This window comes from Artibeus jamaicensis, unplaced genomic scaffold (genome assembly GCF_021234435.1).
Source record: "Artibeus jamaicensis isolate MK-2021 breed Jamaican fruit bat unplaced genomic scaffold, CSHL_Jam_final contig_780, whole genome shotgun sequence".
NCBI classification, from domain to species: Eukaryota; Metazoa; Chordata; class Mammalia; order Chiroptera; family Phyllostomidae; genus Artibeus; species Artibeus jamaicensis.
The window spans coordinates 1,799,354-1,940,436 of NW_026521967.1; the positions used below are offsets into that span (position 1 = coordinate 1,799,354).

Sequence of the window (141,083 nt, forward strand, 5' to 3'; positions counted from 1 at the left end):
GTCCTCATGGCTGAGGGTCACCGGAGGTCCAGGTAAGGTGGGAGGAAAGAATGGAGTGGTGGGGAGGGCCCAGGCAGCCTGAACTTATACGTTAGATGGGAGGAGGCTCAGAGCTTCCTGGGCAGTGAGAGGGAGAGGCTGTGCCTTTGGCTGGTTGGGAGCCAAAGCTGACGTCACCATCAGCATATCTGGATCCTCATGTTCCTGCCCCTTCGTCAGAGCACGCCTGCATGAGCTGAGAGTCCACACTTGTTTCAAGTTGACAGTGGTGATAAGGACTCTGGTGGGGTGTCTGTTCCCATTCGCCTTCTGATGGTAGAAGGGGACAAGAATCTGTGCTCTTGGTGAGTGAGTCAGGGGACAAAGGCCCCATCTTCCTGCTGCTAGACCTTCTTGTCTAAGGCCCGACCCTGGGTGCAGACCTTCCCAATGGAGTTGGGGGTCCCCCTGCGTGTTCAGGAGCATCAATGACCTGCTAGGAGATTTTTGGGTCCTGAGTGGTGGCTCCTGCAGGGGAGGGGACAGTGACTTGGGCTCAGGTGAGGTGGGCCAGAGGGAAGGAGCTGGTCAGAGCAAAGCGAAGGACAGGCTTGTTTCAGGACGTCAGTGGGACATGTGCACATCCTGTACCCTGCTCAGCAGTCACTTGTGTCATTGTGGGGAAACAGCCAACTCAACCACATTCCTGCAGGCCCCTCTGGAATTTGTCATCTTAAAAACAAATCATGAAGAAAAGACTAAATTGAAAATGTAGAAGAGAGAGGAGTGGAAATAACAGTCTTCTTTCCCAGTGGCAGCCCCCCACCATTTCTGCAGGAACCCCATGGTCCCCTTACCCTGTTTTTCCTCCCTCATTCCGGGCTTCACCTAGAACTCAATCACACCAGCACGTACAGGACTGCCTCACTGTTTGTATGGCGTCCGTCACACTGTCCTAGTACTTCATGTGTCCTCATTTACCTATGTTGTATCGCTCATTAAATTCTTAAAATTTAGCTATTTCTGAACATTTACAGTAAATAGCATAGTGGAAATGAGTATCTTTTTACCTACATCATCTTTATTATTTGTGGCAGTGATTTAGATAAATTCCTAGATGGAGATTGTGCTGGCAAAGAATACGTCTTACACATTTAAAGACATCAATTTATTGTCCTCTGCAGAGGTTGTGCCCCCATCACTCATCAAAATAAAATGAGCCCAACTGTGTCCCATGCACAGCTGAAGGTGTTTAAGAATTGGAATGATTTTCCAAATTCATCATTCTTTCCAAGTGACTAGAATCTGGGCAGCAATGTGCTTTGTTAAAAAACACACTTGAGCCCTGGCTGGTGTGGCTCAGTGGATTGACTGTCAGCCTGCAAACCAAAGAGTCACGGGTTTGATTCCCAGTCAGGGCACATCCTGGGTGGCAGGCCAGTTCCCCAGTAGGGGGCACACAAGAGGCAACCACACTTTGATGTTTCTCTTCCTTTCTCCCTCTCCCTGTTCCTCTGTCTAAAAATAAATAAATAAAATATTTTTTAAAAACACAGAGAGAAGCCCTGGCTGGTATAGCTCAGTGGATTGAGCACGGGCCTGTGAAGCAAAGGGTCGCTGGTTCGATTCCCAGTCAGGGCACACGCCTGGGTTGCAGGCCGGGTCCTCAGTAAAGAGAGTGCAAGAAGCAACCAAATATTGATGTCTCTCTCCCTCTTTCTCCCTCCCTTCTGCTCTCTCTAAAAATAATTAAATAAAATCTTAAAAAAACACACTGGATGTCTCAGACTCTCTTTCAGTTGAGAGTGGCCAATAAATAGAGTTTTAATACAATGTAACCCTGGGGAAGGGCACCATATTTAGGTAATTAAATCAATTACTGCCACTACCTCACAATTGTGCGTCATTCTTGTTTTACATTTTTCTCCCCATTTTTGCCAGAGGATTGGGAGGAGTTAAAATCTGCGGCTGTATTGTGACCATGAAGAGAACAGTGACTTGATTTGGACAGTGGAGCAGGAAGATGTGAGATGCCTGAATTTGAGGTCAAGGCTGAAACAAGTCACCCTCCTCCCCAGCTGCCCACATTGCGATTGTTGTGATGTGGGAAAGAAAGTGCTCCTGACTTTCTCCAGCCACTGGTGGCCGGGGCCCTTGGGTCCAGGTGGTGGCTGAAAGCAGTCTGAGCTCTGGGCCATGAGGGTTTGGGTCTTTCCCAAGGTAAGCATTGAGCCCCAGTTGAGTCCTGGCTCTGTTTCTATCATGAGTCAGGAATACTGTGTCTTCATATCTAAGATTTGCTCTATTTACTCTCTCTGAGTGTCCTTCCCGTTTGGTGTTCATTTGGGAAATGTAATAGTTGGCCGATGTATTCATACTGATTGTTAAGATATACGTATGAATTGAGGATATTAGCTCTTTGCCTCAAGTCCTTCAGATCACTTCTAGATTTTATCATTTCTCTTTTGGCTTTGTCTCTTCTCTACAGAGATGCTTTGTATTTTTATGTAGTTTTAAAATTCCTTTTCAGTAATTTTTTCCACCTTGTGTCTTTCCCTCTCAGTTTGTAAAAGTCAGTGCTTGTCTCTTGGTGGAATCTAAGATGGCCTCTTGGAGATTTATGACAAAGATTTAAATGAAACTGTGTGTTTTTCTTTGTCTTTTCAAGGAAAAGTCTTTCCAGATAGAGAGGCCACAGGGCAAAGATCAGATCAATGTCACTATCAGCACAGCACAGTCTCAGGGTAGAACTCAGGGTCATGGCTGTGTGGATGAGGGTGGCCCCTGTGGACATGGGTGAGGGAAGGCAGAGAGATGCCTGTGTTCTGGAAACCAGCTCCTGTGCATCTCAGCTGATACACAGGAGCCCACCTTTCAGCTCAGGATGAAGGACCTGTCATTAGCCTTATGAAAGCCTATTTTTAGTAGAATATTATTAAATTTAGAACAAGTTAGTTGTAATTAGTAGAATCAATCTGTTGAAAGAGAAATGATTGATACCAAAGCTTTCATTGGACATGAAATGGTCAAACAGGGACCATTTATTTCACTGGTCACGGGGCATGACCACCTATAGTGACCAGCTTCTGGACTCCCCTTTTTCTCTGGTGGTTTTAGGAGACCACCAATGCTGGTCAGTGTATTCCGTTTTTGTTGTAGTTCTTATTTTTTCTTAATGGTGGCACAATGAAGCATTAGTTAACTCTATTTAGTCCGTACAGCTAGGAAAGATCTACAGGTCACTAACACCCCTACTTATGATGACAATGTGTCTATACATATCAATATTCTTCCTCTTCACATTAATGAGAATATAACAGGGTCCTATGGATCTGCCTTTCCTCTTCTAACAACAAAACATTTTGGACACTCTGTAGACACTTTTTTGAGTTTCATTATGAATGGATTGTATTTTGAAGATTGAATTGCCTTAATTAAGAATGATGTTTCTTTTTGGTGCTCCCTAAGATATGCTCCCACGCTGCATCCCTGAGACGCAAAGGCCGGTCACCTTAGTGTAGACCATTCAGGACAGAATTCTCTGTACCAGTGAACCACACAAATAGGCCATGTAAAACAGAAGGAGAAAAGACAAACAGTGAGTTTAATGCTTGCAGTTTATTATGGATAGAGAACGAAGGAAGGGCGCAGGTACAAAGACAGGGCTGGTCTTCGGTGGAATCTCCCAGTGCCCCGGGTCTCGGTCCACAAAGCTCAGGGACAGCAAAGCTTGTACTTGGTGCCATACAGCTTACAGCTCCCAAAGGTACTCTCGTGCATCCTGCAGAAGTGCCCTTGTCGGCATGTGCACACCTTTCTTCTATCAAAGCCTGGAGAGGGACAGGGACCGGGAGCAGAGGCTCAGCCAGCCTCACACAGGCCTCCAGAGAGGAGACTTGTCTACTCACAGCAGACGGTTCCTGCCTGGTTTGGGTGAAGGGATTAACAAGTCCGTCCTAACTTAGTTTGTGTTCAGCAGGATGGTGATTCTCTCTGATCCTAGTCTGTTAAGTAAAAGGTTATACCCTGTGCCTTGCCCAACACACTCCTTCTGAAATTGAGGCACCTACTCTAACCCTTCTGGTCACACAACCCAGTATAAGCCTTGACTCCACATCCCCTCCCCAACCTCTGTAATGGGCCTCCAACCCCAGCTGCATGTTGGTAGGCGTCTCACCTGAAGCCTGTTTACTGTGGTGGTGTTCTTCTTTGATGGTGATGACTATATCCTGGTCCTCAGTCCCAGCCTGGCTCTGGCTCTTGGTCTCAGCCTGGTAGTGGCTGTGGTCCTGCTGACTCATTCTATACTTGGACTGAGCCTGGGCCTGGAAGGCCAAGAGAAGGGTAGCGAGGAGAGTGAGGATCCTCATGGCTGATGGTCACTGAAGGTCCAGGTAAGGTGGGAGAAAGAATGGAATGGTGTGGAGGGCCCAGGCAGCCAATACTTATAGGCAGGATGGGAGGAGGTTCTGAGACTCCTGGGCAGTAAGAGGGAGAGGCTGTGCCTTTGGGTGGCCTAGGGCCAAGGCTACTGTCACCCTCAAAGCCCTTTGATGCTCTTGCCCTTTCATCAGAACACACGTGTGTGAGCTGAGTGTCCACACTTGTTTCAAGTTGATAGTGGTGATAAGGACCCTGGTGTGTTTCCTGGTTCCCATCTACCTGGGTGTTTACCTTCTGATGGTCAAGGAGGGTAAGGAGCTGTGCTCTTGGTGAGGGAGCCAGAGGACAAAGGCCCCATCATCCTGATGCTGGGCCCTGCTCATCTGAGGCCTGACTCAGAGCCCAGACTGTCCCATGGTTTGGGGGTTTCCCTGCATGATCGGGGGCATCACCACCCTGTATGGGAGCTTTTCAGGTCCTGGGTGGTGGTTCCTATGGGGGAGGGGACAGTGACTTGGGTTCAGGTGAAGTGGGACAGAGGGAAGGAGCTGGTCATAGTAAAGCAAAGGACGGATTTGTTTCAGGACGTCAGTGTGATGTGTGCACATCGCGTACCCTGTTCTGTCACTTGTGTCCTTGTGGAGGAACAGCAAACTCAACCACATCCTGCAGTCCTTTCCGAAATCTCTCATCTGCTAAAATAAAAAAATTAATTCACACACAAAATCTAAATTTTAAATGTAGAAGAGAGAAGAGTGGAAATACCAGTCTCCTGCCTGTCTCTGGCTGTTCCTTCCTGCCGAGATACCAGGTCCCTATGTGCTGAGTTTCCCCACTTAGCCGGGGCTCTGACTTGAACCCAGTCACACCAGCACACACAAGATGGCTTCACTCTTTCTGTAGGGTTATACTATCCCACTGTTTTCTATGCCATCATTTAACTCTTTGGTATTGTTCATGAAATTCTTAAAATTTGCTTATTTCTCAATGTTTGCAGGTAGCAGCGTAATGGCAAAGAGTATTTTTTTAACCTACGTCATGTAGGTTACTCTTTTTAAAAAAAGAGTACTTTTAAAAACCTACCTTTTTAACCTTACTTACATGCAACTATGTTTCAGATAGATTTCTAGAATTAGATTGAGGGAACAAAGACCACATTTTATATATTTAATGAACATCAATTTATTATTCTCTGTGGATGCTCTTTTGACAACACTCACCAGAATATAGGAACCTGGTGCATCCCATGCACAGTGGAAGGTGTGTAGAAGGCCCTGTGAATTTCCATGCCTTCCTTACTCCCTCTCTGGGGTGTGGGCGGCAAGGTGCTTTGTTACAAAGCCCTTGAGGTCCCTGTATCTCTTGCAGCTGAGTGTGGCCAATGCATGGAGTCCTTGTACAGCCCAACCCCTGGGAAGGGCACTGTATTTAAATAATAAAATCAACTACTGGCACTGCCTTGCACTTCTGCTATGCTAATGTTTTCCATTTCTCTCCCCCATTTTGCCTGGAGGACCAGAGCCATTGAAATGTGCAGCTGTATTGTGACCGTGAAGAGAACAGTGACTTGGTGTGGATGGTGGAGCAGGAAGATACCAGATGCCTGTCCTTGAGGTCAGGGTGAGACACGTTACCCACCTCCCAGGCTGGTGGCGTTCTGATTGCTGTGGCATGGGGAAAACACACTTCCTGCCTTTCTCCAGCCACTAGTGGCCTGGGCCCTGAGGTCTGGTTGGTGTCTGCAAGCAGTCTGAGCCCTGGACTGTGAGGGTTTGGGTCTTTTCCAACCTGACAGGTAAGCATTGAGTCCCAGCAGAGTCCTGCCTGTGTTTCTCTCAGGTGTCAGGGACACCATGTCTTCACATCTAAGATGTGCTGTGTTAATTCTCTCTGAGTGTCCTTTCCGTCTGGGCATCTGACAGGAAATGAGAACACTGGCTCGTTCGTTTCTATTGATCAATAAGGTTTAATTTTAGTTTCAGGAAATTAGCTTTTTGTCCCAAGTACTGCCAAGGATTTTCAGAATCGTCATTTCTGTTTTGGTTCTTTTCTCTTCTTTACACAGATTGTTTGGATTTTTATGTAGGGTGAAATTTTCTTCTTGGTAATATCTGAGTTTTGTGTCTCTCTCACTAAAGTTTGAAAAAATTACTGCTTTAGTGTCTTGGGGGGTGAAAGCTGCGAATCTCAGAGAGATTGAATGTCCAAGTTCCATGAAACTGTTTCTCCTTCTCCATATCTTCAGGAAAAGTTTTTCTCAAAATTGAAGTGGCCACGGGGGAAATATAAACTCGAAAGCAGTATCCATACAATCCGGTTTCAGGGTAGAATACACGGGTGTGGCTGTAAGGATGTCAGTGACCTTCTTGGGCGAGAGGAAGGGAGGGTGGAGAGATGCCGTGTGCCAGAAACCAGGCTCCGGTGCATCTCAGCTGATTCACAACTGGCCACCTTTCAGCTCAGGATGCAGGCCCTATCACAGGCATTATTAATCTGCACTCCTTGCCAAAATGTTATTAAAATTAGGATAGGTTTATTGTAACTACAATAGCAAACTCAATTTCTTTAAAGTGAGATTTTTGAGACCAAATCTCTTATTGGTCATCAGAGTAATCTACCTTTTAGGGTCCAAAGGAGGCTATTGAATTCACTGGTCATTGAGCATGACCACCCAAACTGACCAGCTTCTAGACTCCCCTTTTCTCTGGTCATTACTGGGGACTGCCCTTCTCCTTAAAATAAAATAAGAGGTAACATAGTCCGTTGGATCCATCTTTCCTGGTAGGAACAACACATTTTGGACACTCTATAGAAACTTTTATTTTTTGAGTTTCATTGTGAATGGATTGAATTTTGTACATTAAAATCATCTTGAAATGAATTGTGTTCATTTTAGCTGATTTGTTGTAGCCGTGAGATGTTCATGTGTTGCATCCCTGAGATGCAAAGGCCGGTCACCTTCATGTAGACCACTCAGGAGAGAATTCTCTGTACAAGTGAACCACACAATTAGCCTTAGGGGAAAAAAACCCCAAACCCCAAACAGCGAGTTTAATGCTTAAAGGTTTATTGTGGAGCAGGAATGAGGAAAAGGTAGAGACACTAAGACTAGATGCTTGTCCAGATCTTTGGTGGAATCCTGCAGTGCTTTGGGTCTCGTCCACAGAGCTCAGTGGCAGCAAAGCTTGTACCCTCAGCCTAAGACTCTACAGCTCCCACGATTACACTCCAAGAAATTGCAGAAAGTGGTGCGTCAGCAATGGCACTTTATTCTCCGAAGGCCTGTGGAGGGAAGGTAAGGGCCCTGCTCGGGCAGGTGGTATAAGGAGGAGAGGGTCCTCTGACCTCAAGGAGATCTTCTGAGAGGCGACAAGTCTACTTGCCGTACCAGGAATGTCCAACCTGTGGCCCGCAGGCAACATGTGGCTCAGGATGGCAATGAATGTGGCCCAACACAAAATCATAAATTTACTTAAAACATTATGAGAGTTTTTTGAGATTACATGTCATAGTGTATTGAATATGTGGCCCAAGACAACTCTTCTTCTTCCAGGGTGGCCCAGAGATGCCAAAAGGTCAGACATCCCTGTGACAGTACCTGCCTGTTTAGGGTGAAAAGATTCAGTGTTTGTCATAAATCCCCCCAAAACTTCCAGGCTCTGAGCTCATGTGGGGTCATGATTTTTCTCTGCATATAGTTTATCGTGTGCCTGGTTAATTCCTGTCCTGTGCCCTATGAGCCCCCTGGAACTTGGGTTATGGCCTCCTCACCCCACCTCATCCACACCCTCAACTTTGAGAGCAGACTCTATGAGCTCTCCAACAAGCCCCCGTAATGGGCCATATACCCCAACAACACATGGGCGGTGTCTCACCTGCAGCTTTTCAAGTGAGGCATTCCTCTCCTTTGAAGGAGATGGTCATGTCCTGGTCCTCATCCCCAGGCTGGTCCTGGTCCTCGACCTCAGGTTGGTCCTGGGAAGCAACCTGGTCAGCTGTCTCTTACAGGGTCTGAGTCCAAGCCTGGAAGGCCAGGAGGAGAAGGGCAGTGAGGAGAGCCAGGGTCCTCATGGCTGATGGTCACTGGAGGTCAGGGTTGGGAGCGAGGGCAGAATGGAGTGTTGTGGAGGGCCCAGGCAGCCTGTACTTATAGGTGGGATGGGAGGAGGCTTGGAGACTCCTGGGCAGTGAGAAGGAGAGACTGCGCCTTTGGCTGGCCTGGGGCCAAGGGCACCATCACCCTCAAAGCCCCTTTGATGCTCCTGCTCCTGCCCCTTCATCAGAGCACATGTGTGTGAGCTGAATGTCCACACTTGTTCCAAGTTGATAGTGGTGATAAGGCCCCTGGTGTGGTGTCTGTTTCCCAGCTGCCTGGGTGTTTACCTTCTGATGGTCAAGGAGGGTAAGGAGCCATGCTCTTGGTGAGGGAGTCAGGGGACAAGGGCCCCGTCTTCCTGATGCTAGGTCCTGCTCATCTAAGGCCTGACCCTGGGCCCAGATCTTCCCAATGCAGTTGAAGGTTCCCCTGTGTGTTCAGGGACATCACTGTCCTGTCGGGGAGCTTTTCAGGTCCTGGGTGGTGGCTCCTGTAGGGGAGGAGACAGTGACTTGGGCTCAGGTGAAGTGGGACAGAGGGAAGGAGCTGGTCAGAGCAAAGCGAGGGACAGGCTTGTTTCAGGACGTCAGTGGGACGTGTGTACATCGCGTACCCTGTTCTGTCACTTGTGTTCTTGTGGGGAAACAGCAAACTCAACCACGTTCCTGCAGCCCCTTCTGAAGTTTGTAGTCTTTAAAAAATAATTCAGGCACAAAGGACATAATTCAACAGGTAGAAGAGAGAAGAGTAAAAATAACGGTCTCATCTCCCTGCCCCTGGCCCCGTCCTTTCTGCAGGAACCACCAGGTCCCCAGGTGCTGTGTTTGCTCACTCAGCCGGGGCTCTAACTCGAACACAGTCACACCAGCAAGTACAGAACAGCTTCACTGTGTTCACATCTCAGTATTTTATATGATATCATTTAACTTTTTCTTATTAATATAGCATTGTTAAATTTGTACAGTTTTTAATTAATTTTTATAGTTATATGCATAAGGTCATTGATGTATATCTTTTTACCTACAGCATCTTGCATATTTGTCAGTGTCTTTTAGATAAATTTCTAGATGTAGATTTTCCTGATGAAGAAAACATCTCATACATTTAAAAGACATTAATTTATTGTCCCTTGTAGAGGTCATTCCCACATCACTCACCAGAATACAGGAGCCTGAGCATGTCCCATGGACAGTGGAAGGTGTTTCAAAGACCCTGTGATTGTCCCCAACTTCCTTCATCCTTTGTTCCTGTCTGGGATGTGGGCAGCAGTGTGCTTTGTTAGCAATGCACTTGAGCTCAGACACTCTCTTGTAGCTGAGTGTAGCTAATAAACATAGTTCTAATAAAATGCAAGCCCTGGGAAGTGCAGCATTTTAAAATAATAAAATGATTTACTGTTACATTTGTGCTATGCTATTATTATTTATATTTCCTCTCCATTTGTACTTGGAGGTTTGGACCAGTTGGTGGTGATATAGCTCATTCTACTTTGACTGTGAAGAGGAGAGTGACTCTATGTGGACGGTGGAGCAGGAAGGTGTGGATGCCTGCCCTTGAGGTCAAGGCTGAGCCATGTCACCCAGCTCCCAGGCTGCCCATGTTCCTGACTTTCTACATCCATTAGGTCCATGGCCAGGGCCATGGGCCCGGGTGGTGTCTGGAAGCAGTCTGAGCTCTGGGCCATGAGGGTTTGGGTCTTTCCCAAGGTAAGCATTGAGCCCCAGTTGAGTCCTGGCTCTGTTTCTATCATGAGTCAGGAATACTGTGTCTTCATATCTAAAATGTACTCTATTTACTCTCTCTGAGTGTCCTTCCCGTTTGGCGTTCATTTGGGAAATGTAATAGTTGGCCGATGTATTCATACTGATTGTTAAGATGTACGTATGAATTGAGGATATTAGCTCTTTGCCTCAAGTCCTTCAGATCACTTTTAGATTTTATCATTTCTCTTTTGGCTTTGTCTCTTCTCTACAGAGATGCTTTGGATTTTGATGTAGTTTTAAAATTCCTTTTCAGTAATTTTTTCGACCTTGTGTCTTTCCCTCTCAGTTTGTAAAAGTCAGTGCTTGTCTCTTGGTGGAATCTAAGATGGCCTCTTGGAGATTTATGACAAAGATTTAAATGAAACTGTGTGTTGTTCTTTGTCTTTTCAAGGAAAAGTCTTTCCAGATAGAGAGGCCACAGGGCAAAGATCAGATCAATGTCACTATCAGCACAGCACAGTCTCAGGGTAGAACTCAGGGTCATGGCTATGTGGATGAGGGTGGCCCCTGTGGACATGGGTGAGGGAAGGCAGAGAGACGCCTGTGTTCTGGAAACCAGCTCCTGTGCATCTCAGCTGATACATAGGAGCTCACCTTTCAGCTCAGGATGAGGGACCTGTCATTAGCCTTATGAAAAGCCTATTTTTAGTAGAATATTATTAATTAGTAGAATCAATCTGTTGAAAGAGAAATGATTGACACCAAAGCTTTCATTGGACATGAAATGGCCAAACAGGGACCATTTATTTCACTGGTCACGGGGCATGACCACCTATAGTGACCAGCTTCTGGACTCCCCCTTTTTCTCTGGTGATTTTAGGAGACCACCAGTGCTGGTCAGTGTATTCCATTTTTGTTGTAGTTCTTATTTTTAAAAATTATTTTGTTGTTGTTCAGTTACAGTTGTCTGCATTTACCCCCCACCACTCCCCCATCCACTCCAACCCCACTGAAAGCCACTTCCCTCCCTTGCTTCCACCCCCCCCTTTGGTTTTGTCTATGTGTCCCTTATAGTTGTTCCTGAAAACCCTTCCCCCCTTTATACCCTCTCACCTTCCCTCAGTTTATTCTCAGATTCTTCTTCTTTTTATTGTTGTTCAAGTACAGTTTTCTGCCTTTTCCTCCCAGCCCAGCCCAACACCCGAGCCCTCCTTACCTCCCTCCCTATTTCTACCCCCTGCTCCTTTATCATCCATGTGTCCTTTATATTTTTTCCAGCAAAACCTTCACCCTTTTCCCCTAAAATTCCCTCCCCTTTTCCCTCTGGTCACTGTCAGCCTGTTCTAAATTTCGGTGTCTTTGGTTATATTTTGCTTGTTTGCTTGTTTTGTTGATTATGTTCCAGTTCAAGGTGAGACCGTATGGTGTTTCTCTCTCACCGCCTGGCTTGTTTCACTGAAGGTGGGACAGTGACGCACTAGTTCACTCTATTTTGTCCATACAGCTATGAAAAATATATAGGTCACTAAAAACGCTGTTTATGATGACAAAATATCTATACATTCAATATTCATCCATTTCACATTAAGGAAAGAGTAACAATCCTATGGATCTGCCTTTCATGCTAACAACAAAACATTTCTGCCACTCCGTAGACACTTTTCTCTTTTGAGTTTCGTTATGAATGGATTGTATTTTGAAGATTCAATTGTCTTGATTAAGAATGATGTTCCTGTTTGGTCATTTGTTGTTGTCATGAGATCCTTCCATGTTGCATCCCTGAGATGCAAAGGCCGGTCACCTTTGTGTAGACCATTCAGGAGAGAATTCTCTGTACCAGTGAACCACACAAATAGGCCATGTAGAACAGAAGGAGAAAAGACAAACAGTGAGTTTAATGCTTGCAGTTTGTTATGGATAGAGAACGAAGGAAGGGCGCAGGTACAAAACAAGGCTGGTCTTCTATGGAATCTCTCAGTGCCCTGGGTCTTGGTCCACCGGCTCAGGGACAGCAAAGCCTGCCCTTGGCGCGAAACACTTTACAGCTCCTAACAAAATTCTCATTGGTCCTGCAGAAGAGCCCTGTTCGGCATGTGCAGAGTTTTCTTTGAAAGCCTGGGGAGAGACGGGGACGATTAAGCTCAGGCAGGATGGGGACTGGGAGCAGAGTCTCAGCCAGCCTCACACAGACCTCCTGAGAGGAGATTTGTCTACTCACAGCAGATGGTACTTGTCTAGTTTGAGTGAAGGGATTCACAAGTCCGTCCTAACTTAGCAGGAATCTTACTGGTGGTGTGTGTTCAGCAGGATGGTGATTCTCTCTGATCCTAGTCTGTTAAGTAAAAGGTTATACCCTGTGTCTTGCCCAGCATACTCCTGAAATTGAGGCACCTACCCTAACCCTTCTGGTCACACAACCCAGTATAAGCCTTGACTCCACATCCCCTCCCCAACCTCTGTAATGGGCCTCCAACCCCAGCTGCATGTCAGTGGGTGTCTCACCTGCAGCCCCTCGAGCAAAACGTTCCTCTCCTGTGAAGGAGATGGACACGTCCTGGTCCTCATCTTCAGGTTGGTCCTGGTCCTCAACCTCAGGTAGGTCCTGGGCAGGAACCTGGTCAGCTGTCTCTTGCAGGGTCTGAGCCTGGGCCTGGAAGGCCAGGAGGAGAAGGGTAGTGAGGAGAGTGAGGGTCCTCATGGCTGAGGGTCACTGGAGATTCGGATCAGGTGGGAGGAACGAATGGAGTGTTGTGGAGGGCCCAGGCAGACTGTACTTATAGGCAGGTTGGGAAGAGGCTTGGAGACTCCCAGGCAGCGAGAGGGAGAGATCGTGCCTTTGGCTGGCCCGAGGCCAAGGCCACCATCACCCTCAAAGCCCCTTTGATGCTCCTGCTCCTGCCCCTTCATCAGAGCACATGTGTGTGAGCTGAGTGTTCACACTTGTTTCAAGCTGATAATGGTGATAAGGCCTCTGGTGTGGTGTCTGTTTCCCAGCTGCCCAGGTGTTTACCTTCTGATGGTCACAGAGGACAGGGAACTGTGCTCTTGTTGAGTGAGTCAGGGGACAAAGGCCCCGTCTTCCTGCTGCTGGGTCCTGCTCATCTAAGGCCTGACCCTGGGCTCAACCGTCCCCATGAATTGGAGGTCACCCTGCATGGTCAGGAGCATCACCTGTGAGGGACCTTTTCAGGTCCTGGGTGGTGGTTCATATGGGGGAGGGGACAGTGACTTGGGCTCAGGTAAAGTGGAACAGAGGAAAGGATCTGGTCATAGTAAAGCTAAGGACAGGCTTGTTTCAGGACATCAGTGGGACATGTGCACATCGCGTACCCCGCTCAGCAGTCACTTGTGTCCCTTTTGGAGGAACAGCAAAGTCAATCACGTTCCTGGAGCTCCTTTCTGAGGGGGTTCATTTTCAAAAGTGGAAATGATTCACACCTGAAGCACCGAATTCTTATTGTAGAGGAGAAAAGAGTAGCAATAGCAGCCTTGCTTCTGTCCCTGTTCCCCACTTTTTCTGCAGGAACCAACAGGTCACCATATCCTGGGTTTCCTTGCCTAGCCTGGGCTTCAACTTGGACACTGTCACACCAGCACGTACCGAGCCATTTCGCTGTGTGTTTACTGTTATACTGTTCCAGTGTTTTCTACATCATCATTTAACTCTTTGGGTTGTTCTTAAAATTTGCTTATTTCTCAATGTTTGCAGGTAGCAGCATAATGGCAAAGGGTACTTTTTTAACCTACATCATCTTGTTTATTTGTGACTGTGTTTCAGATAGATTTCTAGAATTAGTTTGAGGGAACAAAGACCTTGTTTTATATATTTAACAAATTCTAATTATTCTCTGTGGATGCTCTTTCTACAACACTCACCAGAATATAAGAACCTGGTGCATCCCATGCACAGTGGAAGGTGTTCAGAAGGCCCCATGAATTTCCAGTATTGCCTTCCTTACTTCCTCTCTGTGGTGTGGGCAGCAAGGTGCTTTGTTACAAAGCCCTTGAGGTCCCTGTATCTCTTGCAGCTGAGAGTGGCCAATGCATGGAGTCCTTGTACAGCCCAAACCCTGGGAAGGGCACTGTATTTAAATAATAAAATCAACTACTGGCACTGCCTTGCACTTCTGCTATGCTAATGTTTTCCATTTCTCTCCCCCATTTTGCCTGGAGGACCAGAGCCATTGAAATGTGCAGCTGTACTGTGACCGTGAAGAGAACAGTGACTTGGTGTGGATGGTGGAGCAGGAAGATACCAGATGCCTGTCCTTGAGGTCAGGGTGAGACACGTTACCCACCTCCCGGGCTGGTGGTGTTCTGATTGCTGTGGCATGGGGAAAACACACTTCCTGCCTTTCTCCAGCCACTGGTGGCTGGGGCCCTGAGGTCTGGTTGGTGTCTGCAAGCAGTCTGAGCCCTGGACTGTGAGGGTTTGGGTCTTTTCCAACCTGACAGGTAAACATTGAGCCCCACTGGAGTCCTGGCTGTGTTTCTCTACAGGATCTGGTACATCGTATCTTCACATCTAAGATGTACTGTGTTTATTTTCTCTGAGTGCCCTTTCAGTCTGGGAAATGAAATGTTTGGCTGATTTCTTTCTATAGATTTTAAAGATTCATTAATCAACTTCGGATCTTGCCTTTTTGTTCCATGTACTGCCAATTGTTTGCACAGTTTATCATTTTTTTTTACTTCTTGTCTGCACAGAGATTTTGGCGTTTTATGTACTTTTTAAAACTTTTCTTGCTAATTTCTGAGTGTTGTATCTTTCACAGTGAAGTTTGTAAAGCTCCGTCTTTCACGTGTTAGAGCTTTGGTGTCCTGGATGGGGGAGCGGAGTGTGGCCCAAGGAGATTGATCTTAAAGGAGTAAAATAAAACCGTTTCACATTCTCAGACATTTTTTAGGGAAAAGCTCTTATAACATAAGTAGCTACAGGGCCACAATCACACTGAGGTCACTCTGAGCACAGCACAGTTGCAGAGTAGAACACGGGGCCGTGGCCGTACGGAAGCCCGTGGCCCCCATGGACAGGGGAGAGGGAAGGTGGAGAGATGCCTGTGTTCTGGAAACCAGCTCCTGCTCATCTCAGCTGATATATAGGAGCCCACCTTTCACCCCAGGAGTGCAGGGCCTGTTTTGGGCATCATTAAAACATATTTGCTTTTAAATTTTATTTTGGTAATTTATTTTTTATTGCCATTTCCCCCCATAAATCTTCCACTTTCACTCATACCCTCTGCAATCACCACACTGGTACATTTCCTCAAGTTCTTCCTTTCTTTCTTTCTTTCTTTCTTTCTTTCTTTCTTTCTTTCTTTCTTTCTTTCTTTCTTTCTTTCTTTCTTTCTTTCTCTCTTTCTCTCTTTCTCTCTTTCTCTCTTTCTCTCTTTCTCTCTTTCTCTCTTTCTCTCTTTCTCTCTCTCTCTCTCTCTCTCTCTCTCTCTCTCTCTCTCTCTCTCTCTCTCTCTCTCTCCCTCCCTCCCTCCCTCCCTCCCTCCCTCCCTCCCTCCCTCCCTCCCTCCCTCCCTCCCTCCCTCCCTCCCTCCCTCCCTCCCTCCCTCCCTCCCTCCCTCCCTCCCTTCCTTCCTTCCTTCCTTCCTTCCTTCCTTCCTTCCTTCCTTCCTTCCTCCCTCCCTCCCTCCCTCCCTTCCTTCCTTTCTTCCTTCCTTCCTTTTTGCTCAATCCACCACCCCTTTTCCCAGAGCTGTCCTCATGCTCTCCCATCTGTGAGTGTGTCTCTGTTGCTTGTTAGTGCAGTTTGTTCATTAGATTCCACATATGAGTGAGGTCACGTGGCATTTGTCTTTGTCTGACCTGTTCATTTCACTTAGTGTAATGTTCTCCAGGTCCATGTGTGCTGTTGCAAAGCCTAAATGTTTTTCTTCTTTTTACGGCCCCGTAGTATTCCATCATATAAATGTTGAATGTATTTCATCCTCATATCTACTGATGGACCCTTGGGCTGCTTCCAAATCCTGGCTGTTGTGTTAATGCTGCAGTGAACACTGGGGTCCATATATTTTATTATGTGGTCCTTTGGTTTCTTTGGATCAAGCTCAGGGGTGGAATTCCCGGGCTGTCAGGCAGAGCCACATGTAATCTTGTGAAGTACCCCATACAGTTTTCTTGAGTGGCTGCAACAATTTGTATTCCCCCAACATTGCATGGGTTTCTTCTCCACAACCTCAGCAATGGTTGTGTGTTGATACATTGTTTATGGCCATGCTGACAGGTGTGAAGTGTCATATGATTGTGGTTTTTTAAATATACTTTATTGGTTATGATTTTACAGTTGTACCATTTTCCACCTGTTTATTTCCCTCCATGCTGTATCTGTTTTGCCACCAGCAATGCACCCCCTTAGTTCAAAAAGATGATCAAAAATATGAACAGTAAAGTGACAACAAACTCACAATTATCAGCAACGAAACCTAAAAAAACAAGAATGACACAAACTAAGCAAACAACTAGAACAGGAACAGAATCACAGAAATGGAGGTCACATGGAGGGGTATCAGCAGGTGGCAAAGAGGGGAGAACAGGAGAAAAGGCACAGGGAAGAAGAAGCATAAATGGTAGGTAGAAAATAGACAGGGTTAGGAATAGTATTGGAAAAGTAGAAGCTAAAGAACTTATATGTACGGCCCATGGACTTGATTGTGGTTTTAATGTGCATTTCTCTGGTGATTAGTGATGTTGAGCATCTTTTCAAGTGTCTGTTGGCCATGGTTGTCCTCTCTGGAGAAGTGTCTATTCAGGTCCTTTGTCCATTTTTAATTGGTTTGCTTGTTAATTGATTGTGTTTTTGATGTGGAGCTTTATAAATTCTTTATCTATTTTGGATATCAACCTCTTACCAGTTGTCAGTAGATATATGTTCCTGTTCAGGGGTCATCCTTGTATTTTTGTAGATAGTTTCCATTTCTGTGGGAAACATTTCTAGTTGGATAGAGTCCTCTTTGTTATTTTTTCCCTTTGTTTCCCTTGACCAAGGAGATATACCAGAAAAAAATATTACTATAAACAACATTTGAGTCTCCTATGCTTTCCTGTAGGGATCTCAGGTTTTGGGTATAACATGTAAGTCTTCAATCCATTTTGAGTTTATTCCTGGGTGTGCTACAAGAAGGTGGTCTAGTTTCATCTTCTTGCACATATCTGTCTAATTGCTTCAACACCATTTATCGAAAAGAGTAACTTGTTGCTATAGCTAGGGAAAATACTCAAGTAACTGTAATACTTACATAGAATGAGAAAATATCCCAACATACATATGCCCACCCATAACTTAGAATGAAAGAACAAATACCACAGTTCATTGGGTCCACCTTGCCAACTTTCAATGAAATGTTTTGGACTCTCGAAAGAAACTTGCTTCTTTTGAGGTGCACTGTGAATGGGTTGAACTTTGCCCATTAAAATGGTCTTAAGAATTATGTTTCTCTTTGCTGGTTTGTTTTGCTGGGAGATGCTCACATGTTGCATCCCTGAGATGCAAAGGCTGGTCACCTTAGTGTAGATCATTGAGGACAGAATTGTCTGTACAAGTGAACCACACAATTAGTGTTATGGAATGAAAGAAAAAAGCCAAACAGTGAGTTTAATGCTTGAAGTTTATTATGGAGGCAGAAAGAAGAAAAGGCACAGGTAGAAAGACTAAATGCTTGTCCAGGTCTTCAGTGGAGTCTTGCTGTACTCTGGGTCTCCATCCACAGAGCTCATTGACAGCAGAATGTGTATAAACGGCCATAGACCCTACAGGTTCCAGAGAAACGGCTAGGGAATGGGCAGACCCCAAGGCGACATGAGCAGTATATTGTCTTCTGAACGCCTATGGAGGGAAGAGGAAAGGTAAGGTCAGGCTCCTGGAGGAAGGAAGCAGGGAGCAGAGGCTCAGCCAGCCTGAGGGAGATCTTCTGAGAGGTGACATGTCTACTTACTATAGACAGTACCTGCCTGGTTAGGGTGAGAGGACTCACTAGTCTGTCCTAAATCCCAGGAAATCCTACTGGCTCTGTGTGGTCATGCAGGATCGTGACTTTTCTGTGATCCTGATCTATGACCCACATGCATCCATCCTGTGTCTTGTCCCTCGAGCTCCTTGTGAACTTGGGGTACTTATTCTCCCCCCACTTCATCCAACTACTTCATTCTGTGCCTCTGTCCCAATTCCACACCAACAAGTCCCTGTAATGTGCTTCCACCCCAACTACACATGGGCAGGTGTCTCACCTGCAGCCCTTCGGGCAAAGTGTTCCTCTCCTGTGAAGGAGACCTCCACATCTTCATCCTCATCCTCAGACTGGTCCTGGTCCTCAACCTCAGGTTGGTCCTGGGCAGGAACCTGGTCAGCTGTCTCTTGCAGGGTCTGAGCCTGGGCCTGGAAGGCCAAGAGGAGAAGGGCAGCAAGAAGAGTGATGGTCCTCATGGCTGAGGGTCACTGGAGATTTGGATCAGGTGGGGGGAAAGAATGGAGTGTTGTGGAGGGCCCAGGCAGCCTGTACTTATAGGTGGAATGGGAGGAGGCTTAGAGACTCCTAGGCAGTGAGAGGGAGAGGCTGTGCCTTTGACTGGCCTGGGACCAAGACCGCCATCACCCTCAAAGCCCCTTTGATGTTCCTGCTCCTGCCCCTTCATCAGAGCACACATGTGTGAGCTGAGCGTCCACACTTGTTTCAAGTTGATAGTGGTGATAAGGCCCCTGGTGTGGTGTCTGTTTCCCATCTGCCTGGTGTTTGCCTTCTGATGGTCACAGAAGACAAGGAGCTGTGCATCTGGTGAGTGAGTCAGGGGACAAAGGCCCCTACTTCCTGCTGCTGGGCCCTTCTCCTCAGAGGCCCAATCTGGGGCCCAGATTGTCTTATGTAGTGTGGGGTACTCTTGTAGGTCCAGGGGCATCACTGCCCTTTGAGGGAGGTTTCAGGTCCTGGGTTATGGCTCTTGTGGGGTAGGGGACAGTGACTTGGGCTTAGGTGAAGTGGGCCAGAAAGAAGGAGCTGGTCAGAGCAAAGTGAAGGACAGGCTTGTTTCAGGACATCAGTGGGACATGTGCATGTTGTATAATCCACTCAGAGGTCACTTGTGTCCCTTTTGGAGAAACAGCCAACTCAACCAGGTTCCTGCAGCTCCCTTATGAAATTTGTTATCTTCTGAAATAGCAAATTAATTCATGCACAAAGGATTAAATTGTAAATGCAGAAGAGAGAAGAGTAGAAATACCATCTCCTTCATGTCCCTGCACCCTGTCCTTTCTGCTGGACCCACCAGGTCCCTATGTCTTGAGTTTCCTCACACAGCCTGGTCTCTAAGTGAAACACTGCCACACCAGCATGTACAGAACCTCTTCTCCATCTCGTTAGCATTATCCTATCATGGTGTTTGATATACATCATCACTGAACTATTTGTATTGCTCAGGGAATTCTATAGTTTGGTTATTTCCTTTTTTCTTTAAATATTTTATTGTTTGACATTATAGTTACCTCGGTATTTCCCCCTTTACTCCCCTCCATGCTGCCCACCCCTCACTTCACTCCCTTGGGGTTGGTCCTGTCTGTGGGCCATGCACACATGTTCTTTCACTAGTCCCCTCTTTCTCTCCTCCCTGCCCTCTTTTACAGCTCTCAGCTTGTACCACGTTCTATGCCTCTGATTCTGTTCTGGTCATTAGTTTACTTTGTTCATTAGATGCCACTTATAAGTGAGATCATATGGTATTTGTCTTTCATTGACTGGCTTATGCGATTTAGGCCAATCTAGTCCAGTTCCATCCATGGTGTCAAAAAGGTAAGAATTCCTTCTTTCTACTGCTCAGTTGTATTCCATTGTGTAAATGTACCACAGTGTGTGTGTGTGTTTGTGTGTGTTATTCATTCATCTACTGATGAGCACTCAGGATGTTTCCACATTTTGGTTATTTTAAATAATGCTGCTATGAACATAGGGTGTATATAGCTTTTGAACTGGTGTTTTGGATTTCTTTGATCATATTCCCAGAGGTGGGATCGTTGAGTCAATAGGCAGTTCCATTTTTTATCTTTTGGGGAAACTCCATTCTGCTTTCTGGAGAGGCTGCACCAGTCTTCATTAATTCCAACAGTGCATAGGAGTCCCTTTTCTTCACAGCCTCTGCAGCACTTGATGTTTGTTGATTTGTTAATGGCAGGTGTGAGGTGGTACCTCTTGTGGTTTTAATGTGCATCTCTCTGATGACTAGTAACACTGAGCATCTTTTCATGTCTGTTGGCCACCTCTATGTCCCTTTTGAAGATGTGTCTGTTCAGGTCCTTTGCCCATTTGTAATTGGACTGTTTGTGTTTTTGGTGTTGAGCTTCATAAGTTCTTTATACATTTTGGATATTAACCTCTTATCAGATCTTATTGGGAAATATGGGCTCCCATCAAATAGGTTGTCTTTGTATTTTGTAGATGGTTTCCTTTTTTGTGTAAAACATTTCTATTTGGATATAGTCCCTATTGTTATTTTTTCTTTTGTTTCCCTTGCCTGAGGAGGTTTACCAGAAAAAAATATTACTATGAGAAGTGTCTGAGATTGTACTGCCTATGTTTTCTTCTAGGATTTTTATAATTTTGAGTCTAGCATTTAAGTCTTTAATCCATTTTTGAGTTTATTTTTTGTGTCCGTAGAAGGTGGTTTAGGATTTTTTGCACATATCTTTCCAATTTCCCCAACAGCATTTATTGAATAAACTATCTTGAGTCTATTTTATGTTTTTGCTTCCTTCGTCCAATATTAATCAACTATAGTATATAGGTGTATCTCTGGGCTCTCTATTCTGTTCCATTCATCATCAGGTCTGTCTCTGTGCCACTACCATGCTGTTTTGATTACTATTAGTAGTGTGATTCTTCCAACTTCATTCTTCTTTTTAAAGATTACTGTTGTGATTCAGGGTCTTTTGTGATTCCACATAAATTTATTGAACATTTGTTATAGTTCTATGAAATATGCCAGTGGTATCTTGATAGGACCTGCTTGAACCTGTAGATTGCTTTGGTTAGTACTGCCATCTTAGTGATGTTAATTCTTCCTATCCATGAACACTGTACATGCTTTCACATATTTGTATATTCTTCATTTATTTCTTCAGTGTCTTAATATAAACAAGGCTGACAAAACCTGTAACCAGACTCATATATAAAAAAGAGAGAGGACCCAAATAAATAAAATCAGCAATGAAAGAGGAGAAGTAACACCTGACACCAAAGAAATACAAAGGATTGTAAGAAAATATCAACAACTACATGCCAACAAATTGGGCAATCTGGATGAAATGGCTAATTCCTAGAAACATACAATCTGCCAAAACTAAATCAGGAAGAATCAGAGAATCTGAATAGAAAGATTACAACTAGTGAAATTGAAGCAGTAATAAAAAAACTAGCAACACACAAAAGCCCTGGGCCAGAATGCTTCACAGGTGAATTTTATGCAATATTCAAAGAACTAACACCTCTCTTTCTCAAACTCTTCCCAAGATTCAAGAGGAAGGAAGACTCCCATGCTCATTTTATGAGGCCAGCATTATCCTAATTTCAAAACAGATAAAGACACTACAAAGAAAGAAAATTATAGGCCAGTATTTCTGATGAACATGGGTGCTAAAACAGGAACTCAATAACAGCAACAGAATCCAGTGATACACTAAAAAGAACATGCACCACGATCAAGTGAGATTTATTCCAGGGATGCAAAGTTGACACAATATCTGCAAATCAATCAACTTGATGCACTGCACAAACCAAATGAAGGATAAAAGCCACTTGATCATATCAATAGATACAGAGAAAGCATTTGGTAAAATCCAGCAACCATTTGTGATAAAAACTCTCAGCCAAGTGGAAATAGTGGGAACATACCTCAATTCAATAAAGGCCATAATGACAAACTCACAGCCCACATCATACTCTATGGGCCAAAACTACAAGTGTTCCCTTAAGAATGGGAACACCCAGGATGTCCACTTTCACCTCTCTTATTCAGTACAGTACTGAAAGTGCTCATCACAGCAATCAGACATGAAGAAGGTGATAAAAGGCAGCCAGTAAAAGAAGGAGTAAAACTGGCCTTATTTGAAGATTACCTGATACTGTATATAGAGAACCCCAAAGATTGCAACAAAAAGCACATGAAGTCAGTGAAGTAGCAGGATACAAGTAAAGGTCTAGAAATCAGTTGCACTATTTACACCAATAAGGAACTCTCAGGGAAATGAAGAAAACAATATCGATTGTTTTTGAAGAAATTATAATTTCTTCAAAAAGAACAAAATTTAAGACATTTTTGAAACCCAAAGAAAAACCTAAGAAAAAATTTAACCAAGGACATAAAGATCTTTTCTAGGAAAAATATACTATTTCTTGCTAAAATTTTGTTAAAATTACTAGTGGTTTATTATAACTAGTAGATTCAATCTTTTTAAAGAGGCAGAGAGAAAGAGAGAGAGAGTTGAGAACAATTTCTTTTTTATTTGACATTGCATTAGTCTCTTAAGGCCAAACAGGGACCAAATTTTCACTGGTCAGTGTGCATGACCATCTACATGGAACAGCTTCAGGGCTCCCCCTTTCTCCAGTCATTTTTTGAGACCCCTGGTGCTGGACAGAATATTCTGTTTTGGGGGTAGTTCTTATGTTTTTCTTGTTGCTGGCATACTGAAGCATTAGTTCCCTTAATCTTGTTAATGCAACTACAAGAAATATATAGGTAACTCTAATGCCTGCTTGTCATGAGAAAATATCCATTCATATCAATGCCCACACTTTATCTTCAAAACAAAGAACAAAGGACATAGGCCATCAGACCCCTCTTTCATGGCATCCACAATTCATTTTGGATGCTCCATAGAAATCTTTCTAGTTTGAGTTTCACTATGAATGGATGTAACTTTGCAGGTTGAAATTGTCATAATAAAGAATGACGTTCATTTTTGCTGGTTTGTTGTTGCCATGCGATGCTCCCATGTTGCATCCCTGAGATGCAAAGGTTGGTCACCTTCGTGTAGACCATTTGACAGAATTCTCTGTACAAGTGAACCACACAAATAACCCTTATAAAAAATGATCTTAAACAGTTTAATGCGTGAAGTTTATTTTGGAGCTAGGAAAAAAGAAAAGGTACAGATATGAAGACTAAAGTTCTTCTGTGAACAATGCAGTGTTTTGGACCTCATTCCCAAGAGCTCAGTGACAGCATCTTGTGTATATTCGCTTGGAGATTGAACACTTTCCAGAAGGACTCTCTTTAGGCTGGCAGAAGAGCCCCCGTCGGCATCTGCAGATTCTTAGTGTGAGAGGGCCTGGAAAGGGAAGAGAAGGGCCAAGCTCAAGGTAGAAAGGGACAGGGAGAAGAGGCTCAGCCGGCCTCTCAGAGATTTTCTGAGAGGCAATGAGTCTATTCACTGTTCATGGTACCTGCCTGATTCGGGTGAATAGATTCAGTGTCTGTCATGAATCCCAAGACATCTTACTGGCTTTGTGTGGTCATGCAGGATAATGACTTTCTCTGATCCTGAGGTATCATGTGCATTCTTGTATCCTCTGCCTTCCCCAACAAGTTCCTCCCAAACTTGGGGTCCCTACTCCTCACTCCAATTCATCACACAGTCCATTTTGAGCCCAGAATCCATGTCCCCTCAAATAATGCACTCCAATGGCAAGAAACCATAATAGCACATGGGCAGGTGTCTCACCTGCAGCCTCTCGATCAAAACGTTTCTCCCCTGTGAAGGAGATGGACACGTCCTGCTCTTTATCCCCAGGCTGGTCCTGGTCCTCCTCCCTAGGCTGGTCCTGGGGAAGAACCTGGTCAGTTGCCTCTTGCAGGGTCTGAGCCTGGGCCTGGAAGGCCAAGAGGAGAAGGGCAGCAAGGAGAGTGAGGGTCCTCATGGTTGAGGGTCCCTGGATGTCCGGGTTGGGTGGAAGGAAAAAATGGAGTGGTGTGGAGAGCCCAGACAGCCTGAACTTATAGGTGGAATGGGAGGAGCCTTGGAGACTTCTAGGCAGTAAGAGGGAGAGTCTGTGCATTTAGCTGGCCTGAGGCCAAGGCCACCATCACCCTCAAAGCCCCTTTGATGCTCCTGCCCCTTCATCAGAGCACACATGTGTGAGCTGAGTGTCCACAACTTGTTTCAAGTTGATAGTGGTGATAAGGCCCCTGGTGTGGTGTCTATTTCCCATCTGCCTGGGTGTTTACCTTCTGATGGTCACAAAGGACAGGGAGCCGGGCCTCACTCAGTGTATCAGGAACAAAGGCCCATTCTCTCTGCTTCTGGACACTTCTCATCTGAGACCCGACCTGGGGCCAGACTCTCCTATGGAGTGGGGGACTCACTTGCAGGTGCAGGGGCATCACTGCTCTGTGAGGGAGACTTTCAGGTCCTGGGTGGTGGTTCGTATGGGGGAGGGGACAGTGACTTGGGCTCAGGTGAGGTGGGACAGAAGGAAGAAGCTGGTCAGAGTAAAGCTAAGGACAGGCTTGTTTCAGGACGTCAGTGGGACGTGTGCACATCCTGTACCCCACTCAGCAGTCGCTTGTGTTCCTTTTGGACAAAGTCAACCACATTCTTGGACAACTCTTCTGAGAGGGTTCATTTTCAAAAATGGAAATGATTCATGCCCGAAGTACCGAATTCTAAATGTAGAAGAGATAAGAGTGGAAATAGCAGTCTCCCTTCTGTCCCTGTTCCCCAACTTTTCTGCAGGCATCACCAGATCTCTGTGTCCTGTGTTTCCTCACTCAGCCAGGGTTGTTAAAATTGTCCCATTTCCCCACCCCCACACCCTTTACTACCCTCCATTTTTCATCCCCTCTTTCACCAGCAATCCACCCCCTTAGTTCAAAAAAGGTGATCAAAAATATGAACAGTAAAGTGACAACAAACTCACAACTATCAGCAATGAAAGCTAAAAAAACAAGAATGACACAAACTAAGCAAACAACTAGAACAGGAACAGAATCACAGAAATGGAGGTCACATGGAGGGGTATCAGCAGGTGGCAAAGAGGGGAGAACAGGAGAAAAGGCACAGGGAAGAAGAAGCATAAATGGTAGGTAGAAAATAGACAGGGTTAGGAATAGTATTGGAAAAGTAGAAGCTAAAGAACTTATATGTATGGCCCATGGACTTGATTGTGGTTTTAATGTGCATTTCTCTGGTGATTAGTGATGTTGAGCATCTTTTCAAGTGTCTGTTGGCCATGGTTGTCCTCTCTGGAGAAGTGTCTATTCAGGTCCTTTGTCCATTTTTAATTGGTTTGCTTGTTAATTGATTGTGTTTTTGATGTGGAGCTTTATAAATTCTTTATCTATTTTGGATATCAACCTCTTACCAGTTGTCAGTAGATATATGTTTCTGTTCAGGGGTCATCCTTGTATTTTTGTAGATAGTTTCCATTTCTGTGGGAAACATTTCTAGTTGGATAGAGTCCCCTTTGTTATTTTTCCCCTTTGTTTCCCTTGACCAAGGAGATATACCAGAAAAAAATATTACTATAAACAACATTTGAATCTCCTATGCTTTCCTGTAGGGATCTCAAGTTTTGGGTATAACATGTAAGTCTTCAATCCATTTCGAGTTTATTCCTGGGTGTGCTGTAAGAAGGTGGTCTAGTTTCATCTTCTTGCACATATCTGTCTAATTGCTTCAACACCATTTATTGAAAAGAGTAACTTGTTGCTATAGCTAGGGAAAATACTCAAGTAACTGTAATACTTACATAGAATGAGAAAATATCCCAACATACATATGCCCACCCATAACTTAGAATCAAAGAACAAGTACCACAGTTCATTGGGTCCACCTTGCCAACTTTCAATGAAATGTTTTGGACTCTCGAAAGAAACTTGCTTCTTTTGAGGTGCACTGTGAATGGGTTGAACTTTGCCCATTAAAATGGTCTTAAGAATTATGTTTCTCTTTGCTGGTTTGTTTTGCTGGGAGATGCTCACATGTTGCATCCCTGAGATGCAAAGGCTGGTCACCTTAGTGTAGATCATTGAGGACAGAATTGTCTGTACAAGTGAACCACACAATTAGTGTTATGGAATGAAAGAAAAAAGCCAAACAGTGAGTTTAATGCTTGAAGTTTATTATGGAGGCAGAAAGAAGAAAAGGCACAGGTAGAAAGACTAAATGCTTGTCCAGGTCTTCAGTGGAGTCTTGCTGTACTCTGGGTCTCCATCCACAAAGTTCAGCGACAGCAGAGTGTGTATCTATTGCCATACAGCCTACAGGTTCCAGAGGGACGGCTAGCGGTTGGGCAGAACGCAAGGTGACATGAGCAGTATCTTTTCCTCCGAACGCCTATGGAGGAAAAAGAAAGGGAAGGGTCAGGCTCCTGGAGGAAGGAAGCAGGGAGCAGAGGCTCAGCCAGCCTGAGGGAGATCTTCTGAGAGGTGGCATGTCTACTTACTATAGACAGTACCTGCCTGGTCAGGGTGAGGGGACTCACTAGTCTGTCCTAAATCCCAGGAAATCCTACTGGTTCTGTGTGGTCATGCAGGATTATGAGTTTTCTGTGATCCTGGTCTATGACCCACATGCATCCATCCTGTGTCTTGTCCCTCGAGCTCCTTGTGAACTTGGGGTACTTATTCTCCCCCCACTTCATCCAACTACTTCATTCTGTGCCTCTGTCCCAATTCCACACCAACAAGTCCCTGTAATGTGCTTCCACCCCAACTACACATGGGCAGGTGTCTCACGTGTAGCCCTTCGGGCAAAGTGTTCCTCTCCTGTGAAGGAGACCTCCACATCCTCATCCTCATCCTCAGGCTGGTCCTGGTCCTCAACCTCAGGTTGGTCCTGGGCAGGAACCTGGTCAGCTGTCTCTTGCAGGGTCTGAGCCTGGGCCTGGAAGGCCAGGAGGAGAAGGGCAGTGAGGAGAGCCAGGGTCCTCATGGCTGATGGTCACTGGAGGTCAGGGTTGGGAGTGAGGGCAGAATGGAGTGTTGTGGAGGGCCCAGGCAGCCTGTACTTATAGGTGGAATGGGAGGAGGCTTAGAGACTCCTAGGCAGTGAGAGGGAGAGGCTGTGCCTTAGACTGGCCTGAGGCCAAGGCCACCATCACCCTCAAAGTCCCTTTGATGTTCCTACTCCAGCAGCTTCATCAGAGCACACATGTGTGAGCTGAGTGTTCACACTTGTTTCAAGTTGATAGTGGTGATAAGGCCCCTGGTGTGGTGTCTGTTTCCCATCTGCCTGGGTGTTTACCTTCTGTTGGTCACAGAGGACAGGGAGCTGTGCTCTTGGTTAGTGTATCAGGGGACTAAGTGCCCTTGTGTTTGCTGCTAGGCCTTTTTCGTGTGATCCCCGACTCTGGGTCCAGGTGATTGCAAGGAGTAAGGTTGTCCCCCTACATGTTCAGGGGCATCAGTTCTCTGGGAGGGAAATTTTCACGTCTTGCATGGTTGCTCCTGCCGTGGAGGGGACAGTGACTTAGGATCAGGTGAAGTGGGACAGAGGGAAGGAGCTGGTGAGTGCAAAGCAAAGGACAGTTTTTTTCAGGATATCAGTGGGACATGTGCACATTGCGGACCTTGCTCAGCAGCCACTTGTGTCCTTGTGGAGAAACAGCTAACACAATGAAGTTTTAGTTGCTCCTTTTTGGAATTTTTGGTCTTTAAACAAAAGCCATTCACAAAGAACAACATTCAGCATGTAGCAGAGAGAAGAGTGGAAATACCAGTGTTTCTCCTGCTCCGCCCCCATCCTTTCTGCAGGAACCATCGGGTCCCCAGATGCTGTGTTTGCTCACTCAGCCGGGGCTCTAACTTGAACACAGTCACACCAGCATGTACAGAACAGCTTCACTGTGTTACAGTGTTATACATCTCAGTATTTTATATGCTGTCATTTAACTTTTTCTTATTCATAAAGCATCATTAAATTTTTAGTTTCTTTCTTTATGAATTTTTGTAGTTATAAGCATAACATCATTGTATATCTTTTTACCTACAGCATCTTGCATATTTGTGAGTGTCTTTTAGATAAATTTCTACATGTAGATTTTGGTGATGAAGAAAACATGTCTTACATTTAAAATACATTAATTTATTGTCCCTTGTAGAGGTCATTTCCACATCATGAAAATACAGGAGCCTGAGCATGTCCCACGGACAGTGGAAGGTGTTTCAAAAGCCCTGTGATTGTCCCCAACTTCCTTCATCTTTCCTTCCTGTCTGGGATGTGGGCAGCAGTGTGCTTTCTTAAAATAATAATGTCTCAGAATTTCTTGCAGGTGAGTGTGGCCAGTAAACATAGTTCTAATAAAATGTAAACCCTGGGAAGGGCTGCATTTTAAAATCATAAAACGATTTACTGTTACATTTGTGCTATGCTATTATTATTTATATTTCCTCTCCATTTGTACTTGGAGGTTTGGAATGGTTGGCAATGTGGCTCATTGTATTTTGACCATGAAGAGGGCAATGCCTCAATGTCGATGGTGGAATAGGAAGGACATGACTCATCCTGCCCTTGAGGTCAAGGCTGAGCCATGTTACCCAGGTCCCAGGCTGCCCATGCTCCTGACTTTCTACAACCACTTGTGGTGGGGTTTTGGGGTCCTGTTGGTGGCTGGAAGCAGCCTGAGCCCTGGACCATGAGGGTTTGTATCTTTCCCAAGAATTGCAACTTGGTGGAGTCCAGGCTTTGTTTATCTCAAATGTTGGGGCAGTGTATGTTCATCGCTAACATGTACTTGTGCTATTCTCCCTGAGTGTCCTTTCTGTTTTAGCATCCCTTTGGGAAAGTAAAGCATTTGCTGATTTTTTACTATTTATTTCCAGAATTTGTCATTTCTCTTTTGGTTCTTTTTCTTGTTTACACAGATACTTTGGATTTTTATGTAGTGTAAACTTTTGGGGGGTAATTTCTGGGTTGTGCGTTCTTTCCCACTAAAATTTGGAAAGGTTAGTGCTCATGTATTTTGGTGGTACTGCTGAGAGTATCAGGGAGGTTGATAGTAAAGCTTTAAATAAAACTAGTTGTCATTCTTTGTATTATCAGGGAAAAATTCTCAAAGTAGAAGTGGCCACAGGACAAAGATCAAATCCAAGGTGGTCTCAGTACAGGGCTGTTGCAGCGCAGACCCCAGGGTTGTGGCTGTGAGGATGCCTGTGGCACCGTGAGGCCGTGAAAGGAGCGCAGAGGGAGGCTCTGTGTATCCCATTCCAGAAACTAGGCCCCTGTCAATCTCCTTTGATTCACGGCACACTGCCTTCCATTCAGGTGTGAAAGGCCTGTTACTGGCACTATTAAAAACATATCACTTCTTCCTAGAATTCCATTAAAGTTAGTACCCGTTTATTATAACTAGTAGACTCAGTCTTTTTAAAGAAAGTTGAGACCAAAATATTTCATTGGACATGGGAGTAGTCTACCTTTTGGGGTCCAGAGGGGACCATTTATTTCCCTAGTCACTGGGCATGACCACCTCTACTGACCAGCTTCTGGAAACTTCTTTTGACTGGTGGTTATTTGAGGGCACAGATACTGGCCAGTGTATTCTGTTTTTGGTGTACAAGGTCTGTCTGGAAAAAGTTCAGCCATTGTTAATATAAGGAGAATGGTTTGCATGACATTGTTGTAACCTGGAAGCCAAGCAGAGAGGACTGGAATACACATGTGTGAACAGTGACAACTTCACTGTACTAGTGAGTGTGGGCAGTAGAGGCCATTGAGTGAGCAGGTGTATAGTGTGGCTGTCAGTCAAAAGGACTGAGTGAGTAGAGCAATGAATCTGCATCCAATTTTGCATCGAACTTGAACACTCCTCTGTGGAAACTATTTTCATGATTCAGAAGGCCATAGCTATAGGCCACTAGTGATTGGCAGCTCCATCACAAAAACACGCCCACTAATGTTCACTTATGCAGAGTTTTTCTTTTTTATGAAACATCAAATCACCCAGGTGACTCAGCCCCCCTACAGCCCAGATTTGATGCCCTGTGACTTCTGGGTTTCCCAACACTAAAATCACCTTCAAAAGGAATGAAATTTCAGACTTTTGATAAAATTCAGGAAAATACAACAGGGTAGCTGATGGTGACTGGGAGAACTGTGTGAGGTCCCAAGGTGCCTACTTTGGAGTGGACTGAGGTATCATTTTCCTACATACAATGCTTCTTGTATCGCTTGTCTTCTTCCATAAATGTCTCTATTTTTCATATTACATGGCTGGATACCTTCTGAACAGACCTTGTAGTTCTTCCTTTTCTCTGTTGGTGGCACAGTGAAGCATCAGTTTACCCTATCTTGTTCATACAGCTAAAAGAAATTTATATGTAACTAAAACCCCTGCTTATCATGAGAAACTATCAATACATATGGATGCCCACCCATGTCTTAAAATCAAGGAACAAGCACCATGACCCATTGGATCTTCCTTTTCTGGAATCCACAAAATATTTTGGACACACCAGAGAAACTTCCCTCTTTGTTTTATTATGAATGGGTTAAATTTTGTAGGTTAAAACTATATTAATTAATAATCATGTTCATTTTTCTTGTTTGTTGATTCTGTGTGATGCTCAATTGTGGGACAGAAAGGCCAATCACCTTAGTGTAGACAGTCAGGACAGAATTCTCTATATATGTGAACCATACAAATAAGCCTCATGGGATGGCAAAAAATATCCAAACAATAAATTTAATGCTTGAAGTTTATTATGGAGGGGCAAAGAAGAAAAGGTACAGAGAGAAAGACCAAATGCTTGTCCAGGTCTTCAGTGGAATCTCAAAGTGCTCTGGATCACAGTCCGCAAAGCTCATTTACAGCAAAGCCTAGCGAGGTTCAGTTTTCCACATTTCCCCATGTTACGCTCAAAGGTATTGCAGGCAAGTCTGTATCGGCACTTGCATGTGGCAAGCCCCAGAAGTCCTGCAGAGGGAAGGGAAGGGAAGGGTCAGTCAGGCTCAGGGGTGGAGGGGACAGGGAGGAGAGGCTCATCTGCCTTCATGGAGATCTTCTGAGAGGCAGTGAGTTTGTTCACTGTAGATAGCACCTACCTGGTTCAGGTGAAAGGATTCAGTGTTTGTTATAAATCCCAAGACATCTTACTGGCTGCGTGTGCTCATGCAGGGTCACGCTTTTTCTCTGATTCTCGACTATCATGTCCTTGGTCATTTCCTGCCCCATGCTCTACGACCCTCCTTTTTAACTTTGGGTACCTGCTGATCACCCCACCTCATGCACACACTCAGTTTTGAGCCCAGACTCTACATAGCTTCTAACAAGCCCCTGTAATGGGTGCAGACCCCAAATAGCATGTGGGTGGTGTCTCACCTGTAAGTTGTCGAGTTAGGCGTACCCCTTCTGGGAAGGAGATAGCCACGTCCTGGTCCTCATCCTCAAACAGGTCCTGGTCTTCACCTCCAGGCTGGTCCTGGGCGGGAACCTGGTCAGCTGTCTCTTGCAGGGTCTGAGCCTGGGCCTGGAAGGCCAAGAGGAGAAGGGCAGTGAGGAGAGTGAGGGTCCTCATGGCTGAGGGTCCCTGGAGGTCAGGGTTGGGTGCGAGGGCAGAATGGAGTGGTGAGGAGGGCTCAGGCAGCCTGTATTTGTGGATGAGGTGGAGGAAGAAGGCATGCACTCAGTGTGTGAACAGGTGGTGGCAGGTGGCCTGTCCCAGCTCCACCTGTTGCCCAGAGTTTCTTTGATGTTCTGTCCTGACTGTTCTCTCCCACTTCTCTCATCTGTTTGCGTGGTGCTCGTGCTGGTTTTCATAGGTGATGATGGAGGCCTGTTCAGCACATGGCTGCTTTCCCTGTCTCTTGTCTGCCTCAGTGTTTACCTGTGAAGATATGTGCATGCGCACCGGAGTGCATCAAAGACATCAGAGACACCTGTGAACTTGTAAAACTGGGGCAAACAGGGCTGCCATCAGATGGGCATGATGTGTACCACCCGGCTTCGATGACCAGATGGTGTACTTGGGAAGGAAATTGTCTGAATGCTGAGCTATTTTTATAATTCATATTTTTAGGGACAAATGGTCTGTTTTCAGATGATTATGAACTCAGAAAGTTTGACCTGCATGAATCCCTTTAGAAAAATATTGCTCAAATCCTCATGCCAACAAAATTTTAAAAATGACTCAAATAAGAAGACGTGAGACCAAAAAGACAGTTGGAAAACAAGTCAGTGAAACATTTATATTCTTTTCATTCATTTTTCATTAATGTTTGATAAGGCTATACATTTTAAGGCTGTTTTTGAGAAAAGATTCCTGAACCCAGTAAAGTAAAAAATACACGAGTTGCCATTTGGAATAAAAATTCCCAATAAATTTCACAGAACAAGAAAGAAAGTGAAAGTGGGATCATGGACAAATACTAACTCTTCGTATTAATAAGAAAATGCTTAAGTATGTGTTTAATAGATACATTTACCAGTGGAGGACAGATACATAGAACACTAAACAAAATAGACACAGTAGAAGGAAGAAGAGAAGGAAGGAAATTTATTCTTAAATGAGAAAGACAAAGTCAGGAATCGTAATGAACAGGAAATGCCACCAAAATGTCAGGAAGGCCATTAGCCTGACTGGCTTCTTGTTCCCGTTCTGTCCCTTCTCGCTGGGGACAGAGTCCCCCTTTCTGTCCCTCGTTCTCTTCATCTTCATTGTGGTGTTGTGAGGAAACAAGGACAAGAACCATGTCATGTGCTTAGAACGATGCCTGGCACGTGGCACAACCGCGGTCAATATTATTGTGGTTATTTTATTATTTTCAGGATCATGACCATGACCCAAGCACTTGGAAGAGTGGTTGGTGCAACATAAGTGCTGGAGGCAGGTTTGCAATAACCTGCTGGTTGAAGTGGCAAAGGAGCAGGGTGGCCGAGGACTGAATTTGCTGTGTCGGTGATGTCAGCTGTCAGGGTTTTATACCTTCTCTACCCGCCCTGCCTGCGGTCCTTCACTGCTTTGCTTCTGGACTCCTGCCACCGCTTCCCGGTTCTCATGTCTGGCATCTTCTCTTGGCACCTCTAGAGGTGACAACGGTGGGGCATTTGAGGAAAGGTTTGTCCTAGGTTTAGCCTTTCCCCATGGATTCTGTCATGTGCTTGATCACCCAGAGTCCCCATTTATTGGAGAAAATTTTATCTTCAGCCTCTTTGCATCCTTGCTGGGTGAGTGGAGTAGAACATCTGGAAAGAGACGTACATGGTTCAAAAGATCACCAATCAGGCCCTGATGAGACAGGCTCAGCTTGGCTTTACCCATGAACCAGAACATGCCGGGAAGCCCATTTGTGTGCTTCCAGCCTGGACCTGCTCAACCAACTCACGGCTCAGCCTAGGACGCTGAGTGTCCCTGCCACTGAGCACTGTTTTGCTTGACTTCTCTCAGGGAGAACTATTTCTAGAAATTGCTACTGACATTATGGAAAACAATTGTAGTTTTTTAATGTGTTTGTAAATGATATTTTAGAATAAAATGTCTTTTCTCTTGCCTTTTTTTTTGCTCTAGCAAGTCATGTGTTATCTAGTGTCTTGACATCAATCTGCTGTCATGTATAGTACACACCTGAGGAAACATTTTCCTTGTCCTTCCCTCTGAGGCTGATCTAACCTCTGCTCTCTTGGGGGCCAGGACAGACCTGACACAGGCATCTGAAATATGGACTCTGCCAGGAGGGGCATGAACCCCCTGGCCTAAGATTTAAGAGTTTAACATGGGAATGAACTTGACCATGCTGAAAAGTATGGTGCTAGGGAATTAGCCTGAAGAGAAGACTGGATATCTTAGGATGTCAACAGATGTGGTTTTGGACAAGTTGTTCTGTATTCCGCGTTGTTCCAGAGAACAGGTGATATGGAGAGGTGCCTGGATTATTGCTGGTAATAATGGCCCGGCAGGTGGGCAGCAGGGAGCTATACAGGTGGGCGTCTGTCATCATGAAGATCAGGCATTTGAGTGAAGTGGCTGGATCTCAGAATCACCAAAGGCCTGAGCTATCAAACCTTAGCAACACACACAGAGAATGCACACACACATGGCACACACACACGGCACACACACACACACACACACACACACACACACACACGGCACACACACGCACATCCCACCTGGGGGCACCCCCTTCTCCTGAAGCTCATCAACTCCAACTCTGTATTTCTCAGACTCTCACCCACACAGGGCTGGGGTCTCCTGTGTCCCCACAGGCACCCAGGCCCTTGTTGTCCATCAGGGGCTGACCCCCGGGAGGCCGCCCCTCACAAGCGCCTGAGCCCCCCTGGCTGCCTTCATTTCTAGGCCACTCAGAGGAAGAGCCAACTGGCTTCCAGCCCTGCGGCAGCCTGGGGGCCAAGGGCCGGGATGGGGCTGCCTCTCTTCAGGGAATCCACACTATGTACTTCAGGAGGGGAGTCCCAGGTGTGCCACAGACCAGCCATGGAATCATTAGGAAGTGGCTTTTCACAGTCTCAGTTTTTTTCTGGAAACTGAAGGCATTGGCTTGGTCTCTCCAAGAACCCCTCGGGTGCTAGAGACTGGTTTCATAGCAGCTTCGGCTCCAGAGATGAAATCAGTCTATTAAACAAGCCTGGAGTGGTGCTTAAGGTGAGCGTGTGTTCACACACATGCGTGTGTGTGTTCTGCATACATGGGTGCAGGTGTATGGGTGTTTTCCTGTAGTGCATTGTGTGTGAGTGTCTGGGTGTGCATGCAGGGGGAACTTAGACACTACAAATGGTAGACAAGGTGAGAGAAGGAGCCAGACGCTGAGCGGCCTGATGTGGCCGGTGACGATTTTTTGGCTCTGCTCTGAGAGGACCTGTGAGGAGACACTTTCCTCCTCTGGGCGACTTCATGCTGCTGACGCTGCATCCCACCACCTCTGCCCCCAAGTCTGGCTTGGTGCCCGACATGCCCAGACTCTCCCCACCTTTCCCGGGCCCTCAGGTAAATTCTATCTGCTCCGGCAGTCCGGACTTCAGAGGCTGGGTGACCCAATGTCACTCAGGGGCCCTGTCTTCCATGAAGCCTACCAGGAGATCAGGGCAAGATTTAGCCAAAACACCTAGAACAAGCGTCTCCCTCCGTGGACCTTGTGCGTTGTCTCCAAGATCACGCTTCCACCATAAACGCCATGTGTCTGGGCATTTCCCCTCTCCTTTTCCCCATTGTTCCTCTTTTTATTGCCTTACTTTTTGTATGGCACAGCTAGTTCGCATTGTGGCTGTTTTCAGAGAGTGATTGGCACTCTAACTTCTGACTACCTTCTGGCTTCCTTCTGACTAGCTAGGGGTAGCCCCAAGAAAGAGGGACTCTAGGACTCCAATATCTTCTTTTTTAAATTATCTATCTATCTATCTATCTATCTATCTATATCTATCTAATAATCGAGGGGAAGGAGGGAGAAAGAGGGAGAGAAACACCCATGTGACAAGGAAACATGGATTGGTTGCCCCTTGCACGCACCCGACGGAGGACCAAACCTGAGACCCAGGCATGTGCCCTGACCCAGACTCAAACTAACAGCCTTTTGCTTTGTGGGACGATGCTCCAACCCACTGGGCCACACTGGTCAGGGCTAGGACCCTGGTGTTTTGTCTGAGTGACAGAGCTGAGAGCAACAGGAAGTGTCTTGTCAGATATTGTTGACGTGGATGTGAATCGAGCGTGGCGGAATGTGCACGGAGAACAACGCAGGGCACAGTGGTTGCCGAAGTGTCCCATCCCTGGCCTCCCCTCCCACGCACCGCCCGGCACCCTGGCCCAGCCTCCACCACCAGCACCACTGGTCTAATTAATATTTTTAAGCATCACCTTTCTCTAGCATGTCTCTTACTGGCTTAACTCCTTTAATCTTTGCATCGACCTGGTGGAGTAGGTTCTCTCATGCACTTTAGAAATGAAGATGGTGCAGCAAGGGGAGGCTGAGTAACCTGTGAATGGCCACGCGGCCATTAGAAGCAGCCTGGGGGACAGAGCCCTCTGTCCTCCCCACCAGGCTCCAAGCTCCACGGGCTGCGGGCAACCTTCTTAGACGCCGCTTCTCTGTGGGCCTATATTTTCATGATGGGGGGGTGGGGACTTGAACCACCATCTCCTTTCCTAGAGGTCTGGTTGAAAATGAGAAGAAAACTTAGAAGACGGAAGATAAAACGTGAAGTTAGGGAATAGTGTTCTATTTCCTTCTGTGAGCACTGGTTAATCTTTTTTGCAAATGAGACTTGGGGTTTTCAGCCTGAACCACTGATTTCAAAGGCACTCCAGTGGAGGACCCTCCGGGCTCTGTCTCCGCCCCTCTTCCCAGCAGAAGGACCCACCTCCCCGCCACCTCCCTCCCCACCGCCCTCTGAGCTCACTGCTGGGTCCGACGTGAAATCCCAGGTCTAGTTATCACTCCGTGCCTTCTTTGTGTCTGTCCCCCGCACACGTCTTGATTCCTTTTGTTCCTAGACTGTTAGACTACTTCCTTCTGCACAGGGATCGCACAGTTCTCATTTGTTTGCCATCTCGGCCCCAACAAAGCCCCACAGTTTCAAGTTTCAGAGTTTAACTCCTTTTCCCATTCTTCTCATCTTTTCCAGTTCTCATGGTCTCGGTCTCCTGCCCTGGGGACACAAAACGATGTGGACCCGGGTGTACTCTAAGGGGGGGCACCTGCTTCTCTGACACATTCTTCTCTTTTACTTTAATAATTGTTGTTTAACAATATTTAATTGTCGTTCAAGTACAGTTTTCTGCCTTTTACCCCCATCCCAGCCCACCCCCAGCCCTCCCCACATCCCTCTCGTTTCCTCCCCACCCTCGTTATTGTCCATGTGTCCTTTATACTTGTTCCTGCAAACCCTTCCCCTTTTCCCCTGAAATTCCCTCCACTCTCCCCTCTGGTCACTGCTCCGACACATTCTTGGTGGGAGAGTCACTTCCTGTGACCTTTCCTGGGGGGCAGGGCTACGCTCCTCACTCTGGCATCTCAGTGGGCTCCTGCCCCTTCAGATTGCTGCTTATTAGCCATTTCCCAGTGCCAGTCCTTGTCCTTGGGTGGCTGCCAGGAGCATGCCACTTGTCTGAATTGCCCACTCAGTGGTTACTATGGTTCAGTAGCTGTGGTATGAGCACAACACGGTCAGGCCGTCAGCATCACCTCCAGGAACGAGGACCGAGAATGAAGAATCTGCTGGGTGAGCAGCCTACTGCCCACAGGACGGAGCGGAGGTGAGTACTAGGCAGACAGGGGATGGTTTGGGGCTGGCTAGAGGTCAAGGCCGGCTGCTTCGCGTCCCTGTACTCCTGCTCCTCTTTCCCCACCTCTGCTCTTTGGCACATGCACCCTTTCAGAAGCACCTCGAACCACAAACCTCAGAACTGAGTAGGGGACTTTAGGATGTCACCTGTCCCCATCCTATCATTTTGTGGGTGAGGGGTCTGAGGCCCAGACAGGTGACATGACTTGTAAGAACCTAAAAACCCAAAATCTTAATGCACTTCTTATTTTTTTCTTCATAATGTCCTCGAGCTCCCTGAAACTATTTTTGGGGGACAGCCAAGGCTCAGGAGGCGAAGCTGCAGGGTGGCTGCGAGCCTAGGGTGCGACTCCTGCTGGAGTTCAGCTCCTGCTTGACCACCGGGTGGCCCTGCGGCCTCACCCACAGAACAGAGTGCTCCTTGGAGTAAACCTGCCTCTAAAGACGTTTGGGGGGATGAACTGAAGCAACCACTCGGGGCACTTGGCACCTCGCTGCGCATGTGGGGAGAGCTTGGAGCCCGACTCGTACCCTCAGGCACGCTGGGGTTGATGGTTGGGTTCTGCAGATGACCGAACACCATGTGTCTGCTCGCGTCAGAGGATGCAGTTCACCTTCACTGACCCGAAGTAAAACACTGAGAGGCTGGAGGGGTGCCCTGTGGGTTCTCCCTGGAAGCAGGTCGGTGGCACTGGGGTTGGGGATGAACAGTCATGTCTGAGGGACTCAGAGTTCCGTCTGTGAAGTGCAGCTCAGAGGCCCTTTGGTCGGTGTCTTCAGAATTCCAGGTTTCTGTGGTTTTGTGAAAAGTGCTTCCTACTTTTAGGCTGAAGTTGTTCATACTGAAGGGCTCAACGTTGAGGGGACAAGGCATGAACAAACCCAGTCTTGGGTTTCAAGACCTTGTCACCTCATCGCTGAAAGATGGGTTGACAGGTACCGGAGCATCCAACTGGTCATGATGGCAAGGGGACAATTCTATTTTCCTAGTCAGAGGAAGAGGATTCATTCCATGCATGTCGTCTGTCTTGTCAGCGACAGGGTTAGTGAGCTCTCCCTAGGCCGAGAGTGGGGGCAGACAGAGCAGCCTCTTGGGGAAGAAGAGAAGTGAGGTGCTAACCTAGGCCACCCGGCCACCTGCTCGGGGGTGGCTGCCTTTCTGGTCGTGCCCTGACAGGGGAGCAGGCACCAGGGTCTCTATTGCCCCCAAAAGTGGAGAGAATTTTTACAAGACTTTCACACACACACTCTCTCTCTTCCTGCTTCCCTTCCTCCCTTCATTACTGTTTTCTCTCCTTAAAAATATCACCCACCCTTACTAGTAACCATCCTTACATGTGGCAATTTTTCTCACCTTCCCTGCATCTTCCAGAGCTTTTTCCCAGGGCTTCTGAACAATAGTAGCCACAATTCCTAGACCTAAGGTGGGTTTTCTCTGGCTCTACTTTGCCAATCAAAAATCTTAACTGGAATTTTGTTGGGTCACTTTGGGGCCCTAAAAGAATGGCCATCTCAGTGCCAGGGTCACAGAGGCACTGGGGTTTTGTATTGTCATTAAAATTTTCTCAAGTCCTTCACTGGACACAGACTCGCTGCTGAGCCCCAAACACATCAGGGCTGAAACTACAGCTTGTGCTTAATGCATGAGCTGAAAGCCTTCATCACGTCCTGGAAGAAAAATCAAAGGTTTTTATGAAAGGAGTCACATGAAGGAAAAACCACTGAAGCATTTGTTAAAATTTTTTTGTTTGTTTTTTAAAAGTATTTTTTAAAAATCTTGGTTTTGGGGGGATATTAAGGAAGTCAATCTTTGACAGGAGCAGAGAGGAACAATAGAAACAAGGAAGGAGAAACTAGGGGACATGGAGAGAAATAAGGGAATTTTTGCATTGTGGTAACAGAGTTCTGCAAAGTCAGGGGCCTCCACAAGGGGCTTACCTCATGACATTATTTTGACCTTTCTGATTTGGCCATAGTTTCTTCCTCTGAAAAGTGAAAAGGTTGGGCTATATGATCTCTCACTGTGCCAGTAATTATTAGTCAATACAGTTTGATGAGAGAAGAAAATGACGGGCTTCTATGTCAGAATCAAGGAGGTTAAATAATAAATATAGATTTAGGATTTTCATGATAGAAAAACAATTGAGAAGTCAGCACAAAAAATGTATACAAGAGTTTAATCATGGGTGAGTGATGTAGGTTATAGAAAATCTTTCTCTATGCAAGCAGTAGCCGATTGTAAAACACAATGAAAGAAGAATGTGACTCAGATATAAAGAAAATCACAAAATATCTAGGAATATGGTTGCAAACCACATTCTGGATTTGTATGATAAAACTTCTTTAAGGACACAGAACATGATGTTAAAAGAGAACAAAAACATGTAAAGTAAAATCTTATTTTTAGAAAGACTTAATCATATACATGTCATTTTTTTTCTTAAGTAAAACCTGAAATATCTATGTGGTTTTAGTTAACCAGGCAGTGCAATTATTTTTAACTCAGTGGAGTCACTTCCGGTTCTATTGGAAGAGTGGATCATGAGTGAAGGCTGGGAAAGGCCAATGACGGAGTTTTGCCCGCCCTGAAGGCTAGGAGCTGGGTGGGCTCAAACCCGGTGGTGCTGGCTCAGAGTATGCACATGAGAATCCATGCTATGACCTACAACTACCTGGGCCCTTCAGACTGGACAAGTTGGGTCTCAGGCACTGTGATGAGTGTGCAAAGCCCCCGTCTGTTCTCTCCAGACATTCTCCTGAACTCAAAACATCAGGATGAGTCCGACCGCTTTCCGGTTCCTTCCAGTCATATATGACTTTGTTTTTCTCTTGTGTAAGATAATTTTTTCACGAGAACAAGGACATGAACTCAGTCATGTGCCTATTTTTAAAGATCACAGGCTTAGAGAGTGATGGCATTTCTGTGGACTCAGCAAACGTGTATTTCCTGGTGGGGCAAGAAATCGTTTTCATGCCACTGCTGGGAACTCAAATCTGTCACTGCTTTTCAGAGAAGACACCACCCCAGGACTAAAAGAATTAAGGACAAAACTGACCTGGAATACAGACATATTAGGTAAACACAGACAAAACACATATCTTTGAGGAAAACGAAGCATGAACAGAGCAAAACATAATCACCATGAGTGACCGTGAACTTCATCTATTGGATGAGCAAGCACAAAGTGAAAAGCAAGCCACAGACAGTTTCTGTACTGACAATTTAAAAAATGTCCAGCCTCAGAAATAATTTCAAAGAGATATATTAAAGCAAACAAGAGATATTATTATTAATCCCTTATATAATTTTCAAAGATTCAAACAATTGACAATAACCAGCACTGATGAGAACATTGACGGTCAAAAGGCGCTTTTCACATTGTCACTGAGCTCACGAAGTGGTCCAGCAGTTTCTGCAGTGGGCAGTTGGGCAGTGCCCATTCCAACTTGTATGTGCATATCAGTTGACATTTTACTTCTAGGGATTTATGCAAAAGTATGGTTATATAAATTTCTAAGCATATGTGAATAGTCACACAAATATACAAGGCAAGTATATTTGAACAGGTATTTAAAAATTCCTAAGAGATAATGTTTAGGTGGGAAAAAACATGCAATAGAGCTGGCTATAAAGTATGATTCTATATTTTAAATTTAAAAGAAATATTTACATAATTTTATTTATAAAGAAATAGAACTGCACTACTCTGAATAATGTCTATAATGGAAAAGTTGGTTTTTTTTAACCTTCTGTCTCTTACATTTCTTCATTATTTGAAGTTTTCCAATGCATAAATGTTCTCAGAAAAAGAATAGATTTAAATGTAAGTAAATGAGAAAATTCAAATGATGCAGGTAACTAGGTCAATTTTTCCACTCATTTTTAACCACTGTGCACCTTTTTTCTCTTTAACATGGATTCTGTAGGAAGGTTATAACTAACCCGCCACTGTCCTGAACGTCCTTGTCAGGAGCCCTGGAATTTCAATCAACTTGCCTCAAAGTCTTCCTTACCTGTGAAGGACCGTCCTTGCCTCCTTTGTGACAGCTGACTCTGGGCCTCCCACTCTCCTGCAGATACTTCTTCTTTACCTGATACCACCTCTGTGTGCAGTGATCGCATAAGTGGCTACAAGGTGAGGCCAGTGGGGGTGGCAGCCTGGGAGCAGGAGAGCACAGGCCTGTTAGGGCTCCTCCCACGGGGACAGAAAGGCAGGGCCTGGGGCAGGGAGTCGTTAATCTCTATCCCAATCCTAGGACAGTGACGAGGTCCTCTGACTGAGCACCTCATCAGGCTCCTCTGACTCTGTCCTCTGCCTCTTTCTTCCCCAGGCCTCCTGAGCCTCCGCTGTGGTGCAATGAGACTCCTGCACATCTTCCTTACCGCCCTCTTCACCATCTGTCAGGCGCTGACAGGTAAATACCAACCGTGCTGCCCTTATCGCTACCTTGGATTTCCTTCCCCTAAGTCAGCCATAGCTGAAAGGCACAACATGAGGGAGCTGCTCAGGGGTCCCCTTGACACCCTAGCTTCACATACAGAAAGTTGAAAGTGCCTTTGAAAGCTGGTGGTGTTGTGTGTGTGTCCTTACAAGTCTTGTTGCATAGTGATCTTCTACTCTCTTCCCTTTCCTGCAAGTGAACTGGATGATTTGAGAACCAAGTCAGAGTAACCCAGAATGGAGACAAATGTTATGGAGACCCTGGCTACAGACCTCTTGCCACTCATATCATGGGAGTGACAGAGAGTTTAGATGGGCAAGGCTTCCATCCCTTGAGACTGAGAGTTGGGGTGGATCTTGTGTGGTGGGGAGGTGGGGCAATTGGTGAGACAGGTAGGGCACTGGGGAGACAGGTGGGACATTGTGGAGACAGGTGGGACATTGGGAAGACACGCTGGGCAATAGTTACTGATAGAGCACACCTCACCCTCCAATGAATGCCCAGTGGTTCTCTTGGCAGGAAGGACAATTTGGCTAGAGGTTGTATCAGCAGCAATGACATCCTAGGGCAGATTAGGGGGTGAAGAGAAGGGAGGGTGAAATCTGGGAATCAAACCCACTTTGCTGTTGGTGTTTAGCTGGGAAAGATGGGGGCCCATCTGGATACTAGGTCTCCAGCTGTCCTCATGGACATCCAGCTCAAACAAACATCTCTTCCTTTTTTCAGACAGCATGAGGGCACTCAGTTTTGAAAGACCCTGCTATCTTCGGGGTGGAGTCTGCCTGAAGCAAGGGACACCAAACTGTGAGCCCTACCGAGGACCCTGCCGAGCATTCACCATTTGCTGCCGAATAAAGAGGAGCTGATGAAGGTGCCCAGGGGAGAAAGCTCAGCTCAGGGACCTGCCACATGAAGGGACAGCAGTGGGAGAGGAACAATTATAAGAATTAAATTTATATTACACTTTAAATTTTGCAAAGCATTTTCATGCACATAACATTGTCATCCTTAGAACCACTCTGGTCTATCAAACCCATTCACAGATGTAGAAACCAAAACTCAGCTAGATTCAGCCACTCCACTCCCCCAAAATGATAGAGTCATAAAAGAAAGAGCATAATCTAAGGCTTTGTTCTGTTCCAGAATTCTCTGTCCATATGGGCAGGGAGTTATGGTCTCTTTACAGTCTCAGGCATCTGGACAGGAAGGAATTCACTACAGTTGGTGAGGCACCATGAAGACAGGGTGTGGTCCTGGGTCCTGCCACCATTGTGGGTCAAGTGCAAGTGAGAAGGAGCTATGGGGGCTGCACAGGGCTAAGAAGGGTGGTGTTGGGGACATGCAGGATAAAAGCACACATGTCTGGAGAGTATCCAGAAAGGAATTTCAATTGCAGGTCAGAAGGCTTATATATGGGGCTGGAGTTCTGGTGACCACTGTGTGTCTTCCTCATTCACTTTTCCTGTCCAGGCATGTCACCCACTGTAGTCTCCTCAGTAAGTGGTCTCTCTACTATGTCACTGTTCTGCCTTGGGCGGGGAGGAGCCAGCCTAGAGATCAGCATTGCTTTTTGTGATTTACAATGCATGTCAGGGGAGGGGAGGCAGGTGGCAGAAAGTAGTCCAAGGTGCCCAGGAAGGTGGGAGACAAAGAGAAAAGGTAAGGTATACTTACCTGCTTCCAAAACTTATAAAGAAACCCATGGCAGAGAACCGAGCTTGGCTGGCATTGTCATGAGGGACAATGAGGGCCAACTGTGTGACTGGGTCCCTGTCACTGAGTAACTAAAGGAACAATGGGCGTGCCTGTCTGGACACAGACACAAGTGTCCATTTCTCCACCGTCCCTCATCAGCACTGTCATCTTCCAGAGTCCAGGTACAGGGATCCTTGCAAGGTTTTGCCTCTTCCTTGTGTCTGTTCTGTGGGCCCGCAGGGGGCCCTGTGCTTTGGTGGCACAGTCTACCCCCACATCAGGGGAACTTAGGAACTAATGAGTAGTTTAAATGTAATTCATGTTCTCATTTGTATTTCTTTGTCATAAAGTAAAAACCTTCTTTGCTTTCTCATATAATTCTCCCAGGGTTCACAGATTCGCTGACACCTCTCTCTTCTAAAGTCTCTGGAAAACCCCAGCTCCAGCCCCATTCCTCTAGGTCTTCCTCTTTCTCCCTTTTCTTTCTGATCCAAACATAGGAGCCTGGCTTGTGATGAGCAGAGCAAACCTCAGAGGGGAGGCAAGGAAGGGAAGGAGGCTAGTGGTCAGGGGTGAAGACAGAGGAGAGGTGGGGACACCGAGCATAAATGTGGCTTGTGCTGTGGCCCCAGCTCTGAAGCTCTTTGTCACAGTGACTCAGTAGAGTGACATGTCCCTCTGATTTGACTGCCTGTGTTGCTTGACTCAGAAAATTCACCAATTATGTCAACTTTTGTTCATTCATATTTTTCTCAATAAATTACGTATTGAGCCATGAACCTGTTCATTTTTCTGTTTGAAAAAAAGTTTACTTCATGGTGCATATATTCTAATGGAGGAGAGAAACAATAGAAATAAGTAACATTTAATACATTAAATGCAAAACACAGTAAGTACAAAGAGCAATATGTGGGTGATGGACTATAGAATTATATGCTTGAGGACTTCTGGCAAAGATGGAGGCATAGGTAGACATACTTTGTCTCCTTGCATAACCAGAAGAAGGACAACAAATTTAAAAACAAAAAATAACCAGAACCGACAGAAAATTGAACTGTATGGAAGACCGACAACCAAGGAGTTAAAGAAGAAACATTCACCCAGACCAGTAGGAGGGATGGAGATGGGCAGCTTGGGTGGGGAGGATGCGTGGCAAGGCACCAGCTGGCAGACCAGGGTGGGCAAGCTGGTAGCTGGCAGAGTGGGCAGTCCCACATTTGTGTGCAGATAAACCAAGAGGAATAGCTTGGGAGGGAGACAGACCTCACAACCCAGGGTTCTAGTGCAGGGAAATAAAGCCTCAAAACCTCTGAGTGAAAAAACCTGTAAGGGTTGTGGCAGTGGGGGGAACTCCCAGCTTCACAGGAAAGTTTCTTTGAGAGACCCACAGGGTCCTAGAATGTGCACAAACCCACTCAGGAGTCAGCACCAGGAGGGCCCAATTTGATATCGGGTAGTGGGGGAAGTGACTGAAAGCCAGCTGAGAACTGAGCAAGAGGCACTATTCCCTCTCTGACCCCTCCTCCACAGACAGCGTCACAATGCAGCAACATGCAACATGGGCTGCCCTGCCCTGGTCAATACCTAAGGCTCTGCCCCTTACTACATAACAGGTGCAATGAGACAAAAAAAATATGGCCTAATTGAAAGAACAGATCAAAGCTTCAGAAAAAATATAAATAAGTGATGAAGAGACAGCCAACTTATCAGATGCAGAGTTCAAAAACTGATCATCAGGATGCTAACAGAAATGTTTGAGTATGGCTGCAAAATAGAGGAAAAAGTGAAGGCTATAAAAAGTGAAATAAAGGAAAATGTACAGGGAACCAACAGTGATAGGAAGAAAATTGGGACTCAAATAAACAGTTTGGACCAGAAGGAAGAAATAAACATTCAAACAGAACAGAATGAAGAAATAAGAATTTAGAAAAATGAGGAGAGGCTTAGGAACCTCCAGAACAACTTTAAATGTTCCAACATCTGAGTCATCAGGGTACCAGAAGGAGAAGAGGAAGAGCAAGAAATCGAAAACTTCTTTGAAAAAATAATGAAGGAGAACTTCCCCAATCTGGCTGAGGAAATAGACTTCCAGGAAGTCCAGGAAGCTCAGAGAGTCCCAAAGAAGTTGGACCCAAGGAAGCACACACCAAGGCACATCATAATTACATTACCCAAGATTAAAGATAAGGAGAGAATTTTAAGAGCAGCAAGAGAAAAGGAGACAGTTACCTACAAAGGAGTTCCCATAAGGCTATCAGCTGACTTCTCAAAAGAAACCTTACAGGCAAGAAGGGGCTGGAAAGAAGAATTCAAAGTCATGAAAGGCAAGGACCTACATCCAAGATTACTCTATTCAGCAAAGCTTTCATTTAGAATGCAAGGGCAGATAAAGTGCTTCCTAGGCTAGGTAAAGCTGAAAGAGTTCATCATCATCAAGCCCTTACTATATGAAATGTTAAAGGGACTTATCTAAGAAAAAGGAGATAAAAATATGAACAGTAAAATGACAACAAAATCACAACTATGAACAACCGAATGTAAAAACAAACTAAGCAAACAACTAGAAGAGGAACAGACTCAGAAACACAGATCATATGGAGGGTTGTCAGTGGGGGAGGGGGAGGGGAGAATGGGGGAAAAGGTACAGGGAATAAGTAGCATAAATGGCAGGTAGAAAACAGATGGGGGAGGCTAAGAATAGTACAGGAAATGTCGAAGCCAAAGAACTTATATGTACGACCCACGGACATGAACTAAGTTGGGGGAATGATGGTGGGAGGGGAGGTGCAGGGTGGAGGGGAATACAGGGAGAAAAAAATGGGACAACTGTAATAGCATAATCAATAAAATATATTAAAAAAGAACTGTACACTTGAAACATAATCTTATCAACCGATGTCATCCAACAAATTTAATAAAATTTAAAACATTTGAAGAGAATGTACTGGGGAAGGGGGATATGAAGCTTTAGTAGGATGGGGCGGGGTGCCCAGGGAAGGCTTCCTGGGACAGGCATGAGCCATAAAGTTGTCTTTTAGACTCCAACTCGGACTGTGTGGGGTTCGAGTTTTGTTATTGTGAGCCTCCAGCTGCGCTCACCCTTAAGTGTCTGGGATTTATTGGGGCTTTTACAAGTGCCTGCTTTTGGGGCAGAGATCTGTGGTCTTGGCCGGTCCCACCTGCCCTTGTTCAATGCCATTCCTGCCCCTCACCTTCAGAATGTACTTCCCTCACTAAGTGGGAACTTGTCCAACAGCTCCCCAGCACAGCCTCCTCCGTTGCTAGTTGTAGACATTTTCAGTCTCAGAGGCAACTGGTTAAAATAATTTGATAAATCCCTACTCCCAGCATTTCAGTTTCATCTTCCCTCTATTTCTGCATTTCGTAGATTCTGGAATCTGCTAGGACCCACTGACAGTCTGAGCCACTCAGAAGGATCTATGCTAAATTCTTTACCGTGACACAGGTGACGCAGGGGCTTCTTCAACTGCCATCTCGCTCTGGGGGCAGCTGCCCACATGGAAAGACTAGCTGCTGGCATCTGTGGACAGAGGCCCAGCAGGCCATGCAGGGAGCTCTGGAACTCCAATAAGCAACTGTTTAAGGAGGTAGACCACTGATTCGCTGGCCTCTGGTTCACAGCTATTCACCACTTTCAGTTTTGCCGAATCCACCTGTGTACTTACGTGACTCCACTTAGTGATACCAGAAGCAAGACGAAGGGCAAGGACCAAAGTCACTAGTGCCTGGGGCACAGGACAGGTGGGACACCGAGGAACAGTGTGGGAACAGTTGTGGGGACGTGCCTCCCGCCACAGGAATGCTCCAGTCTTGCCTCAGGGCCTGCGCTTGGGCGAGTGTGCCCAGAAAGAAACAGCCTAGGGAGGGGACTTACCCCAGATGCCAAACTACCAGTCGCTCTGCAGGAGCTTCTTCAGGCCTTTTCTCTTTCTGGGCCAATGCCACATAGTTCGAGTGTCAGCACCATTGTTAAGTTATAATAACAGGCAGTGGACATCAGGGTGGCTGCTCTTCATACGACTTGTTGACTCTGGCACATTTTCCCTGTACAACAGGTGTTTAAATCAGCTAGTTGATATCACAGAAACCTGTATTTTGAACCTGAATTTTCTAAATTCTCCATAATCTGCAGAATGTTATTAGCCAAGGTACTATTCTTTTAAAATGTAACATGATAGTCAATGAATTCTAGCAGCCAATCCCTGGGAACAGAGACTAGCAGGATATTCCACAGGAGGAAAGAACTCCTAAGTTCCAGGTTCCCAATTCTAACTTGGGTTTCTCTGTGTTCGAACTTGATCACCATGCTGAATGGCTCTTGTCTTAACTTCCTCGTGTGTGCATTTAGGAATAATGTTAGGATCTGCGTGGAGTAACACTAATCGGCCTCTGGCTGAAGGAAGGCCAGACTAATGGCCTCCGTATGCTCTTCTCGGTTGGTCCTACCAAAACGTAAGACACAACTGTCATCTAGGAATAAGAGGAAAAGGCACAGAAATCCCTGCATCGGCCTCTTCTGAAGCTGCTCATTGTAGACAAGTTCATGGTTTATTCAGTATAAAGGGTGTTTGTTTTCATGGGAGCCCAAGATTATCTGGGTGGGTGAGAAAAAATAGAAACCTCACTGTGGGCTCTGTGGGATTGTATTTTAGGGTTTGCTGGTCACACTCCCATGATAGAGGACAGAAATATTAGGTGAAGCCCCTGCCTGAAGACCAGATCAGATTTGGGAAGAAGACTTGTTTTATTCAAGCTTTGGCCAAGGAGGAAAGCCCCTCAGCTTCACCCACCAGGGTCTCAGTTTGGTCAGCCCACAGTAGAGCTGAGAACATGAGGCTTTTATCAGTCATGAGACAGCACTGTGACCTGGATGGGGACCTGAATCAGCAGGGTCACCCTGGAACCAAAGGCAAATCTCACTGGTCAGACCAGGCAGGACCTGTCCCCAGTAAGAGCACATGACCTGGTGACGCCGCCGCGGCTGTGCATTTAAGAGGTTTTGGAAGCATTCTGGACGTCTGGAGACAGAACAGAGCCTGGGGAGGTGAGTCCTAAGAGGTAGGTGGTGGTTTTCATTCTATCAGGTTTCATTCTACGCAGCACTAGGGCGATCAGTAGAAAAATAACAGGTGATTTTGTGACTGTGAGTACCGAGTTCAAATAGCAGGTCATAATACAAGTTACAGAAGAGTAAATGAAGAAAAAAGTCATATAAACTCTTCTCTGTTTTCTCCATAGATCAAGTGTCCATCAACTGTAGTTGCTCTTACTTTTACTATTGTTACCTCTGCTGTTCCTCCCAGAGTCTTCGGGGTTAACAGAAGAGACTCCTCCAGGTCTGCACCATTGTTGTTGTTTACTTCCTGCACAGTCACTGTTCAGTATATTATTTAACTAGAACTCGTAACAGTTGGACATTCTCTTCCACACCTAGTCACCCTGGTGAGACCTGTCAGATGACGCTTGAAACTACTTTTCATTCAACAATATTCTCAAGCCGTTTATTTTCTCCCTTCCAGACTCTTCAGAAGAGGTCTCCACAGAACTGGCCCCATGAAGCTGTTGTACATTCTCATCTTCATCATCTCCCTCATGTCTCAAGTGACGCCAGGTAAGCCCTCCTCCTTGGCACCTCCTTCTCCTCTCTGAATGCTGTTTCCTTTGTTCTTCCACTCCCCTCACCCAAGGACCCCCAGTTCCCCGGAGCCCGTGTAGAAATGTTCACCCAGGAATGATGAGACAAGGGAAACTTCTCAAGTGGGTCACTGGGTTAGCCCCTTCAGGTCTGCATCTGAAGCGTGGAGAAGCCCCTGCTGATCTGTGAGCAGGAAAAACTAACCCGCTTTCCTGTCTACCAGATGGTGCCCCGACAAACGCACTCTTCTCTCCTAAAGCTCCCACCTACGGGTGGCAGTTTCTAGTTCACCCTCCCCCTCCTTCTACAGATGTGGTATTTCATGGCTACAGGAGCAGGAAAAGACACCTAGAGGTTTCATAGGAGGCAGCAGTGCCTGCACTTAGAACCATGGCGTTTGGAAGAAACGCAGAGGTGCTTTCTTCTCCCTACTTCGTGGAAGTACTGAGTGCCATAGAGCAGCTCAGGGTTTTATGCTTAGATTGGGGGGAGAAAAGATGGCTTTCATGGGTGGCCCCATGGGGTCTGGCAGGGCCCTGAGGGGGCCAGACCTGTCACCCTGCAGACAGTGACTCTCCTGTCTGCCGTGCTGTGCTCTGTGCTCACCCACCTTCGTCCTCGTCCTCCACCCCAACTCTTTCCCTCCTCTGATGTTCTGTGTTAAGATAAATCCATTCACCTGGTCAGACATTTCACTCCGTCTCCTGGCTCAGACCTCCTTGTGCTCCTTCACAAATTGACATACAAGCACTAAGGGGACAGGAGCTGGACCGAGAGGTATGGCCCCAGCCACTGTCCTGTCTGCTTTGGCTTCACAAGAGCCTGTTCACTGCGACTCGCTGGGAGTCAGGATTGTTTGGCTGCAACACTCAGAAGAGTGGCCCCAACCAGTTCCCTTCCTGGGCTGCTTTCCTGTCAAAGAGACAGACAGGCAGACTGGGGGTTGCTATGGAGAAGCAGAGGGGGATAGTGGACAGGTCACCTCCCAGGACACCCTGCTGGTCACAGACCCAGGGCACAGGAATGGGAGTGATTCCCAACAGCAGGTGGCCCACCTTTCCAAGCTCCCTGGGCACAGTGGCCCCAATGAAGCCCAGGACAAGGTGGGTGGCCCTCTCCAGAGAGCCGTGCCATCTGGTGTGAGGACGGGCCACAAGAAGCCCTCACCAGCGAGTCTGAGAAAGCTCTCTGATAGAAGCCCAGTTCTCCCACTTCTCCAGCAGGGTGTGGCTGGGATGGGCCCGTTGAATAAAGGGAACACAGGGCTGAGCTCTGTGGGTGGGTGAAGTCGGGGGCTGTGAGCCTGCCTCCAGCCCTGGCGCTGATTCCTCAGGGGTGGCTACAGCCCTACGGCCAGTCTGGGGCCAGTGACAGCCAGCCAGCCTCTGGGGGCTCTGCTGCCTGGACTCCAAAGTCAATGACATCTGTTAATGGCCCTGGGAGACAGGCTGGATGAGGGGGACTGCATAGACCCTTCCTTCTTGGAGCTGTGTGTAGACTCTCACCTTCAAAGAGGCAGGAAGGGTTTTTTCTTTTCAAGCCTGGCCCTGAGTCAGGTAAGCACCTCAGCTGGTGCCCCTGATTATGCTGGGTCTTTTTCTGTAGAGCCCTGAATTTAGATCTTTGATTTTAAAGACATAGCTGTTAAATCCTGAAGGCGGGGCTTCTGAGCGAACTTCAGAGGGTTGCTGACACGCCTCAGAGTCCTCGGGGCATATCATGCATGTTTGCGTGTTTTAATAAACACATATGTGGCCCCTCAACTTCAGTGTCTGATTCTAAAGGACAGTGTCTGACAATTCTGGAATGACACCTGCGGGGACACTCGGGGTCTGTGGCATATCGACCCAAGAGGAACATTTGAAGTATCTCATCCCAGCCTCCAAATAACAGCACAAACTTTTCTGTCCCTAACAAGCTCTCAGAAACTGGCATGGTCCTCCTATTGAACGAACAAGGAGGGACAAGGTGGGGACGAGCAGGTGCCTAGGACCGAATTCCCTCATGAGCAGTGAGCCCTGAAGTTTGGGGGTTCCTGGTTGGACTGAAGTATTTCTTCCCCTGAGCAGGGAGCTTGGGCCTTTCTTCCCCCAAAAAAGTGTTTTTCTTCTTTGTACAGCTTATGGGCACAGTGCAATGCACACTTGGTGTGACTGGAGTGTAAGTGTGTGCCTGCGGAAGAAGATAAACTGCACCAAGCGCATGCCCGGCATGTGCCCTGGAAGAAGCTTCTGTTGTCTGAGAATGAAGTGAGCCCAAGAATTCATGTTTCATGCCCTGACCCTGTGTTCAGTAAATTGAAGAGTTCATGTTTAACGTGTCTGCTCTAATTCTTCATTCACTGATTCGTTTCTTTTGTCAACACCAGTTGGCCACCTGCTGTGGGCTAGGAACTGTAGGGGTGGCTGGGGGACAGGTTCAAGCTCCCTTTGAAGATGCACACAGACATGGACATCTTCTCCAAGTTGGGTGCATCAAGAATATCTTCCCCAGTGAATATGAGCTGACTCATAAAAAATGAGCAAGAATTAGCCAGGGAAAGCTGAAGGAGACAAGCATAAGGGTGCCAATAGGAAGACAACAAAAAGGACCAGGGTCCCTGGCCACAGACAGGACTCAGGGGCATGGCCCACAGATGAAGGACAAGAGACTATCCAGAGAATTTTACTTTATCGTTTAAGCTGCAGGGAAACAGTGAAGAATTTTAAATGCCATTTAGGATATTAAGCGAGAACAGAAGTGTCAGGGTGGGAGGTGAAAGGGCAGGAATGAAGACACTGCCAGAGACAGGACTTGGAGGTCAGTTACTGAGAAGCTTCTTGGTAGGAGAAGCAGGAGGAGTTGGTCCCTGGAAGTGGGGAGCGAGGAGGCAGAAGGTTGCTGCTACGAGGGACTCACTGGACGAGGGGGAGTTACCAGAGTGGGGCCCCTGGTCTGGAGTTTGGAGGAGAGATGGTGATTTCTGACAGCGGGACTGGCATGGGCCATCGTGGAAGCCCCCCAGGCCAGGCTTCCAGCAGAGACCGACAGGCAACAGAGGACAGAGGGTTAGACGGTGGGGAGGCCGAGGAGGCTGGCAGGTTGGGGGCAACCTGGAGGAGCTGCACCTGCAGCCGTTCTGGGAAACCGAGCTCCTATTTCTATTCCCGCAACAGCACCATCAGCTTGAGACGGCCTGAGACCTCCGGGGTTAAACCCATCCTGAGGGCACTCGAGCCCTAATGTCTGAGGCAAGGGTCAGGCCTAACTTAATAACTAATTAGATTTGTGACACCTGTTAACTCAATAATTTTTAAGTAGACTTATTAGATTATTACATTATCCGGGCCATTAAGTATTACCATTTGGCCTCTGATAGTGTAACTTTGTCAGTGACATCAATTGTGGGATTTCCCCATTGTCCTTGGATCATAGAGGACAAGCATTATACAACTTTTCACACATTTGGGCTCCCATCACTGACGAACGGCTTTCTGCCCTTGTTTGAGGGGAATGTCCGAGGGGCCCTGGCAGAGGTCGGAAACATACCTCTGTGGTCAATCAATCAGTCCCTACATTCCTCCTTGTTTCAGCTATCCTGACACCTCAACTCTCTTTCACGTGTCCCTAAACTTGTGTTTAAGCCGACTGAGCACCCCTAGAAGCTTGAGCAGAACTACTTAGCCCAGAATCACTGATCACATGTGCCTGTGTCCTGCCCTGGTCCCACGGTCTCTTGTCTCCTTTCTGTTCCAACACCCTCAGGATGAAGTAAAAAGTGTATTAGTTGGGTCAATGTTTGCAAAGCCTTGCAGTTCTTTTGACGTGCAGTGTGTCTTCATGGTGAGGCCTTCTGCAGTCCTTCAGATTGCTGTCTCCGTGATCTAGGGGACACAGTGAGACATTGACAAGGTATGTCTGCAGAAACAGCCCAGAGGCCTCTGTGTCAGGCGAGGTCACCGCAGAGACTTTGGGAGGAAGGGGGCCAGCATCCTTAGCCCGAGGAGGGGGAGGCTTCCTTCAGGAAGGGACGCTAAGATCTGGGAGTTCAAGGTATTATAAAGATCAGAATCCATCCAACTTCAGGCCCCCTCCTCCTTGATAAGCCCTGTGTTGTTCATGTGAGATTAGGTGGGGCACCAAATTTCACCTGGCTCGTCAGTCAGCAGTCTCTCCCATTCCATGCTGAGTCGATGTTTCAGACACACACTGTGTCACTGCAACAGTGAGTGAAGACCTTCCTGACGGCAGGGGGAGAAGTCACCATGTCTCTGACTCCACCTGGCTGCAGGCACTGGGGTCCCCGGGGCTGAGTGGGGGGGAGGAAGCTGGCGACTGCACCTTTACCTTTGTGAGTTTTCACTGAATTTATCTGTTTTCAGCCCACGGCCTCACCGACCTCTTTGCACTGCCCAGAGTTCCAAGTCTGCCACCTTCCTGGCTCAGCATTTCCAAAAAGTAAACTCTTCACCTTCAACCCAGGTGGGGAGAGGGTGCAACAAGCTAGGGAAGGGAGCATCAGGGCCAAATTTCTCCTTGTTTAGACTTCCGGTCACTCCTGTGCTCTCTGAGTTCTGGTTCTAGGGGCTGATGCCTCAGTGCCCACTGGAATCTTTCTGCTCCTTGGGGCCTAACTCGTTTCCCTGGCTCCTCTGTATTGCTTGATACCCGAGTCTTTAAGGGACATAAACATGAGAACAAAATCTCAGGAACTTTTCTACACACAATCCACATTCCCCTCCACCCCTCAAAGCTCTTTTCCTTAGTCCAGGGGTTTATGGATAGACGTGAGCAGGTCACAGGCGGCGTGGGGAACAACAGTTCCAATAGTTCCGGTGCAGCAACTCAGACTCGGAGAAGCGAGGTCTTGCCTGAAGTCAAATAAGCTCATTAGGGGTGTGAGCCAACTTCGAACCTAGGACTTCCCCTCCAGTTCCAGGACCTGCCCCTCTAATAAGCACGCTCTCAGACAGACAGACGAGCTCCCTGCGAGTGGCGGAGATTTTATTAAGAGCCGGTGGTGGCAGTCGCCCGCACCGTGGGGTGCCGCCCAGCTGACTCTAGACTCGGCAACAGTGCTTGATCCGACTCCTGCACTCGGCTGGCAGGATGGAGCAGCCGTGGGTTTTCTGGTGTTTGCAGACGCCACCCATATTTTCACATTCCTGCTTTTTGTTCTCTTTTTTGTGTCCTGTGAGGGAAAAGGTGGAAAAACAAAACAAAACAGAAAGAAATAAAGGCCTGTTGAACCAAAACTACAAATTCACCTTGTGGGGTTAGAATCTGAAAAGTCACTGGCCACGAGACAAAATTAATCCTCACCCTGCGTTGGTGTGACCTGGGAACTGAGAATAGCTTTCACGTTTTTTAAGTGGTAGGAAAATAAACAGAAGAGGAGAAATATTGGGTGATTTATGAAAATGGTATGACGTTCAAATTTTAGTGCCCGTAACTAATTTAACTTTACAGGAAGACAAGTGTCCCCTTCGATTCTACGTCACTGGTGGTGGCCTTCTGTCTGCAGCCACAGAGGCGAGTTGTGGCGGCCTGACCTGTGGCCCAGGGGGTGTATTACTCTTGGCCCTTCACGTGGACAGCTGGCCCACCTCTGCCAGGGAGGGTCTTTCCTTTTCAGATGAAGATAACTTTAGATCGGAGATATACTTTTCATGCTTGTCTAAAAAGCTTCCTAAAGTGCCCTTTTCCTGTCCAAGAGGCAGAATGGGACAAGCACGGAACCCAGGTGAGTGAGACAGGGAAGGGCACCCTAACTCCCGAGGGCAGCGAGGCTGCAGCCTTGGCCTGCGGTGCGCATGTGCACTCTGGCTCACTTGCCTACTGAACCAGTGGGGGTCCAGTGGGGGGACTCCGGCAGTTCAGAAGGCATCATGGGAGGACACAGAGTCTGAGTCCGGGCTAGAGGGAGCAAGAGAGAGACCGACTGGCAGGCACGAGGAAGCCACGGGTAAGGAGTGTTTCTGTCCGAGGTAATGGCTGTGCAAAGGCCCCATGTTGGGATGGAAAGCCAGCTCTGCCCGGGATTATGATTCCTGGCTTCTAATTCCAGATCCGCCTCCACTATAGCTTTCCTCCGGAAGCTGCAGATTCTCCTAATTGTTCATAAGGATGCAAGGTAAAAATAATTATTATGTATGCAATTCACATGTATTTGTATGCCTATTATAACTATGGAGATGTATTTATAATTGATATCATTCCTATTATAAATATGAATTTACATTCATATTCAGAGGTGGGCAAAAGTAGGTTTACAGTTGTAATACAAATAAATAATACAATAAGTAATAAATGAACAGTGTTTCGCATACCCCCACCTGTAAGCCTACTTTTGTCCGCCCTGTATGTACATGTCCATACTTATATTTATACCTATGTGTCCATATTTATATCTATTGTGTGTCTATTTCCATTAGGCTGTTCACCATACAGGCCTGGCTGTCCATTTTCCTGACGTGAAGCAAGCTTTACCTTCTGTGTGATTGGGTGGGGCCACAGGACTTGCCTGGGTCATCAACCTTGAGCAGAAGTGACATGCCTTCTGGAGCCGGGAGTCACCAGCTGGGGCTCCTGGGAGCGAGCTTGTCTCCAGCAAAGGAACCAGCAATGTTCCCGGAGGCGGCTGCTCAGGCAGCCAGGCCCGAGCAGCCATAGTGAGCCCGGCGCCTCTCTGGCCACAATTAATTTGTATTGTGACCAGAATGAAAACTTTGCTCCTTTGAGATGCCAAGGTACAGATGTTGTTTTCACCATGGCGTAACCTGGCACGTGCTGACAAATGCATGCGGTTGCCAAGTGAAATGCGGGACACCCATTTAGGTTTCAATTTCAGATACACAAGAAAAAGTCTTCTGGTATAAGAAGTATGTTCCACTAGGTATTGCATGGGTCATAGTCATACTAAAAAGTGTTTATAGTTTTACATGTCATATTTTTAAAAACATTTTTAAGGATTTTATTTATTTATTTTTAGAGAGAGAGGAAAGGAAGGAGAGAGGGAGAGAAACATCAATGTGTGGTTGCCTCTCGTGCGCCCCCTACTGGGGAGCTGAACCGCAATCCAGGCATGTGCTCCGACTGGGAATCAAACCGGCCACCCTTAGGTTCACAAGCCGATGCTCAATCCACTGAGCCACACAGGCCAGAGCTTACATGTGATTTAATAAATAAAGTTATTTTTCTGGGAAAATGTTAATCTATCATTATTACTAGTGGTGGGCAGTCTTGGGAAAGCCTTTTTAATTTCTTCATGCTTCTCCATCCTTAATGGGCAGGGGGAGTGCGTTGTGCACTCACTTTCAACTACGGTGTTGATTGGTGGTTACATATTTCAGTGCCTCAGTGGATTACCAGATACTTTGGCCCCTTCTACTGTGGGCTCCTAGGTCAGCCATGGGCTCATCCTACCAGTTTGATCTACAGTTTACCTGGTGCCGCCTGGGTAAGACTCACAAGGAGGAGGAAGAGAAGGAACAGGAGCCGCATCGTGGGGAGTGGATTCTTGGACTAGAGGAAAAACTGGCAGTGTCTGGTGGTGGCTCCGTCTTCAGTACTCATCAGTGGGGGCAGGTGATCTGTGAAAGAGTTTGAAATGTTCAGCCAGAGACAAAAAACCTGTCTTCCTGTTGAAGGTGTTCAACTGAGGCTCGGCTGTAACTTGAGGAGGTTTTGTCTATCATCACGTGGGTACAGATCCACGTTTCTGCCTTACAAAAAGGAAGACCTTTAGAGTAAGTCAGCATTTCCTCCTTGATTCTCACTTCTGCTTATGACTTGGAGGTTTGGTACTTTTTCTGCTTGAGAAAAAAATAATTTAGAGTTGTTTTGGCAAATTATCCGGTCATTCATTCATCTTTATGGTAGGTGCCCATACTGCTTTCTGGCAAGTTAGTGTCTTGTTTAGGAATATGAAGACCATCTCCCTTTTGTAGGAGGTAAATAAGGAGGTGAAATTTTGTAAATAAAAATACTGTCTCCTGTTGTACTTGGTCTCTTTTTTTGCTACCTATTTTAAAGAGTGTGCAGGCATCCTAGACAAGTTCTTACCATGCCAGACTCTCCCAGACATCATGACCAGGTGAGACTTTGGGGACCACAGTATTTCTTCTTCCTTTTTAATTAACTTTTAAACAATTAAATGTATTGGGGTGACACTGGTTAAATAAGATTACATCAATTTTAAGCCTAGAATTCTGTAATAAATTATCTGTGTGTTCCATTGGGTGCTCACCACCCAGAGGGCAGGGTCCTTTCGTTACCATATGTTTGACCCCCACCCTGCACACCCTCTTTGACCTCCTCACAACCCGGTTTCCCTCTGGCACCTTCCACACTGTTGTCTGTGACTGTGAGTTTGCTTGTTTGTTGCTTTATATTTTATATCCCACAAGTGAGTGACATCCTGTGGCTCTTGTCCTTTCTCACCTCACCTAGCATGATACTCTCAAGATCCATCCACATCATCACCAGTGACAGTATTTTTTCATACAGGTTTCCCATCAATGCATTATTGTGATAAAGCACAGAAGAATCCAAGGTAACACACTGAAATTCTCCTCCATCTTTCCCTCTCCTTCTCAGTTCTACTTTATGTTGTTTATAGGTCTCCCCTTCTCACTATGCCCTGGATTTCTGAAACAGCAAGTCCTGTGATTATCTCACATTCTCAACACCTTGAACAGTGTGCCTGGCATAGACAAAATAGTCAAATATATGTTTAAATGAATGAGTGCCAGTATAGAAGAACCGATTTGTGAGTGAATCAGAAAATGGACGCACGGAAGAAGTAAATGAGAGAGGGCAGGAAGGGAAAAAAAGGAAGGAGGGAGGGAGGGAGGAAGAAAGAAAGGAAGGAAAAAAGGGGACAGAGGGAATCTGATTTCCCTACTTATCTAAAAATAGCCACTAATATTAGGGAGGAGAAAGGCACATTATGACTAAAATACAAACATCAAAGAACTCATCCCAGCCATGAAGTAAGCAGTAAACTTTGGGGGAATAAAAACAAAAGGAATTTTACTTCACAGGTAAAGAGGTTTGGCATCAGATTGACCTTGATTCACAGCCCTTCATCTGCCACTTATTAGCTGAGTGATCTTGAAATAGCCTTTTGAAGTTCCAGTTCTACCTGTACCTTTGATGAGGGATCAAGTGCCACGGTCTCGTGTCCCATCTCAGAAATGGGGACACCGGAGGAGTGAGTGGCTGGCTGGTTCCTCTCTATGCAGAGCTGTGCTGTAGCTGACGTCCCTGCTAGGGAACCAACCCAGTGCAAGAAGGGCTTCCCAGGCCACCTCTGGGTTTCAGAAATCACACAAGATGTTGGTTTCTTCCATTAAGGGCTGGAATGTCTCAGAAAAACACTGAAATTTAAAACTGGAATTTGACCAAATTGTGTGGCTTTTTTTTTTTGAGCCCACGAAATTAGAAGCTGGTAGTGAAACTTCTGTTATTTCTGGGATGGAAGAAAGATGATCTTCAAAAACCTACAATTGTAGGTAAGTAAATAAAATTGCCCTCTGCATTTCGCTTATTAAATGGCTCCACAGAATATTAAGTTTACATAATTTGTTTTTTTCTTTCTTGCTGGAGCAAAGATTAAAGGAGAGTTTTGGATCTTTGCATCAGCATTTGAATTTTTCACTTGCTGAAAAGCAAGGGACCTATTTTAGTTTGGCGATATTCACTTAAAAATAGAGTAAGTGTAGTAATCTGTTTAAGTAAGTCACACTTAATTCTACATAGTAGCTCTGAGGGTTTTACTTCCTTGACCCTAGCAGAATAATAATAGTATAATAATAATAATAGAATAGAAAGTATAGACTGAAAGCTTTTGTCCACATTCCTACCTCCTGTGCTTGTGTACTGAAAAAAAAAAATCTTTTTTTAAAACAAAAGAAAGGCGTCTGTTCCCATACTCCACAGCTACACCAGCCAGGTGAAAGCAATAATTTTTATTGACTCCCTAAATATGATGATTTATTCCCACCTCTTCTTCTACCACATATGGCTCTCTCCTGAACACCCACCTTGCAATAGGTTCCTTCACCCTTCACAGGCTGTCTGCTGCTGTCCTTTCAGGCAGGGACACCTAAGAGCAGCTGCCCATTGCCACATAATTAGGGGTTGGGTCAGGTCACAATGGGCAGGGAAGGGCTGATTGAGGTCAATATGCATTATGATTCCTTCCTGACAGGAGTCAGTTTGGTAGAGAGGTGGGGATGAGTTAGACTTGAGTGATGTCAAACCCCCCCCACCGAGAGAAGGGTGATAAGTGGGGACTGTAGACACTCCCTCCAAAGGGCGTGGCTCAGACAACTAAGCGAAGACAAGAGGCAGATGAGAGTGGCATCTCTGTGCTCCCCCTGCCATCTCTGTTGTCTTCCTTCTGGTGTTTGGTCCTCTATTCTGTGTCCCATGCTTGGTTGTCTTCTTGTATGTGTACCATCAAAAGGACTGCTTTGCTACACCTCTGACCTGCCTCACGTTATGTCCCCCTGGAGAGACATACTGTGTCTGACTCCACATTGCCACTGAATGGGTCACAATCCATGAAGCCATGTTCCCCTCAAAGACCAGTTTATAGATGAAGTGGACCAAGTCCACTCCCATAGAGGTTTTATAGCCAAAGGGAGAATTAGAGGTTGACCCACATGAACCAAAAAGAAGGGAGGACTTGGGCAGCGTAAAGGAGGGAGGGGTCCCTTCTTGTGGGGAACAGGGGTGGGGTCCCTGAAGAGCGGGTGCTCTGTGGGGACTGGGTGAAGGAGGCACTTGTCAGAGGGGTGACATGGGGCAGGTGAGGGCACATGGGGCTAGAGGAAGCAAGAGCCAAATGTGCCTGCTAGGAAAGCACACTGGGGGTCACTGGGGAGCTAAGGTGACTCAAAGGGTCCCCTGAACCTGAAAAGCAGAGGCAGACAACGTCACGGGGTCCCTGAAGGTCAGTAGGGGAGCTTCAGAGGGGCCCTCAAGTGATTTTGGGATCGGCCGGTGCAACCCATCTCTCCACAGTAACCACCATGACAAAAGGGCAAGATTCTTGGTTTTTGAACCAAGCTGTTCAATTTTATGTCAATTTGATGTCTTTTCAAAGGGCACATTTCTGACTCCTCTGTGACAACTGGTTCTTCGCCTTCAAATTACTTTCGCACGCAGCATTTTAATCCTGGCACGAGACAGTTGCCTATTGATTTTGTACCTCCATAGCAACGGATTGGCAAACATCGACCTCCTTTCCTCCTGCATGAATTAGGAGTTTCAACTGCAGAAAAACCTACAAGGAAAATAAAAAGGCCAAAAAATGTCAGAAATCAAAGCACCATTTCCAAAAGCAATCTGTGTCTATGTGTCCTTGATTGAACCCTCAAGGTCATGGTCACCCCATTATGATAAGAGATGAGTCTATCATGTTAGGACCCACTTTCCAGACAGATGAGAACTGCTGAGGTCCAAGAGGTTCCCTATATTTCTAGAACCAGCTCGTTAAAAGCTCTGAGCTGGGGCCGAGGGTGGGGTGGGACTAGACAGAGACCTGTGCCGGTTCAGGTCCTCCAACAGAGTCACCAGGAAGCCCTGGGAGGTCAGGTTCGCACACAGGCCAGTGGTTTCAGAATCAGAAACAGCCAGCAGGTGTCTATTTTTAATCTTTGTTTTCCAAATCATTTCCTCAGTGAAGTGTTGGAGCTGAGATGCTGCTTAAGATGTAGAGATTGTTTAAGGAGAACCTAATAGTAGCTAAGTAACTGACCATTGACAATAAAGATCACTTTTAGGAGTACTTTTGTAGCAGCATTTCTAATCTCTGGGAAGTAGCTCAGACCTCACACTTCTTGATCCTCTCTTCATGGCATCTTCAGACGTTCTGTTGTCCTTCCGCTCTTCCTGCTCTTCCCACCTCCCTCCCTGATCCTCTTCTGTATTGGATCCTGATCCAATACAGCCATGGACAAAACCGATAAAATGACAACTTTCTAACATAGTTTCTGATACGTAATTGGTGACCTCATGTCTCTGCCTCACGCTTCTCTCTCCCTCCTCACCCCTTTCCTCCTTCTTCCTTCTCATCCGTTTCTGTAACACCGAAGACAAAGTCAGGTGTGGCCATCCTAATGTCAGAGCTCCAAGCCCTGAGCCAAGAGCAGCCCTGTTGGGGGTGTGTCCTCAGGGATCTTCAAACTGAGAAGGCAAAGACACAAATGTCTCCCCAAACAGTGGCTGCCCACGTCCAGGGTGGGCTTTGTTATTCTCTGGGTTACTGGAGACTCCACCCTTTAGTATAAGACTTAGAAAGTGACACTCTACACTTCTGTCCTTGGACAAACTCAAATTTCCTGCTTTCATTAAATAAGAAGAACTACCCAACAGAGGTTTTCCTCTGTCAGCAGCATCTGATCTTGGAGCGTGGTGAGTAGATGATGTTTACAAGCCGGCGGGCACCTCTGGGGGGCCCTCAGGAAGGAAAATCTGAACCTCCTTCCCTGGTGGCGACAGGCAGGGCGCTTGGATCTCATGAACAAGTGGGACACTCTCTTTGGTCTAAAAGTGTGTGTAGAAAGGAAAAGACAGAGAAGGGAGGGAGAGAGTGGGGAGACAGAGGAAGACTGTGAGGAGAGGGGGAGAGAGAGGAGAAGGAGAGAGAGAAGGTGAGGGAGACAGAGAGGGCCTGCCCTGCCCTTCCCACCCGTGCGGCCCCCTGGCTCTGCCCCTCTCACCTGGCACGGACAGCAGGAACATGGAGAGGAATGCGAGCAGAAGGTGATGGAGCCTCATGCTGGCGGCTGGGAAGCTGAGCAGCTGACTGGAGGTGAAGCTGAGCCTCGCTCCTTATATGAGGTTGAAGGTTCCAGCAGAATCAGCAGGGGCTGCAACTTGGGAGACTTCGGAGTAATTAATTTGTTCTTCTCACCTGTGTGTCATGAGAAAACCCTTCAGAACATAAAGCACACCTACTCTTTATGCAAATCAGGGTGGGGAAACTCTGGGAGAACCTCCAGGTGGGGTAAGGACAAAACCAGGGCGGGGTTGTCTCTGTGCGGGAACAAACTTCCTTTCTCGCTCAGTTCAGGCGGGGCCTGGACAGAACCCGGGAGGGGCTGTCTCCAGGGCAGAACAGATTTTCTGGAGCTCATCTGCTTGCCCCGTGGAACTTTGAACCTGGCAATACTGTGTGTCCTGAACAGTCTCAGGTCACACGAGGAACCAGGTCTTTCTAGAGTAACTGTGAGGGACAAGAGACAGGTGGGCCTAAGCCTCTGGCACATGGGTGACATGGGCACATGTCACCACATGGGTGGTGACATTCATGTGGAAAACCTCCTAAAATTTACCGTCATCCTATGTGGCAGGTGATGAGACAGGTACATGCTCTTTCTCTTCCTCAGAGGAAAAATGGAGGGTGAGATGGTGACCCAACCTGTCTTCTTAGAGTCTCCACAGCACAAAGCAAGGGCCACCCTTGCAGCTCAGGGTCACTCAGATACTTGGGTGACATCCAGTTGCACCTAACATCAGTGCTTCAGAGCCAGCGATTTGTCCCCTATCCAGACATGCCAACGCTGGGCTCTCCCTGTCATTTGGACCCCGTGGGGACTCTGAGGGACCAGCAGGTTCTCCACACCCTCTCTGTTGTCAGTGGGACCCAGTTCTGAAAGCACCCATGATCTCAGGCTCTGCGAGGTCTGTGGGTGTCACCCAGAACCTCCCCATTGCTCTCAGAGCTGGCTGAGTAAACGGTGGCTGCAGGACTGGAACAGGCCTGTGCCCCATGCCCAGGGGATAGCATTTTCAGAGACCAAGGATTGTGCATCCATCCCAATTCCTTCCTTTCCAGTCCCAGGATGTTTGAGGGAGATAAACATCTACTTACATAGATTATAATCCTCTACAGAAAATATATTAATGCAATTTGTTTTAGATGTGGCTTTAGGGTTATTTTTAGCCAGTGCTCTAAGGAGACACTGGAGAGCGATGTGGAATCTGGTCATGGTCCACTCTGTGTGCTCCTTAAAATGCTGAGCTTCAGAGGCCCAAGGTGATGGGCTGGGTGGAGATGTGCTCACAGGAAGCTGTAGGTATCATCAGGTGTCAGGGTGGGCGTGGCCTTCTTGGGGGAGTTTCCGATGGACTGTGGCAAATGGCGCAGCCAGGCATGGAAGGATGTCGTGAAGGGGTCCCCATCAGCGGTGCCCCATGTCTCTGCAGTCACTTCGTTCCCCACCCGTTGACCAGGTTTGCCCTGGGACCCTGTCCCAACCATCCTGACCCTAACGCTGTCCCTTCCAGGCCAGGCGAGCCTCCGGCAAAGCTAGGTGGGCAAGGGGGCCTCCATGCGCTCTGCCTGGATTCATCACGTCTCCAAGATATTTCTTGGGTCTGGTGAAAGAACGTGGCCACTACTGTGCACGTGTCACCCTGGTGATCTCATCGTGTCTGAAGAGTGAGGACGATCCCCGCACAAGTCCCAGCACCAGTTACACATACCACATAACAGTCGTTTTTACCAAGTGAGGCCGAACGTCATTTACGATCTAGGGGACAGTCTCATTTCCCCAGGGGTTCCAGGAGTTAGCTTCAGAGCTGCGGATTTCACTCCTCTTCTGTTTTCGATCTGGGCCCACATGGAAGGAGGCTCTGTCCTGTCTGTGCTGCTCGAACAACCTTCCTGCAGGAAGTTCCTCAGGGCCTTGGAGGAAGTTGAAGGCAGTTAGAGGTTTTCAGGCTTTTCGTGTTTGGCATCAATTCCGACTCCTAGTGCCTACAGTTTGTATTATAAAAGGACTACTCGTATACTGTTATTCAGATGTCAATGGTAGAAGAGGTGAATTGCAGGGTTCTCCTGCAACCATTTTCCAATGCCAGACAGTCAGCAAGAGCATTTTAAATGGATTTTTATTGAGATACCCTTGGCGCATCACAGGGTATGAGCCCCAGGTTATAGTATGAAGATCTCCCATTTCTATATTTTGTAAAATGATTTTCACAGTGAGTCTAATTAACATCCATTTCCACAAGTCGTTGAACTATTTTTCCTTATAATGAATGAGGACTTGTTAGATCTACTAGAAAGTTTCAGATACACACGCCATATTATTCATTGTACTCACCATGCTGTGCCCGCATCCCCTGGATTGTCGCCCTTATAACCGGAAGTTTCCACCATCTCAGCCCCCCCACCCACTGCCCCTGGCAACCACCAGTCTGTTTTCAGAGTCAGTTTTTTAGGATTCCCCATAACGAGTGAGATTAGATAGTGATTGTCTTTCTCTGCCTGACTTAACACCGCTCAGCACCATGCCCTCGAGTTTCCTCCACGCTGTTGCAAAGGGCAAGGTTTCCTTTTTCCTGGCTGAGTCGCCTTCCATGGCACAAATGCCTGTTTTTCTTCATTCATTCATCTGTGGGGGAAAACTTCGGTTGTTGCCGTGTGCTGCAGGGGGCATAGCGAGCAGATACCTTTCCTGGGCAGTGTTCTCATTCCTCCAAACGAGTGTTTTTCTGTACTTCTTGCCCGGCTTGGGTCCCCTCTCCCATGTACATGTCACATGATCTTTATTCGCTTTCTGTCAGTGAACAGGAAGGTTGGTTTCGTATCTTAGCTATTGTGAATAATCCTCCATGGACCAGGGAGTACGGATATCTCTGTGAGGCCCCGATTTCCATGCCTTTAGGTGCACAGGTGCACATTGGGAAGGGGGATGGCTGCGTCCTATGGTGGTTGTATTTTGGGGCTTTTGGAGGAACTGCCAATGTGCAGTCCCACCAAACATGCAAAAGGCTTCCTTTTCTCCACATCGTTGATCATTCTGTTTTCCTTCGTAGCTGTCCTAACAAGTATGAGGTGATACTGAGGTTCTGATTGGTATTGCCTTGGTGATTAGTAATGTTGACCATCTTTGCACACCCCTGTCAGTCATGGGTGGCAAAGGAAAGCATTGACGATGTGAAGAGGCAATTTGCAGAGTGGTAGAAATATTTGCAAACCCTGTATCTGACCAGGGGGTTAATATCTGAAATGAAAAGGAATTCATCAAACTCAGTAACAGCAGCAACAACAAAAATCCCCTGATAAACTTGCAGAGGGACCTGAGGAGACATTTTGCCAAAGACATACACGTGGTCACTGGACTTTTGATAGGGACTGCCCTGAATTCGTAGTTGCTTCTGGTAGTACACCTCGAATTTCTTTTAAAAAAGTGTGTCCTGACCTTGCATGAGGTGATGAATGAGGATGCTGATTACTGTCACCTGGTGGCAGCTCTTAGTCTCTGCCCCCTGAGACGCAGAGCTGTTGGCCCGCTTCCCCGAAGCTGGGGCTACAAGCGAGGTTCCCCGTGAGTTCTTGCTCCGCCCCCAGTGACCCAGTGAGAGCACGCCCAGTGGCATCTATTCTCTCAAAGACCCAGCGTTTGCTCTTCATTCCCCGCTATGTGTGCGTTTTCTTTTCACCCGTGTTCACTGTGGGTTTATCTCCTTCAATTCTGGTTTATTCAGGGTAGAAAGTCAGCCTGTTGCTTTGTCAGAGTCTCTACCACAAAGTATTGAATGTTATAAATCTCTCTCTGAGCACTGCCTAAGCGGTGTGGCTACAGATTTCTGCATGTTGTGCTTTCACTTCTGGTTTATTTAAAATGTTTTCCGATTTCTCCTGTGATTTGTCCCAAACCATTGGAAACATGCTGGTTAGTTTCCACAAAGTTGGAGGCTTTCCACATATTTTTCTGTTATTTGATAGCTTTTAAATTCTGCTGTTGATACTGACGTACACTGAATGCTTTTAAATTGCTTTGATTTTTAGACTTGCTTTATAGCTCAGCGTGGGCTATATTGTGTCACATTTTAATGTATTCTGCTCGTATTGGGGTGAAGCGACTAATCAATTCCTATTCGGTCACAGTGGCTGATAGGGTTGTTCAAGTCTTCTGTATCTTTATTGATATATTGTTATTTTGTCTGCTTTATTTTTCCTTACAAGCAGATAAATGTTGAAATATCCACCTGTAATTACTCATTTGTTTCTTCTCTCTCTCTTCTATCAGTGTTTCTGTAAAATTTTTGCAATTCTGCTATTAGGTACATTCTGAGTTAGTATTAGTGGGTGTTCCTGGTGAGTGAACCACTTTATCACTGGAAACTGCTACCCACCCGCCGCCTGTTTATTTCTGATCATGTGCTTCGTCCCGAAATTTACGACGTGATTTGTAGTCAGCCAACAGAGCCTGTTTTCTTTCTTTGGATTAATATTTCCAAAGCCTGTCAATTTCTATCCTTTCATCTTTAATCCATCTCTTTTTTTATGTTTGATATCTCAGGTGATTTTTAAAAAATGGATAATGTGCATCAGAGTCTCGTTTTTCACTGACTTTACAACCTTTAAGATTGAGTGTCCAGGCTCTCAGCAGCTGAATCCATTTCTCCATGTGGAGCCACGTTCCCACCCGGCCTCGCTTTTTCTTCTGCCTAAAGAAATAGTTCTTTTCATTTTTCTTCTCCTCCTCCTCCTCCTTCTTCTTCTTCTAACTTCTCCTCCTCCTTCCTCCTTCTCCTCCTCTTCCTCCTGTTCCTCTTCTTTTTCTCTCCCTCCTCCTCCTCTTTTTTTTTAAATTAGTGCCTACTTCTTTTTTTTATAGTGCCAGCTTTTTGCGGGTGAGGAATTTTCTTAGATTTATTTTTGCTGTTCAAAAAGTTTCACCTTCTTTTAAGAATAGGCTTTTCTAGAGCAGTTTTAGGCTCACAACAAAATTGAGGGGAAGGTACAGAGATCCCGAGTGTACCTGCTGCTGCCACCCGCCCAGCCCCCACAGCCAGCATCCCCACCGGGCGACAGGGGCCCTGGTTAAGACCCACACCCTGGCACTGGCACATCATCATCACCCAGAGTCCGTTTTACCACTAGTTTTGAAATATATTTTTCTGCTTTGGAATTCTAGGTTGACACTTATTTTTTTCTTTTGTTACTAATCAGCATTGCTTCAGTTCATTTTGGCTGTCATAGATTTTAGTGAGAAGTTAGATTTAATTTCTTTTTGTCTTTCTCTGGGGCTGCTTTTGAAGGTTTTTCTCTTGATCTGCTGGTTACTTTGGTTGTGATGTGCTGAGCATGGTTTTCTTTATGTTTATTGGGTGTAAATTTCTTTGAGCACCAAACTTTTTGGTTTGTGGCTTCCTCAGACTCGGAAAATGGCAGGCCGTTCTCTCCTCACCTACATCGTCCCTCGCCCACCCTCTTTCTGATTCCAAGCCCATACACCGTGGATGCTTGATGCTTTCGTGCAGGCTGGTGTCTGTTTGCTTTTAGTCTTTCCTTCCTTTCTTCGCTTCATTTCTTCATTCGTTTGTATTTACACAGGCTTCGGCTTATTGATCCCTTCTTCTGCAGTGTCATATGCTGTTAATCCAATTCAGTATAGTTTTTACTCAGATATTAGTTTTTGTCTGTGGAAGGTTCCATTTGGTTCTGTATCATCTCTTCATTATGATGTGGTTTTTTGGTCTCAAGCTTGGAGACATTTGTAGGGTTTGTAACAGTTCTTGTGAGTCCCTTGTGGCTAATTCTATCATCTTTGTCATCACAGGGTTTGTTGGTACTAATTGATTTTTCTCTTGGCTATAGACCATGTTCTCCTGCTTCTTTGCACACCTAGTATTTCTGATTGGATTCAGTATATCATAAAGCTTATATTGTTGAGTAATGGACTTTGTTGTTTTCCTTTAAAGAATGTTAGATTTATTCTGGCCCGTGTTTAAGTTGTTTGTAGATTAGTATGATTCTTTCAGGAATTAAAAAACTTGTCAGAGTAGTTTCAGAACAGTTAAGTCTAGAGCTCAACAGCCCTCCTACTAATGCAATTCCTTTCTGAGGACTTTCTTGGGGTCTCTCTGCTCTGCTGGTGGACATGCATCTTTCCCGGCCTCGTATGAGCTCCTGGGGTTTTCCCTCTAACCCCTGCAAGGTGTTTTCCTCGTGAACTTGCACCCTAAGCGTGCTCACATCAGCCCTCAGGCCAAGGTTCACGGGGCCTACTCTGCAGCCCTCAAGAGCTCCAACCCCCAGACACACTCTCTGGTGCTCTGCCCTAGAAGCGAGGGTGGATCTTGCTGTCAAAGACTTCAGTCGCTTTGACTCGGAGGATGGCTGGTCTGTTGGCCTGGAACCTAGTGGGCTCCAGACACTGTACGTGTCTCTTTGATCACAGCCCTGCTCTGCTTGTTGCTCAGTGTCTAAAACACCATTTTGCACCTTTGTCTGGTTCTCTAGCTGCGTGCTGTGGGAGGGCAGTTCCCATAGCAGTTACTCCTTTTGTAAGGTTTTAAAATTTATTTTATTTATATTTTTTCAGAGAGAGGGGAAGGGAGGAAGAGGGAGAGAAACATTGATGTATGAGAGAAAAGTCGATTGGCTGCCTCTCACTCACTCCTAACTGGGGACCTGGCCTGAAACCCAGCCAAGTGCTCTGACTGGGACTCAAAATGGTGACTTTTCAGTTTAAAAACAGAAGAACAACCAGAACTAACAGAAAATTGAACTGTATGGAAGTCTGACTACCAAGGAGTTAAAGAAGAAACACTCATCCAGACTGGTAGGAGGGGTGGAGATGGGCAGTCCTCTCCTGGTGGAGAGACGTTGGGGCAAGGCAGTGGCCAGAGGACGGGGTGGGTGAGGTGGTGGCTGGTGGAGTTGGCGGTCCTACATTCCTGTGTGGATACACCTCAAGGAACACCTGGGGAGTGACACAGACTGTCTCCAGTACAGGGAAATAAAGCCTCAAAACCTCTGAGTAAAAACACCTGTGGGGGTTGCAGTGGTGGGAGAAACTCCCAGCCTCACAGCAGAGTTCACTGGAGAGACCCACAGGGTCCTAGAATGTGCACAAACCCACCCACCTGGGAATCAGCATCAGGAGGGCCCAATTTGCTTGTGGGTAGTGGGGGAAGTGACTGAAAACTGTCAGAGAACAGAGCAAATGGCATTGTTCCCTCTTGGACCCCTCCCCCCACACATACAGCGCCACAACACAGTGATGTGGCTTGCCCTGCCCAGGTGAATATCTAAGGCTCTGCCCCTTACTACACAACAGGTGCACCAAGACCCCCCCCAAAAAAATGGGCCAAATGAAAGAACAGATCAAAGCTCCAGAAGAAAAAAACAACTAAGTGACAAAGAGATAGCCAACCTATCAGATGGACAGTTCAAAACACTGATGATCAGGATGCTCACAGCAATGGTTGAATATGGTTGAAAAATAGAAGAAAACGTGAAGGTTCAAAAGAAACCTTACAGGCAACAAGCAGCTGGGAAGAAGTATTCAAAGTCATGAAAGGTAAAGACCTGTATCGAAGATTGCTCTATCCAGCAAAGCTATCACTTAGAATGGAAGGGCAGGTAAAATGCTTCCCAGGTTAGGTAAAGCTAAAGGAGTTCATCATCACCAAGCCCTTATTGTATAAAATGTTAAAGGGACTTATCTAAGAAAAAGGAGATAAAAAATATGAACAGTAAAATGATAACAAACTCCCAACTATCAACAACCAAACCTAAAAAAAAAACCCAAAACGAACTAAGCAAACAACTAGAACAGGAGCAGAATCACAGAAATGCAGATCACATGAAGGGTTATCAGCGGGGAGAGGGAGGAGGGAGAATAGGGAAAAGGTACAGGGAATAAATAGCATAAATGGCAGGTAGAGAATAGACAGGGGTAGGTTAAGAATAGTGTAGGAAAGTCAAAGCCAAAGAACTTATATGTACGACTCATGGGCATGAACTAAGGGGGAAGGAATGCTGTAGGGAGGGGGATGCAGGGTGGGAGAGAATAAAGGGGGGGATGGGACAAGTGTAATAGCTTTAATCAATGCAATATATACCAAAAGAAAGAAAAGATTTTATTTATTTATTTATTTATTTATTTATTTATTTGAGAGAGGGGAAAGGAGGCAGGAAGAGAGGGAGAGAAGTTAACCTTTTTCGGTGCAAGGCCCTTTACTAGGCAGGGCAGAAGTGATGAAGACACGGTCCTTTCCCTTCACGATGTGTCAAATACTAAGATTGGAAATAGGCAAATGTGTACGATGTCAACATCAGGCAGTTTCATGAACAGGACACTCGAGTCAGGACCGTGTGCTGAATCAGAGGAGGGACAGCATTTCCATGGAAGATGATCTGTGTTTTCAAGAAGGAGGTAGGCTTTGAGATGGCTCCTGAGGGGCGGGTTAGTGTTGGGAGAAAAGCTAGGAGAGAGATTCTGGACCAGATATGAGGTTGGCCAGAGTGGAGGCATCGGTGGGAGGAAAACAGAAGGATCCTTTGCAGAAGAGCTGGGTGCCCCCCTTTCTCTGAGGTGCAAAGTGTTCTGAAGGGCTTGGGGTGATGCCTGAGAGATACAGCGATGTCTCAGAGACAGATTTGATGGGGACATGCTGTGTCAGGTAGAGGGACAGGACAGCTCATGGGTGTGGGTGGCAAAACAGCAAGGAGTATTTCAGGACAAACAAGGGGTCTGATTTCCCTGGGGGATTAAATTGACCAAAAAGGAGAAACCCTTGGAAACTCGTTCAGGACCCCTTGGGGATTCCTCTGGGAGACTGTACTTGACCTGGATTACAGGCAAGTCATGAACACTTTCTAAGTGGCCGATTTGGCACAACAACGAAAGTAACCAGGACTTTAAAAGCACAGACAGTCAAACTTGCGATTTTTTTAAAAAAAATATTTAATTGAACTTGGCTTCGACAAACTTCAAGCAGGCATCTTCACACTCGACGACATTCTCTTCATGTCTGGGGTCTGTCACTTCTTCCTGCGGCAGCACTTCCGGCCGCGGAGAGAGCAGGTGCCGATCTGCTCCTCCTTCGGGAGGCAGCTCAGCGCGGCGCAGCGGCCTTTCCTGGCTTTGCAAAAATACCTTTGCACTCTGGTTATGATTCCTGCATCACCTGCAAAGAGACAGGGGAGTATATGGGCAGGTTCTAGGGAGGCTGTGGGTATAAACACTGGACCTTTGGAATTCCCCAAGTAACCTATTTGTTGTCTTTCTTTTATTATGCTTTTAATTTTCTCTTTGTTCTATGAAATCAGGAGTCAGGTAGAAGGTAGCACCAGGCATCCAATCGACAAAGCATCTAAGGGCTACAGCTCAGCGATGTGCCCCCCATGGCGAAGGCAAGTGTGCCCACTGGGAGCACCCACCGCGAGGGACTCCTGGAAGGGCGGGGCTGGCGGTGGTCACCGGGGCATCTCCAGGGCCCCCAAGACACTGCCTCCAGCCACTAAGCTACTAAAAGGAAGCCTGTACTACTGTCCTCAGGTTAAGTCAAGCTTTCCTGTTGGTATTAAAATGTTGGTGTCATGCTTCACTAACAGGTATGTCTTTCCAAAAAAGGTGTCTTTTGTGAGCTACTTAGTCTGTTAAGAGAGGAAGGGGTTGGGTGCTGGGGGAAAGAGGGAAGGGACCAAGGGCCTAAGGACTTGGGTGCTGGGGGAAAGGAGGTAGCCCCAACTGGCAGTTACAAAACAGTCGTGGGGACGTCTGTAACACACCGGAGATAAAGTCCATAATAATTACAGTAACTACCTGTGGTACCAGTTGGGGTTCTGGAAATATTGAGGAGATCACTTTGTAAAGTATATAATTGTCTTGTACACTTAAAGCCAAAACAAAACAAAATTAAAGAAAAAAACAGAAAAATAGACGTTGATCAAAAAAGGTTGAAAAACCTGCTCCAGGTTCTTGATCCTTCCAGGAAGATCGGCGTCTATTTCCCACACAACAAACCTACCTGGTCTACACCTTCCCGAGGAATGAGGAGGGACTGACTTGAATGACATGCTACCCATCCCTTCCACCCTCTCCCTCCCAGCCCGTCTTACCTGGGACAGGTGTCAGGCACAAGAGCAGCAACGCAAAGAGCAGGTAGTAGAGCCTCATGGCTGACGGCGTCACAAGCACACAGACACTGGCCGGGAGGATGTGCTTGTTGACTTTATAAAGGTCCCAGGCCCACAGCCATAGGCAGAGCGAGCCAGGGTTGCAATTCCTGTAATATCACAGTGATGACAACGTGACGTAGTTCCTGGTGCTTCGTGCCAATGTCTCTTACCTAACAGGCCACACCCACCAAGCCAGAGGTTAGCCACAAACCTAAGGGGTAAAGCAAAGTGTGACATGAGCACACAGCTGTCCTTGTGCCCTCTGGGCTTCGGGGAGCCGGCCCAGGTCTGATTCCGACCAGGTTGCAGATGTAGACAGGAAGGACCTGCCTCCTCTTGGGTCAGTCCTGGGGCGTGTCGCTGGGAGATGACTGGTCCCTGCTACGGTACTTCCAAGCTTTTTGCCTTCCTCCTAAAGCCCTGGGAATATCTGTGGCCCCGGCCACCTGAGAACCTCATCGGTCCAGCCCTGGACATATTCAGAACTAGGTGTAAACTCAGACTGGGCCACACCCCGGGGCTGCACAGGTACACCTGACATTGAGGTAAAACAGGATCAACTTTTGGGTGATGAAGAAAGGGAGGAGAAATGGGCTGCGTTCCTGAGGCCCTGAGCCGATGCCCCTTGGCCAACCTGGGTGCTGTGACTTGGGCGAAACACGGTTTCCTCTTCATTGCCGCCTGAAAACTGCCAAACTCATGAGTCAAGAAGGTGTCTCATTTCCCTTCATCAGAGAAAGAGAATGCTGGGATGATCTACTGGGGGGCCTGGCAGCCCCTCCCTGTGGGTGACACCTCCTATGCAAATGAGGGGCTTTAGAAGACACACTACAGACCTCTGGTTACTCACGGCTCACGGCTCAGGACCATTCCAGGAAGTCCCAGAAGCAGGAGATGTCCTGTGGGTACAGAGTCCATGTTCAGTGGGCCGACTGCTTTCTTTATTTCATTAATAATTAGATGTACACATCGAGGCATGAAGTCAATGGCTTATTTTGTCCACAGACTCACGGGGAATTGTAGTCACTGTGATGCTGCCTGGCCGCTGCCTCTGGTGGATGCAGCCACGAGGGCTCCTCTGCCGTCCCAGGGTGTGTTGGTCCCAGGAGCGTGTGCTCAGGGCTTGGCACACCCGTCAGAGTCTGTAAGCAAACTCTGAACACCTGCTGGAGAGAGACCAGTGTCGTGTGCTTGGGGTTGTTGGGGTAGAAGAGGGACCAGGTCTGATTCTTTCCCTCGAGGAGCTGCCACGGAGGGAAGGGCAGGTGGACCCGCAGCCAAAGGAACCCCACAGGGTAAATTTCGATGAGCGTCGCACTGAGGGTTCAAGCACAGGGCTGTAGAAACATGTGAGGGAGGCGGTTCACACTGAAGGGTGAATTCAGTAGCAGATTTAAGAATTTGGAATTGTAGGCCCTATGTGATTTTGAAATCTGACTTTCCCTCCGAGTTTAGGAAGGGAGTGAGTATGAGGCAGGCTGGGCGCTGACTGTGGGCAAGTCCTCCTCCGTCGTCCACAGGACGACCTGAGGGGGTGCGGAGGGTCCTGCAGAGCGTCAGGACCAGCTGCTGGCCAGGCAGGCGGCTGTGGTGAGCAGGGCCTCGGGCCCTTGCTGGGGAGTTGCTTTTCCATGGGGAGAACAGGCTTCCCGGGGAATCCTGGCTCTGATCCTCCCAAGACTGGGAGGTGCTTCTAAGGCAGTGTTCCCATTTCACAGGTGGCCGTTTGGGGAGAAAAGTCCCCTTTCCACGTCAGCTGGTTGGGGAGCTGGGGGCGGCAGACTGCACTGTGGCACAGCCCCTTGGAGCATGTCTGTATTTTAAAAATGTTGTAAATGTCATGCAGGTTGGTGGTAGACCCTCAAACAGCAGAAGAGTGGGGTAGTGTTCCTTGCCTTTCCTCTCCCATGGAGAAGCACTGGTAACCGGGGTTTGCCTTTGTTTGGACACGTTCTGCCTTTCTTTTCAAGTGAAAAGTGCTTCCAGTCCCTCAAGTCATAGCAGCAGCTTGTCGCTGTCTGATAATTAATGGTGTCTGGACGGCATGACCAGAGCCGGGCACACTTCCTGGCCCCTTCGAGTCCTGGGTGTCGGACGGGTAGGGTTGGCAAATGCCTGGGACAGAGGCCCCCGGTTTTCTCCCAGGTCTGAGTTGGTGTTTTTCTGCATCGATTAGGTTGAGAGGAGACCCTTAGCTGCTTTGTTTCTGATGTTCCTCTAATTTTGTCACAACATGGAGCAGAGGTGTGGTGATGCCCGTTCTCGGTCGGGGGTTAGCACCGTGTGGGGGGAAGACACCCGGGTTGGAGGGGGACCCTCCTCCACGTCCACTTGCCGCTCCGCCCCGTATTATCTGCCTTTGCTGGGATACATGGCCGGAGTCTCAGAGCGTGTGTTCTGAGCAGCAAAGCTCAGAAAGTGCTGTGTGCCGTGTCTAGCTGCAGGGAGAGCCCCGTGAGTCTACGATAGGAGGCTGACTTGCGAAGTGCAAGTTGCCACGTGGCCCCCCAGGGGGACGACTCGTGAGGGCTACTCAGCAGTTGCAAAGTGGCTGGAAGATCGTGACCCTGGGCTCCCAGTGAGGGAGTCCAAGGTTCCAGCTCTTCATGGGCACATCCGTCATTTCACCATGTCACCGGCCTGTTGTATTCATGACAGAGGCCACAGCGAGCGTCATCTCAGTGTTACGTGTAAGGAGACTGAAGCTGAGAGAGGTTGGGTGCTTCGCCCTTGGCTGCCCAGACAGTAAGGGTCACGGCTTTGAACTGTAGGGGTGAGGATCTACAGACACCTCCCAGGGCCCTCTGCCCTCCAGCCCCCACATGTGGGGCTGGCCAAAGGGACGCACTGGCCAGAGAGGGGGAGGCAGGAACTGGTGAGGAGCCAGGGTACGTCTCTCCCTGTCCTTCAGGAGATACCTTCTCTGTGTCTCCACTTCCTCCCAGAAAAGCCACTTCTCTCAGGGTCCCTGCGGCCCCCATGCAGGTCTGGCATGACCCCAGCATCTGCTGAGTGGCCCACACCCCACTGGGACCATTGCTGCCTTCCACTTCATCCAGTGGGCCTGAGTAATGTCGTGTCTTTCTGCTGTTGCCAGTTCTGAGACGACTCACCGTACTCCTGGCTTCTCGGGTCTCCTATCACCTGTCAGCCAACTGTCTACATTAAACACCCCCCATTTGAGGATTCGTACATTTATCTCAACTTCCCTTGTTGGACTTTGACTGTCTTGCAAAGTCATGTTCTATGCCAGGGGTGCCCAACTTTTTGGCGTCTCTGGGCCACACTGGAAGAAAAAGAGTTGTCTTGGGCCACACATTAAATACGCAAACACTAATGAAAACTGATGAGCAAAAAAAAAAAGGTTTTAAGTAAATTTATGATTTTTCGTAGCCATCCTGGGCCACACGCATCCTGTGGACACCAACTGTCACAATGTTAACGTTTTGTGAATTCTCCCCCTCGGGGAGAAGTTACTTGGGGTAACTGCCCTGAGCCGCCGACGGCTGGGATGACGCTCTGCTCCACGCTGCCCTCCTGTCCTCTTCACCAGCTTCTTAAGATGCAGCATAAAGCGGGGCCTTCGAGGTGATGGCGGAGCCTTTCTGATGCCCGCTCGCCCTTCCTCACGTCAGCGTGTGGGGCGCTGCCTCGCTCAGCTGTGCCTCTGAAAATGATGTAGGCGAGGAAGGAGGAGAAACAGATGCTTTCCCCAACTCTAACCATAAACTACCTTTTCTTCCAGAAGGCGGCCCTTTGGAAGGCAAACCTTCTGTCTGGTCAGTGAGTCAGGCCTTCCTGACGTTTAAACGTCAGCACTCCATCTCCTTTGTCCATCTCCTTCGCCCTGCTTTGCGGCATTTGTGTGTCTGACAGTTGCCTGAAGGCATCTAAGCTGTGACACTGGCTTTGGAGGATATTGTCCTTCCTTTTCGAACTCAGCTGTGGGTCCGCCCAGACCAGCCCGTCAGACCCCTGTGGGGGGAGCCTGGGGCATCACGGGCAATTCGGAAGTGCTGCCACGTTGGCAGGAGAACCACAGGCCTAGAAGAAGCCTGTCCCCTACTGGTGGGGACAGTCCCCCAGTTGAGAGACACAGACCCTGCCTGGAGCCTGGTCCCCAGCCGAGCTCCACGGAGCCCTCCCGGTAGCACCAGGGTGACGGCAATCAAGTGAAATGCGCCGATTTTCCAGGGTTCCACACACCCAGAGCCAAGCCCCACACCCAAACATTCAGTCCCGTGAGTCACCGTGATGTGATTCTTGGCTGTCAGCTGCTTGGGTGGGTGGGAACCAGGGAGGCTGGGCGGGCGGCCTGGGAAAGGACCCCTCCTCTTCCTCACCCGCTCAGCCTCACTGTGGGAACTGGCCTCCCTGGGGCCTCGTCTGGCCCCACCGACCCTGCCTGTTCTCCCAGGGACTCTGGTTTCTGCTCTGTGTTGCTCAAGTGGAGGGAAGAGACGTGAGTTTGGTGAAAGGAATTGGACAGACAGCTCATCATGGAAGGCAGAAGGATGCCGGAGCACGGCCCTTCCTTCCCAGGTTCCTTCAGTCCTAACGCTCCTGCCTCCAGGTGCTCGTGCCCACCCAGGACCACCCAGAGAGAGGGGTCTCACTGAAGCCAGTTTTCCCTTTCCTTCTCTGCCCCCACCCCTGCCCCCGAGGGGGACTGGCCTGAGTCCCGGGCCCTGCCCGCATCCTGGGAGGGCTGGTCTAAGCCACCCTTCCTGACACCACCCGCGGGGCTGGTTCTTCCCCGCCTTCCTTTGTTCCTTCCCTCCTCCCTCTCTTCCTTCCACGGACGTGCAGCAGACGTTGAGCGAAACACTCAAACACTAGTGATGCCCACGACATAGGCTCTGGGCTGTGAAGGAGGCAGGTGAGGGTGATGGACGAGGGGACGGCAGGTGCAGGGCAAGTGACAGACACCAGCTGCAGGGAGCACAGGGGAAATGCCCAGCCCACAGGGGGGGACTCCCACCTCCTGAGGCTGGGCAGCAGGGGACAACACCGTGAGAAGTTCAGTGGTGTCCTGGGTCCAGGAAACAGCCCGGGGAGCTGGGATTCCAGATGGCGTGGGCTGCTTGGTGCCAAGACAGAGAGGGGTGCAGCCGGGGCTTTCCCAGGAGTTTGGCGTGAGGGATCTCGGACAACACGTCCCATGTTGGGGAGCTCAGGGCTCACCATGGGGGTGAGGGGCAGCCTTGGGTGGGCTTGGGCAGAGGTGCTGATCGGCGCTTCCCAATGTCTGGTTTGACTGCAGACAGCGAGGTGGGGTGGTGCTCGCCTGACGGGCCCGCTGGCCCCAGCTGCTCCGTTCTGCTCCTAGACCCACGCTGGTGCAAGGCCACACCGAGGGTCTGGGGTCGGGCTGGCTCTCGGCAGACCCCGGGCTCCCCCAGCCCTCCCTGTTTCCCACTCAGGTGTTTCATCTGCTTGGGGCCCCAGCTACCCACTCACTGTGCAAAGCCCCATTCTTTGGGGGGCACAGAACCATCCCCCAGCTACATCGAGTTTATCATTTCTGCTGCCACCTCCTGCGCCCTGCGGACCCACCACAGGGTTAGGCGTGCTTTGGCCCCTCTGCCCTCTGGAAGGTCTGGCTCCTGAGCGTGACCCTTCCCCCAGCTCCACCGGGCGCCTGTGGAGTCCCAGGGCCCAAGAAGGCCACGGTCAAGGCCTGTGCGGCTGGCGTGAGCCAGGTTTCTGCGTCTCCAGTTCCTCCCAGGTTTTCAGGCAGAGAGACCCAAACGGCAGGTTCAGACCCCTCCCTGGTGTCTCGGCAGAAGGGCTGCCACCTGCCCACGCTGCCAAGGGACAGAGGGACGTGGGGTTGTAGAAGGAAATCCTGACCTGCAGGTGGCCCTACGTCCTCAGATACCTGCCGCATCCTGCCCCCACGGGAGGACAGGTGCCCTTCATCTCTTAGAGCCGCTCGGTCTTAGGCTGAGATGTCACCACGTCGAGGGGACCCCTCTCTCCAGTGCCGTGGCCCCGGGAACCCTGCACCTCGCCCCTTCCTTGCCCAAGTCCAGGGCTGCAGAAGCCTTGGCAGACGGCCCCCCCACTTCACGCGGGTGCTGCAGCCCCTGCTGCCCGAGCTGCGCTGTGTGGGCCTGGGCCGGCTTCCTCGCCTGTCTCTAGAGCCCAGATACTGGCCCCACCCCCCACCCCCCACTGCAGATCAAGGGTGTCATGGGAAAAGCAACCCCTCCTCCTGACAAGGCTGTGACCACGCTGTCACGTCGTCGCTTACGAAGTGAGGAGAGGTACAAGGACATTGTGCAAACATGGCTTCCTGGTTATTTACTGGGTGGGAGAACGTGGGTCACTCGGGGGCCCTACCTGGGCCCGCCCTGGACTTGCCGCCCAGCCGCAGGCAGGCCTCTGCAATCTTAAAATCGGCGTGGTGACAATCTTGGGCAGGTGTGGCTAGAGTCCCCGCCTCGAGCTGTGTGGTTCTGGGCCAGTAGCCTCACACCTGTGAGTCCCAGGTGTCTCGTGTGTGACGCTGACACCCGTGACTGCTCCATAGCCGACTGAGCCCGACACAGGTGGAGCCCTCGGCCTGACGTTGGGGCAGAGGAGGCCTCCGTGAGCACCAGGTGGCCGGGAGAGGTGGCACAGCAGGGAGATCTTGAGAGTGTCCCTGGGTCCCTCGGTGTCGACACCAGAATTCCTTCAGATCTGGACGCCCTGGGGGACCTGCAAGCTACCCAGCCCCCCTCGCTCCAGCCCCGTATGTGGGGCGGGCCACTCCCTGAGTGAATTCTCAGACTGATCCAAGACAGGCGCGCTCCCCTGCAGGGGAGACACGTGACTGTCTGCAGAGCCGGCCCCTCACCTGCACTGGCGTTCAGACCTGGCCACCGCAGCTCCCCTGGCATCCAGCCCCGCGGAGGGTGAACGGGACTGGGGACCCACTGTCCCTGGGGGTGGGGCATAGGGGTCATGCCATTTCTGGTCAAAAACTGCTGAACACTAAGTGCGTGGTGCAGGCAGGTGCGCTCGGAAATCACCCACCGTGAAATGGGTAAATGCGTTGTCTTCAAAAAAAAAATTCCCTGAAGCCCGAAAAAAACGCAGCCTCCCACAACCATACAGATGGGTCCCTAGAACACTCCCCGTGCGGGGGAAGTCTGCACTGCAAGGGGCCCGCCCTGCAGAAGACCATTCCAGGTCATTTTGGGCCCCCTCGTACATACAAGGAATATTATTGGGCCTGCTGCGTTTCTGCGGCCTGCACCCCACCTCCCCACGCAGGTGAGGGTGCTCGGCGCTGGGCCCCAGGGGCATCCGAGGTGCAGCAGTCAGCAGGGGCGGGAAGCAGGCAGGCCGGGCCTTCACCGTGCACAGCTGTGTGGCCAGCCGGGCCGGCTCCCGAGCGAGCCGAGAGGGACAGCGATGCTTCTTCGATGCTTCGGTAAGCAGCCTGACCCCGCTGTGCGGCTTCAGTCCACCCCCACACACCTGCGGTGCGGTGCAACTCCGGGCAGGGCAGGGCTGACCGAGACCTTGCACTCTGACCCTTGCCAGGAAAGGCAGGCTCTCTGGGCCCAACCCAGCGGCTGCTTTCTTCATCTTTCATTTTAAAGTCACACCTGACGTACAATGTTAGATTCGTTTCCGGTGTGCGGCACAGTGTTTAGAGCTTCATATCCTTTACCAAGTGGTTCCTCCAATTTTTCCAGTACCCATCTGACGCCCTACGTCGGTATTACAATCCTACTGGCTGTAGGCCTTGTACCGTACTTTACACCCCCCAGCTGTGACCACCAATCTGCACCTCTCGGGCCCTCCCCCTTTTTCTTTCTTTAGCCCCTGGACCGGCCTCACTAGTCATTATCCAAACCCGTGGGAGGTGTTGGTGGCGGCGGCACGCCCTCTGCTGGTCAGCGTCAGGATCGGCAGCTGCCTGAGGCCGAGGTAGTTGCTCGCTGTGAAAACTGGTCTGTCTGCCTTTGGGGCTTCCCGTTCTCTTAGGACCATAGCAAGGTCCTTAAGGCCCTGTCCAAAGCGATGCTTTAAAAAATGGAGAAATGGATGCTGCGGAGAGGAAGTAATTTGTTCCATGTTTCAGAGAGGCGGTGCAAAACCTTGCATCCGGTTTGAGGGAGGCTGTGTCACAGGACAGAGTGAACAAGGGTCGGATCAACTTGTATGGGGCCATAGAAGACACCTGCACAGCCCTCCCTCACCTGGCCTTCCTTCCCTGCCCTTCCTACCTTCCCCCCTTCCCCCATCCCAAGCCTCAGCCAGCGTCCAGGTGCCACACCGTGCTGTGGGGGCCTCTTGCCCACCACCCCTGACATCACCTGGTGGAGACCCACCCAGGGCTGCAGATGAAGCGCCCAGCCAGGGCCCGCAGCCTGGTGGGCTGTGCTGGGGTCTCGAACATCTGTACCAGCTCCCTCCTTTGGTTCTGAAAGGAAAGGAGGCCAAGAGAAAGGACCAGCTGGCCCTTGGTGCAGGTGCAGTGGGTGATGTGACCCAGACCCCCTTCCCAGGGTCCGAGCACTGGCCCTTCCCGGTGGTTTTGTTTTTTCACTCCGTGTGGACAGAGGGGTTGGACACGGACTGCTGGTACTCTTGGCAGGGTCTGTCTGTGTCTGCCTGGCTGACATGACTCGCATTTCCCTGGGGAGCAGATGCTCCCGCTGGGTCTGCACAGCTGGTCTGCAGCGGGTCCTCCAGCCTGACGACCCCCCCCTCCCCCGCCAGGCTGGTGCTGGTGGCTCTGGGAGGCTCTGTTCCCCGAAAGCCCATGGGCTCGTCTGGTATACTCAGAAAATCAAAGGCCCCAGACACTGCAAACACTCACTGAACTTGAGCTGGGACTCGGCCCAGCGAGCCAGAAGCATGTGTTCTAGGGGATTGTAGATATAAGCTCTGCTTCTTCATGAGCCCTGGATTCAGGCAGGGAAGCAAAACATCGAAGCAAGGTGTGTCTTACACAGCTATCAGTGCAGGAAAAACTGGGCATGTGGTCTTACACATAGGCTCAGTTGCTTTTATTACCTTTTCACATTTCTTACCTGTGATTAACATTCACTACTTTAGGATGAATGGTATGAAGGGCATGTTTGGGTGGAATCCAGAGAAAAACAAGGGGAGGGTTGATAGCCCAAGGCATCTTGTGAACAGGGGCCCTACCTTGCTTTAATTGTTCAGAAGCGTGTCCTTTAGAGGTGGCATAGGACAAGCAGCACCTGACTGAGGAGGTATGCCAAGAATCCCACTTACCAATTGCTGACCTGGGGCAGTGTGCTTAACCTCATGACTTCCATTTTCTTTCCATTCCTACAAGGGATTTTCTTAATCAAGTGACATTACTAAGAGTAAATGTTTGAAAACAATAAAATCCTGTGACCGTGTGGCCTAGTGGGGTTATTACTGGAGGTGACCGGGGAAAGAGGCAGAGCTCGTTGGGTTCGCTGTGTTCTGAGAATGAGGCTGGTGTTTGGCCCTGATGACGTGCCAGTCAGGTCTGGACAAGAGGCCGGGGGCCGGCTGTAATTCTGTCCCTGTGAAGGTGAGAGAGTGTAGCCTTGGTTTCAAGTTCACCCTCACTGGTGGGCAGGTGAGGAACCCTGTCTGGAACAGGGAAAGGAAGTGGAATAGGACCAAATTTTGAGACTATTTTTAAAAACTGAGGAAGGCAGAGTAAACATTAGGAAAATTCTTTCATTAGACCTTCGCCCTTGGGGCTGGATTAAATCCACAAAGGTTTATTGAGCACCTACTATAAACCACACAGGCCGCTAAGCTCCGGGGGCACTTGAAGACCCAGGTGCCTTCCAGAAGCCTGTACTTCAGGCCTCCGCCTCCGGTGATACGCAGCACCTGTTCCAGGGATCGGAGCAGATGTCCCCCTTTTTCTCACCAGAACGGCAGAAAAAAAGCCGGCAGGTCCCATGGCGCAAAAGGCAGATGGTATTTCGGATTCCGGGCGGAATGTCCCCTGTGGGTCCAAGAGAACAGAGCTGATATTTCCTTCATGCAGAGAGTCAAGGTGGAGCCCAGACCACAGCCCGACTCCAAGGGCTGGCTCTGTTCTTACAATGTTGACTGCCTCTGGGCAAGTTCAAGAGCAACTGCACATCAGTCCTGAGCTCTAAATCAGGAACAACAATCTACATCGTTACAGTACATCAGGGCTCGCCAGCTTCCCGGGGGTGGATGTGAGTGAAGGCGTTAGGGAAGGCCAGGAGGATCTTGGGGAACAGCGGACTAATGGAGGGGTGAGTCTCAGTCCCCGGGAAAATGGGAAATAGTTCTGACCCTCAGCTTTGGCTCAATTTTTAGTTTTATATCTTACCATGGAAAGCATAAAATAAAGCCTCTCTCCTTCCATAACTCACGGATGTGTAGGTCAAACACAAGTACCTCTGTTCCCATTAGGAAAATATTTTGTACTTGTCACAAGAAAAAAACATTACATCTACGTGAAGTGATGGATGTTAACTAGACATACATGCTGAACATTTTGTGATATCTATAGCTATCAAATAGATACAGATATAGAAACTAATACAATGTTATTTGTCAGTTATACATCAATTAAAAAAAAAGACATTTGCCACGTGGGAATGAGAGAATTGAAAGAAAGGTCTCATGTCAGGCCTGCAAATGCCACCTATGGTGACTAAAAAAAAAAGCAGAACTAAAAAGCCCCCGAACACCCAGGGTGCTGGTCCCACAGGAGGTTAACAACCTTGCGCCCCATCTCAGCCACACACGAGGTCAACATCTGATCCTGCAGCCTTGCGGGCTTGGGGAGGACAGGGAGGCGAAGGGACGGCCCCACATGTGACGCGGGAGGAACGGCTGCCGGCCTAGTGACCTGAGGCTGAGAGGTCTAGCCTCGCCGGTCCCAGTGTGAGCGCTCGCTCCTTAGAGAGATACACATCAGTTTTCTCACCTGTCAAATGGGCTGTTTCCACCCCCAGGACTGTGATTGTCACTGGCCCAGCAGAGCATTTCCCCGGGTGGTCTCCTCTCCCTCTGGAGTGTGGAACTGCCACAGAAGGTCCCCAGTCCCTTCTAGTTCTGACACCCCAGTGACTGCGTCACCTTCTAAAGATTCCTCACCCTGCGTGAGCGCTTCCTATTGGTTCCAGAGCACAGGCACCCCTTTGTCATTATCATGACCCTGACAATTCATAGGGGAGATGAGAACAGCCCAGAGCTGAGCCCCAGGGGGCTCCCCTTGCACCCCAGCAGCAGGCAGACACCCGTGAATTCTCTCACCATCTCCCCCTGCCTCCCCAGTTCCTCTCTCTGGGCCAGCAGTGGCTCCCACACTGGCAGGGACATATTTACCTGACGTCATTGGGACCAGACAGTGGAGGACAGCAACCAGAAAGAGGACCTTCATGTGTGCGGTCTCCCTCGGCCCGCCCGGCCCTCCTGGGCGGAAAAGTGGGTCTGCCAACAGGTGCAGTGGAGTGGAGAGCACAGCACAGAAAGGGGACATTTATAGGCTTTTGGGAGCACTAATCAGGCACGAGCACGTTTATCTGGTCTGCTGAGTAAGGCTGTGGGCAGACGGTTCTGAAAGCACTTCTGCCTAAAAATAGACGGGCTTTTCTGCTCAGAGGAGCAGGCCATGCTCAGTAACCCAGGAAACTGAGGCTGGAGCGCAGAAGGGACCTGGCGCCGGGAATGAATACTTAGCCCCCGGTTCTGTGCCAGGGGACAGAGGCACAGATGGGCAGGGACGTCTTCTCTGCCTTCAGAAAGCTAAACACATGGATCCACTCGCACACACACTCCCAGCAGACAGAGGCCCGCGAGCACCAAGAGACAGGTTCAAGGCCGTCTGTCGGAGCTTCCTCCCTCACAGTGGTCAACAGAATGGAAGTGTGTCACAAGACAGTGCGGGACAGTGACATCCCCACACAGCAGTGGACGCAGAACACCACTGGGGACGCTCCTCACAAACAGTCTGTATTTTAAAAAGGAGGGAAACTGTACGGCGTTATTTTTAGAGTTTGGCAAACTGAGTCTATGTATTAAAAATCAGGAAGTTGTTCAGGGGAAGAGGGTAGACTCTCCCCTCATTCGACCAAGTGTCCTGACCCCAGGGGGTAGCAGTGCAGCGGGGGACAGGAGGCCGTGTTGGCAGGCACTGGGGAGAGCTCTGTGGGGTGCAGGGGGTGCCGGGTGGGGCCCTGCTGAGAGGGGGACACGAGGCTGGTCTTCACAAGGGGGCCGGCACCAGAGGAGGATCTGGAAGGACAGCTTCACGTAGGTCTAGTTCACGGTGGATGCTGGAGCGCCCAGCTGATGCAGCTACACACTCGCCCGACTTGACTGGAGACTTGGGGCAGCCTTTGATTTGCTTCCCTTGCAATTTACTCCTTAGAAGTGAAAGCCACCTCTCCCTCCCCTCCTGTCCCGTCCCCAGGACTTCATGACAGCTGTCACCGGGTTCTTACCAGTCCTCCCAGAGGTCGTCTCTGTGCCCATAAGCACACAGGAATCTATCTATGCCTCCTTTTTGCATAAACAGTAACAGACCATACCTATTATTCTGGACTTGCCCTGTTTCAGCTGAAATATCTTAGAGATTTTTGAAGTGGGTGCCTGGAGTGCTTCCTCATTCTTCATTGCAGCTGCAGGTGGTCTCCCATCTTGTTTAACCAGTCCTGTCTGGAACCAGCATACCTACCATGATGCTCACCTAGAACATGGATGTTGACAGACAAGAAGATGTCGGGTGTGGCCCAGGATTCTGCAGGTGAGCAAGGGCACAGAGGAGCCATGTCCCAAGCAGAAGAGGTGAGGGCCAGGCATTTGGTTTGGAGATTACAGGCTAAGAAATATTAAGATTAAAAAAGATTAAGCAAAGATGGTGGGTGGGTGCTAACAAAGAGTACCCTGATTCACTGGCCTTTCTCCACCTTGTTAAAAAAATGTATGAAAATCGGACTTAAGAGAAAGTGATTTGGGAACTAAAAGTTACTTTTCTCTCTTTGGCAATCAACAGGTCACTCTATATATAACCATGAATTAAGTAATTATAAAGTAGATATCTAGGGGTGTGTGTGTGTGTGTGTGTGTGTGTGTGTGTATGCATGAGACCCAAACAGTAAATAATAAACCTGTTAAAATATAAAATCCTTTCCCCAGGGAACATTTGTTCTAAATACATCTCTGAAATCTCCCCTGGTAAAAAGGGCATAAGCAGTTAGAGTCCACCCTTGAAAGACTGGCTTCCACAGCAAGATCACAGCCTATGTTCAAGGGTGCCAGTGAATAATTGTGACTCTGTGTGCCTGCCCCCATGCAGGGAGAACACATAGCTATCAGAAATGAGAGTTATTGTTTGATAAAAATAACAGGATGCTTATATCCAAATACATGGGCTGTTTAAAAAGTCACCTTGGTGGATGAGGTCATAAAAAGTGCACTTTATGCTTTGTATTCATTCCTGCTATTTATACTAATTTAGAAAAGATTTAAGGTATTTTTTTCTTAGTAATAAAGCCACTGCTCAAGTGTTGTGAAATGAGTTTGAAAATTGTTTTCTGTATCTTTTGGAAATGTTAGAAGGTATGTTGGAAAGCCACCTCATTTGAGGGAGAAATAATACTATCAGGATTTATCACCAATAAATTTCTTATATGAATTTAGTTCCAAGTCACAGACTTGAAAGGCAGCTGCTAAGGAAGGCTTTCATGAATAGTCCTGGAGACTCAGGCATGCCATTCCAAAGGACGACAAACTAGAAAATCAAGCCCATTGGGCAATTTCATTAATCTGGTCATAGGTTCATAAATTCCTGTAATTACAGGGTTGAAAGGAGTTCAAGCTCAGTTTGTTCCAACAGAGAAGGTAATTGTTCTGAGGGGCATCGCCTTCATATCAAAGGGGGCAAAATGAGGAGGGAGAGAAGATACACTTGGGTTTGCAAACATTTGGCAGCAGCAAACCATTTCTGTGTATTAAAAGAAAATCTTGATGCTGTCCAACAGTTATAAGACAAGCAGCCCAATTAAAAAATAAAGTGAGCAAAGGACTCAAATAGACTTTTCTTCAAAGAAGAAATACAGAAGGCCAACAAACCGACAGAAAGATGGTCAACATCAATGGTCATTAGGGAAATGCAGTTGAACCCACAGAGATACCAGTTCATATGCGCTAGGGTGGCCATAAACCGCAACAGCAGCAGACGGGAAAACAGCAGGATGCGAGGATGAGGAGAAATCGGACCCTCTTCCATCACTGGTGGGAATGTCAAACGGTGCAGAGAGAAGTTTGCTGCTTCCTCAGTAAGTTAAATATAGAGTTATCATATGAGCGAGCAAATATTTACAAATATATGTATGTGTACATATATAATGACAACAGTATTCAAATAAAAACGTGTCCATGGATGTTCATAGCAACACTGTTCACAATAGGCAGAAAGTGGAAATAACCCGCATGCCCATCAGCTGATGAGTGAACACACAGCGGGGGACAGGCAGGCACTGGAGCACCACCCTTCAGTATCAGCAAGGAATGAAGGACTGAAGCACGTTCTCACATGAACGGAGGTTGAAAACTTCGTTAGGTGAAATAAGGTGGACACAAAAGGCCACACGTGTGATTCCTTTGGTACGAAATGGGAAGAACTGGCAAATCTAAGAGGACACAGCAGGTAGACAAGTGGTTGCCCCAGGCTGGGAGGGGGGTGGAACGGGGGTGTCTGATTACTGGGTGTCTCCTTTTGGGGTGATAAAATGTTGTGGGACTAGGTCGTGATCCTGGTTGCCCAACATCGGGAATGTATGTAATCCCACCGAGGAGTGAACTTTAAAATGGCTAAAGTGGTAAATTTTGTATTGTGTATGGGTATATTTACTAGAGCTAAAAGAAAAAGCCTTGAGGATTTTTGATGTCACATATTATCAGAACAGAAAGGATCTGTTAATGATTGTGCTGTTACAATCTTCCTCATGTTAAAGAGATTGATGCACAAGAAGACACAGGGACCAGACCTTTGCCCAGATGCATGGTGTTTCCAAGGTAACGGGTCGTGATGTTAGGTAGACAAACATATGCACGCAGGAGATACCCACCACCACGGAGGATAGAAGACAAGCTGTGGGTGGTTCTGAAGTCCAAGGCAAAACTCTTTCACTTTCACTTTTCTGCCTCTAGGTGGCAGGCAGCGCACGATTCTTACTGGACTTGGGACAAATGCCTCCCTGAGACAATTATTTAAAAATCCATAAAAAGAAAAGGACTGGGTGTCAGCCACATTTCCAAACAAAATAAAATATTTCACTAATCTTATAAAATGGAGAATGTACCAAAACCAATGCAATTGTCTCTGAAATCTTCATGAACTCCATAGGCTCACTGGGCAGATTCTTCATTTCTCTAGGGGCTGGACTTCTCCACCTGCAGAATGAAGTCCGGTGGTTTTAGGTCCATTAGAGTCGAAATGTTACACGGTTCTTTGATTTGATGTGTGGAATGTATTGATGGTAACTTACTAATAATGAAACTGACATACGATTGAGCTGCCAGAAAAATTCCTGTTGGAAAAAGGCCATCGTAATAATATGGTCTTTGGACTAAAAAATGATGTGCATTTCCATGGCATTTCTGAACTTTTTATTTAGCTTCATGGGAAACATGAGGCAGTGACTTAGAAGTTAAATGATGATGATCAAATAGAAAAAAATCTGTTTTTTAAATAGAATCGAGTAATCATAATACCTGGCTTTTGTGCATTTTTTTATAGTTGAAAATTAACTTTCACTAATTTTGTTTCTTCTTCAGCCATTCCTGAATGTCAGCAGGTCAGTTGTGGTTCCAGTTTTAACAGTTAAGAAACAGAGTGTAGGGAGGCAGGTTGGAGGAACCTACAACTCGAGTTTGTACCAGAGGGTTTGTTTCCACATGTTTGGTCATAGTTTCAAATCTTCCTTCCTTATATGTATTTTAATCATGTACGGTCATGCCTTTGCTACTTAGGCTGTCACTTAACTCACAGATGTTTAATAGTAACAGCGGAGCACCTGGGACTCCTTGGCCAGAGAAACTCTCCTGAGCTGGCTGCTGTCAGTATCTTGTACTTCATAGGAAAGGTGTGATGAACAATCACTATAAAAGTCTGTCGGAAAGGACAGCCTCCTCACTGCCCTGCTCTTAACAAGCTCAGTCCAGGCCTGTTTCTATTGCTTTAGGGCCTCAAAAGAGAATTCCCATCTGTTAAAAAACCAGACCTTAAATTGGCCATTGATATCCATCTCGGTTCCTTATCTGGCCAAGAGAAACAATAAGAGTTGCCTGGGGAAATTGTCTGGGGTCAGTAAATGTGGCCAGTGAAATTCTGAGTACCACGTGTGCAATGAGGTGTATTTGGTAAATGACAGGCAGCTGTTGGGGACGACGTGGTGAATCAGAGCCTGTTTTTCTTCTGGTGGACACAGACGCAAAGCACAGGAGCCTCTAGGCTCTGAAGTGTGGGGCCGTTCTGCAGCCCAGGGGGGAGAAGATCCTGCCCACTTTCCGTTAGGGTCAGCTGGGAGGGCCTCAAGGCTGTAGGGCTGCTGCCCAATATGTTCTCAGTTTTCATTCTGGCTTTCGGTCTGACCTTTTCGGTAAATGAGTAGCTGGAGACAGAACTGGACTGGAGCTCCCAGCCACCTGCCATTCTGAGTTAAGGTTCTGCTGGTCTCCAAGCGTCTGTGTGCAAAGCCATCCACCCCTCCATTCACTTATTTATCCCACTAGGATGTAAGCTCCGTGCAGACAGGGATTTAGGGTGCTTGGTTCCCTACTGTGTCTTTCGCTGCTAAGATAGTGCTCCTCTTAAAACAGGTGGTCACTAATACCTGTGAAACTCATCCATGTTTGCCAGCAGAGATAGACCTCAATATTGGAGAGCACGAGAAAACACTAAAAAATAAAGATAAGGAAGTGTTATTGAGAAGACTGAGCAAAAGACTGGAGCTGTGAAAAAGACCCTGCAGGAATCGGGAGACCATTTTGTCTCATGTATTTAAAAAAAAACAGCACCTGCTAATTAGAAGCAAGTGTACAATAAAGACAAAACAAGGTGAAATAAACCCACAGCAGGCTAAGAAGGAAAAAAAAACAAGTTGGAAGAGAAAAGAAATGTTTATGCTAGCAAGGAGAAGTTGATATTCTGGAAAGTAAATTGCTAATGTCAGGGTCAAACTTGAGCTGACATTCCCGGTGAAGGAGGAGGAAGACATGGACTTGAGAGCTACTCACGGACATGAGACGTAGCATGTGAAGGTCACAAGGAGGACAGTCTACCTGAAGGCCGTGGAATTCCTGGGACGCAAACAGACCACCTGCTGAGGAGAAAGAATGTTGAGTGGTGGTTACCGGGGGCTGGAGGGAGGTGGGCTGGGCTCGCCAGAGGTCGGCTGGGCATGGTCGGATCTGTAGTCCACAGTCCTGGTGCAGACTTGAAAATTGTTCCGAGGACAGATATCGTGGGAGTTCTTATCACAGGACAACTAAACCTTAAAAAATGATGGGAAATGCAGTTTTAAAATCATTTATGAGTTAGAAAATTAGCAGAATGAGACAGTTCATAAGGCTTACTAATTTTCAGGTAAAACCAATAAAATGAGACTGCAGTTAAATATGTCTTTGTGGCATATCTGAGGTTAAACAAAAAGAAGAAACCCTACAAAAACAGGCATTTTATAGGAAAAGAAAAGTGTTGCTGCCTTTGTATTTCTTACCCTCCACCCAATGCTAGAGGAACAACCGCACCTTTGAGTTTGTAAGAGTGAGTATGTTGCAAGGATTTGGTTTTGTGGCTGATTCTCTTCCGTGGGTAAAAGAGAAATTCATTCTGAAATAAGCAAGGACCCAGAAAATATTTCCTCCAAATGCCATCATCAGAAACATCATAAAACTTACTTTTCCCTATGCTAGATGGATTGCCTTTTGTTTGAGAGAAGGAAAGCCAGGTGCCATTTTCTCTTTCACGGTGGTACGGTCAAAGCCATTTTCACATGTCCTTGTTGCAAAGGTCACTGCTTGTCCTGAGGACAGAAAGTGTGACCGTGCCCTTCAGCACAAAACTCTGTGGCTTTGCCAGCGTGCTGCCTTCCAAGGAGAACAGCACGGAGCAGGTGGCTCAGCTCACCTTTTCCCCTCGCAAAGTCGTCCTCACCTCCACACTTGGTTTCCTCGCTCCAGACTCTCCTCACTCCTGCAGCATTTCTCATCTCGCCATCATCTATTTCAAGGGGTCCCCAGCCCATTGAATTACTCAACACAGCCCTTGGCTTTAGACCCAGTGGCAGAGTGAACTGGGTCCCCACCGCCTGACTGTGTCTGGGCGAAGTCATTCTTTTCTTTGGCTAAGGATTCTCACCACAATTTCCCTTTGAAATGATTTTCCCACTGACTTCCTCTTAGAGAATCCACACGGGTTGTTTCTCACGGGTCTTTCTTTTGTTTTTATTTCTGGAGCTTCAAATAAAGACCAACTCGACTAATCAGCATTGCCAGCCTCCTTTCCTGCAGCCTTGGAAACTGCTTTGAACGTTTCTTCCCACTGTCTGAACTCATGACTCCCGATGATCCTTTCTTTATGACCCGTGTACAGCTCACGGTTACTCACCAGACCTGTGGCTGAGCCAGGGAGGAGGCTGGGGCAACTGCTCACCTTGTCCCCAGCGTCCTACCCCAGATTCTTGTTTCATTTGTGTCACGGGACTTCCTTTATTTCCAGGTTCACCATAACTCCTCACGGGGTTGCTCACTGGGCTTCCGCAACCACATTTCCTTTGTCTGCTGAGGCTCTTGTGTGACACTCTCTGGGGCAGACCTCTGTTTAATTGGTGGTCTTGCCACTTGCTCCCCAGGGTGAAATCCTCATTCGTATGAATACAGCTCTTGGATCATCGCCAGGGCTTTGGGTTTAAAAGGACATGTTGGTCCACCGTGCTCATCAGTGGTTACACGAACCACGAACACAGTGACTGTTGGGTTGGGACTAGAACCCAGTATTGGCTTTTGCAGGGAGAGCTACTCCCCCTGCTCACACACTCACGTACAGGGCCACCTGGGGATACAGAGCCATGGCCCTGCTATGGGGACAGCTACTCTCCCAGAGCTTGCTGGGGAGTTTTTCACCCCTGTTTCATTCAGTGAATAGCTCCTGGGGGGGGGCTGATGGGAAACATTCTGCAAACAAATGTGCTCTTTTAGAAATACTGATGTCATGCAAGACGAAAAAGCCCACAGTGGAATCTCTGGCTTCACGTGAGCTGGCTCAGGGTCCTGAATATATCATCTGATCTCCACCTGATTTAGGCCCTTGGCCCTTAATTTGTCCTGCAGTGAAAGTCGAATTATAACTAGCCCATGACAGGTACCCATAAAGACCGGTAGGAGGTAATAATGAGAGTTCTTCAAGGACGATCTCGACGTTCTGAGAGGAAGGAGAAGCAATAGTTGGGGCAAGTCAGGGCAGGAGCCCACAGGAGGCGGGTGGAAGAGAGAGAACAGTAAGTGGAAGAGAGAACACGGGTGCTTTCCGGCTCCTGAACGCAAAAGACTGGCCCCGTGCTTCACTGCAGCGCCCTCTGCACATGCGAAGCTGGACCTCAGACTCTGCCTCACCTGAACTTGGTTTCCCCACGGCCAGGCTCAGTCCGCGCCCCTGATGTCCTCTTGCTACTCTCTGGCTCTGGGCATTTTCCTGGTCTACCAAGAAAGAGACAGATGTGTTAATAACCAGTCTCTCCTCATTTGTACAGACAAGTTTTCATTTGTGTGCTAATTTAAGGAACTGTTGGGTCCAGTAAGGTTGCTTCCTCTGACCCAAGAGAGACAAATGGGCTACCTCTGAGCAAGCCAGGCCTGCAGGAGTGACCATGCTGTGTGCACAGGAAGACAAGGCTAGGTGTGGTCATCATTAAAGTCACAGGAGCAGGCCGGGGATATGATTGACCGAGCCTGCCCACCTGCCCTGCCCTGGCAGGTTTTGGGCACCGAGGAGAAAACAGCCTTTCTGATGACAGGGAGTCTCTGGGGGGTGGATGAGTTGGAGGGATCAAAGCCCCTGGAGGTGCCAGGGTATGGTGAAAGGGCAGCACACCGTGTGAGGCTGGTGGGCTTGGAGGGCAGAAAGAGAGGCCATCAGGCGAGCAGGGACTGTCTCTGCAATGACCTGAAGCCACCTGCTGCCTCAACGATCTCTTCCCACCAGGGGTACAACAGGTGTCCATAAAGCCCGGGTCATGCACTTCTGGGCCAAGAACAGCACAGTGTAACTAATGGAGTTGCTGGCCCAGACTTGACCTGGACAGCCCACGAGACGCATCCAAGCAGAGCTTCCAAAATTACCATGGAATGGTAGAAAAAACCCCATTTTTACCTGTTTCTTATGAATCCCAAAATATGTCCCAAAATCTCTCTGGGTAACCTTTTTTACTGCTTTATCATCTTAATGCTCAGGAAGTTTCTTCTTCTGTTCAGTGTATGACTTTCTTGATGCAACTTAAATCTAGTGTAGAATGTCCTGATCTCCCCTCCCCTCTGCCTGCCCTGGGCACAATGGCTGCCTCTTGCTGCTCCTTCATGTGTCCTTTCCTCTCCCTGGAATGTTGCCGCCCACCAGACTCAGACCATGGAGGGCCACCCCTCACCTCCGTCAAGTCTTGCCTCAACATCTCCCCTCTTGGTGAGACCTTCTCTAATTCCTGTCTCCAAATGCAGCCCTCTGCCAACAAGTCTTATTCCCTGCCCGACATTTTCCCCATATCATTGATCACTTTCTAATATATCATACATTTTACTTACATATCTTGCTTATCATCTGTCTCCCCAGTTCGAGTAGGAGCTGCCTGGGGATGGGGGACTTGGTTCATTGCTGGATCTCCTGCCTCCAGCACAGCACCTGGAGCCCATGTGTGCTTGATACCTACTTGTGGAGTGAAGAAGTGGATGAACGAATGAGGGAATGAGTGAATGAGCGGTGGATAATGAGGCCATCATTAGTGGACTGAAGGAGAAGGGTGACATATTCACAGGGAGGCCTCTGGTTTTCTCTGTCACCTCAACCTCATGCTTTCTTTCAAAACCTCCCCTCACAGATACATTAACCCCTCACTTGGGTCTTATACTTCATTATATTTTAATCCTTACACCAAAAAAAAAAAAAAAAGACAGTAGAAAACCTCCTTTAGTAAGTTTTGTTCCCATCACCTAGAAGGAAACACTGCCATCCTCAAGCGTAATAGCCAAGGCTGTACTGCTGGTGGACTTGATATAGGTGCAGAGCTCTCGGAAGCCCAGTCTCAGGTACACGTGGCTGAGGGGATGTGGGGACAGATGGTGTTCTCCACCTTCCTCCGGTCTCCTCTCAGCCCCGCTTCCCATCCTGGGCTCCCATCCCACCAAGCTTTCTCCTCCTCACCTTTCATAGCCCCATGGCCCCGGATTCAGGATTCCATGGGTGCATGTCTCAGACCTTCAACTTCAATGCATCCAGAGCTGGTCTAGTCTTCTCCAGGCCCCTCCAGGTCCCCTTGTCCTCTGTGTGGCCTCGGGGAACATAGGTCTTTCCCTCTTCTCCGTCACTGAACCTGTACACTGGTCTTTTCATGTCCCTCTCTGTTCCCTCTTCAATCTCTGTCCCTCTGTTCCCTCTCCACTTTGTCACTGAATGGCTGCCCTTGGACTCCACCCATTGCTCTCTTCTCTTCCCTGGTGTTCCTGCTTCCAATCTCAGACCTTTCCAGGCTTTTGTGAGGATAATAAACATTCTAAAATGGAAACTCTGTTGATGCCACTGGCTTGGAGCAATGGACAACCTTCTCTTGTTTAACGGTCCAAGGTGTTTAGCATAATACTTTTCTTGGACAATTTCATTCAGTATTCCCACACCAGCCTCATCATACACTTGGAATTAGTCCTTCTTTTTGCATTTCCTTAGCAAATCGATCTTCATGTCTCCATGCATTTCTATAAACTCTACCTTTTGTCCGGAAACATCTGCCTCTCTCTCCCACTTAACAAACTCCTGCTTATCTTTCAAAATCCTGCTCAGATATCTCCAAGAATCCTCTCTTAATTCCCTTAAATTTTCCTTCTCCACGTATTTCCTTGGATATATCCACATACGAGAATTTGTAGCATTTCCTTTTTTTATTTATTTCATGTCCCCCTACACATGTTCACGTTCTCAATTCATTATAATGTCAGTACCTAGAGCAAAGGTAGACACTAAAACACATTTTTAACATAACAGAATGAAATACTTGAATGCTTTCCTATAAAACTTTATTACTGCTACATGACCCACAAAGAATGTGTGATTTTGAAGATTTCTCTAAGATCACATGAGTAGCCCATTTTTGCCTTTTTTTTTGCTACCATAAGATGTTGAGACTTCCTGGCAGAGATGACAGTGTCAGCTCCTGTCTTTTCAGGTCTTTCCCCTCAACACCTGCACTTGAGTGGGTGCTGTGCCTGGGGAACACCCGGGGGGGTGGAGCCTCAGCTCCCCAATCAGCAGCCTCAGGCTGGAATCAGGCAGCAAGCTTCCTTCTTCTTAGAGCAGTAGCCGACCTGTATTTCCATATAATTACAATATTCTTGACAGCGGCCTTCACTTTTTCGGCAGTTGATGACTTTGAAATTTGGTGTAGGTTCTGTATAGAGAAATATCCAACATTAGCATTGGAATGCAGGCCCATTTCAAGGCAGCATCAACCTCTCCTTTGCACCTGCCATTTGGAGAGCTCACCTGGGCAACTGCCCGCTGTTGGGTATTGAGGGCAGGGGAGAGGTCAGTCCATGGTAGCCCCAGACAGCATGAGACACACATCTAAGTTCTCCAAGTGGCTCTGCTGAGGGATGTCTCTGCAGCTTGCAGTGGGAGCTGGGCCCCATGTGCTTCCTGCTCAGCCCACCAATGGACCTTTCTGAAACAATCATTTTGAAACCCTGCCTCAGTTTCCACTCTTCTATAATGCTCTAGACAGGGTGAGGATTTAAGCTTTTCTCACTGGCATTTTGGTCACCTTTTTAATACAGAATGGTCTGCCTCTTCACTCACTATACCATTTTGAATCTCAGTTGAAATATTTTGTTTTAGCAACTTCCCAAACACACTGTTACATACAGAAAGCTCATAATTCTCTAGGAAGAAAGGGGAACAGCAGAGAGAGAGAGAGAGAAAAACATGAATAGAACAAGTACTGGGAGGAGGACACACAGATTTCTATTCATTTAGTAAATTAATTAACTTCCTCATTCCTTCAAGGCAAGATTATCTAGGACATTTTAACATCCTGTGACAGAGTTGAGGGATGTTCTCCAGTTGAGGAAGTCTGAGTCTGGTGGGGAAACAGACACATAAACAAATATGTAAATTCCATATTATAAGCTCATTGTAGAGTCTGTATAAAGTGATTTGGGGGAAAAAAAAGTGATTTGGGAACATAGCCAGACAAGGTCACAGAGAATTTTAAATTTAAATGGGTGCTGTGCAAAGAAATGAGAGAGCACATTATTTCATAGGAGTCCTGACATGGCCTGGGTACCATGGAGATGACAAAAAATGGTGGGAGACCACCAGCCAAGATGGAGGTGTAGGTGGATATACTGTGCCTCCTCATACAACCAAAAGAAGGACAACAACAAATTTAAAAACCAAAAAAACCAACCAGAAATGACAAAAAATCAAACCGTATGGAAGTCTGACAACCAAGGAGTTAAAGAAAAAGACATTCATCTAGATTAGGAGTAGGGGTGCAGATGGGCAGCCGGGCAGAGGGGACTTGTGGCAAGGTGGTGGCTGGAGGACCAGGTGATGAGGTGGCAGCTGGCAGAGCAGACAGTCCCACATTTTTGGGCAGATAAACTGGGAGGAACAACTGGGGAACGAGGCAGACCGAGCAACCCACGGTTCCAGTGCAGGGAAATAGAGCCTCAAACCTCTGACTGTAAACACCTGTGGGGGTTGCGGTGGTGGGAGAAACTCCCAGCCTCACAGGAGAGTCTGTGGAGAGACAGGGTCCTAGAATGTACACAAGCCCACCCACCTGGGGATCAGCACCAGGGGGGCCCGCTTTGCTTGTGGGTAGTGAAGAAAGTGACTGAAAGCCAGCCCAGAGCTGAGCAAGCAGCACTGTTCCCTCTCGGACCCCTCCCCCACGGATAGCACCACAACACAGTGACACGGGTTGCCCCACCCTGGCGAATACCTAAGGCTTTGCCCCTTACTACATAACAGGTGTGCCAACACGCACTAAAAAAAAAAAAAGGCCCAAGTGAAAGAAGAGATCAAAGCTCCTGAAAAAAATGCAACAAAGTGGTGAAGAGATAGCCAACCGATCAGACAGAGTTCAAAACACTGGTCATCAGGATGCTCATGGAATTGGTTGAGTATGGTTGCACAACAGAGAAAAAGTGAAGGATATGCAAAGTGGAATAAAGAAAAACGTACAGGGAACCAACAGTGACGGGAAGGAAACTGGGACTCAGATCAATGCTTTGGACCAGAAGGAAGGAAGAAACATTCGGCCAGAACAGAATGAAGAAACAAGGATTCAGAAAAATGAGGAGAGGCTTAGGGACCTCTGGAACAACTTTAAATGTTGCAACATCTGAATCATAGGAGTCCAGAACGAGAAGAAGAAGAACAAGAAATTGAAAACATCTTTGAAAAAATAATGAAAGAGAACTTCCCTAATCTGGCCAAGGAAATAGACTTCCAGGAAGTCCAGGGAGCTCAGAGAGTCCCAAAGAAGTTGGATCCAAGGAGGAACACACTAAGGCACATTATAATTACATTACCCAAGATGAAAGATAAGGAGAGAATCTTAAAAGCAGCAAGAGAAAAAAAGACAGTTACCTATAAAGGAGTTCCCATAAGGCTATCAGCTGATTTCTCAAAAGAAACCTTACAGGCAAGAAGGGGCTGGAAAGAAGAATTCAGTCATGAAAGACAAGAACCTACATCCAAGATTACTCTATTCAGCAAAGTTTTCATTTATAATGCAAGGGCAGATAAAGTGCTTCCCAGATATGGTCAAGTTCAAGGAGTTCATCATCATCAAGCCCTTATTATATGAAATGTTAAAGCGACTTATCTAAGAAAAATAAGATGATAAAAAATATGAACAGTAAAATGACAACAAACTCACAACTATTGACAACAGAACCTAAGAAAAAACAAACTAAGCAAATAACTAGAACAGGAACAGATTCACAGAAATGGAGATCACATGGAGGGTTATCACTAGAGAAGGGGAGGGGGTGAATGGGGGAAAAGGTACAAGGAAAAGTAGCACAAAAATGGTAGGTGAGAATAGACAGGGGGAAGTTAAGAATAGTATAGGAAATGTAGAAGCCAAAGAACTTATATGTATGACCATGGACATGAACTAAGGGGGGAATGCCAGTGGGAGGGGGCATTCAGGGTGGACGGTAATAAAGGGGGGAAATGGGACAACTGTAATAGTATAATCAATAAAATACATTAAAAATGGTGGGAAATGGGGATAAGATGACTTGATGGTGGATTCATACAGACTTTCATGGCTGATTAAGTATTTTAAGAATGCTTATTTTAGTTTTTTATTTTTATTTTTATTTTTAAACATATTTTATTTATTTTTATAAAGGGGAAGGGAGAGAGAAAGAGAGGGCGAGAAACATCAATGTGTGGTTGCCTCTTGCACGCCTTCTACTGGGGACCTGGCCGGCAACCCAGGCATGTGCCCTGACTGGGAACCAAACCTGTGACTCTTTGCTTCACAGGCCAGCACTCAATCCACTGAGCCACACCAGCCAGGGCTCTTTTTTTTTTTTAAACTAAACTTCTGCAGAATGTATGTTTCCAGACATAGATGGAGGTATTATGCCAATACAGGGAATAATGGAACTCTTTTCCTGAGTCAGAAAAAAAGCAATTAAGAGAGAATTTTCTCCTCCAGCCACTGAGCTTCCAGCCTAATTATTCCTGTGTCAGTATCAGGAATGAATCTGAAATTAAGGGCGTCTTGGAAATTACTATCCTCTCTATGTCCTTAAGGATCCGAAGCTGTGGGCTGCTTGTCCTTTGCCATCTCCGCCTCCACCACCCCCCCCCCCGCCCTGCCCCGTCCCCCAGGGTCTCCCCAGCCAGCCCACCCCGGATGCAGCACCCAGTCAGGGGAAGTCCTGAGCAGGGAACGGACCCCAAGGCCCAGGGAGGAAGACAGACTCTTACTAGGCCTCATGTCCTCTGGCTCTCGGGTTTGAGTGAGGTCAGAGAAGTGGCCTCGGTATTTTTCTCCCCTTGGGAAGCTGTAAGACGTCCCCCAGACCCATCTGACAGGCAGGGCGGCCTGAGCGACCCACGCAGTGTCCTCATGCAACACAGCCCGCGCACCCACCTTCCCCCACTCACACGTGCGCCGCGTGCATGGCCTCGTCGCGCTGCGCTCACTCACCTGGGTAAGGGGGGGTGCGCGCTAAGTAGCTGCGCTTTGCTTGGTGGCGGAACACCTGAGACGCGTTTGTTCCTCGTCCGCGGGCCTCTTCCGTGGGCGCTCGGGGCCCCGCGATGCCGTGGTGGTTAACATACTCCGCCCGGGAGAACCCTGTGTGTGAGGGAACACTCAGCAGAGAGGTTCCAGCGCACCCGGTCTTTGGGCCCCGGAGGCTGCGCGCACGCCCCCAGGGCCACGTTCTGGGGCCGGGTGGGTGGGCTGGGGTCTGCCACTCTGTGGCCACCCGAGGTCAGTCACGCGAGGCCCGCAGTTCCTGAACCCGCTGTGCAGCGCAGCACCTGCAGTTAGTGCGGCGTTGTGAGTGTCAAAACCGGTTAAGAGGGAAGACCTCTGGGTGCGAGTTATTGCCAAAGATACAAAGAAAAAACAAATGAATAGAACACACAAAGGGGCACAAGGGAGCTGGAGGGTGTCGGGCAGGTCTATTCCCTCGGCTGCGTGATGCATTTCGGTGTTGGCACGTGCCCAAACTCATCAAATTGTACCACCAAATGTGCATTTCTTTGTCTGACAGTTACACCTCAATAAGCTGGATGAGAAAAGAGGAAGTGGGGGAGGATGGAGCGGGTTGGAGGTGGGGACAAATGTTCTGTGTGTGTGTGTGTGTGTGTGGGTGTGTGTGTGTGTGTGTGTGTGTGTGTGTGTGTGAAAGAGAGAGAGAGAGCACAGTGACACCAGCAAAGGGCCCCTGAGGAGCCCGAGCACCTCACAGACATGGAGCTGAGCTGCCCCTGGGGCGTCACCAACAGAACTACTCCGACCCCTGAAACGCAAGGTTCTTCCTGTCCTTCTTAGCAAGGGGAAGGTTACAGGGCTAAGGCAGTGGGGTCAGGGCTGGAGCCCTCTCTCCCGGAAGGGGTGCCACCTGGGTGTTCAGTGTCACTGGGATGCACAGCCAGGAGTCCCCTGCCTGAAATCCCCCACCAGAAAATATGCTCTGGGGGCTCAGTATTTTACTGCCCAGCCTGGATGCCTGTCCCCAAGGCGACCAGTGCAGAGAGAGCCCAGCCCCCTGGTCCTTGTCACAGTTCCAACTATCTACCTGGAAACAGCAGGGCCACAAGCAGGGCGCAGGGCAGGAGAAGTCGCTTCATGTGGCTGAGGGGAAGGCAGCCAGGAAGGTCCTGTGGGTGGGCAGGCAGCCCGGAGCCCTTTATTGCTGAGCTGGGGGTGTGGCCTGGGGCAGGGGGAGGACTGCAGTTCAAAACAATGTCCCATCACAAAGGACACATTATATTCCCACTGCTCCTGGTACAAACGATAAACCATTTTCCTCAGGATGTGAATACTATGCCTTGGTGCCTCGGGAGGGTTTGGTGAATAAGAAAGAAGAGGAAAAGGGAAGAGTAGCAGAAAGAGGGAAAAAAGAGCCAAAATTAATGTCATTCACATAAAATCACCGATCACAATTTCTTAAAATGGTGACATAACTAATGCTGTCACATTAGTTGTATCCTGTCTTCCGAACATATTTATGTCAATGCAAAACCAACTGTGCAGAAAAGCATGAAACCTTTCTGGTAGGACCCAATCTCCCACTCTCCAGAGACTGGACGATGGCGGCTTCCAAAGCCCTTCCAAGTCTTTGCTCCTGTCCTCTCTCGCCCGAGCCTCTCCCTGCTTTGTGGCCCCTCCAAGGCTCGGACGTCACTTTTACTCTCCCCCTTTTGATTTTAACCATCTGAGTCTTCTTCATCCTCCCCCCTTCTATTCTCTTTTCCCCAGACCACTGATGCCTTTGGGTTCAATTCAATTCCGCTTTAAACAATTCTGACATTGAGACAGGGTTTTTTTCTTTTTTTTTAAACTTATTTTTAGGGAGGGGAAGTGGGGGAGGAAGAGGGGGATAGAAACAGCAATGTGTGGTTGCCTCTTGTGCGCCCCCTACTGGGGACCTGGCTCACAACCCAGGCATATGCCCTGACTGGGAATAGAACTGGCGACTCCTTGGTTGGCAGGTCAACACTCAATCCACTGAACCACACAAGCCAGGGCTAAGTGTTTTATTTTTCAGTGATAACTAAGCAAAAGTCTCTTCCTCCTCTTCTCTTCCTCTGTCTTCTCGCAGGCAGGCATGAAGTTTTGTTTTTTTTGCATCATTCTGGGCATGCACCCCCTCCCCGCCAGGCAGCCTACCCTGGGCTCACCTGGAGGGGCGTAGGCTCTGGTCAAGAGCGCCATCATCATGTAGTGCCTGACAGAGCACCAGTGACTTGGAAAGGGGAGTATTTGTCCCATGTGTCTCACTTGCTGGTGCATTTCGGTCCAGAGAAAATGTCTCTGTGTAAATGAACATACTGAGACTCTACCTGAGAAAGGTGAACTTGGATGGACAGAGGGGAAGCAGGCACAGCAGAAATGCAGCCAACAAGGAAGCAACGATGAAGGGGAGGAGGTCTGGGGCCACGGAAGGGGATGTGGCAGCATGGTCCGCAGCGGTCACTAATCTAGGTCTCCAGACAGGTTCCGTGCCAGGGAACACAGCGTTAACACCATTCCTGTCCTTTCATCTTTGGGCACTAGGAAACCTTCTGATTCAGAGAGGACAGAGAGCTGGAGGCAGCTGGCCCGGGCAAGGGGCATTAGTTGCTGAGGCCCTGGCCGCTGGACATTGGAGAAGGCGGATGGGAAAGCAGGGCCATGGGAAGCTGCTGTTACCTCGGTTCTAATGGATGTTTCTCTTATTCCCTCGTTCCACATACTCTCTGCCCTTTTATACCTGGTCAGCAGCTATTTATTATTCCAGGTGTGTCTATATTTATTTCAGTGTGCAATTGGGATCTTTGATAAAGCATGTAATTTTTAGAGTATATAGGCAGCTTATTCTTACAGACATTTGTTTTCCCTATAAACAGAAAAAAGTAAGTGCAATCTGATATTCAGATATTGATAATAATGAATTATGAGTCAAAATGTAGCAGTATTTTAATAGCCACCACTCAGCTAAAGATTGTTCTAATTCATTAAAATCACTTGATCTAAGTAGCTGAAGAAATCGAGGCAAAAATAATTATGTCTCATGTGCTCTGTCTAGATCTTAAGATAAAATAAGCCTCCCCAAGTTTTCTGAAAAGAACAACCCGTGAGAAGCTGGGTCGATCTGTGATAGACCAAGGTGGGGAACGTAAGTCGTTAGAAAGGTCGCCGGCGTTCCATCCGCCCTCACAGAACAGCCCTCGGAGCCCCGGCCGAGCCTGCCGGCGTCGTGTGTCCTAGAAATACTATGGAACGATCCACCGGCTGGCTGAAAGCCACGTCCATCCAAATGGGCAGGGTAGCAGAACCCGTCCGAGAATATTGTCATCCTTGCTTCTGCCTCTTTTTAAAATTATTTGGTTCATGCACCTGATAAATTGTATTGTTTTTCTTTCTGAGCCTTTCAGGCTGTGAGATCTTCGTGCCTTTGCATCAAGGAGATGGGGGAGAGTACAATGGCAGAGGGTGCGTGGCCAGCGCCGGTGTTCTGCAAGGCACCTGCCTGCACCCCCGGTGTGACGCGCGCGGCTGGGGGCGCCAGAGCGAGGGTGTGCCTGGCCTGCGCTGTCTCCCACGCGCGCTCCTTTTCCAGTGCGGGCCTGGGTGCAAAGCTGCTCACGGGATGTTTGCGCCCCCCCCAACTCCAAATCATACCAAATGTGTAAATTATAAAGTGAAAGAATGTCCAAACTGAAGTCTTCCCTCTGGTGGTTTTCATTAGGCGAGTTTCGAACGATGATCGGCCTTCCATGTTGAACTTCAGCCTGCAGCGAGTTCAGTCTCCCGCGTTTGGAGCGTGGCAGCCTCGGGGCTGTACCCGCTGGGCCGAGATCCAGAGACGACTCAGACGCACGCTCGATCTCTGGCGGAGGGTGGGACAGGCGCATTGGCGAGTAGACGTCGCCGTCCAGTGAGAAGACAACCAAACCAGATCCTTTTCAGGATTTTAATTCTCAGAAACTGGCTGACAAGAGAGCCCTTACGAAACAGAGCCCTTTGAACACTCAATGGCTATGAAGTTGCATCAAGAAAATAGTATGAATTTGTGCCTGGTGTGGAAATGGTACTGTGTTTCTACTTTAAAGAGTTCTTTCTTCTAAGTTACAGATTCGGAAGCATTTTCCAGGGGAGCGGAGGGCATCTTGGGTATTCTTGGAAATAATCTGGGAGGCGGAGCTTACCAAGGGGTGAAGCTGGGAGGGGAGGGTTGCGAGAAGTCGGGCTGTGCAGCTGTATTTGGCTAAAAGGGCGCAGGTTTGTGTAATAGCTCAAGCGAGCTTTGTGGACACGCCTTGGGAGGCGCACGATCCCAGGCGGTCCTTCTCATCTGCTGCAGCTGGCTAGCTCAGGGGTTCCCCAGGTGTCTGCCAGATAGTGATATTCTCATTCTGTTATTCTCACGTCATCCGTTACCTGGGCTACTTTTGTGCAGAGAAGCTTGTCGTCATAAATCGTTTGGTTACCCCGAAATTCAGGTTGGGTCAGAAAGCCAGGTCAAAGTTTCCATCCCTCCCGCCCTGCACCGCCCAGGGCCGTGCTGCTCTCTGATGCCACCTGCTGGGCGTGAGCCTCCCAGACAGCCACGTGCTTCAGTGCCTGAGATTGCTCGCTTCTCGCGGTGTTACCATTATCTTCCCTCCCGGAAAGCTGATGTTTTCAATTATAGTGAACACCAAATGAATGTCATTTAACATTGATTTATTTTCCATAGTAATGAACAAAAGACACACATAACTGCTGAGCAGAACTTCTTAATCAGAAAACCAACATTATCAAAATCAATTGGTATAATTTAGGCAAAAATAAATGTTTGCTTAGGCTTGTGGGTGATGGGATCTCTTTTCATTTAAGCTTTGAAAGTGTCGAAGCTCTGAAACTAGCGAAAGGGTTAAGCCAGTGCAGCTGCATCGCTAGCCTCCCTTACCACCGAGAGACACCACCTGTGTGGGGCCCGCGGTCTGCTTCCCCTGCTGCCTGCTTCCCCTGCTGCCCTGGCTTGCGTCTGGGGCTGCACCCGGATGTGAGCTGTGAGGCCTCAACAAGGGCAGACTTAGGGTCCAGCTGGGGCTAGGGACCTGGCACTGGTGGGCCTGGGTGTCTCAGGGGCTTCGGTGAGGGGGCGTCGTCCTTTCAGACAACACAGGTAGGTGTTGGGGCATATTCCAATCCTGAATTCCGCTCTTTTACAATTCCTCCGGCAGCGAGCGGTCCCATAGCCACAGATCTTGTTCGAGTTAAGGTCCCCTCTCACTAAAATGACAAAGTCAGTCAGTGTGAGTAATCGTGTTCAAAGACGAGAGGCGAAATGTTTGGCTGCAGGGTTTTTTTTTTTTTTATTGTGGAAGTGACTTGAAGTCCCCCAAACTTCCTCAGGTTCCTGGACCTGCCAGGAAGTGGCTCACCTGTAATGCTGCAAAGCCCGTAAGCTAGGGACCAGGTCGGTGTTCCCACGAGGGCTCCGTGAAGTCAGCCAAGTTCCTTAAACTGGATTCTCTGTGCATAATGCTGCAATGTGACATTCCAGTCACAGCTTTGGTAATATAACCAGTGTTTCCCATTGTGTCTTGTTACAAGGAGAACATAATCTTATTGAACTGATGCGAATAATTACATTGACATACAAGTAAGAAGAAATAATAGTTTCCTAATTCTGGAAGGATCAGGCAGGGAGCAAAAAAAAAAAAGTTTCATTTTGGACCAGGAACCAGGTGACTGGAGCTAGATAGTTTCGATCCCTGCCCATCAGAAAATTCGAATCCAGACATAGGGACACAGGACAAACGCATAGGCCGTACATAAATGTCTCCAATGAAAGGCATGGAGTCAAGATGTTAATTTAGACGGGAGTGACACCCAAGAGTTTTGATAAGTGGATTATTTATCCGCCTACTTATTATTAGTATGACTCTTCATCCTGATAGACGTTCATTTCTCTACCTACCCATATCTCTATGTATCTATATCTAATCTATATCTATCTATAGATCTATCTCCACAGGTTGCTCAGGGCTGACTGCCTGAGAGAAAGCTAGAGGTTTGTTCCTGAGATTTGTTTATTTATAGACTCTCGGAGTCCCCTTTTTTAAAAAAGAAATTATTTATTTATTTATTTATTTATTTATTTATTTATTTATATAGAGAGGGGAGGGGAGGGTGACAGAGAGGGAGAGACACATCGATCAGTGCCTTTCACACACCGAGACCAGGGACTGAATCCAAATCCAGGCATGTGCCCTGAGCAGGAATTGACCCCATGACCTTTCTCTTTGCAGGATGATGTGCAACCAACTGAAGCCACACCGGTCAGGTCTGGAGCCCCCTTTTAAAACAAATACCAGATGGCTTCGGGATGGTTTTCTTACAAAAAAAAAAAGAAACAAACAAACCCAGAAAAATAACCAGGAGGGAGGGAGGACCAAGGTTAGCCACTCACATTCCCCATCTCAGTGAAGTACTTGACAAATTGATAAAATTTTGATTTTTTTTTATTGAAGTGTCTTAGGGAAGGGAAGAGGCCAGGGAGAGAAGAAGGCACCGCCGGCCTTCCGGGCTCTCCAGGAAGCCCAGTCTTCAGGGTTCATCATCTCAAACACGGCTGGAGCGTGCGGCAACATTTCAGAGCCTTCTGGCAGAGAGCAACAACTTCTTCATTTTTCTGACAAGAACGCACGCATCTCCCTTTAATCTTGTAGCATTTCTCATCGAAAAATGCATTCCTGGCTACACAAGGGGAGGAGCCACCTGGATTAATGCTCGTGTCAGGCGATGCCTCATTACCAGGCATAGTCAGGTAGGTAACGAGTTTGTGAAGATTATTCATGAGTTGGCACAATGCTTTCCCCTGCCAGCCCATGAGATGGCAGGGGAAAGATTTCTCTTTGATTTTTCGGTCCAGGAAGAACCAATTTGCCTTCCAGGGTCCTGGGGGCCTTGGGGAAACAGATGCTAGTGTTCTTTTACCACAATCTGTTGATGGGTAATTCATTGTCAATTTGTTCCTTATAAATACCTCCTGAGTCAGTAACTTTCCCAACACTCTCAAAGTGCTCCTTGGTGAGGGGAGAGCACAGCCTGAGGCTAGGGGACAGCCTGAGATGGGGGTGAAGAAGAATAAATACAACATATGGAAGAAAAACTTTCCTGAGGTGGGTAGAAGTAAAGAGACTGCTAAGAATGGGCCAGTCTGTCATCTCTCCTCCAGTTCCGTCAGCTGCACTCAAGACCTGGGAGCAGAGCATGGTGGGGGCTCTCCAAGGGGGGCTCCCCCTTGTGTCAGTCTGCACAGAGGACCAGGGCTGGCTGGAGGGCTTTACCTGTAGCGGCCCTCAGATAGATCAGAATCCACAGTTTTGAGTGGCCTAGAGTGGGTATTTGCAACCAAAGGGTCAGATGGGCACGGACCACAATTAATGTCAACATGCAGCGTTGACATTCACTAAACCCAATAGACTGGTCTCAGCCTGTGCGTGAATTGCATCTTTCATGAGTGCTTAAGTCCATAAGGAGAAACACCCCAGTATCGGAAAGCTCAGTGAGCGACGGTGCCCCTGCCCTCCTAACTGTGAGGCCATCTCAGGCTAGAGGTCCTGGACCTCAGTTGGACAGCAGTATTGGGTTCAGTTCATAGGGATGGCTCCAGAAGAGAAGGGCTTTGGGATGAGAAAGAGCATCTGTGCCCACAGGGCTCCCAGTGGGGGATTGCAGACTCCTACCTGGAAGTCAACGTGGCTGTTTGTGCAGGTGTGTGGACCTCAGTCACACCTGCAAGTTTTCCTTTACTCATATCAGCTTTACACCACGTAGCATTTATTGTGTTGGCTAGTTAGATGTTAAGTGTGAGTGATGTGGAAATGATACGTCGGTGAGTTTCCAATGTGCTTCCAGCCAGCAGAATGAGCAGCTCACTGTGAGCCCTGGGTCCCACCCCCCACCCCACACACAGGCTTACTGCAGATCCACGGACTCACAGGCACACACAGTGGGCGTGGAGGCTCTGAGCCTGGGAGACCTCACCAGCATCTGATGTGAACTTGGACTCACTGTGAATCCTGCAAAGCCCTTTCCTCTGTTCTCTGGAACCTGGTGTGAGTCTAGTCTTAGACTCCAGTTCTGGGGGGAACCAAACTACAGCCCTCAGAGGTTCCCAGAAGCAGGGAGAAGGGCAAAAGTTCTGATGGGGACGCATCCGTCCTCTCACTGTGGCCACACAGAGCGGGGCTCAAACGTTGGCCACTCCTTCACATCTGAAGGACTTTGAGCAGCTGCTTAGCCCTTCTGAGCCTCAGGTTCTGTGTCTGCAAAGTAGACGCTATGTGGTCCTTCCAAACTGAAAGAGTTGCTCTGAACGTCACTAAACTAGAGGTGGGACAGAGTCTCCCTTGAATACGCTGCACTGGAGAACTGTGTGAAGGTTGTGTCACGCTGTCCAGCTACGCGGCAAGTGACTGAGGAATGGTAGCTGGCTTTACTCTTTCACCTACTGCCATGGCCGGTGCAGACAGAGTGTCTCTAAGTTCCGTTCCTTTTGTCTTCCATCACTTCCTGTCTGTCTTTCTCACCTGTCCTCATCCTTATCACAACTATTTTTTTTAATATTCACTGATGGTTACCCTCACTTTTAATCTTTTCTTAAAAATTCTTCTTTGGGTTGGTAAGCATGAGACTGGGGGCCAAAAGGCATCTTTCTGGGCATACCTGTATTTCTGCACACCTGAGAGAGCCCCTCCTGGATAACAATGGGAAATGCAAAGGATTTTCAAAAGAGGCAGGAAGGGACAGTCACCCCCTGCAGCAAATGGCCCCCTGCAGGACCATCACATTCCAGAGCTGATCTTGGCCATGTCCTCCCTGAGGCAGAGCCCTTCCCTGGGCCACAGCCTCCGATACCCTCCTGCAAAGGTGCTTGTTTTACCTGGGGCCAGGAAGACAAACACAGCAAAGAGGAAGAGGAACATCCTCATGACGTTCAGGGTCTTGAGAGATGTGAAAACGGTATGTCAGTTTCGGGTCAGCTCCGCGTCCAGGAGACGATGAAGCAAACACCCACATTTATACGTCTTTGCAGACCAGCACCATCTTGATCGCTGAGGCATAGCTGAGGTGACTGTGTGCTCCACCGTGTAGAGCCCACGGACCTCAGTGGGTGTGAGTTGGCAGCTCAGCAGGGTTTTTTTTTTATTCTAGAAAGTTCCCAAGGGAAAAATGGGGATGGAGGGAGGATGGAGGGAGTACATGTGTGAGTCAGCAGGAACGCAAGAGCTGGGACCCCGCAGTTGGGATTTCTGACCCTGCCTGCCTGTGCGCCTTTGTTGTCTCAGCACCCTTCTTTGTGTGATGACACCACAGGGCGTCAGTGCCAGGGGTGCCCAGGGCTCAGGGGAGCCTGCATGCCAGCTGCAGCATTTTTGAGCTGTGCCCACTTGGCGATTGCGTCCCTGGGCATTCTTGTCACCATGTATTTTTACACAGGTGACTCTTCCCATGAGCTGCACAGTGTAAATGCCACATTCATCATCTCAGGTAATTCTCGAATGGCTCCCTGGAGAGTTGTGAGCTTAGTGGGTGCTTCACTGAGATTCCATGTGTGTGTGCGTGTGCATATATACTATTTTAATTGTCAAATATATATATATAAATCTAAGTATCCTTCAAAATCTTAGATAAGAACAGGTACCATGGTTATTAACATTAATAATTATTAACACAGATGTTTCATTAGGGGTGGGTGGGGGAGGTAACATAAGAACTTGGTACTATCTTTGCAACTTTTCAGTAAATCTAAAATCATTACAAACTGAAAATTTTCATTTGTAAAGCATGTTATGGACTATCCCATCTATCCTTAGCCTTGGTTGCCATGAAATTTTTGTTAAGCATCTTTTGTGCACATTGATGATAAATTTTGAACGATCCAGTTAAGAATGGGAGACTGAAAATACAAGTTTTCTCTATTCCCTTCCAAACTTCATGAAAATGGTTTAAATCTCCAAGAAAAGACAAAACCCCCCAGATAGTCTCAGTGACACACAGCTTCAGTTATTTCACTTATTACCTCATCAGTTCACCAATTTCTGCCATCACAAAGTGGGTCTCTGTCAGCAAGTGAGGGGTGCAACAGTCAGAGTTGTTCGTCTGGCACCAGTGAGGGCTCCCCAGGTGATGGACACACTCCTTCGTTGTAGGGTTTCCCGTGGCTGCTCTTCTAAACCAGGATGGCCACCGTCTCAGTCTGTTCTGGCTGCTGTAACAAAACACCAGACACCAGCAGCTTAGGAACACTAAACACTCATGTCTTGCAGTTCTGGAGGCTGTGGGTGCAAGATCAGGGCCGGTCTTCCAGGTTCCAGGCAGAAACTTTGCCCTGTGTCCTCCCGTGGCCCAAGGGGACATGAATCTCCCAGGTCTCTCTTCTCAGGGCCTGACATGAATCCCATTCATGAGGGAGCAGCACCTGCTTGCCTCCCAAAGGCCCACCTCCTCGCACCATCACCGCGGGAGTCAGGGTTGCAACGTTAGAGTTGTGTGTGTGTAAGGGGGGACAGGGGCATGGCACAAACATTTGGGTCACAGTGTAGAGTCAGAGCTTTCACAAAGAGCCACCCAGCCCTCCTGAAGGACGTGCTGTGCCCCAAGCCTCCTGTTCACACCTCAGCGTGGAAACGAAGGCGCATTTGACGAGTGAAGTCTCTGGGTAGGAGTGCGGTGAATTCCAGGGCTGGGGGCTCCTCGAGGGGAAGGTGGTCATCCAGCAAACATGATTGGGTTTGCATGGGGGGAGCAGCCCTTTCAGGAGGGGACCTTCTAGAAACAGTGACCTGAGGCCACCACCCCAAAGCCAAGGGAACACCCAGAGAAGCCTGGGATCAGGAGTCCAGCTGATGTCACTCAGCAGCAAGGCGGGAGCTGGAGGTCAGAGAACCCAGAGGGTGGCAGCCGTCCGGAGTCTTCCAGAGCTGCAGGGTTGGTTCGCACAGAGCAGGTGCAGTCTTGTGGGGTAGGCAAAGCAGGCAGGCCCCAAAGGGCTAAACAAATGCTTATTTGCTCTATGCTCAAAGCAGTTGGATGTGGAAGAGTTTGAGTTTGGAACCAGAAACCAGGGAGCTCTAAGCTAACGAAGAAAACAACATGAGGAGCAACCTCTGGGAGCCAAGTGTGGCCAGTGACGGAACAGGAGGCCTTGGGACTTCCACGATGGGGACAAGCCTTTACAGCGAGGCAGTTTCAAGATGGCAATGGCCATCTTACTTTTCTAAGACTGGAAGTCCACTCCCGGTCAACAGCAGCTACATAATTTGCGGGGTCTAGTGCAGAGTGAAAATTCATGGTCCCATGCTCAAAAAGCAGGGGAAAGATGCTGTCCACCGCAGAAACTTCCTCCCTTCCTCCCAACGCTCTCCACCTGTCATGACATTTTTTATTTGCTATTTAATATCCTACTCCCTTGGGCCCAGAAATACTTGAGGGACACTTGCAGACCCTTACAGGTGCCTGTGAAGGGGCCCCAACTTGACACTGCACATAGGCAGGGGCCCCACTGCATACCGAGTAGTCCCCTCCTGCCAGCTGTGGCTGGCCCAGTGTGCCCTGCCCCAGAGAAAGTCAGGCCAGGCATTTTTTCTTCCCATGGGCCTGCCTCGGCTACCATGGTGACTGGGTGGCCCCCAAGGATAGTCCAGCCTGTGAGGCAGTGGTACTGAAGTGGGAGAGGGGAGAGGCTCATGTGTACTCTGGCCCTGTCAGCTCAGAGAGGGGTGGATCAAGGCCCCGCTGTGTCCTAAGACCCAGGTCCCAGCCTGGGTAGATAGTAGTGGCAGCTGTTCCTGAGTGGGAGTGGGAAAGAGGAGACTAGGTGGGCCCAGAAACAGGGCAGGAGCCCTCCCAGGAAGGTGAGGATGGAAGGTTGGCAGAAACATAAGATAGCCAAGCTCCAAGGCTCCGGCCCCATCAGCCTTCATCACAAAGCAGATGGTCAAAGGTAAACTCCAGGATTTCTATGCAGAGCAGTAAACCCCAAGGTGGGGGAAGGGCTGTGTGACCACACCCATCGTGAGCTCACCAAACAGCTTGGCTATGGCTGTTAAAAATGCATACATGGTGAAAGGCATTAGGCTCCATTCTGCCCCTAGTACACACATATTAGCTTGTCTTCTTGAAGCTGAACCATGAGCAAAGCATGGAAACAAACCCAACGATCAGCTCCATCGAGTTCTGTAGTACAGGAAAAGTTCCTTAGCAATTAGTGGACCTGCAAAGGAGTTTACAGAGGGTTAGTTGGGCTCCATGCTGGGCAGAGAGAAAAGTGAATGGAGTCCTAGTCCCAACAGCCAGGCACTCTGATAAGTACTTTACCTGATCTCAGGTAATTCTCCCTAATATCCTATGAAGGACATATCATTATCACATCCTCATTTTAAGGGTGAGGAAAGTGAGGTTCAAAACAATGAAGGGCCCCGTTCAAGGTCATGTACTTAAAAAGTCAATCTGTCAGATGTTGGAGTCTACATTTGTAAATCACCCAGTTTTTAATTCCAGAAATGAAGGACAGAGCATCTTGCAGGCATGGGCAATGGGGTGGGACTGACTTGGGGGTGCAGTGACATAACTAGGACTTCTGACACCCACATTCTTAGTGAACTCGAAGGATGTGGTGATAGTGCCTGCCTGACATTGTTACAGGCCAAGGACTCAGGCTGCCCTGGTTGCGTTCACTCCTCTCTCCAAGGGACAGGTACAGACAACAGAAAGGAAAGCCAGCGCAGGAACAGCCCACCTTGCCGAGCTCAGGCCAGGCCTCCCTCTCTGCCCTCCAGGTGTTCCAACTCTGCCTCATCACCACAGTCAGTTCCAACAGCAGCCTGGAGAGGCCAGCGGAAGATCAGTGGGCTCTGCTTTGGTACAGGAGGGGCACCCTCCTAATTCCTGGAGAGTAGGGCACGGCTGCACATGGCCCTGGTTTTTCAACTCCTGGCCTGGTGTTCTTTCCACTCCCCCAGGGCAGGGCCCCCCAGTGACAGGCTTGAGGGAGGCCAAGGGCTATTATCCATCATGATCGCCCTTGAACTTGGGAAATGGAGCATGGAAGTGTGCTTTCTTTGTTGATTCACTTCACTGACCAAGAGCAGACCACATTGCTTTCAAATATAAGTGAACCTCTTGTCCCCACCAAAAGGCTCTGCACCCTTGTTCTGAAGAGTCTTCCACCAGCCATGGCCCTGAGCAGGAAGCTATTATATTTTTTCTTTGTCCTTTTCTTCATATTGGCTCAATGTCCATCAGGTAAAAGGAAATGGGTGGGATTTTGATGGCAGAGCATAAGGTTTGATGATTCTTCTATGTGCCACCCTAAAATTGAGAGGAATGGTCAGCTCACTGCTGTGCTTCTCATGGGACTGTCTTGGACTTGCTGATGAATTTTATATAAGCAAATAGCTACTCCTTAAAAAAAAACACACTTCTTCCTGGTTACCAGGAGTAGAGTCAATCTGCAGCCCCTGTGACGGGCTCTCCATGACAGAAGGTTTGTGGGGTTGGGGAAACTGTTTCATACTGTTCCCTGCATTGATCTTGATTTCTAATATGTGCTTTGTTTTGATTTAGGGTGCCGGGCAGGACTCAAATATTCCCAGCCCTTCCCAGGAGGTAAGTTCAGTCTCGTGTGTTCTGATTTTACTTTAGGGAGTAAAGTAAAATCTGGCTGGTCAGCACCCTCTCACTTCCAAAGACAAGTGAGCGATGGAGATAGCAGTGAAAATATAACTGCCTGAACTTTGCTAATGCTTGACTTTTCTTCCTCTTGTTCCCAGCATCCTACCTGGATTTTCCATTTCACAGGGAAATCTCTCTGTGACTGGATTATAAATTTGGCCACAGAGATTTGGACGTGGTGGCTACTGACTTTAGCTCTAAACCCAGATCATAGGATTAAGCTTGGACTGGCTGATGAGCATTGCCCTGGGGACATGCTTGTCCACCTCTTACAGGCTCTTTCCAAAATCCAGTGCAGCAGGAGACAAATGCATGCCAGTGGTCTAAGAGGATCCAATAAAGGAGTGTTCTAGAACCATTCAGTGAAAACTCACCCCCCCCTTAGAGAAGAGCTGTTCTTAATGAACAGCCCATGGGTTGTTTTTTTTTGGTGCACTTATATAGAAATAAACCATATTACACACAAAATGGAAAAAAAAGAGTCCTTAAGGAAATCCAAACAAAATTAAAAAATGTTCAGACAGAATTTCAGAGTGAGAAAAATTAAAGCTGATACTAGTCATTGAGTATTCTCACTATGCTCCTGGCAGTCTATTAACAACTTGATGTGGATTATATCTCATTTCATCTACACAACTTCCCTAGGAAGTAGGTACTATTATAACCACCTATTTTTGCAGATAATGAAACAGGAATATAGATGAGCTATTAAGAAACTTTGCCCAGGTGTCACACATAGTAAGTGCTAAGCCAGGCTTCCAATGAAGACATCAGAGTCTTCAGTTTTAAATCTGTGATTCTCAGCCTGGTAGTGTAGCACCGACACTACTCGTACGCACAGGTGGCACGTGGGGTTTTCAACACACTGTGCAGCACAGGATGGAACGCTAGCACCATGCACTCCCTGAAAAGTGCTGTCATATGGAATCATTTTTTCCAAGCCAGAGGGTACCACATGCATGTAGACATCTCTAGAGAGGGTTTTCAGGGTGATGGGGGGAGAGTGGGTGTTCTTGTGCTGCAGCCAATGGCCTTGCAGAGATAATCCCTGGCACTCCGAAGTAGGCCAGATTGGAAACACCACGACATTTCATGTCTCACCTGAATCTAAGGCTGAAGATGCCGATTCTTCCCTGCGTCACACAGGAGAACAGGCTGAGGCCCCAAAGCACAGCCTTCTGTAAATCCAGGTGAAGAGAGTTGGAGCTTACAGAAGCAGGGACTATATCACAGATGCTCATGCAAAAGATCCAGGTGAGGAAGGACGTGGACACTTAGCAGTAGAAAAATCATAAAATTAGGAGCTAGACTTGAACAAGGAATTGAGGAGTGTGAGACTTAGCTATGGAGTGGAGGGCCCTGGGAGCCTCAGAACTGTACTGCAGAGAAGGCACAGGATAGAGAAGATGACACTGGTTCTTTGTAAGTGTCATCGGGAGGCGTTTGGTGGCATCTAAAGTTGGCAGAAGGGCATCTGCGGTAGAAGTTCAGTTTTTGTCTTTCCTCCTTCCCAAAGTAGGTTAGAGGCAAAGCTACCAGGGACTTTGTTTCACAGGTGTGGTAAGCGCACAGCACCGAGGAGAAGAGGGGGTGATGTGAACCTGGGCTTGATAGAGCAAAAGCTGGGGGAATGGCTTTGACTCTGACAGCAAACTTCACAAATGGACAAGGCAGGTGGTCCCTAGGGAGCACAGTACTTTCCAATGCAAGGCAAGCAACGCTTAGCATGACTGTGAACCATCTTTGGGTTCAAGATTAGGACAGAGCCCCAAGACCGGACTCAGGCTAGCCAGGAATGCTGCTGGGCTGCCATCAGAAAGTGAGGAGCAGGGAGTGAGGCAGAGAACGCCAGGCTGAAAAAAGGAGCTGCATGGGCGCATAGGGTAGGGGTCAGGGCAGGGACCAGGTGGCTCCCACCTGTAAGGGTCAATATGGCTCTGAGGTTACTGGAAGAGGGTGGTTAATAGGAATGAAAATAAGGAGTAACACCCTAAATGCTGGCCCTGGGGAAGCAGGTGAGCAAAGGAATTTTCCTGTGGTGGCAAAGACACTGCCCACCGGGCCCATGGATGTTGCCTGAACGTTCTTTGTGGTCACGGAGGAAAGCTTCTGTTTTAAGCACCAACAAAGAGAGCTCACTGAGTGAGCAGTGTTTGGGAAAATAGTCTCACATAACTTATTCCATTTCACCACTAAAAACTTCAAATGTAGACCAATATTTGCAGCACGTGCCCTTGACAGAGAAGGCTGAGGTTAGGTACTTCCCTGAGGATACATGGCCATTACCGGACCTGGACAAGAACTGAACCTGAGGCCTCAACCCCTCCTCCAAGGTCCTTCCACAACCACATGGGGTCCCTCCCACTGTCATCGCCGAGCCTCTGTGCCACTGTGAGGGTTCTCTAATCTCTGAGATGCTGGTGGTGCCTCCTTCTGACCAGGTGGCATTAGAAACACAAGGAGAACAGGGGTGCTACCTTGCTCTTGTTGGAAAATGAATTCTTTCCAACTCCTTTTTGAAAACAGCAGAGCTCTTTGAAAAATCTAGGCTGGTTCTTGAAAACATCATCTCTAGTCCTAACTACACCCCTTCCCCTTGGTGGCCCTTGACCTTGTCACTGTTTCTAGAGCCCTAGGAAAGGCACATGAGCAGCTCTTTCTTGGCCCAGGTGATTTTGCTTCTTGTGAGTCGTGCAGGCTGGGCCGGGGCAAGTGCAGACAGGTGTGCATGGAGGACGAGAAGGTGGTTGGCAGCTGCACGCTGAAATACTTCTGCTGCCGCCTGAGGATCTACTGAGACAGATGCCTGATCTCCCAGCCCCAGAAGCAGGACTGGATATTCTAAGAAGCTGAAGAGAAGTTCTGTGACTTAAGAAAGCCATGCATTGCATGGGTGTTGGGGTCCTTCCCTTTCTTCTCTCCCTTTGTTTTGTGTCTTTGCTTATTTTTAAAGATAATGTTGATAAACACCAGGCATATGTGGGTACCTAACAGCTTGAGGATGCATATGTCTCCTGAGTTTTGATCAAATACTTTCATTATCTATACTATTTGTAGCATGTCTGATGATGGATGAAACTCCTCGTACACTACTCACATGACACGTGATCACCGTATAAATTGTGTTTTATGATCTCTCTTTACGTTGGAAGAAATTGAGACCCTGAATCATTTCCTCAAGCTCATAGCTGAACCAGCACAGGATGCACACACCACTGCCATGTTGAGTGTATCTATCTGTGTGAAGAGTCCTCACAAGACAGGAGCCTATTGGCAATAGTGGAGTTAGGACTCCATGGAGCATGATAAGTGACTGTTTGCACACCATTGCTTGGTAGACCAACAGATGGTTGTTTCTTGATTCTAGCACATGTGGTGTATTTATGAAACAACTCCCACTGACCCAGTTAATGCCATGCCCACATTTGCCTTTTTTTCTTCATGCTGATGAATGAGAACAGTGGAGGTCACTTTAACACGTCCAGCATGGAATGTTCCCAAAGGGTTGACTGTGTACCTTTTGCCTGATGAAATGCAATGTGTACCTTCACACAATAAAGGTCAAACTGCCGGTCCTCTGAGCAGTGACCCAGACTTGATCACTTGGTTTGAAGGACAGAGTAAAAATTAGAATGGAAATAAATGAAACAGAGACTAAGAAAACAATAAAGAAAATCACCAAAACCAAAATCTTTTTTTTTAATGATCAGTGTGAGAGCTAAGCCTTTAGGTAGACTGACCAAGAAAAACAGAATATACCCAAGTGTCTAAAACCAGAAGTGAGAGACCATTACCACTGACCTTACAGAAATAAAGAGTGCCGTAAAGGAATGCTACAGACAACGGAATGGTGACAATTTGGAGGTCTTAGATGAAATGCATGTGTTTCTAGAAAGACATTGTGGGGCTTAGACAATATTAATACTTTTCCTCCCACCTTCTAATCTCTTCTGGCTGGGCTAATAATCAGAATAACAGAGACAGGTTAACAGGAGAAAGTCAAAATTGTAATACATGCACATGATTGTCCCAAAGTCAGTGAGGCAAGGCTGAGTTTAAGGGAATTTGAAAGAAGAAGAAAAGATGGGAAGAGAGTGTTAGATTTCAGGGGTGAGAGGGGGTAACTTACAGGTAGAGGGAGAATAAAGGAACAGAATGGCAGCAAACCTTGGGACACAGAGGGTATGTAGCCAAAAGTCTCCCATCTGAAAAATTTTCTTTACCACACTTATTTCACCTTAGATTAGATGTCTTAAGATTCCCTTCATGAAGGAAGTTTTTCTGTCTGAAGAGGGATGGAGTCAAAAGTTTTTCTGAGTCTGTTTTGTCATTAACAGCTTAAAACCAATATTCTAAAAAAGCAACTCTGAGATGGCAACATGCTAGTCCTTTCAACATAAATACCAACACTGAGTGAACATAAGCAAAAAATCTGAATAAACCTCTAACAAGAAAAGAGAATGAACTAGTGTAAGAGAATTCCTCTTACAGCATAAAAGCGAGGGTCAGGTGGCTTCTCTAATGAATTTTAAAGATGCTACTCCATTTTCTTCTGGCTTGCATATTTTTTTGGATGAGAAGTTTGCTTCACTTCTTCCCAGTGATCCCCCTTACGCCCTGTGGTCACGTGCCCCCTCGTGCGCCTTTTCTTTGGCCAATGACGGAGGTTTGGTGGTGGCAGTGGTTTTAAATCTCCTTTGTGCAGCCTGAATGCTTTTTAACTGGGACCGTATGTTTGCCCTTAAGTCACTAGGGAAGCGTTTGTTGCGGTTCTAACAGAAGTGTAAGGCTTTTGTTTTTCCAATATGGGGAAGGATTCTGGCAGAATTTTGTGCCTTTCTCCCCATGGCTACTTACTGTCCCCCTCACCCCAGCCTACGTGGATGGGGGTGTTTTTTCAGACCATCTTCTGAGTTTTGTTATCTTTGTGTGAGCGCCTCGTGAGGTCCATGAGAAAGAACTTGGATGCCAAAGCTGTTCCCTGTTCTCTTTCTAGTTTACACTTGCTCTTAGAAGGTCCTCACAGACCTCCCTGAATCGTTTCACCCCAGTGTCTGGTGGAATTTGCCTCAGGCAAGTGAGTGCTCATGTCTTCTATTTCTTGGAGATTCCACTTTTATCTTAGATATGTGGAGAGTGAACCACCAGTGGCTCCGCTTTCTGGTGAGTTCTAGAAACACTGAATATTTGCAGCCCACCTGCATTTTGGTGTGTGTTTGGTTGATGTGGAAATGTGTTCTTTCCATCTTTGTACATCCTAAGCAAAAGCCATCCTTTGTTTCATAAAAATTCCATTTCTTAAAAAGATAAAGGGATATTCAGATTATCTGCTAATGCATGTGTCAATTTTTGTACCTTGAAGTTTTGAAGGAACTTGTCCATTTTGATGTAGGTTTTTGACTGTTTAGGCAGAGAGGTGTCAGTAATGTTTTCTTGCCTCATTTTAGTTCGAGAAGAGCTTTCTCACAGGTGTGGCACTTTGACCTGTAGTGAGCTGCTTATTCTATGAGAAGATGAATCCCTAATTCTATCAGCCACCAAGAAAGCTGATTATCTCTTTTTTAAATAATTAACACAATCTGCTTTCCCCAACCAAAATGAGGCTTCTCATAAAGCAGATTTTTCCGATCTGTCCCCAGGGCTGGAAATGTTGTGCTTCCACAAATGCCAACACTAAACCTCAACACCCAGGGGAAGTCCTCCCAGGATGCCCTTGGCTCTCCTGTGCTGCGACCACTAGACCAGTCCCCAAATGATGGGACTGACTGAGACCCTGATTCCCCAGAGAAAATCTTCCCAAGGGACTCCACTGTAGTGGCAGGGAGGGGAAATAGGAAGCCATTGGTGAGGATGATGAGGAAGAAATTTAATCATCTGCCCAGGACAGTACAGGTTTCTGTCCCCCAAACCCCAGGTTGAAGTCAGCTGCAAGTCTGACCTCCCAAGAGACTGAGCAACCCATGTGATTTTCCTTCTTAGTTTCCATTGGGAGCCAGAAAACATGGCAGTAGGACAGGACTCTTAAGTGAGACAACAGAGGCTGGCCTGCTGAAATGCAATGAGTGACCTCTTAAGAGACTTTGGTTAGTTCTGTCCCCTGCACCCCACTAAGACAGAGAGTCAGTATCCCCACACTTACACCATTATCAGTGCTTCCCTGCATCTGTACGTCAGATATCAGAAAAGCAGAGTGAAGATTCTCTCTTCTGTGAAATTTGAATTTGCCATCTGACATAAGAGGAGGCAGTTTCAACTGCAAATTGCCCGAGATGAAAATATTTTCTCCTATGATAATCTGAAAACTTTACCTCTGAAGGGCTAAACTGTTACTTTAAATAAATAAATTTGCCCTTCATCTTCTAGTGTCAAGTACTTACCAATAAATGTGAAATGAATGTGTGTTTTCTTACAGATTTTAATTATTTTCAGAAAAAGGGAAGGGGAGAAAGAAATAGAGGGAGAGAAACATCAATGTGTGGTTGCCTCTCACACATCCCCATTGTGGACCTGGCCTGCAACCCAGGCATGTGCCCTCACTTGGAATCAAACTAACGACCCTCTAGTTCACAGCCCATGCTCAATCCACTGAGCTACACCAGCCAGCGCTAATGTGTTTCAACTACTTGTCAGTTAGGGCCCAGGACACACGGTCTGTATCACGGCTCACCCCCAGCTCCCAAAGATCACAGTACTGTACCAGCTACCTTGCATATGGACACCTGGATTCCCCATTAGCATTTACAACATGAGTCTTTTTGTCCTCTCTGCTCAGGTCCACCATGTAAATGAAGAACCCTTATTCCACTGCCTAAAGTCCCACCATTTTTAGTTGCTAGTGTCCCATTTCTCAGAGGGACAGTCCAAGGGTGATAATGAAAGGAAACCCACCTGAAGTTGGCTAGGCGCTTTATCTGCCAGAGGAGTCTCAGGACTCAGTGCGGGATCACCTCCACTGCACGCGGTGCACCTTCTCCGAGCTGACAGGACACTGGGGCAGGTTCCAGTACCCCTGGTCTTATAGGCAGGCGGCAGGTCACAGGACAACACAGAGCTATCAAACACATTAGTGTAATCCCTTGGAGGAATGTGGCAGATGCCCATCACATTAGCCTAACCCCCAGGGGCAAGGCAGGTCCCAGAGGGATGCCCGGTGCTTGGCCCTCCACCCTTTGCAACCCTCCGTCACCCTCCGTGCCATCTGGGAAGCACGTGCTTCCTGCTCCGAAGCTGTACCTCTTGTAAGACAAAGAGCCCCCGGGTCTATGGACTGTCTGCTTCTGCATGGACCATCGACCTCGGTAGGCTCAGTGAGATCAGACTTCGAGAGGCCCGCTGAGCGCAGAGTTCAATGTCATGGAGCCCGCAGAACCACAGGGCCCCATCACCTTCACCTGCTCCTGCCCGCCTGGGTGGCGTCAGCCCCTCGCGGTCTTAGGACTAGCAGGACGTCCACCCTCCCCGCAGACCCTGTCTGTCCCTTGTCACTGCTGGTATCCTTGCCCTCTCTCTACAGGGCTGAGCAGAGAAAGGCACGGCACAGGAGCCCATGATTTGTTTTTTCGGACTGGCTAGTTTTGCATTTTGCCTTGCCACTCCAGTTTCCGGCCCTGTGTAAATGGTCCCCAGGTGGACATGGGAGCTCCCTGACCCTGCCTGTCACGATGTCTTCCTATGGATGGAAGGGAACACGCTGGGACCTGCTCACTTGGCGGCTGCTTCCATTGGTTGGCAAGTGAGGTTAGCAAGTGATTCTTCCCACCTTTCTTGCACTGGTCCCCTGATCGTGGGTAGTTTGAGGCACTGGTATTTCATCTATTAAGACACATTGAAGACGGGAATCATGAATCCCCCCTCAGGCACTTTCTTTTTCATTCTCCTGACCATCGCGTTCTCAAAAGCAGCTGGCCATCCTTGGCCCCCTTTGGCGCCCACACTGGTAGGCATCTGCTCTTCTCAATGGTGTGGGTGCAAGGGCAGTGGCTGCCTCACATCATCTGCCCGTGTTTGATCTCTGGGTGCGCTGCCCATTTACCTTATCTTTACTATCGATTTACCTGCCTCTGTGGTAACCCTGGTCAAAGCCCTGGAACGCTGGCCTCACCCTGTGGGATCCTCCAGTGGCACCCCAGAAGCGGTGGAATTTACCCCAGCTGTGTGGGGCTCCATCTTGCGACCCCGCCCAAAGATGCCAGCTGTCTCTGGTCATCCCCACAATGAACCTAACCCTCGCCCAGCCACCCTGTGTTTTAACCAGGTGTTCTTGTCTATTCCCGGGATCATCCTTCGAGGTCCAGTCAACAGAGTCCTGTCTGAACAATAAGTCCCTCCTACTGCCTACTTTTTTGGGTAAAAATTATTTATATTGTCTTCTACTAGGCTGAAAACTTTACAGCTGAGAGACTCATGATTTTTATGAAATGACTTCTGTCCCCCATCTTTTATTGTAAAAGAGCTTCTAACATATGTGAGTTAAGTCCATTGGCTGGATGAGCGGTGACAGGAAGCCACTTTAAGTGCCTGAATGGGGAATTCACGATTCCCTTCCTCACTGTGTCTTAATAGATGCAATACCAGAGCCTCAAACTCCTCACGACCAGGAGGCCCATGCAATAGAAGGCGGGAAGAATCACTTGCGAACCAATGGGAGCAGCTGTGGAGTGAGCAGGTTCCAGGTGGGTCCACTTCCATCCACTGGAACAGACTGGGACAGGCAGGGACAGGGAGCTCCGCGTGTCCACCTGCGGACCACTGACACAGGGCCAGGGACTGGAGTAGCAAGGCAAAATGCAAAACTAGCCAATCCGAAAGGACAAATCGCAGGCTTCTGCGCAGTGCATTTCCCTGCTCAGCCTGTAGAGACCGCTAGGATGCAGGCGGCCATGGGAGAGGCAGTGTCTGACAGGAGGGTGGAGGCATTGTTGGTACACAGACCCCGAGGGGGGGTATGCCCTGCAGGTGGGCAGGAGCAGGTGAAGTCGATGGGGCCCCATGGTGCGGCGGGCTCCATGACATTGGACTCTGCACTCAGCGTGCCCCTCAGTGTCTGATTTCACTGAGCCCACGGAGGTCAACGGTCCATGCAGAAGCAGAGAGTCGGTAGACCTGGGGGCTCCTTGTCTTACAAGAGGTGCAGCTTTGGAGCAGGAAGCACGTGCTTCCCAGACAGCATGGAGGGTTGCAAAGGGTGGAGGGCCAAGCACCGGGCATCCCTCTGGGACCTGCCTTGCCCCTGGGGGTTAGGCTAATGTGATGGGCATCTGCTGCATTCCTCCAAGGGATTACATTAATGTACTTGATAGCTCTGTGTTGTCCTGTGACCTGCCGCCTGTCTATAAGACCTGGGGTACTGGAACCTGCCCCAGTATCCTGTCAGCTCGGAGAAGGTGCACCCAGTTTAGTGGAGGTGATCCAGCACCAATGGTTCTGAGCCTCCGCTGATGCACAAAGTGCCTAGCCAACTTCTGGTGGGTTTCCCTTCATTGTCAGCCTTAGACTGTCCCTGTGAGAAGTGGGACACTAGCATCTAAGGATGGTGGGGCTTTAGGAGTGGGGTAAGGGTTCTTCATTTGCATGGTATATCTGAACAAAGGGGATGAAGAAATTCATGTTGTAAATGCTAATGGTCAATCCCAGGTTTCTTATGTAAGGTAGTATACACAGCACTGTGATGTGTGGGAGCTGGGGGTGAGCTTTGATAGAAACCGTGTTTCCTGGGCCATAACTGACAAGTTCAGACATAGTTCAAGCACGTTAGCCCTGGTTGGTGTAGCTCAGTGGATTGAGCATGGGCTGTGAACCAGAGGGTCATTAGTTTGATTCCTAGTCAGGGCACATGCCTGGGTTACAGGCCCGGTTGCCAGTTGAGGTGTGTTAGAGGCAACTTCACATTCATGTTTCTCTTTGTCTCTTTCTTCCTCCCTTCCCTTCTTTCTAAAAATAAGTAAAATCCTTAAATAAACACACACTCATTTCACATTTATTGAAACTCATTATCAATAGAAAATGGAGGGTAAATTTATTTAAAATAACAGATTAACCCTTCAAGAGGTGAAGTTTTCTGACTAGCAGAGGACAAAATATATTTTTCTCAGTGCATTTGCATTTGGGAAAATGCCTCCTCTTCTGTCGGATGGGAAATTCAAATTTCCCAGAAAACGGAATCTTCACTCTGCTTTTCTGATATGTGAGGTACATGATCCAGTGCTGTACTGATGAAGTTTTGAGTGTGAGGATACTGCCACTCTGTGCTAGTAGTGTGCAGAGGACAGAACTAACCAAATTCTCTTAGATCACTCATCGAATTTCAGCAGGTTAGCCTCCGCTGTCTCACCTTAAAGTCCTGCCCTTGCAATAAGTAGTGTATTTGAGGTCATGTCCTAAGGGTATGCATTCAGTTTAGAGCTGAGACTTTGGGGGCTGGGGTGGGCATTCATGCTGGTGCCTTGCCCCGGGGTGGGCAGTTAATTTAAAGCCCTGACTTGGTGGGTGTGTGGTCAGGTTTGAATCCTGCCCTGGAGTTTGGTACTCGGAGGAGGGAGACCAGAGGTCTCAGAAAGAGGCATCACAGAGCTTGACAGGTGGCTTTCCTGAGTGATCATGATGTCCCTTCATGCCCACTTGGAGCAGAATCTGTATGAGGAGTTTTTTTCTCTTTGTGATTTTTAAAAGCCTTTCTTTTTTTTTTTTTCCTCAGGAGGCCCTCACATTTATAGCTAAGCAAAACTCAGGCAAAGCCTCTGGATGGTGTGATAGATGGAGGGTCGTCACCCACAGGTCAGGCCCCGCAAAACCCTGAGAGCCCAGAAAGGGCAGAAGCAGCCAAGAGCCCCAGTGGCTCTCAGGGCTCCCTCAGTGGAGGAGGAGGATCCCAGGGTGAGTACAGGCTTGGCACTGTCAGGAGCCTGGGGGTGCCAGGTGCTACAGACACGAAGTTTGGACATGGCATGTTCTGTGCCCATAATTGGTGGGTCCTTTCCCTCTTTAGGTATACCTAGTCAGGTGATATCCACCAGGCAGGTTGGTCTTTTGGTTTCAGGGCAGCGAGTTCATTTTTTAGTTAGGGTCCTTGCAGCCTGTTTTATGTCCAAATGATTTCATTTGGGTATGTGTCCCTGCTCAGACCTAAAACTGTTTCTCCTGCATTCCTCTCACAACTCGGGGTGTGGAAACCCCCATCATATCTCCAATAGCAGGCACCTGCTAAGCCCTAGGCTTCGGCCCCAGTCTCTAATCCATATTCGCAGTCTACCAGTCACTCCTCTTCATCCCTGTTCAAATCTGCTTGTGGTTTGCATGACTCAGTGTCCCAATTGTCCCCCCTCAGGTGAAATGCAAACACTGTGGGGCCTTTGGGCACAAGGCAAGCAGCACCTGGCATCTCATGAAGCACTGGGATGGGGCCCTAGCCCCTCAGCCCCTACACTCACAGAAGATAAAGGAGAAGCGGAAATTGTGTAACCCCCAGACACAGGGAACCTAGGGCCTGCTACCAGACCTGTCGGGGAGGAGGAGCAGAGGTCTAGGTGAGCACTGTGGGGGTTGCAGCCCAACCTTGGGGGAAATCCATAGAGCTAGACTCCCTTATCTCTCCACGGTCTGCATACCATCTCCAGCAAGGTCGGGGACGTGGAGAGAGAGAAGGAGACCCCTGTCTCCAGGGTCACACTCAGGTGGTCATTCTCCCACTGGGGGGTCACTGGGCCAGTGAGTGCCAGGGACAGGGGTGAGACTACCTGGGACTTCTAGGAGAACAGGCAGAGAGACCATGGTGTGGAATGAAAGTCCTTTAATCACAAGTCTGCAGGTCCCCACAGGAGACAGTGAAGGGACAGGAAAGCTGGTGTGGCAAAGGCACCTGACCTCAGTCTGGGACTCACATGGGAACAGGGTCAGGGCCTGGGCCGCAGAATGCTTTGTCCCCACTGAGGACAAGGATTAGAGCGACTTTCACTCACTACATTGTGTCCTGCAGCCAAGAAAACCAGCAGAGACAGGCTCTGCTCCAGAGATTTCCCAGAAGACCCCTGGTGAGGCTGCAGCCACCCTGGAAAAGTCAGACAGAATCCCGTGACTACATGAGGGGGAGTGTCCCCTGTGTCTTGGCTCTTCTACTGACTGGGCAAACCCCACTCTCCTCAGTGTGATCCTGTGGGAGGGAATTTTGGGGCTTGTATTGGGACCTAGCTTGTTCCTGGAGGGTATTTTTCTAATGTCACCTTCCAGGGTGCCTCTGGTCGTTTCTTACACTTGCATGTGACCCAACACTGTACTGCTGGAGGGTAAGGTTATGACCTCCCTAGGTGTTTCCGGAAGGTGGGATCTCTTCTGAGAAAACTGGCATGTTTAAATTGGGAACCCTATACCCAAATTACCTCCCAAGCTAATTAGTTGTAAAACTGCCTTCGCACACCGTAAGTTGTGTCCCTTCCCTGAATGAGGGAAGCACTGGGCTTGTTTCCCTTCACTAACAGGGGACAGTCGTAAGAATTTTGTGTTTTGTCAACTGTCAGGATTGGTAGGGAGGGGACTTTGTGACTTCTGTCACAGTGACCAGTGCTGAGGTCAGCGACCTCCTCATCTGTACCCTGACTGTGGACACAGCAATTTCTGTGCATGTCTCGTTGTAAGATCTTCATTCTCCTATCTTGTTTGCTCTTATTTTGTCCTTGATGGAGAGGAAATCTAACATGTAATCTCTTTTTGTCTTTGCCTCCAGCACCCAACCCAGCCTAAGCCAGTCCACACGACCCAGAGGAGAGGTGTGGGAGGCCCTGGTCTCACCACTAGGAGCCCTTTCAGGAAATCTGATGAGACATCCACAGTGTCTCCCATCCACAGAGCTGAGAGAAACACCTTCTCACCACTGGTGCTACGTAACAGACAGGGAGTACCTGTCAGTGACAGCCATTACCCAACAAACCCAGGATTTGTCCAAAGTCCTGGCTTCAACCCACATAGTCCAGGTCATGACCTCAACCCTCAGGCACAAACCAAGCACCCAGGCAACAACTCACCAAGCATGGGACAGGCTTCTGCTCATAGTTCTGGCCAGGACTCCATAGACAGCTTCAAGGCACCTGGCAAGAGGGCTGCACAGAGCCCTGTGCAGACCTACCAGAACCCATAAACAAAGCCAGACTTGGCCCCTGCCTGCCCCCCAAGAAGAGCACCCAGAGGGCAGACCCGAGAAGTGTCCAGCCAGGCCTTCCCCCAGCAAGTGCTCCAGCGCTCACACCTACATTGGCACCTCAGGCTCCAAGGAAGACATCTGCCCAGGGACAAAGTGTTGACCTGCAGCCTCCACCCAAGGGCCCTCTCCTCAGCCCTGTCTATATCTGCCTTGTGTCCCAGCACCTTCTGCTCACTAAGACGCCCTGCCAGTCCCTCAGAATGGTCTTGAGGAGGTTAAAGAGAGGCCAGTGGAGCTCCAGGCTCTTGACCACTCCCTCAGGGCTGCCTGCTGAGGAGACTGCCCCTGCTGCTGAGATCCCTCCCTCCCCAGAAATGTCAGAGGGACCCCGTGCCTGAATCCCTTGGAGTGTCCAGTATGAGGACCTGCAGGCCTTTTTGTACTTTGAAGGCAGTGATGGCCAGTGAGATGTGGGTGTCTGAGATCTGTCCTCCACCCTGGGAGACCTAAAGGTGACTGTTGAACCAGGGAGGGGAAGTCACCAGGAGCAGGTGTTTCTGGGGAATCACTCCCCTGCTGTGCTGTGTGGACAACTGGTGGAAACCAAGTCATGTTTGGGGACACATGCATGTAAATACTACACTTTTTAATTATGTGGGTTAAATGATATTTCTGAAAGAATTTGTTTATTAACTCCTGTACCTTAGGTGATATTGCTAATGGTATTTTATATTATGTGATGTTAATTTTGTAAATTTAAATTGATGCATAGGAAATTAAGTCCAATTGAAATAGTAGCTTTTATACTGTACAGTAAATAGGAAGCTAGGTAATGAATTTTGTGAGGTTGGAAACTACCTCACTTTGGGAACACTGGGCACAGGCCTGGGGACAGCACTGCAGATTTGAAGCAGTGCCTGTCTGAGTTGAGACTGTCCACTGGGTGGAGTTTTTCAGGGGACAGCAGGACGGGATGCCTTCTGCTGACTTTGTACTTTCACTTTTTGAAACGTCCTTACAAAGTTGTGTTTACAAGTCTCTTTCATTATTAATAAAATTCTGCCGAATATTGGTTGTACTTGGTTTCAATATTTGAGCATTTCCAGTCATTTTAAAAGCAGTGGTCTTTTTCCTCAAAGCTCATTTCACCAAAAAACATGGTGAGTCTGGTAGGACAGATTGCCTCTTAGACCTGCAGAACCTCCAACCCACCCAGCTGGACAGCGTCAGTTTGCAAATATTCAACTCATGCTCTCTTGACTCTGCTGTAGCTTGAAATGAGGTTTGCTTGTATGCAGGATGAGTGTGCTTTGGGCCCACATTCGACTCAGTTGGTCCGTTTTCATAGACATTCATCCCTGACTCCCAGTCTGAGTAACTCGAAGGTTCTATGTGTGCCTTAAGGGGAGGCACTGGGCATTTGAAGTCTCCCCTGATGGTGGTAGTGGGCAGCTGTATTCGAGAACCACTAGAAGTGAGGGTCAAATTATCTCCTGAGTCAAGCTCCCTCCATTCTCTACTTTAGGACAAGTTCAGACTAGGTCAAAGTCAACCCTATGGCCCAGTAGAAATGACTGTCTTAGAAAGAGCACATGACTGCTCCTTCCTCCCGCCCTGGAGGAAGCAATCCCTGGGGCAATCCTGGGACTGTGAGTTCCCATCACAGTGCATCCGGTGCATTGCCCTGCACTTAGCAGACTTTGCCCAATCATTTATTCCCCTGCAGTATGTAGGGACCATCACTCTTAGAATTCTCATTGTTTATGGCACTCTGATGGTCTTTTTAGCCATGGTTACTATCTCCCATGATTTTGATCATCATTCTTTTTGTCATGAGATATTGTGGTGTGTGTGGTCACACAGCAATATATCCAGTCTCTCTCCTCTTGCAGGGCCTCCATGTCATCACAGACAAAATACACACAGCGGGTCTTAGAGAGATATTGTTCGCCATGGTGTCCTTTCCGAGGATGAGTTTCCGATGTTCCCGTGTCCCCTTCACCGCAGGGACTTTCTTAGGCTTCATGAGGAGACTTGAGTAGCATGTTCTCTCCTTGTCTCAGCAAGGGGAAACACTCTTGGATCTCCATGAAAGACACGTGGATACCCTTGAGCCATAGAGTAAACCCCTGGGACACACCTGTCCAATGCACCTTTGGCGGTTCTGGGTCCGGTTCTCATTGTCAATCAACTTGCGGAACAGTGTGGAGCAGCAGAAGCGCACAATCCCAGCACCTGCGGGACTCACAGGCCGAGCTTGGAAACGCTAAGTGTCTTCGGACTTGTGTTCAAGTCGTTGCCACGGAAACTCCCCTCCATTCAGTACTTGCGGCTCCACAAAAAGTTTTTCCTTGAAACGTATTAACCACTGAACGTGGAACAGCCCCCAAGAGCCTAGGACACCCTGGCCAATCCGGAGAGAAACAGGGAGACTCAAGCGAGGAGGGCGGAAGTGCAGGCTGGAGAGGCGGGGCTGCAGGATGTTGACCTCGAGGCACCGCCCACCGCGAGCCCCGAGTTCCGGTCGCGGGCCGCTCAGCCGGAGCTTCCGGGTCCGCGCCCCAGAGCTCTGCGCACCCCGCTGAACCGGAAACGGAGTCCCCGCATCCCCAGTTCCTGTCCAGCGTGTGGGTTCCAGTGTTCGGTTTCAGAGCAGCGGTTTTCCGGCCTCACCGCCCTCCGCCCCCTCCCCGCCCCCGCTTCTGCAATGAGTCGGTGGGGAGACCAACGCAGCGACCGCCACCCGCGCGCGCGGTGTCCTGTTCAAGGGACTCCGTGTTGCCACCCCAGGCCCCCAGGTGCCTGTTCGGCGTTGGGTTCTGTGCTCCCCATCGACGCCAACTTAACCTCATGCAGAGGCGCCCTTGGACTCCGGCTTTCTGCCCTGTTCCAGCCTGGGAGTCTCCTCTTTGCTCCCGACGCTGGGATGAGCCCCCTGGGGAAGGCGGTGCAGATCCTCTCTCTCCACTGGTTTGCAGCGCAGGTTCTCCCGACATCCCAGCTGTCTCTTGAGATCCCCCATCCCTCACTGGACGGACACGGGAACAAGTGTGTAAAGGGATCCCTCCATAGTCACCTCGGGAAATCTGATCCGCTTCATGAAACAGAGAATGTGTGTTGCTGTTAGGCAGCGATTTGCAGCCTTTTTCATTTCATGGCATACATAGAGAGATTAATAAAATTCTGCAGCACATCAAATATAAATATACAGTTTTGTAATTTGACAGAGGTAGCCATAGTTTTTATTTATATACTATTACCAAAAATAATAATAATACTTACCCACCCTTATTGTTCCAAATGAGTTTTGAAAAACCAGGTAACTAGACCAGTATATAAGGATTTCTGGTACCATGAATGAACGAATGAGATGCCACCTTATTATGGACAAGACCACTAAGATGCAACTCCATAGTGTGTGCTATATGTTCATGTTTCCAGACGGGGCATTCACATCAGGTGGTGATGGTTGTGTTCGCTGTTGTCGTTTTTTTTTTACTTGACAATCTAAGGGAGAAGATATGAATGCCCCTCACTGAATAGTAAGGTGTGGAATGTTTCAAAAATTCTCATGGCACCCAGATGCAAATTGCTGGTATATCGCACCAGTAAAATTAATTCCTAAGAAGAAATGCTGTTGGAATATCACGAATTACAAAAGTGGGGTGCAATTCACGGGCACAGGGTCCCTCTGACATCCCTAGGGAGGGAGGACTCTGAGCAGGAGGGGCCGGATCCTCAGCAGGCCACACTGGGGGAGCAGTCAGGAGCCTGGAGCTCCACTGGCTTCTCTTTAACCTTCCAAAGATCATTCTGAGGAGCTGGTGGAGCTTCTGGGAACCTAGAGGGTGCTGAGGAGAGGTCCCTTGGGTGGAGACTGCAGGTCAACACTTTGTCCCTGGCAGATGTCTTCCTGAAAGCCTGAGGTGCCAGAGTAGGTCTGAGAGCAAAAGCATTTGCAGGAGGAAAGCCTGGCTGGACACATCCCCGGTCTGCCCTCGAGGTACTTTTCTTGGGGAGAAGACACTTAAAGTGGCTTCCTGTCACTGCTCATCCAGCCAATGGACTTAACTCATACATGTTAGAATCTCTTTTGCAATAAAAAAGAGAGGACAGAATTCGTTTCAAAGAATGATGAACCTCTCAGCTGTGAAGTTTTCAGCGTAGTAGAGGACAATATAAACAATTTTCACCAAAAAATGTATGCTGTAGGAGGTATTTTCAGACAGGACCTGGCTAACAGGACATGGAAGGTTGATCCAGAGAATACAGCAGAAAACTGGTTAAGCTGCAGTGTGGCCGGGCGGGCGTTAGGTCTATGGCGAAGACCACCACAGACACCCTGCAGCTCTGGGTGGGGTGGCCAAATCAAGCCCCAGGTAGCTGGGGGAATTCCGGCTGCTTCAGTGGTGCCACAGGGGGATCCCGCAGGCTGGGGCCAGCGTTCTAGGGCTTTGACCAGGGTTACCACAGGGGCAGGTAAATCGATAGAAAAGATAAGGTAAATGAGCAAGGCACCCAGAGGTCAAATAAGTTCAGATGATGAGACCCAGCCACCGCCCTTGCGCCAAAACCATTGAGAAGTGCAGACGCCAACCAGTGTGGGCGCCAGTGGGGGCCGGCGGTGGCCAGTTGCTTTGGAGAACGCGATGGTCAGGTGAATAAAAAAGACAGTGCCTGAAAGAGGGGATTCACGATTCCCTTCCTCAATGTGTCCTAATAGATGAAATACCAGCACTTCGAACTACGTAGGACCAGGGGACCGGTGCAAGAAATGCAGGAAGTATCACTTGCCAGCCTCACTTGCCAACCAATGCGAGGAGCCGCCACGTGAGCAGGTCCAAGCACGTTCCCTTCCATCCATAGGAAGACATCGTGAGAGTCAGGGTCAGGGAGCTCGCAATGTCCACCTGGGGATCATTTACACATGGCCAGGGGCTGGAGTGCAAGCCAAAATGCAAAATTAGCCAGTCCGAAAAAACAAATGGTGGGCTCCTGCGCCATGCCTTTCCCTGCTCAGCCCTTTAGAGAGAGGGCAAGGATGCCAGCAGTGACAGGGGACAGACAGGGTCTGCGGGGAGAGTGGACGTCCTGCTAGTCCTCAGACCTCCAGGGGCTGACGCCACCCAAGGGGGCAGGAGCCGGTGAAGATGATGGGGCCCCGCGGTTATGCCGGTTCCATGACATTGAACTCTGATCTCAGCGGGCCTGTCGATGTCCGATCTCACTCAGCCCACCGAGGTCGATGGTCCATGCAGAAGCAGACAGTCCATAGACCCCGGGGCTCTTTGTATTTCAAGAGGTGCAGCTTCGGAGCAAGAAGAAGGTGCTTCCCAGATGACACAGAGGGTTGCAAAGGGTGGAGGGCCAAGCACCCGGTAATCCTCTGGGACCTGCCTTGCCCCTGGCGTTTATGCTAATGTGATGGGCAGCTCCCTCATTCCTCAAAGGGATTATGCTAATGTGATTGACAGCTATGTGTTCTCGCGAGATCTGCAGCCTGCTTATAAGACCAGGGGTGCTGGAACCTGCCCCAGTATCCTGTCAGCTCGGAGAAGGTGCACCGCGTGCAGTGGAGGTGATCCCGCACTGAGTTCTGAGACTCTAGTGGCAGACAGAGCATGCCTAGCCAACTTGAGGTGAGTTTCATTTCATTATCACCCTTGGACTGTCCCTCTGAGAAACGGGGCACTAGCAACTAAAAATGGTGGGACTTTAGGCAGTGGAATAAGGGTTCTTCATTTGCATGATGAACCTGAGCAGAGAGGACAAAAAGACTCATGTTGTAAATGCTAATGGGGAATCCAGGTGTCCATATGCAAGGTAGTTGGTACAGTACTGTGATCTTTGGCAGTGAGCTGTGATACAGACCGTGTGTCCTGGGCCCTAACTGACACGTAGTTGAAACACATTAGCGCTGGCTGGTGTAGCTCAGTGGATTGAGCATGGGCTGTGAACTAGAGGGTCGTTAGTTTGATTCCAAGTGAGGGCACATGCCTGGGTTGCAGGCCAGGTCCACAATGGGGATGTGTGAGAGGCAACCACACATTGATGGTTCTCTCCCTCTATTTCTTTCTCCCTTTCCCTTTTCTGAAAATAAGTAAAATCCTTAAGAAAACACACATTCATTTCACATTTATTGGGAACTAGTAGACACTAGAAGATGAAGGGCAAATTTATTTATTTAAAAGAACAGTTTAGCCATTCAGAGGTGAAGTTTTCAGATTATCAGAGGAGAAAATATTTTCATCTTGGGCAATTTGCAGTTGAAACTACCTCCTCTTCTGTCAGATGGAAAATTCAAATTTTCCAGAAGACAGAATCTTCACTCTGCTTTCCTGATATCTGAGGTACAGATGCAGGGAAGCACTGATGATGGTGTAAGTGTGGGGATACTGACTCTCTTGTCTTAGTGGGGTGCAGGGGACAGAACTAACCAAAGTCTCTTAAGAGGTCACTCATTGCATTTCAGCAGGCCAGCCTCTGAACAGCCTCTGTTGTCTCACTTAAGAGTCCTGCCCTTGAAATAAGTAGTCTTTTTTGAGGTCAAATCCCAGAGGTAAACAATCAGCTTAGACCTGAGACTTTTGGGAGTGGCATTCAAGTTAATGTCCTTTCCTCAGGGTAGGTAATGGGGTTTGAATCCCTCCATCCAGGCAGTTAGAACATCTGGGATTAATCTCAGGCTACTCTTTGATATCTGATTGAAACTGCTAACTAACATTTTGGTGGGATTGAGCAAATATTTGAGAGAAGATTTGTTCAGAGGAGATTATTATTTCAAGATAAAATTATGAGAGCAATTGACTGTGAATATATCAAGGTGTTTCTGTTAAAAGAGAGTTACTGGACTTTCAGCCGTGGTGGAGGTTTACATAGATACACTTTGCCTCCTCACGCAACTGAAAGAAGAAATAACAAATTAAAAAACAAAAGACAACAGAACTCATAGAAAATAGAACTGTATGTAAGTTCAACAACCAAGGAGTTAAAGAAGAAACACATATATAGATCGGTAGGAAAGTCAGAGGTGGGCAGCTCGGGTGGAAATGATTTGTGGCAATGCATAATCTGGTGGGCCAGGGAGTCCTACATTTTCATGCAAAGAAACCGGGAGGAACAACCGGGGAGCAATACAGACTATGCAAGCCAGGGTGAACTGGAGACCAATTCCCATGGACTACTCAGTTTTGTGGAGGGAAAGGGGCAGTATGGCTTCTCTCTCAAGGGGAGAGAGAAGGTGGAAACTCTAGTTTCCACCTCTGAAGTCCAAGGCCAGCCTCCTGTACCTCTGTGTGTCCAATCTGATAAAAATAACGGTATTTGCATATCAGGTTCTGCCTGAATTCAGCGTAATCTCTTTTGAGACTGTACAGTTGCTGAGATTTAAAAAGCATCCCTTTATCTCCATAGGTCCGAGAAGTGCCCACACCCCCACCTTGAGGGTGGGGGGTGCAGCAGATTAGTCCTCGGATCTTGGGGTTGCCCCTGAAAGACTGAGTGCAGCCCAAGCCCTTCATCCAAAGAACCGCACTGCCAGAGAAGCTTCGCTCGGCAGCAGGAGCTGTCAGGTGGGACGTCTGGTGAAGATTGTCTCGGGAGCCATGGAGGCTGCATCTCTGCACCGGGAAGGAGAGGGACCCTACGGTGTCGGAGCTGGGCTTTGGAACCTAGGGAACACATGCTACGTGAATGCTGCCCTGCAGTGCTTGGCCCACACCCCACCGCTGGCCCACTACCTGCTGTCCCAGCGGCACTCGGACACCTGTCTGAAGCCAACGTCCTGCGTCATGAGTGCCATGCAAGCTCACGTGACTCAGTCCCTCCTGCATCCTGGAGAAGCAATCGAGCCCCCCAAGGAGCTGTTTGCTGGCTTCCATAGGCAGCAGCAGGAAGATGCCCACGAGTATCTCATGTTCACCATGGATGCTATGCAGCAAGCCTGTCTGCATGAACTGGGGCAGCTGGACAGGCCCTCTCCAGACACCACCCTGATTCGTCAGATATTCGGAGGCTACTGGAGATCTCAGATCAAGTGTCTCTGCTGCCACAGCGTGTCTAACACCCTGGACCCGTATCTGGACATTGCCCTGGATATCCAGGGTGCTCAGAGTGTAGTCCAAGCCTTGGAAATGCTGGTGACGCCGGAAATGCTGGATGGTGACAATTGCTATCAGTGTAGCGTTTGCCTGAAGAAGGTCCCTGCCTGCAAGACTTTGACTTTGCATGCGGCCTCCAAGGTTCTTATCCTGTCTTTGAAACGTTTCTCGGCTTTCACAGGCAGCAAAACGGAGAAGGTTGTGCACTATCCTGAGCGCCTGGATGTGCACCAGTACCTGTCTGAGCAGAACACAGGGCCCCTTGTGTATGAGCTCTATGCTGTGCTGGTCCACTCTGGGCGGAATTGTTACAACGGACATTACTTCTGCTACGTCAAAGCTGCAGATGGCCAGTGGTTCAAAATGAATGACGCTAAGGTGACCGCCTGTGCCACTTCTACTGCCCTGGGCCAATGTGCCTATGTCCTCTTTTATGTCCAGGAGAGTGAAATGGAAAGAGTCCGTGGGAGTGTGTCTGTGAGCAGGAAACCAAGGTGCCCTGTGACGGAGCGTAAAGTCCTGGGATCAACCCAGCGTGGCACTGAGAGTCACTCCAGTGTCACAGGTCCTGGGTCCCAGTTACCTGTGCAAGAGACTTCAGTCCAATACAGCATCTTAGAAGATTGGGGACGGCTGCAGGAGCCATCCTCACCCAAAGCCAAGTACAACCTCAAGAAAGCAGAATGTGCCCCGCCAGCTAACTCGGTCATGATTCGCCCGCCCGTATGCTGGGGTATCATGCCCATGCTGCGTCCTCTGGGACAGGAAAACTGCCCGCCATACAGTGCAGCCAGGGGGAAAGCCAGGACTCACAAGAAAAAGAAGAAGGGGGCGCGGTCTCTGCAGGAAATCCAGTGATCACCATGGCCCCACGGGAGCTGGACTAGCCTTTAGGATTCTTTTCATGGTGGGTGAAGAGGCAAGACTTGGACAGGTTTTCAAGTCCTATGGGTCCAGGATTGCTCCCTGGGGTGGACCAAGCCCCTCTGGGATCCTCACCTGGCACCCACAGAAATGGCTGGGATTTCCCCCAGCTGCCTGGGGTTCCTTCTGACCAGCCCGCCCCCAGCAGCTGTCTGTCCATGCTGATCTTACAGAGGAACTTATCTCCTGCCTGGACACCCTGCACCAGAACCACGTGTGATTGTCTACTCTGAGGATCACCCTCTGAGGCCCGGTTAACCTGGTCCCGTCTGAACAATAAGCCCCTTTTACTGTGGGAATTATACAGAGCTGCACACATGGGTGGTCTAATTTACTTATTAACTGTTTGTTTGGAGACTCATTGTTACAGATGTAGTCTGTTGGAATTTGGAATGTCATCAATAACGTTTCTTGTGAGAAATTTTCCTGATCTGAATACGTGTAACTACCATCTTTTTGATGTTGTGTATTTCAATTAGTGTTTGATACATTGCTTCCAAAACACCCTCCAACAGCTTTCCTAATGGGTCATGATGAACTAGTTTATTGTTGCTTGCAAAAGGTGTTGTCAGAAATTGTTTTTCATATTATAGCATATGTTACTTAAGAATATTGGTATACATATTTATACTACTTATATCAGTGTACAATACAGTGATTGGGCATTTTTGAAACTTACCCATTAATTTTAGTGGGTAAGTTTCACTTCCCACCCATACCCCTACTGTGTAAAGTATATTTATTTTTTGAACTCGGGTTATACATGGAGCTTTAGCTGCATGCCCTTCTTCCTCACCCATTTCAGAGGGACACACAGTGCCACTGAGAATTGGATTTTGAGTTTTGTAAATTGTGTAATCTATAATGAATATAATAAAGCAATGGCTTCTTATAGGATGATATTTTCTAAAGGAAGCCATCTTAAAGTAGATCTATTGCCTTTTCATTGAATTGTCATCTGAGATCCTTTTCTGAAGCCCTCAGAGGGCCCTCGGTCTCAGATCAGGGTGGAGGAGAAGGCAGGACTTGGGCAAGTCCTCAAGTCCTACAGGTCCAGGACTGCTGGGGTGGGGGTAGGGACTGAGGGGTCCTGGGAGGGGCAATGAGGCAGCTGGAGGATTACAGAGAAGGACATGTGTGGAGGGAGAGGCACTGAAGTCTGTCTGTGCAACTCGAGGGTATGTTCTTGACTGAGAGGGAGGGAATGTGCAGGGCCCCACAGGTGGGGCCCAAGTTCTGAAGGTAAACTGAGGCAAGGAGTCAGGGTCCTGTGGCTGGATTCTGATGGTTGATGTGGGCAGATGAGCAGAAGAGAGCAGGGAAGGTTTGGGAATGAGAGGGAAGGAAAGGAAGGGGGTTCTGCGCTCACAAGGGGGCCTGGGTATTACCTGAAGGGAGGAATGAGGAGAGGGCAGGGGGCAGGACAAAATCACCTGGGGTTGGTGAGGAGCAGGCACCTGGATAACCACTGAGAAGGTGACCCTTCCTTTCATCCAGGACAAATCGAATATAACCTTGAGCTGTGAGGAGAGCATAGGTCCAATTGGGGGAAAACCAGTGCAGAGAACCAAGGGCATTGGTGTGAAGAGGGTGAGAGAATAGATGGGAAAGGAATTGAGCTAGAGTCCAGAGGACCAACGTGGGACCAAGGCAAAGGAGGGCCCCTGGCAGCAGGGTTCTCTTTTCAAGCTGGTTAGCAGTCTCAGAGGCAGCAGGGAGCCACCTGTGTGTGTGTCTGCCTGTGCAGGAAACTTCTTTCTCTCTCGGGAACATAGAAACCCTTCTCCCAGAAAAGGTCTACTTAGTGTTTAGTAGTCAAGACCACTGAAGTCCTTCCTAAGCAAAGTTACCATGAAGCGTGAAAGAGACCCAAAGTAATGGCCATGATCAAAGAGGTATATAGTTTTATGACTGATGTTAATAATAAAGTAGATGGAAATTAGACTATAACCCCCCCCCCCAAGTGAATGACATGGCCCAGTAAAGGGTCTCCTGAAGTCCCTGGACTCAGTGACCCTGGCATGCACCAGGCCATGTGTTCTCTGTTGACAACGGGATGCAGCAGTACAGCATCACAGTTCCTGATTGAATCCCTCCGGCACAGTGCTAGTGGGCAGAGCTGTCAGCACACATCCTCACCTACCTCCCAGGACACTCAACAGCTCTTAGTGAGTCTGTTAATGTCTGATGGAGTGGGCTCCCTACAGGGCAGGCAGCTCTCCCAAGGTATATCCAACTCTCCCTGACTCTGAACTTCAGGTGCTTTGCACATTATGTTTCTAGCAGGACATCATCCTTAACTGTCCTAGGGCTCTGCCCTCCAGTCTTCCTGGGAGCCTCCCTGGTCTTCTCAGTTCCCAATGTCAGCCCATTTCTCTGGACAGTGGCTTCCTCTGAGATCTGGGCCCAGCAGGAGTGCACTGAGCGAGCACCCACACATCTGGGCCCCTGTGGAGGAGCTAGACATGTCTGCTTTCAGGGGCATGGGTGTCCCCTCTGAGCTTTCCTGCTGAGGGTGTGACCTCTCCTTGGACTTATGAGGCAACCTAGGACATCCAGAGGCATAGTCCCATGATTGCCTTTAGGCCCACTATTCATCAGAAACAGCTGCCCCCTGTTCACTTAAGACGACCTGGTCCTGGGTTCCATTGGAAACTAAAAAGGAAAATCACACGGGTTGCTCAGTCTCTCGGGAGATCAGACTTGCAGCTGACTTCAACCTGGGGTTTGGGGGACAGAAACCTGTACTGTCCTGAGCAGATGAAAAAATTCCTTTCTCATCATCCTCACAAATGGCTTCCTATTTCCCCTCCCTGCCACTACAGTGGAGTCCCTTTGGAAGATTTTCTCTGGGGAATCAGAGTCTCTGTTACTACCTTCATTTGGGGACTGGTCTAGTGGTCAGAGAATAGGTGAGCCAAGGGCATCCTGGGAGCACTTCCCCTGGGTGTTGAGGTTCAGTGTTGGCATTTGTTGAGGTTCAATGTTGGCATTTGTTGAAGCACCACATTCCCAGCCCTGGGGACAGAGAGGTAAAATCTCCTTTATGAGAAGCCTGATTTTGCTCTTGGAAAGCACATTGTGTTAATTATTTACAAATAAATAATCAGCTTGTGTGGTGGCTGATAGTATTTGGGATTCATCTTATTGCAGCATTATTCTCTGGGATGCTGAGGGTGGAGAAGAATGTCTTTGGTCTAATTGGGATGATTGGGGGTGAGTACATCAGCAATTTTCTAAGATATAGAGTGTTGTTGTGGAGTTCACTGAATTTCCAGATAGCTCAGTTGAGAGGTTTTGGAATAAAATTGGAGAAACTTTTCGTGGGCCACGTGGGCAGGTCTGTCTGTCTCCTGTCCCCGTGTTGCTTCTAGACTCAGACACATATGTTGAGGGTCCACCAAGGTTTTCGGGCAAGAGATCTGTGATACTGCCCCCCTGACGTTCCCTGTGCAGGGACCTGGCACCCTGAGATGCCATGCCTGTGGGGTTGAAGCTGGGAGTCATGCCACTGCCACCTGAAGGGAGAGGGATGCTGTTGGAGGGCAGGTGGAATGGGGTACCCGAGGTCTGCAGGGAGACGTGTTAAAGAAAGGGGGGGTGTGGGCCTCAGCCCAGATCCCTATCCAGGTGCACAGGGGTGCAGGCCTGAGGGTGTTTGCTCAGAACCAGGTAAGGAAAGACAACACCAACAGTGACCTTCCATAGCCGCTGATTTTATTGTTTCACTCTGCAAGCATGGCTATATTTAAAAGATTTAATTTTGCACAAAATTCTGAATTTCATATTTTCTTATCACTTCATTCTCCTACATTTTATGCCACAGTTTTATAAGCAGGTATTTTCTGAAAGTCTCAGCTATTACCTGAGTTGGGTGTTACGGGATTCTTTCTCACACACAGGCATGTACACATACACAAACCTGCTGTTATTTTCTGCAATGAAATTTAAAGGAACATTTCTCTACTCTGATTTGAGAATGCCTCTCCTTGGTGTGGGAATCTCTAGGTGTCTGCAACCTCAGTGACCATGGAAGGGCTTGCCTTCCTGGTGCAGAGAGCATTTTGTGCACTGTGCACTTCATGAGGCCTCAGTGTCTAAGGAAATGATAACAATATTGACCAATGTTAAATGAAGATCAGTTTGAGAAAGGGATGACTTGCAATCAAGGCAAATAGCTTTTGAAGTGCCTTTCAGTAATCCAAATGGAGAAGATCAGTAGCCTAATAAAGTTCAGCAAGAGGTGGGAGTTAGAAATCAGTGTGGAATTTCCATCAGACCAGCTGGCTCCAGGTGCCCAGAAATGTCACTGGGAATTGAGAACACAGGGGAATTGGTTACACTGTACTGGAAGGCTGAAAAGGCACAGGATTGAATGACCACAGCACATAGTCATCTGCTCTGGGCTTGGAGAAGGGGGAGGAGAAGGCCATGATGGGGGCGCTAGTGCTCTAATCAGTGCAGTTAGTGGCCTGCAGCTCGGGGCGCACCTGTGAGTTTGGAGCTCATATCTCTGAGTCAGGTGCACCCCAGGAAGGTTGCTTAAGATTCTAGGGAAGGTGCCCTCTGTGCCGGTTGATTAGACACGTGAAAGTGGAACCTGCAGCTAGAGCTCAGACTTTGGAGAAGGAAACGTGGACCTGGAGGGGCGTGGGAAGCCAGGTTGCCCATCAAAGCAGGTCAGAGCTTGGCTAGTCCTCCTACTACAAAGAGGATAGAGCAGGGCTGGTGCCAGTTCCTCTGAGCATGCTCGGGAATCCACTGTGAACACAGAGGAGGCTGGAGCTTGGAGCCAACCCCTGCTGTCATTGGAGTGGAGCACAGCCCGCTGGGACGGGAAGTGGAAACAGCTGCCCATCCGTGTTGTCTTCCTTTCCACCCTACTCCTCCTTCCAGGCATTCAAGGTACCCAGAGGAAGCTAACTTACCAGAAGCTCTTGCAACAGCAGTTTGCAGGTCTCCGTGCAAGGTTGCAGAGTGGAGTACAGAAGGGGGCTTGGAACCAGAAAGGTCAGAAATTTGGTAGTCGTGCCCCTGGGGGGAGGGGGTTGAAACCACAGGAGTGGGAAGAGGGAATGGTGGAATCTGAGAGTGAGGAAAGAGGAAGAAAGGTGTCTGGGAGACTTAGGTCCTAGAGTGCAAAAGAGGGAGAAAATGAAGGACATGGATCACCCTGCCACTCTTCAGAAAGAGCCAAGAGGGTTGAGACTCCCCCTCAGGTCACTGGGGTAGGTCCCGGAATGGTCATGAGGAGACCAGTGAGAAAGGCATACCTAAGAGGTGCCTGGTCTCTTTACTGAGACCGATTCCAGGAGCGTGATGGAGGCAGAAGAGATTTCTGCAGGCTGTGAAGCGAATATGGTACAGAAACAGTGGGGACAGAAAATGCGTGCAACCTTCCAAGTCTTTTGGCAATGAAAGTCAGAGGAAGGAAGAAAAAGGAAAGGGAAAAAGCTTAAACACATTTAGATTCTCAAAGGCAGTTTCTTTTACCCAAGTCCATTGATAAGGAATTTCTAGCAAATGCACAGAACCTGGGCTAGTTCTCCAACTGCAGCAGATACTTCACCTACTCGTTTTCCGTTGTGTAACTTTCAAAAAAGAAGTATCCAGCAGCATGAAGACAGATAGCAATATCAGAACACTTTCACAAACATTTTCATTTATATTAAAGCCTTTTACAAATTGCCTTAATCAGGAAATTGTGTTTTTGTTCTGTGTTTCTTATTTGCATCTTTATGGACAGCAAGCCTAATTGACTAGTTAAAAAAATGCTCTAGAGCAGAGCTGAGGGGTATTTCTTTTCAGTTCAGGAGGGTGATTATAGACCTTGTGTAATGCATGTGGCCTGTGAAAGATATTTTTCCCTGCCTCAATGCTGGATTCCAAATCAATGCAAATCAGGGCAAAGGGAAGCATCAGTTTGCTGTTTCCATTGAGCAAAATGTCACAGGATCACAGGAGGGCTTTGCGGAGGTGGCCAGGATCTTATTTTGTTGTGAATTGGCCTTTATTCTCTGTCCATGCCTACCACACTCTTTCATGGACATGCTAAGTACACAGACCAGAAAGCACACAGATGCAAGTGAGCCAGTGACTGTAGGGTCTCCCTGGGCCTTTAGTCTCCTCATCTGTTAATGAGGGTATGAAGCACAGTGATCTCTAGGGGTCGCTGATAGGTCTGATCTGACAATTGTCACTGAAGGAATATACTACTCCATCCACGGCCAGCTTGAGTTTTAACATGGCCCATTTTTTGTGGAACTCGAAATTTCAGATCAGACAGGGAATATGTGATGTTCTAAATAATTCCTGTTGATGAAGGACAAGAGGAGGAGTATGTGACAGTGGTGATGCTGAGGTGGCCACACTGTGTTTCCAGCAGATGGATGGTTCATTTTCTGTGCAGTTCAGTCTCCCCAGATTACCTGGACCAGACTCTTAGAAGAGAAGGCCCAAACTCACACATGTGTTTGAAGCCAGGACTATAATTTTACAACTCATTTCAAGTGGGTCAGTCTTCCCTTTTCTACCTATGTTACTTATCAATTCACTATCTCACTTTCTCAATAGGCCCCATCCCAGGCACTGTTGGGTACCCAGGTGACAAGATAAGGTGCCATCCCTCAAAAAGCTCACAGCCTGGTGAT

General features: G+C 48.1%; 6 protein-coding genes and 2 long non-coding RNA genes across 8 annotated transcripts in view; 4 read left to right on the forward strand and 4 right to left on the reverse strand.

Moving 5' to 3' along the window:
- The first annotated feature begins 37,127 nt into the window (after positions 1-37,127).
- LOC128628481 (uncharacterized) lies at positions 37,128-44,246 on the forward strand. The gene is made up of 4 exons (XR_008392878.1): positions 37,128-37,359; positions 41,316-41,524; positions 41,721-41,804; positions 42,558-44,246. It is a non-coding gene; the product is annotated as an uncharacterized LOC128628481 (long non-coding RNA).
- Positions 44,247-48,443: 4,197 nt separating this feature from the next.
- LOC119058929 (uncharacterized) lies at positions 48,444-51,498 on the forward strand. Its single transcript, XR_005084337.2, has 3 exons — positions 48,444-48,605; positions 49,067-49,158; positions 51,302-51,498. It is a non-coding gene; the product is annotated as an uncharacterized LOC119058929 (long non-coding RNA).
- Positions 51,499-70,902: 19,404 nt separating this feature from the next.
- Positions 70,903-72,108, reverse strand: LOC119058924 (beta-defensin 103A-like). The gene is made up of 2 exons (XM_037158422.2): positions 72,044-72,108; positions 70,903-71,109 (listed from the first exon to the last, which is right to left on the reverse strand). The coding sequence occupies exons 1-2, from the start codon at positions 72,099-72,101 to the stop codon at positions 70,964-70,966; spliced, it is 204 nt and encodes a 67-aa protein (XP_037014317.1). The 5' UTR covers positions 72,102-72,108; the 3' UTR covers positions 70,903-70,963.
- Positions 72,109-81,835: 9,727 nt separating this feature from the next.
- Positions 81,836-99,695, reverse strand: LOC119058926 (sperm-associated antigen 11B-like). The gene is made up of 3 exons (XM_053672631.1): positions 99,644-99,695; positions 98,542-98,691; positions 81,836-82,064 (listed from the first exon to the last, which is right to left on the reverse strand). The coding sequence occupies exons 1-3, from the start codon at positions 99,693-99,695 to the stop codon at positions 81,916-81,918; spliced, it is 351 nt and encodes a 116-aa protein (XP_053528606.1). The 3' UTR covers positions 81,836-81,915.
- Positions 99,696-105,157: 5,462 nt separating this feature from the next.
- LOC119058927 (beta-defensin 106A-like) lies at positions 105,158-107,537 on the reverse strand. The gene is made up of 2 exons (XM_037158424.2): positions 107,489-107,537; positions 105,158-105,297 (listed from the first exon to the last, which is right to left on the reverse strand). The coding sequence occupies exons 1-2, from the start codon at positions 107,535-107,537 to the stop codon at positions 105,158-105,160; spliced, it is 189 nt and encodes a 62-aa protein (XP_037014319.1).
- Positions 107,538-111,767: 4,230 nt separating this feature from the next.
- Positions 111,768-115,078, forward strand: LOC119058928 (beta-defensin 105-like). The gene is made up of 3 exons (XM_037158425.1): positions 111,768-111,852; positions 112,174-112,215; positions 114,951-115,078. Exons 1-3 carry the CDS (start codon positions 111,783-111,785, stop codon positions 115,076-115,078), a joined length of 240 nt encoding a protein of 79 aa, XP_037014320.1. The 5' UTR covers positions 111,768-111,782.
- A 17,936-nt stretch (positions 115,079-133,014) lies between these two features.
- On the forward strand, positions 133,015-134,367 carry LOC128628483 (ubiquitin carboxyl-terminal hydrolase 17-like protein 6). The gene has a single exon (XM_053672633.1). It carries the CDS (start codon positions 133,015-133,017, stop codon positions 134,365-134,367), a length of 1,353 nt encoding a protein of 450 aa, XP_053528608.1.
- A 5,763-nt stretch (positions 134,368-140,130) lies between these two features.
- Positions 140,131-141,083, reverse strand: part of LOC119053910 (beta-defensin 107A-like) — a gene marked incomplete at its 5' end in the record, with an annotated part of 5,300 nt that continues 4,347 nt past the window's right edge. The window contains one exon of the mRNA XM_037151697.2: positions 140,131-141,083. This exon is cut by the window's right edge and continues 300 nt beyond it.

What these genes read in the sequence shown, in the direction of transcription:
- LOC119058924 (XM_037158422.2), bottom strand. Translation starts at nt 72,101, where the DNA reads ATGAGGCTCTACTACCTGCTCTTTGCGTTGCTGCTCTTGTGCCTGACA. An exon ending in GTGCCTGACACCTGTCCCAG is followed by an intron (nt 71,110 to 72,043) that starts GTAAGACGGGCT and finishes GTCTCTTTGCAG; the next exon opens with GTGATGCAGGAATCATAACC.
- LOC119058926 (XM_053672631.1), bottom strand. Translation starts at nt 99,695, where the DNA reads ATGAAGCGACTTCTCCTGCCCTGCGCCCTGCTTGTGGCCCTGCTGTTT. An exon ending in TGTGGCCCTGCTGTTTCCAG is followed by an intron (nt 98,692 to 99,643) that starts GTAGATAGTTGG and finishes CCTCACACACAG; the next exon opens with GGTTCTCCCGGGCGGAGTAT. An exon ending in GCGCACCCCCCCTTACCCAG is followed by an intron (nt 82,065 to 98,541) that starts GTGAGTGAGCGC and finishes TTGGACCCACAG; the next exon opens with GGGACATTCCGCCCGGAATC.
- LOC119058927 (XM_037158424.2), bottom strand. Translation starts at nt 107,537, where the DNA reads ATGAGGATGTTCCTCTTCCTCTTTGCTGTGTTTGTCTTCCTGGCCCCA. An exon ending in GTTTGTCTTCCTGGCCCCAG is followed by an intron (nt 105,298 to 107,488) that starts GTAAAACAAGCA and finishes CCCCTTGTGTAG; the next exon opens with CCAGGAATGCATTTTTCGAT.
- LOC119058928 (XM_037158425.1), top strand. Translation starts at nt 111,783, where the DNA reads ATGGCCCTGAGCAGGAAGCTATTATATTTTTTCTTTGTCCTTTTCTTC. An exon ending in ATTGGCTCAATGTCCATCAG is followed by an intron (nt 111,853 to 112,173) that starts GTAAAAGGAAAT and finishes GTTTTGATTTAG; the next exon opens with GGTGCCGGGCAGGACTCAAA. An exon ending in TTCCCAGCCCTTCCCAGGAG is followed by an intron (nt 112,216 to 114,950) that starts GTAAGTTCAGTC and finishes TTCTTGGCCCAG; the next exon opens with GTGATTTTGCTTCTTGTGAG.
- LOC128628483 (XM_053672633.1), top strand. Translation starts at nt 133,015, where the DNA reads ATGGAGGCTGCATCTCTGCACCGGGAAGGAGAGGGACCCTACGGTGTC.